The 144,179-nt window shown below is 45.5% G+C and overlaps 1 protein-coding gene across 4 annotated transcripts; it reads left to right on the forward strand.

Annotated features, from left to right (window-relative positions):
- The first annotated feature begins 17,467 nt into the window (after nt 1-17,467).
- On the forward strand, nt 17,468-112,859 carry LRRC3B (leucine rich repeat containing 3B). 4 transcript variants are annotated; one of them, XM_070364049.1, is made up of 3 exons: nt 17,468-17,603; nt 37,043-37,153; nt 111,601-112,859. In XM_070364049.1, exon 3 carries the CDS (start codon nt 111,764-111,766, stop codon nt 112,541-112,543), a length of 780 nt encoding a protein of 259 aa, XP_070220150.1. In that variant the 5' UTR covers nt 17,468-17,603; nt 37,043-37,153; nt 111,601-111,763; the 3' UTR covers nt 112,544-112,859. The 4 variants fall into 4 exon arrangements, with proteins under 4 accessions (XP_070220150.1, XP_070220152.1, XP_070220153.1 ...); XM_070364051.1 differs by lacking the exon at nt 37,043-37,153 and adding an exon at nt 79,751-79,884 and having other exon boundaries at nt 17,500-17,603; XM_070364050.1 differs by lacking the exon at nt 17,468-17,603 and adding an exon at nt 21,943-22,094.
- The last annotated feature ends 31,320 nt before the right edge of the window (nt 112,860-144,179 follow it).

Genomic DNA, 144,179 nt, shown 5'->3' on the forward strand with positions numbered 1-144,179 from the left:
AGGCTCTGCTCTTTTGCCAAATGTTGAGGAAGCAGGTCAGCACACAGATTCACCGCGGGTTCTGAAGGTGTATTTGCAAAACTGTGGCTCTAACAGGAAGTCAAATCACATTATTATATATTTGTGTATGTGTTGTAAGATGGCTGAAGGCTAGTCTCGTGTGTGTGTTTGTGTGTGTGTGTGTGTGTGTGTATTCTCTATTTGGATGACCTATATGCAGGGTTTCTACTTTATGAAATCTATGGATGCTTTTTATTAAATGAAAAAGAGAAATCAATTTTCTATATTTAATCCCTGCATTTGAGCTTCTCCCAGCTTGGCCACTGCCAGAAACTTTTAAGGAAAGCAGCGTCAGCTGAATGTGTCTGCCCTTTTTGGCTTTTCCTGAATTCTAGATGGCCAGGGATTTCCTTCCTGGCTGTAGTCGGTGGTCAAGGCTTGATGCTAAATGGTGGATTGATTTTTGGCATTGATTACTTTTAATTAAGCAGCATAGGTACAGAGTGGTCCCAAGAGGACTGAATCTGGTGACTTTGATGGGGGTAACCTTGAGATGACTTTCATTATTCCAACAACTAAGCTCTTCAGAGATGGCAGTGATGTGGTCCAACATGGGGAAGACCCAATATTATTTGAGCATCTGGAACCCTGAAGAGCTCTTTCAATCAGGGTTCTACCTGGAAAAGTGGTCGCATAAGAAAACAGAATACATTATAGCCCAAGGCAGCTCATCAGCATACCTGAGAAGCCACTAGGTCTGCTTGTTGGAAGTTCTAAAATTTTTGTTGGCTAGAGGAATTGCAAAGCAATGATTACTTCCTTTATTCTTTCATTCAACAAACACTTGAACATTCAGGGAGCTTAATACTAGGCAAAGACAAAGGTCAGTAGGACACAGGGCCTTCTGTTAAGGAGTTTGTGAAGTTGTATGGATCAGACTGTCATGGATAGTTCTAAATGGATGACATACACGTGACAAAATAAAATGCACCCTGTGACAGTGGGAGAGCACATATGTAGAATAACAGAAAAAAAGTGCAATTGATTATGATTATGAAAGCTGTATTTAGTATCTTAATTTAGATTCTTCAACCACGAGTAACAGAACACAGTTTGCAATTAAGAATGACTTATACTGGTGCTGGTCATCTTGTTAAGATGCAGATTCTGATTCAGCATTTCTGGGGTATTGCCCAAGATTCTGCTGTTTTAACACATTCTGGATTTTGTTGATATGGTTGGTCCACTTGCCACCCTTTGAGCTGAAAGAACTTTCAAAACAAGAGTTTCTATTATCTCATATAACAAAAGTTTAAAGGTAGTTAGGTGATGATAGGGCTGATTTAAAAGCTCAAACAACATCAGGATGGACCCAGGTGCTTTTCAACCTGTTCTCAGCCTTCTGGCTTTGTCCTCAGGCTTCTCCCTCAAGGTCTCAAAATGGCTGCTGGGATTCCAGGCATCACACACAGGCATGAAAAAGGGCATGAGAAGTAGAAGATAAATTTATCCCTCTTTTTATTCTTTTCATACAAAGAAAGGCTTTTACTAAAACAATTCTTGGCAACAAGCATCCACTTAGTTTCCATTGACTGAAATAATGTCTGATGTCATCCTTCACTGCAAAGCCTTCTGGGAAAGCAAGTATTCAGCCTCTACAGTGAGATATAGGCTCTGTTAGAAGAATGGTGGGAAGGCGAATGATCATTTTGTTGGACAGCCAACCACATTCGTCAGAGGGGTTAGAGTTCTTTTGGCTAAGGAAGTCTTGCAGGGCTAGGAACACCCTGCTGAGTTGGCGCAGGGCAGGGAAATTGTTAAGTGTCACTTAGATGATGCCAGAGCCATCTTCCTCTCTAGGTGCACACCTCACTACCTTCCATTGTCTGGACTCAGAGCCCAAACGTTTCTCACCTAGAGGATTTAATACGGTCTTAAATGATCTCACCACCCCATCCCTCCATTTACACCTCTCATCTGCTCTGCATAGAGAGTCAGAGACTTCTAGCATGCAAATGTGACTGTGATATACCTTGTTCAAAAAATTGTAAAGGTTCCTCATATCATTCATGATAGATATTAATATTAAAATGTTAACTCCATAGTATCGTACAGTCTTCAAATCTCATTATAATTTCCTCTCTACCACTTATCCTGTCTCCCCTCCCAACACTCCCCATTAAAAATCCATGTCTTCAGGGAGTTCCCTGGTGTCCTAATGGTTAGGATTCTGGGCTTTTACTGCCATGGCTCAGGCTCAATCTCTGGTCAGGGAACTGAGATCCCAGGGGACAGAGATCCTACAAGGCTGTACAGGGTGGCCAAAAAAAAAAAAAAAAGTCAACACCTTTGATGTTACAGAGAATACTAATTTTGCTAGAACCAACTCTGGGTATAAAATCATCTACTTAAGAATTTCTTTCAATATCTCTGCAGATCATGAAGAGTGATTACTGGGATTCCTCTGATTTGGAACATCGGCATTTTTCTGATCTACTTTGTATGCTAGATGCCTAATTATCAAGGTCATCTTCAAATATGCCAGGAGGCTTTAAGGTCAGGACTCCAGGGTCTTTTCAGTTCCTGAAGGAGTTGAAGTCATTTGGAGTGCATGGAGTATGCAAGTGTGCTCAGGTGTGCCTTTGGACTGTAGCCCTCCAGGCTCCTTTGACCATGGGATTCTCCAGGCAAGAATACTGGAGTGGGTTGCCATTTCCTCCTCCAAGGAGGATCTTTCTGACTCAGGGATGGAACCCACATCTCCTGCATTGCAGGCAGATTCTTTACCTGCTGAGCCATCCTAAAAGTCTTGGAGCCAACGTTCTTACTTCTTTAACACTCCCCTTAATATGGTCTCCATTTCATGAGTAAGTGCTGCCTAAGACTGGAGGACTTTCCCACTTACTGACTTCTCACTAGGCATGTTTTTTCATTATTGATGTCTCTGCCCATCCTCTGATCACTCTTTTATTCCATCAGGTGTGGGTCATAGACTGCTTCCTCCCCATCCTGTCCCTCAGTGTCCTCCCCACTGCACCAAACCCAGCACGGAGCTGGTCATGTCTTAGGTGCCTAGCAAACACCCTTTCCATTTTCTTTTTCTTTTTTTCCCAAGCTCAAAATTTAATTTAAAAACATACAATGGGAGTTTCTCTGTTTTCCTCTACATGTACATTTTACTGAATTTTGTGTGTGTGTGTTTGTGATTTTATACTGTTAAAATAAAAAACAAATACACACCATGGTCATACTTTATCAACAATGAAATAATGTACTTACTAGACAGAACAAGGGAGATCAGTCCTGAGTGTTCATTGGAAGGACTGATGTTGAAGCTGAAACTCCAATATTTTGGCCACCTGATACAAAGAGCTGACTCATTTGAAAAGATCCTGATGCTGGGAAAGATTGAAGGTGGGAGGAGAAGGGGACTACAGAGGATGAGATGGTTGGATGGCATCACCAACACAATGGACATGAGTTTGGGTAAACTCTGGGAGTTGGTGATAGACCGGGAGGCCTGGCGTGCTGTAGTCCATGGGGTTGCAAAGAGTCGGACATGACTGAGGGACTGAACTGAACTGACTGAACTGAGACAGAACAAAGTTTACATAAAGAAAATAATACTGTAATTCAAGTCATAAAACTTTTGTTTAGTAAGCTAATTTCCTAATAAAAGAAGCAGAGAGCTTTTATTTACCTTTTTACTAATTCCTGCCTTGTTTGCATGGACACCTCTTATCTGTTTGATGCTAGGGACTTAAACATCTGACACATGGCTCCAGCCTTGAGATGATCACGTGTGTGCTCTCCATGACCATGCTAGTTTGTTGATCACCACCTTGAAAGAGTTTCCATGGAGCACTGACAATGGGGGAGCCAAAATAACCCTTAGGTCTTCCTGTGAGTTAGGAAAGACAATTTGGGGAGGGTGTTGGTGACAGAAACCTACAAGCAAGGAGACCCTGGCTACAGAGATGGAGATGCCCGGCAGGACCTCACTGAGGGCCACCAGTGGGTAAGGAATTTGACGGAACCCTGAGCAGCTAAGCATGACCGAACCAGAAGAAGGGGGTGTGGCAGAGGGCAAGACTAATGACACAGGCAGGAGAAATGATAATGAACTTGGAGGCTGTACAGGGAAGTCAAGATTTTTAATCCTGAACCACTGAAGAATTCTGAGCACGTATGTCTCACATTTGCAGGTTCTAGGGTCATTTCCAACTGCTGTGCTGAGAAGAGAGGAATTAGAGAGTGAGCCTTTCAACAGAAGTCCAGGGTTCAGGTGAGAAATGACCATGTTCCGAAATCAAGCCAGCAGTGGAGGGGGCCTGTTAGTGTGGTGGGGACTGTTAAGAGAGCCACAGGGAGGTACACTTGGTTCAATCAGGTGATTCACATGCAAGAGAAGAATATGCCTTTCAGGTTCTTTCATTTTGAAAAGATCTCCCTCGCTGGAATCGCTGCCCGGCTTCTCGTGTACAAAGGTGTGTGCCAGGCATACCCCGCAGCCCACAGCTTAACTCAGGCTTGATTGCTGGTCAAACTCCCTAGCAAATGCTTCTCCACGTTTGACTCTGAAGGAATTGAATACCATCGCTCACAGAAGCAGAACACTGGCCACGTGTGAATATTGCACTCTTCCTCCTGGGTACGATCTCTATTTTTATTGAACAACTGTCAGTAGACCATGCAGCATTGCCAACAACACGCTGAAAATAGAATGAAGGCAATTACCTCAGCAAAGATTAACGCAGAAAGTAAAATTGCACTTATGTAACGCTCATCTTCCAGGCACGGAGACCAGCCCGCCTCTGGTTTCTCCGTCTGTCTCCGCATGGGCATCGTAGTCCAACGGCACCACCCCGGACCACACCGGAAGAAACAACTGTCTCCGCCCTTCCCTCTTCCTGTGTTCGCTGAGCCTTTTCTCAGAGCGGCCCGCGGAACACGGTGGTGCTCTCGGGGATGGTCCCCTCAAGACACCGCCAGCAGATGAGAGAGAATATTAGCCAAGAAGGCAATGGCACCCCACTCCAGTACTCTTGCCTGGAAAATCCCGTGGATGGAGGAGCCTGGTAGGCTGCAGTCCGTGGGGTCGCTAAGAGGCAGACACGACTGAGTGACTTCACTTTCAGCTTCTAACACCATTTCCGCACTCTTCTGCTGCTTGGCAATTACTCGTCAGTGAACTTCAGGAAAATACTTGTGTTTTGGAGAATGTCAGGTCTGAGAGGAACTTTGCGGATGACTTAAGCCAATCCTCTCAAGGTACAGAGGAAAACACTGAAGCCTGGGGGATTAAATGACTTGACTGTGACTTCCTTTGTGGCTTAAATTTAGAAGAGAGGCCTGAAACCCGAGCTGCACTCCAACAAGGGCATTTCCCCTATGCCCTTGGCTTCTTGCAAAGAAACAGGGATGGTAGGCAAAGCCTCCTTGTCAAATCCCCAACACCCCCCAGTGGGTGGAGGCGACTGGAATACAAAAGAAGAAAATCAACCCCATAATTAGATACAGCACTGACTCCAGACCAACTAGCGGAAATATTGTGTTGGCTTCCATAAAAGCTACAGAAGGAAGAAAACAAAGCCTGCATCAGCAACTTGAGACCCAAGTGTAGGTCTGACAGAATGATACCATTTTCATAAAAGCCAAATATGACAAAAATAGCTTTTATGGGATGCAAGAGAAACAAGAACAACTAATTCCTAACGATGGCTACTTGGGTATCAATTGTCAATGTCACCCTGCTTTCCCCCCCGAATCTCTGGCATTGCAAACTGAGCTGGCTCATTGCATCTATTGAACTGCAGTCATATTATAAAAATATTAACCTTGACTTCCCTGGTGGTCCAGCAGCTAAGACTCTGCGCTCTCAATGCAGGGGCCCTGGGTGTGATCTTGGATTAGGGAACTAGATCTCACACGCTGCAACTAAAAATCCTACGCGCTGCAACTCAGACCTGGCACAGACAAATAAATAAATAAAATACTAAAGAAATATTAACCTCACAGTTGGAACTCTGACCACATCTTGTCAGGCTAACTCTTATATCAGAAAATTAGCAAGCGGACATGGAGGATAATGGAAATCTTGGGAAGAGATGGGGTACCTGAGACACAATGGTGATTCTGTCCTATGCACCCAGGTCTCTATTTAATTTTGCTCAGAGAGAGGCTGTTTGCAAATACATTGATGTCATACACTCTATCTCAATTAACTCCTACAGCCACCTGATGAGATGACCATTAGAATAGTGTTGCTTCTTATAAGTAGAAAAGGCTCCCCTTGTGGCTCAGCTGGTAAAGAGTCCGCCTGCAATGAGGGAGACCTGTGTTCAATCTCTGGGTTGGGCAAGTCCCCTGGAGAAGGGAAAGGCTACCCACTCCAGTATTCTGGCCGTGGATGGGTAGTACAGAATTCCATGGACTGGGTAGTCCATGGGGTCACAAAGAGTTGGACACGAGTGAGCGACTTTCACTTCACTTAACTTCATAAGCAGAAAAACTGAGTCAGAAGGGTTTTGAACCTTCTCAGGTTTGGACCTTCTCAAGTTCGTGTGTATGCATGCTCAGTTGCTCAGTTGTGTCCAACTCTCTGTGGCCTGATGGGCTGTTGCCTGCCAGGCTCCTCTGTTCATGGGATTCTCCAGTTAGGAATACTGGAATGGGTTGCCATTTCCTCCTCCACGGGATCTTCCCAATCCAGGGATCAAACCCACGTCTCCTGTGTCCCCTGTGTTGGCATGCAAATTTTTTACCACTGAGCCAACTGGGAAGCCCTCTTCTCAAATTTAGACCCACTTAAAAATTATTTTGCAATAGTTTCACCTTTATACAAGAGTTGCCAGTTTAGTACAGAGTATTCTCATAGACCTTTTACCAGCTTCCCCTAATCTTAGCATTTAGCATCACCAGGTAGTCCTAACTTTGACAGGTTTCTTGAGATGTGATTCATATACCATATAATTCACCTCTTTAAAGTGTACTTTCAATGGCATATTAGCACATATGGGCAACCAGGGCATCCCTGGTGGCTCAGGCAGTAAAGAATCCGCCTGCAATGCAGGAGACCTGGGTTCGATCACTGGGTTGGGAAGATCCCCTGAAGGAGGGCATGGCAACCCACTCCAGTATTCTTGCCTGGAGAATCCCCATGGACAGAGGACACTAGTGGGCTATATAGTCCATGGGGTCACAAAGAGTAGGACATGACTGAGCGACTAAGCACAGCACGAACATGTTCAACCAACACTCTAGTTAACTAGGACATTTTCAGGACCTCAAATAGAAACCTCATACTCTTTACCCATCACTTTCTCTTCCCTCCTCCATCCTAAAGAATCTGCCTGCAATTCAGGAGACCTGGGTTCAATCCCTGGGTTGGGAAGATCCCCTAGAGAAAGGAAAAGCTGCCCACTCCAGTATTCTGGCCTAGAGAATGCCATGGACTGTATAGTCCGTGGGGTCACAAAGAGTTGGACACAACTGAGCGGCTTTCACTTTTCTCCATCCTAACCTTCACCTGACCTGCCTCTTGAGAAATTTGTATGCAGGTCAGGAAGCAACAGTTAGAACTGGACATGGAACAACAGACTGGTTCCAAATAGGAAAAGGAGTACATCAAGGCTGTATATTGTCACCCTGCTTATTTAACTTATATGCAGAGTACATCATGAGAAACACTGGGCTGGAAGAAGCACAAGCTGGAATCAAGATTGCCGGCAGAAATATCAATAACCTCAGATATGCAGATGACACCACCCTTATGGCAGAAAGTGAAGAGGAACTAAAAAGCCTCTTGATGAAAGTGAAAGAGGAGAGTGAAAAAGTTGGCTTAAAGCTCAACATTCAGAAAACGAAGATCATGGTATCTGGTTCCATCACTTCATGGCAAATAGGTGGGGAAACAGTGGAAACAGTGTCAGACTTTCTTTTTTTGGGTTCCAAAATCACTGCAGATGGTGATTGCAGCCATGAAATTAAAAGACACTTACTCTTTGGAAGGAAAGTTATGACCAACCTAGATAGCGTATTGAAAAGCAAAGACATTACTTTGCCAACAAAGGTCCGTCTAGTCAAGGCTATGGTTTTTCCAGTGGTCATGTATGGATGTGAGAGTTGGGACTGTGAAGAAAGCTGAGTGCCGAAGAATTGATGCTTTTGAACTGTGGTATTGGAGAAGACTCTTGAGAGTCCCTTGGACTGCAAGGAGTCCAACCAGTCCATTCTGAAGGAGATCAGCCCTGGGATTTCTTTGGAAGGAATGATGCTAAAGCTGAAACTCCAATACTTTGGTCATGTCATGTGAAGAGTTGACTCATTGGAAAAGACTCTGATGGCTGGGAGGGATTGGGGGCAGGAGGAAGAGGGGATGACAGAGGATGAGATGGCTGGATGGCATCACTGACTCAATGGACGTGAGTTTGAGTGAACTCCGGGAGTTGGTGATGGACAGAGAGGCCTGGCATGCTGCGATTCATGGGGTCACAAAGAGTCAGACACGACTGAGCGACTGAACTGTTCGGTTCTGTTCAGTTCACTTCAGTCGCTCAGTCGTGTCCGACTCTTTGTGACCCCATGAATTGCAGCACGCCGTTCAGTTCAGTTCAGTTCAGTTACTCAGTTGTGTCTGACTCTTTATGACCCCATGAATTGCAGCACTCCAGGCCTCCCTGTCCATCACCATCTTCTAGAGTTCACTCAGACTCACATCCATCGAGCCAGTGATGCCATCCAGCCATCTCATCCTCTATTGTCCCCTCTTCCTCCTGCCCCCAATCCCTCCCAGCATCAGAGTCTTTTCCAATGAGTCAACTCTTCGAATGACATGGCCAAAGTACTGGAGTTTCAGCTTTAGCATCATTCCTTCCAAAGAACACCCAGGGCTGATCTCCTTCAGAATGGACTGGTTGGATCTGCTTGCAGTCCAAGGGACTCTCAAGAGTCTTCTCGAACACCACAGTCCTAACCTTAAGAAACCACTAATCTATTTTATGTCTCCATAGCTCTCCTGGACATTGCATATGAATGAGATCATATAATATGCCATCTTCTGTGACTGGATCCTTTCACTTACCATATGTTTTTCAAGGTCCATGCATGTTGTAGCATGTACCACTGCTTCATCTCTTTTAATGGCCAAACAATATTTCATTGCATGGATACAATATATTTGCTATATTTTTCACTTGATGTATATTTGGGTTGCTTCCACCTTTTGGCTTTTATGAATCATGTGGCCCTATTCTAGACAGAATCTAAATGTCCACTATGTTGCTAGCAAAGCTGATTGGAGCATGTGATTTTAGATCCGTAAGGACCTAGAGGGTATCCTCATACATCACTCTTGAATTAAACTGATTTATCCATCCAGTTGTTAGTTAAAGACCTTCCCTTGGGGGCAAGACCTCACACATGGCAGGAGGCAGGATAAATATACATGGCCTGTGGACTTGCCGTCACCAAAAGAGGGGCGGTAAAGGGTAGTGCCCAGTTTCTCCTTTAAATTCATCAGTCAGGTAATCTGACCCTCTCCTTTAGGGACTTATTGTCCCAGAAGCAGTCTTGACATAGAGATGAGAGTTCAGTTTCTCTGGAAAGTTTTATTAGAGGTCTGGGAAAGTGAAACAAAGAAGCCAGTAAAAGCTTCCCTTTTGAGTGAATTAGTGTTGTCGGTAATTGGGGCACAGTGATGCTGAGGGCCTCCGGGAGACAGTGTGGAACATGCCTTAGCGTCATATCAGCAGAGGAGTCATGTAGACTTTCTACCCATCACCCGGCATGAGTCACTGGGGGAGGGGCAGTTGGTCCCCAGCGCTCCCAGGCTGCTCCCCATGGACCAGGCACGGAGTAGCAGGTGCTTGCAGTTGGGAGATGTGGGGTTGAGGATGCGGATGCCACCGGAAGGTGGTGGAGGGCCAGCAGTGACCAGGGACTGAGAATCTTCTGACAGCCCCTCATGGAAAAGCAGGGGGAGGAGGAGGGCTTCCGTCCCGATGATGATATTTCCATGGAGATGCTGATTAATGCCTATGGGAGGCAGGATCGCAGACCTGCATTAACAGGTCTGTAGAATGAGGACTCATTCTGTGCTCACTACCCCCTTGATAATTAGGGCTGAAGTCATATATGAAGCAATATTTCAATCCAATATTCCTACCCTCTTTCAGTCTACTGCAGATGTTTCTGCCTATAGATAAATAGGTTGGTACATGATTGTGGGATGGTAAAGACAGCATACATTTCAGAGACTGATGCTCCTGGGTTCAGATCTTGACCCCAACACATATCATCTGTGTGTAAACTGAGGGAACAATTTAATCTCTGAGCATGAAAGAAGTTGTGAAGTTGCCCCCCACCCCCATGCCAAAGCCGGGTAACAAATTACATCAGACATCTGATGATACTTAGCCCCATGGCTGGTTTATAAAGTAAGTTCAATACATGGTCATTTTTCTTATTTCTTCCTGGGAGCCAGGAAGAAATACAACAAAGAAATACATTGTCACTCAACAAATATTTATTAAACCCCTACGTATGTGCAGAATTCTATTTTTATCACTGCAGAAAATGGCAAAGAATCCAAACCTCTGCCCTCATGAAGCCACCATTCTAATAAATCACAGACATTCGGATCCCGTTTGTACATGTCAGGTCCTCTCTTTATTGCCTACAAAAATAGGGTTCAATTTACGTTACTCACTGGGCTTTTAACTTCTCACAACAGCAGCTTCATATCAAAGTACCCCAACTGTTCTCTCTCCAACTTTAATCAAGTGTACTTTGGGAAGCATCTCAGATCTCTCTCTGATGCTGCATTGGTTGGAATCCTTTTTGGTCCCAAGTGACAGAAACCAAATTTGAGCTCGTTGAAGCCAAGAGGCACATTTACTGAAGAGAGGATGAACAAAAAGCTGTGGCTGGACCTCCAAACTGCTGGAACCAGGAACTCAATTGCTCTTCCTCTCAAAGCTGTCCCTGGGGGGCAGCTTTATGTCGCGTGGAAGTGTGGCTTTCTCCACGTGGCAGACAGCATTCCCGCCCGTGGCTTCTATGATTCACTAACCCTCTCCTAGCAATTTTCCTGTCCAACATTCTGATAATTCCAGCTTGGAACAGGGGTTCCCTCCTGGGTCATTGAGCTTTGAAGTCACATGACATTTCCTATGGTAATTGCATGGCTGGGGGACTACAAGGGCATATCACTCACACGTGGAATCTCATTGTAAAGTGTGATACAAATGAACTGATTTACAAAACAGAAACAGATTTACAGATGTTGAAACGTATGGTTACCTAAGGGAAAAGGGGAAAGATGGGGGCGGGAGGGATAAATCAGGAGCTTGGGATAATCAAACACACACTACTATACATAAGATACTGAATGCATAAACAGTAAGGGCCTACTGTATAGCACAGTGAACTCTGCCCAACCTTCTGGGATAATACAGATATGAGAAAAGAATCTGAAGAATAGATACATGTATAACTGAATCACTTCCTTGCACACCTGATACCCAACACTAGTTGGGTTTGTTGTAGTTGATCATAAACCACTAATTGTAGTTGATTGTAAATCAGCTACACTCCAAGACAACTTTTTTAAAAAGAGGGCACTCCTAGAACTCCATAGGTGCCCACACTACCTGTCAAGACATAGAATCCCCAGAAGGCTGGTTCTCACATCACAGTCACCTTCCTGGCAGGAAGTATGTATAAACAGCAACTCTGAAAGCTGGAGAAATGATCAAACAACAGAGCTAGAAGAAGCCACAACTTATTCAGTCCACAGAAGATGTCCATCAATAGGAGTGAACCAACAATGCATTACCACCTGTACATTTATCTAGTATGTTCAAAACAAACACATTAAAAAGGGATTACTCACTATTTATGTGTCAGGGAAGTAGTAATAATGTCTTTATTGCACATATTCGTGTTCTTGAGTGCTTCCAAAGTGTTGTGGAACTTGAAAACATTTTCCGGTTTCAGAGAATTAATTAGCTCCCCTGTGGAGCAACTCGCGAACAGTACTGCCACGCTGGAGACAAACTGATTGAGTCAGAAAGGGGAGCAATACTGGATTATTCATCTTTGCAATAAGTGTGCATCAAGCATCCACCCCATGTGTGGCTCTGGGCTGAGGGCTGTGAGCACATAAATGGATTGAAATAAAGTCCTTGCTCTCAAGGAGCTTGCAGCCCAGTTGGTGGGTGGGGCGAGTTGGGGGAGGGTAGTGAACTTGTCAACAGCTGGCTCTAATCAAAACAAACGGCCCAGGTAAGAAGGATAAACATTGAGACGCTGGAGGAGGCTATGAAATAGTGTGTAAGATAGGGCTGGGAAGAAAGTTAAAGCGCAGAGGCTGATGAAAACCGTGATTAGGAATTTGGTCTTTTACTAAATGGAGCCATTATTAATGATTATGTATATATACTTACATATATATTTGTTGTTTTTCAGTCACCGAGTCATGTCTGACTCTTTGCAACCCCATGGACTGCAGCACGCCAGGCTTCCCTATCCTTCACTATCTCCCAGAGTTTGCTCAAACTCAGGTCCATTGAGTTGATGATGCCATCCAAGCATCTCATCCTCTGTCATCCCCTTCTCCTCCTGCCTTCAATCTTTCCCAGCATCAGGGTCTTTTCCAGTGAGTCAGCTCTTTGCATCAGGTGGCCAAATTATCGGAGCTTTAGCTACAATCTCATCCTTCCAATAAAAAGTCAGGATTGATTTCCTTTAGGATTGACTGGTTTGATCTCCTTGCTGTCTAAGCGACTCTCAAGAGAGTGTGTGTGTGTGTATATTTAATTACTTTGAATTCATTTAAATGGATAATCTTAAAATTATTGTTGTTTTTTTGGTGCTAAACAATAAACTCATTTTTCCCACCCATCAACCCCTTCCTTTGGCAACTACCAATCTCTTCTCTGTATCCATGAGTCTTGTTTGGTTTGGTGGATTCCACAAACATTGAGCTCATACAGTGTTTGTCTTTCTCTGACTTATTTCACTTAGCATAATACTCTCAAGATACTCCATGTGGTCACAAGTGGCAGGATTTTTCTTTTTCATGGCTGAGTACCATTCCATTACATGTATATACTCTACATTTACTTTATCCTTCTATCTGTTGATAAACACAGGTCGTTTCCTTATCTTGGCTACTGCAAATAATGTTGCAATGAACATGGGGGTATAAATATCTTTGCAAGACAATGACTTTTGTTTCCTTCAAATAAACACCCAGAAGTGGGACTTCTGGGTCATATGGGAGTTCTCTTTTGAATTTTTTTGAGGAACCTCCATTCTGTTTTCCATAGTGGCTGCACCACTTTACATTCCTAGCTAGTTCTCCAATTCTTAATGAAAAATCTCCATACATGGAAGGAAAATCGACCCACCTGCCTAAATTATTCAAATGATTATCTTTTTAAATAGTTTGCCTGGTGAGTTTCAGATCAAAATGTATACTATTGTGTGAAGACTGGATTGTTTGTAGAATGGGCAATACTTAGTTTAGATTTTCCACATTCACAGAAGATCTGATTTCTGTTGACGTTCCTTTTTTTGTGAATCAGATTGCCATGAAATGAGGAAATCTGTGAGAAGCTGTGGAGAGAGACACATGGAGAGGTGAATGCGGAAGGACAGTGAGGACCCCACCCTCAGCTCCTGGTGACCCCTGAGAGCCTGTAGCCCGCCAGGCAGCGGGGTAAGCCATCTGGGAGGCAGAGAAGGTGTCCCTGAGTTCACACAGCACAGGCCAGAGCTCAGCCTTCCTCCCTGAGCCTCGTCCAGATTTCAGATTCAGCACAAGGAAGGATTGTTATTTTAAGCCAAGAAGTTCTAGGGTGGTTTGTTATCAAGAGCAGTTAACCGGCACACCTTCCACAAAGAATTCATGACAGTAACACCTTTTCGCCTTGATCCCATTCATTCCTTAGACGCCAGAGTTTTTGACACTCCAACTCTTCAGATTTCAGAAATTCAACTCAAGGGCTCAGAGAAATGCATTTCTCTTTCTGGTGAGAGTTTCAAAGGGAGACAATTCAAAGACTTTCCTTTACATGCAAAATTACTGGAATATATTCCTTTTAAAACAATTGATCCCTATTTTTTTTAAAAAGTTGCACTAAGGACACCAGTAAGTATTGTTGGCCTTTACATTTCTGTAACATTTGTAGTATGCTCAGACAAGTTTTACGAAAGCTTCACCTCCAACCACAGGGATTACCGCTGTACACGTGAAGGTCACAGACACTCATGGCCCTTCACTGCCGGGCTTTGTTTCCTAATTCACTAATCAAAAGTTACAAATATAACTTCTCTCTCCTCTTCTTTTATTTATGTGTTGGCTCTTAAGACAAGGCGGGAACAGCAACCAGTCAGCTCTTCATATTAAGCAGCATATTTTGCTGAGCTGGACTTGACTCCTGGTTGCTACAAAACAAATCCAAGTTTATATGGAAGGTGACAAACTCCATGCCCTGTCATTCATCCTTTTTATAGCCTGGGTGACACCAACAGTCAGCAAGTCTTGTTGATTATGTGAATCGACTACAGCACAAAGCGTCCTAGTCTAGAGATTTCCTGTGTCAATACTTAGAAATTGTTTGCTTTAATTAAGAGAAAACTAATTCCACTGCTTTTGGTTACTACATAAATTTTTAAAAAGAAACCCATAATCCCAGTATTAAGAGGGATAAACAATGCTTATCGTTTCAGCTGCATATTTATTGTCTAGAGTGCATATTACTCTACACAGGAGTCTAAATGCATATATATGCAACAAAACATGTATTCAACTCATCTTTAACAGTTAATAATGGCCAAAAGGAAAACATATTGAGATTTTACTATGCCTTAGGCATTGCACTGTTTTTCATAAATACTATTTAATTTAAAGCACAAAAACACTATGAGGTAAATAACGATCCGATCATACAACCAAGGTATTAGAGAGGAACAGCAGAGCTGGCAAGTAAAAATGTCTGACTCCAAACCGATATCTGTCAGTTTCAGATTTTAATTTTCACTATTTTCTCATCTTCTGCATCTGATTTTTTCAACTAAAATTGTATTATAACCATCATTCCCGACCATATTCACCTATCCACTTACAACAACAGTTCAATGTCTGACTAATATTGAAATATTTATTCAAACTATTTCACCATTTCTTTCTTGTGAGATATGAGTTTGGTTTTGATATTCTACTAGTAAAAGCAACACAGCAATAAACATCCTTGTAGATAAATCTTGTCGTACATCCTCAATTATTTACTGAGGATGAATTTCTAGAAATAGAGTCATGAGGACAATGACATGCGAATACTTTATGTTTTCAGTAGTAATGCCAAATTTCTCTTCAGAAAAAAACTATACCAAATTACACACCTGCCATCCATATTTACCTGTGACTTTATCTAAAAGACAAAACAAAATAAATAAAACTTCAAACTACAACCTTTCCAATCACATTATCATCTTAGAAAATATTTTAGGAGTCATTTTATTTTTTCCCCCTCAATTTCCTACACATTTGTGGACCCTTTTCATAGTGCAGCCCTGATCTGAGGTATCTGTCCTATAGTTGATAGAAAGTGAGGGCAGAAAATAAAGGATTATTTAATATATCCCTAAGCCACAGAGCACAGACTCTCTCGGCGATGAAATACTGCTCAGTTTGAAGATGCATCCAGAATAAGAGAGCCACACTGGAAATGAGGAAATCTTGGCAGGCTTCCAACAGACTTGACACGGGTCATGAAATGATAAAAATTGTCTGGTCCTTCTCACCTGGAATGGGTTTGCTCTAGGTGTTAGCGCTGGGAATGTACCTCTCACCCTATGCAGCTGTGCAACAGCTTGGTTTTCTTGGCCTTTGGAAATTCTGCAGACAGAGGTGGGGTGATCAGTGAGAGAAGATTATTTAGAAACAAGACTGAAGTACACGGTTGTACATTTCTAGCTCAGAGAGGTGTGAGTTTAACTGTCTGTGTCTTCTGTCCCATCCAAACTCTTACAGATTTCATCACTGAGTCCTTGTGATTCTACAGACACTGAGATTTAGCTGCTTGAAGGAGAAATCGACCTTCCACTGGTTAAGCTTTCCTTGAGAACCCTACCGGTTAGATACAACACATTGCTGGATGTTGCAGTGGAGAAAGAAAAATTAACAATACTCACAGGTGAATGAAGCCATAGAAATCTATAAACAAATCTATAAATATGCAGATCCTGCAAGTGACTGGCAAATGCAAAGGTGACAGCATAGAGAAGGGAAGATTAATTCTGCCTGGGGTGAGAGTGAGGATAGGCTATAAAAGAAGGTGCTGTCTGTAGACCCTGGGGAGGCCAGGTCCTCTGGCCCAATTTTTTATTTTTTCCTTTTGGTATAGACCTGATAAATAATTCACATCATGAAACAATACCGTTATGAAAATCAGTAAGTAATTCGCTTTAATCTTACACACACTTTCTTAAGGGACTTACAGACTCCATTTCGGCTGCACATACATGCACAGTCCTCCCCGGGAGAGGAAGGAAAAATTAATTTTCTAACACCTTCTGCTTTGGGAAACTGATTGGAATGGCTGGGGGGAAGGGCTCTGAGCCCAAAACTTTGGGCTTCCGGAACTGCAGGGGGCCTTTCCAGGGTCTTATCTTAGAGTCTTGAGTTGGGGGCGGGGTGGTATCCACTTAATCACCCTCCGGCAAAATAGCCGAGCGCGATACTCTGCACCAGTGGACCATCATCTGTCGAAAGGATTTCAAGCATCCTCCTTTCTTCCCATTTAGAGGTTTATCCACCCATATCCCCACGTTGTGTTGCTCCGGCCAGCTAAATTCGGTTCTGATCTCGAGAGTTAGAAAAAACAGAGGAGAAAGGATTGGGCCGTAGCAAGCTGAGAGTGGAGCTATGCCAGGAGGTGTGAGAGAGGGGGGCGAGGGCGGCGCGCCGAGCGAGCGCTCGCGCCCCAGCTCCGCGGCTCCTGCGGCGATCGCTCAGCCCCCGCCCCCTCGCTCCCTCGCGGACCCCCGCCCGGGAGGCGGGAGGGCAGCGCCCGCGCCGCCGAGGCTGGGCTCGGGCTGTCGCGCTCGTCCCCTGCTGCTCTTGCCGTCCCCAGCCGCCGCCTCCTCCTCCTACTCCCTCCTCCCCGGCCCGGCTTTGGAGGCGATTCCCCTCTAGCGACCGAGCCGATCGCTTCTGGGCGGGCGGCGCTTTGTCTGCTCCCTCCAGCGAGGCTCCGGGCCCGGCGCCGGGTCTGCAGCGACCGCCGCTGCAGCCGGAGCCCGGCGGCGCCTTCTCGCGCCCCTGGGGGCCGCGCCCTCTCCCCGCCGAGGCGCCGGGGGACGGCGGCCCAGCCACTCACCGCCCGCGTCCCGCGCACCAACGCCGCCGCCGCCGCCGCGGGAGAACCGGCCCAGCCGGCCGGCCAGGTTCGAGGCAGGCAGCCCGGCGGGCAGTCGGGCGGGGACGGCGGCTGCTGCGGGTCTGGCAGCGCGCACGCCGCCCCGCAGACGCACCCAACGCCTCCTCCGTGCGCTGCGAGGATGGAGCAGCCGCCCCGGCCGCGGACTGGCGCAAGGTAAGGTGCAGCCGCCTGTTGCTTTTCGCCCAGCGCCGCGTTGGCCCCTCTGCCCGGGTACCTAGGCCGTCCCTCCCCGGAACCCGTAGAGAAGAACCATCATCACCCCATTTCTGAGCCGTGTCCAACCCCCAGGCTCCCTGGCGCAGATCCTTGGAGAGACCCCCTTCCTGGCGAGTGGCGGGAGAGGTGGGGGCGGGGGGTGTCGACCCTCTTTGCTCGCGTGCCGCTGGCTGCAGTGCCACAGTCTGCAAACTTTTGTGCCCCCTCGCTGCGCGGCGCTCAGCCAGTGCGTGCAAGTTGCACATCTAGTTCTCGCTTGCGCCCTTCCCCCCATCCCCCCCCCCCCGCCCCCCTCCCCGCCTCGCCGGAGGCATCTGTCTATTTCTCTGTGTGTTCTTGCCAGTCGACTTTTCGGTCCCTGCAGAGGGGCGAGGGTCTGGGACCCAGCGGTGCTCATCCTGCCTGTAGGGGTTGAGTAGGAGCCAAGAGGGTGAATAGAACTGGTGGGACGTGGCGGGGAGACTGCCCCCTCCCCTCGCCCCGGGGCTCCGTCCGGCGCGGCGGGAGTCGGTCGGTTCTCCCGTGTGCCACCCCCAACTCGGTCATGAAACCCTCGGAGTGGTTTGCGGCTGTGCGCCGTGGGAAGGCAAGTGCAGATCCGGGTGGGTGAAGTAAGTGGTTTGGGGGGGGGGCAAAGGTGGCCGGCGGGGTGTTGTGGGGGGCGGTGGGAGGAAGCTGAAGGTGGAGACGGATCGGGTTGAGGGGAGACCCAAAAGCTCCGCTCAAGTGGGCGAGGGGCCGGCTCCCCAGCCGTCTTCTGGGAATCTGAGTGTGGAGGGCACCGACTGGGTGTGTAAATACGCCTGGGGGAGGGGGCGGGTACCCGGAGAAGCGCCGGGGGGCCGACCCCAGCCGCCGAATGCTGGGCCCGGGGTGGGGGGCGTGGGAAGGCCGGCTTCTGGATGCCTGGACTGGGGCGATCTCCGTCTCCGGGTGGAACAGACCGTGTCCGTTGGCGTCTTGGGCGGTGACTGAGTGGTCGGGGGATGCTTTCCCAGCTCCAGGAGGACCCCGCGTCCCCTCTTCCCCAGCACCCGCGGCTGCACCTTTCCCCTTCCGCAGCCTGGCGGGCCGGCCCACGCCCACCCTCCAGCCCGGCGCCCGGGAGTTCCGGGTGTTTCCGCAGCCGCGGGGTGGGAAGGGGATTCCGGGACTCAGGGGGGAGGCTTGTGTGCTGCTTGGGGAGTGTCCCCGGAGCCTGGGCTTGGAGACCCGGATCCCAGGCTGTGGAAGGACGGCGCAGGGGCCGCAGCTGCAGCGCCAGCCCCCTCCCCCGCCTCCCGCACCACCCCCCTGGGCGGAGCGAGCGACCCGGGGAGCCCCGAGCCCCCCGGGCGGCTCCGGAGCGCTGCTCCCGGAGGGGATGCGGCGAAAGGCGGGGCGCGGGGCGAGGGGGTGCGGGCCTCAGGGGAGGGGAGGCCTGGCTCCCAGACCCGGGGCCCCGGGCAGAGGGAACTCGGTCCACCTCTCTGCCCCCAGGTAGACCCTCTGGGCTGTTTCAGAGGTCTTGGCAGATGCGGGAAGGAGAGCCCCTCTCCTCCTTGGCACCCCAGCAATCTGGTGGGGAAGGCCATTGGGAGGGGGGTCCCTAGAGTGCTGTGAAGAAGAAAGGGGAGCCCCCCTCACCCCGCGGCCCCGCGGAGGCCGGCGGGGAACTCGCTAGGCTGTCAAAGGCCTGGCAGCTCCTGGTTTAACCCTTCCTCTCTGAGGAGTGCACGCCCCTCTCAAAGTGGCGCCTTTGGCTGAGACTCCGGTCCGGGTCGCTTCCTCCCGGCTGCAGAGAAGAGGGGTTTGAACGTTGCCTGGATCTAGAGCGCCTGAAACCCTCGGGTCGTCCCTGCGCAGCTCTCCACGTGCAGGCTCGGAGGGGGACCCCTGTCTCGTCCCTGCGGTTCCCCTGCAGACATCTCTGGATCCGAGCTGGGAGAAAGCAGAGCTCCGCTCAGACCCCTCTTTTGGGCCCCAGGCTTTGCAGACCCTTCTGGAAGAGACATCGACTGGCCCGGACTCAGGGAGGAGTCCTGAGTTGGGTCATTCCCCTCCATCCAGATTCCCCTGCGGCCGCGCGCTCCCTGCCTCCCGAAGGCAAGCTCCAGAGCCCCAGGCAGCTGTCGTGGGGCGGTGAGGGGGTGCCCTGGGACGAGGCTGGGGTGCAGCTTCTGAGCGCCAAGGCCACACCCCACAGTCCCGCTTTGGTCTCTTCAGAATTCCCCGGCTCTCCAGGTAGGATCCTAGAATTAAGTCCCTCGCTCAAGCTCACCATTGAGCTTTTGACTCCCAGGGCCTGCTTCTCTCTGGATGCTTATGGCCTGGTTTGGGTTCTGCTCACTTGCTTTGCTTGTAGAAAGAGACTGAACGTGTCCTTGGGCAACTCTTTTGAAATTGTTCCTTTGGTTGCTGTGGGTCTTGTGGCGGGCAGGCTTTTTCTAGGTGCAGGAGAGTGGGGCTACCCTCCCTAGGTGCCGGGTCGGTGGAGCCCTCAGACTTCAGTAGTTGCGGCGCCGGGCGCAGTTGTTCCCTGGCGTGTGGAATCCTCCCGGACCAGGGAGAGGACCTGTGTCCCCCATGTTGGCAGCCAGATTCTCAACCCCTGGACCGCCAGGAAAGTCCCCTTGGCAACTGCTGACGGAGGACTTAAAATTCGCACCAAGGTGCTTGTGCAGGTTGCTGGGGAGTTCTTCTGAGGGGCCAGGTAGCAGGGACGGTGGTTCACACTGGCCTTTACCCTGTGCCAGGCTCTGATGGTTTCCTGGGCACAACCCTGCTCACAACCCTGCAGGAGAGTTATTTTGAAAACTAAGTGGTGGAGAAAGTAATCGGTTTGCTCTTTGTCACCCAGCCAGTAAGTGGCGGGCGGGTTAGTCTTGGGTGGAGGACAGTTGGTGTGTCCCTGCTTTGAACCCCACTTGCCCCCAAAGACCCTTTGGCCACAGGACGTGGGTGAGGCCCTAGTTTTCTACTGCAACCCAGGGCTGTGTTGGCAGCTCCATGCTGGCCTGTGAGGCTCCTGGGGCTGTGACACTGATTGGTCCCTTGGGGCTCACCTCGGCAGGGTGGGATCCTGGCACTGGAAGCAGATTTAGGGAATTGGCCACCGGCACTGGACTTCTTTTCTGATTCTTTTGGAGAGTGTGCGTGGTAAGTCGCTCAGTCGTGTCTGCCTCTTCGCGACCCCATGGACTGTAGCCCGCCCGGCTCCTCTGCCCATGGCATTCTCCAGGCAGGAATACTGGAGTGGGTGGCCATGCCCTCCTCCATGGATCTTCCAGACCCAGGGATCGAACCCATGTCTCTTATGTCTCCTGCATGGACAGGCAGGTTCTTTACCACTAGCGCCACCTGGGAAGCCCCTTTGTAAAAGTGAGGAGATATGGGAGGGGGGATATGAGTGTGAGCAGGGTCTGCTCTAGAGACAGAAATTGTAGGCACTGGATTCTGCAAGAGTCTATTTCTCATGACTGAATCAGAATATCAGAGCGAGGGCCTTCTCAGATCTGTCCCTCCCAGCCCAGAGGTGGAAGGATATTCCCTGATGAAGGTCATTTTTGTGTGTTTCTAGCACTGCTAGTACTAGAACCACTGTCTTCTGACCCTTGGTTGAAATAGCCCATGTTGATGCACGCATGCATTGGGTTCACTGCGGTTGTTTCTCAGCATCTTAAAATTAATCTGTGAAAAATTGATTAGGGAAAAACTTTATTAAAAAAGTAGAGCTCTTTGCTAATTTGGCATAAATGCCTCCATCTGCACAACCAGAAAAAAGCTGCTATTGTAGAGTGGTTAAACCACCACAAACGTTATGTCTTTTGCCAAAAATTGCAGTAGACCGTTTATAAGTCTTCTGGTAAAAGACTAACTATGCAGCCTTTTCAATAATTCTAAAGAAAATTAAAGGCATTCTCAGCCATTTTAGCCAGGTCCTTCTGTCCAATGGAGTGGATCTGTCTTCCCCCACCCACAGATATTCGTGAAAATAAGAGAAAATGTCGGACTTCAGAGGGAAAGATCCTTTTGCATTCTATGATGCGATTTGGTATTATTTCTCCTGGATTTCTGATCATTGGTTTCTGATTTCTGATCCTAAACTTTAGGCTGCTGTCAACTTGAGGCAAAAACCACATCTTTCTGGCAGACATACGTGGGGCTCAGAAATAGATATACTTGGGGCTCAGAAAAGGGAAATTATTCTTTGCCACGTCTCACTCACTGAGCCCCTTTAACAAAGGGGACTTTCTTTAGCAGTTTGGGCATTCCTTATGCCCCTCAGTGTTCTTGTAGGACAGAATTCTGATTGCTAAGAACATCCCCTGTCTTCTCCCCTGCAGCTACAGTATCAAGATGCTCTTCCCCTGGAGCTGAATCAACAAAAAGTAAACAGAGAGGAAATTGGGAAAGCCTGTTTCTCAGACTCACACTGAGGCGGGGGAGGTAAGAGTTGCAGGCAGATGGTGGAGATTGGTGCCTTTTATGTCCCCTGGAACAAGCTTTTCACCCCTGTTGCTGTGACAAGCCAGGATGGAGGCCCTTAGGCAGCAAGGACACCCACGTGGGGGTGAGGCAGGGGTGGGGGAGGTGGAAAGAGGCTTGGGTGACAGAGGGCTTTGGTGGGCCCTGCCCGATGCTGTCCTTCCTGCCTCCCCTTCTGCCCACCTCCTCAGTCTGCCCTTACGGCAGGGCTGACTGATCTGAATCCCAGAGTCCGCGGTTATCTCAAGGGAAGCATTCACTTTCTAGAAAGTTCATTAGAAACGCATATTGTTTTTACTATAAGGAGGGAAAAGTGTGTCCCGATGCCCCAGTCCGCAGGGAGTGCCCTGAACCTCAAATCATCCCAGAAGGGTGATCTTCTGAGGGAGGGGCCGCTGCTTTAGCTGGATTCCCTCAGCGTTGGAGCAGTGGCATTGAAATCAGGCGCGATAGCCTCCCAGAGAAGGGGTCTCTCTCAGGAACCACAGAAGGAAGACACTGCTTGCCCCTGGGCGGACATCCTGGTTTCCAGTTCCTAGCTTTTCAGGCGTGCCAGGGGAGTTCCTTGTCTCCTTGTCCCTCGTATGTGGTCCGTATCCCCTCTGCTGACTCACACACTCACTGCCCGAGGCCCACACAGCGCTTCTACGGGGACAATTCATTGGGGGTATATTTATCTTAAACCATATAAACACAAGTTTGTTGACAGAATAACTATTATTATTGAGCAACATGCTCTGGGAAGAGGTTATGAAACACATGAAACCTTTTTATTTGGAACACAATGAATAATATTGTTATACAATACATAGTAAGAATTAAAATTCTCAGTTTTGGTGAGATAGTTAAAAATAAGAGAATCAAGAACCACAGCATCTGAATTTGACCTGTTTTTATTAACAAGAGAATCCAAATAATAAGGATCTGTGGAATTTGAAGGTGATGACAGGGGGAAAATAAGGAAAAGAAAATATAGCCAAGTAGAACCTGAGAAGCTATTTCTTCATTGGCTTTATTTTAAATAAAAATATAATATCTTAATCTAGATTTAAATAATCCACAGGATTTATCTTCAGATTGTAGCTATGATGAGCTTTATTCTACAAGTGGTTGGGAACCATAATGACAGCTCTTAGATCTGACATACTGGTATATACCCATCTGTGCTTTGTAAAAACTTGGTGAATTAATGCATCACAACATGACATATGAAATGGCCATTTGAGGTAAGAATGAAGTCTGCAACCTTCTCCAGACCCAACAAGTTTGGACTATATTTTCCCAAAGTGAGTAAGTTAAGGGTAAGGACTGTATAATATTAAAAAAAATTTTTTTAAATATGAATTAAGTATTGAAAAGGGCTTTCCAGGTGTTGCCAGTGGTAAAGAACCTACCTGCCAATGCAGGAGACTTAAGAGATGCAGGTTCGATCCCTGGGTTGGGAAGATCCCCTGGAGGAGGGCATGGCAACCCACTCAGTATTCTTGCTTGGAGACTCCCATGGACAGAAGAGCCTGGTGGGCTACAGTCCATAGGGTTGCACAGAGTTGGACATGACTGAAGTGACTTAGCATGCATGCATGCATGTACAGAAAAAGAACCACTCTGATAAAGACTTTTTTCTTTTGGAGGATAAATTAACAGCTGTTATAAAATTTATGGTTTCAATTTCTCCTAAACTCTCTGAGCTGCTTTTTATGTTAATACTTGTCCAGGGACAGGTTTTGAAAAAAGGATTTGAGACAGTGTTTGAAAAAGGATTTGTGCCTTTTAGTAGAAGTAAAATGGAGACAAATATAAAAAATAAAAATATATAATATTGTGAGTCACTCTTAAGCATGGAGTGACAAAATTTAGATTGATTCCTTCTTTCTTTCTTTTTTCCTGCCTTCTTTCCCTCTTCTTCTTTTCTTTAGATCATTGATAGACTTTTCAGTCTGCATATAAGTCAGTCCCTTGCTGGGGGAGATGGCTGTTTCAGGACACAAATTTCCCCTAGTGGGAGGAGGGAGAAGGCACAGGGCCCTTGTATATTTGTCCAGAGCTAAAGCACAAAGATCTTAAGTCACACTGACTTCTCGAGTCTGCCCTCCGTCCTGATCGAGAAAAGCAGTGCTTGTATAGGCCTGCATACAGAGGGCTCACCCGGGTAGCAGTGACTAAGCAGGATCCTTTCTGTGGCTACACTGGGAATTTATGCTCTGAGAGGAATCCCGGTCCCAGCTTGCTGACCTTCCCTAGACATCTGGTCATGAGGGATTATCAAGCAGGAATGCTTGCCATCCTTTCTACAGAGTACATTTAAGCTTGGGTTGTCAGAGTAATAGCATCTCCTGCCGTGGACTGTTTCGGAGTCATTTATTTGGGTGGGCAGTCTGTTTTTTAGTTGCTTCTCAAAAGCACTTCCTATCAACAGAATGAATACCCTGCCCCAGTGAAAGATAGTATGAGACCCTTGGTGCACAAAGCACCTGCTACAAAACCTGTGGAAAAGGGAAGGCTGAGAGCCCGCCAGGTCAGGAGGCCCAGGAGACAGGTCCGGGAGGGGGTGGGGGAAAACGGGGGTGGGGGGGGCAAGCGTCAGCGGAAATGGGCCACCCAAAGGAAGAGGGCCCAGCGATCAGCAGCGGAAGATGAATAGATACTTGGTTTAAGCCAAACCCAACAGATAAAGAAAGGCATAAAAATAAGAGAAGATGAACAAAGCTAATGGGAATACTCAAGGCCTGCAGAAGAGGTGTGCAAGCTGTCGGGGTGCACCTGTGTAATTCCTCAAGGTCTGGATCAACTCAGTGGCAGGCTGAGACCTCACCTAAAGGGCAGGATTTCTTTCCCACGTCCTCTGTCCTTGGCGAAGGTGGCTTCTGCAACACCAGGCCAAAGCCTCTTAATCTTATCTATGCCATGGTGCCCTTTGGAGGTCTGACAAGTTTAGGGACCCTGGAACGATGCTTTTCAATGTACACATTGCAATGCGTAAGATTATAACACAAATCTTATTGAGACCATTTTACATTCTACATAAACCACTGTGACCTACGAGTGTCAGTGTAACAAGATCGGACATAGACCAATAATTGGGTGAGCGTGATGCAGCCTTGGGTAACTGCAGGCCTGAACCACGATAGGAAAACATCCCATTTGTATGATTGGGTGACAGCGTCGCTGGTACCCGTACTTCATCTAAAGTTTGTGGCCTGCATTTATAATAGAATGAAATGCTACATTGTAGCTTGTTGTTGGGAAGCACATTCATGACTGTTGTCATATTCAAGTTCATGGATTCTTGGAATTCTGTTGATAGACGCCTTGGAGAGGTCTGTGGCTAGAGTGACCACAGACGATCAGGTACTTTCAAGAATGAAAGGGAGCCTAGTTGTTGCTGTACAAAGTGGGTGTGAATTGGGATGGGCCTGGGCAAATGGTAACGGAAGGTCCCTCCTCTGCTATCCACCACTTCCCTGGTGGCTCAGATGGTAAAGCGTCTACCTGCAATGTGGGGAACCCAGGTTTGATCCCTGGGTCAGGAAGATCCCCTGGAGAAGGAAATGGCAACCTACTCCAGTATTCTTGCCTGGAAAATCACATGGACAGAGGAGCCTGGTGGGCTACAGTCCATGGGGTCACGAAGAGTTGGACACGACTGAGCGGCTTCACTTTCTTTTCTTTCTTTCAGCTGCCATCACCTCCCCGAGGTCTCTCTCCCCAGATCAGTTTTCCCTTCTCTGGCCCAAGGGATTGTCATTATCTGCCCTATTCCCAGGGGTCATGGTGGTGGCTACTGATGGGCTTTGGGAAGTGGAGAACAACTCTAGCTGAAAGAAGCCATGAGGCAGGCCGCAGCCAGGCTGGAGGAAGCCTTTGTAAGGACTGGACAATGGGCTTCCTTGGAATAGCTGCAGCCTCTGGGTCCTGGCTGGGTGAACGCTGGCCTGCATTTCGGTTCCCGATTGCTGCCTTGGCCAGATGTCCTGAAGCCTTGGCCAATTTCACCTGAAGCGAGGCTGAATTATTAGACTACGGTGCAATTCAGCAGAAGGTTTCACCTTCTCCAACAATCTTTTTTTTTTTTTTCCCAAAGCAGAGCTGGCACAATGGCTTTGCAAGGTTCACTTCCTGTCCCTGCCCATCCTACTTACCAGGAAATGGCCTCAGTGCAGGCAGGTGGAGGGAGGCCCCGTGGGAAGAGCCCAGGACCTGGAGAGTCCTTAGACTGGATCATAAGACCTCGAGTGAGGGAGGTGGACCGAGGTCACAGCGTGTTCCCTGAGCAGATGGCTCGGGTTGTCCTGTGCTGGGGGAAGTGGCAGCAGGTCCCTGCTTCTGGAGATTGCCTTGTGTCTGTCTGTTCCAGCTGGTGAAGTGGAACCAGCTAGGTAGAAAAAAAAAGACTCTTCTAAGAAAGCCTTTGACTCTGTAGGGGGTACGCAGCATCTCAGAAACATCGTCTTTATGTGCACGTAGAGTATTCGACCGGGAGCCAGGCAGCTTGGTTCTAGGTCCAGCTCTGGACCTTACCAGCTCGGGGTCTTTGGGCTGGCTAAGACAATTGCCTTCTGCTCTCCTTCCTTGGTGAGAGGGTGTTTGGAAGCCAGCTGGTTTCTAAAGCCCCTTCCAGCACTGTGGTCTGCAGTGGCATTGTTTCGTTTATACTCTCCAGACCAGGCTCCCTCTGTAAGATGGTTCAGGCTCACTGCTTTGCGCTGCCTTCCTTAGATAGCACAGATCCAGCAGTGACAGCTGGAGACTCCCCACCACCCCGAGGGGCTGCGACTCGAGTGAGGGGATGGAGGAGAGGAAGCCGGCAGGCACAGGGATGGAGTCGGGAAGGAGCGGGATGGTTGATAGCTTTCCTAGCAAGAGTCATCGCTCAGGAGAGACAGAGGAGGAGCTCCTGAAGTGTAGACGGTGTGCTCATCTGCGTCTGACCCTTCATAACGGTGGAGTCATGTCCCTCCCCGCTGAAAACGATTCAGGCACTCCTGGTTGCCTCTAGAAGAAGTGGGTCCTTATGATGCTTTAGTGGGTCCTTCCTCACCTGCCTTGTCTTCAGCGGGCATTTTCCACTTCTGCACCCTGAGGCATTCAAGCTGGTGTGCTCGTACTATTTAGTACTAGCTAGTAAGTGTGTTAGGCTTCACACCTCTTCTCTCAAGCTCTGCACTGGGTGGGCTCATACGGCAGCTTGCCGTCAGCTGTGGTCAGCCGTCTACACCCCAGAAATTGACTGACGTTCTGAAGCAGGGCAGTCTGCCCAGAGAGTCTACTGTTAAAAATGACGCTCACACCACAGCCCCTGCCCCCACCCGAAGACTGCAGTTCCTGCCACGAAAACGCCTCCATCTGCTCTTACCAACTCCTGACAGCTCATCTGTCTTTCCTTCTCTCTTGCTTTCCCTTCTTCTTTCCCTCCCTTCCTCCTGCCTAAGGGTCCATTCAATCCACCTTCTCATCCAGACGTCGCCAGACTCCATTCTCTTGCCTCTTCTGCCACTTAACGGTTGGGCCAGAGAATCTGGGAGGCTGTCCTAACTTTTAACACACCTCAGTTTTCTCTACATCAAATGGGTATAACTGGCTGTCGTGGGGCTAAAGTGAGTTAGTGTGTATAAGGCGCTTTGAGAAGTCTCTGATGCGTGGTAAGTCTTCTGTTTTAGTATTGATCACCACACTGGGGATTGCTGACTCTGTACCCAGAACTGAACAGTGCATGTACGGTCCAGTAAACAAGCACGAGGAAACGTCGAAGAGACTTAAACAAAGCCTGATTCGCTCTCCCAGGCATATCAGAATGATTAGCTCTCCCAGGCATATCAGAATGGTTAGCTCTTCCAGGCATATCAGAATGGCCTTTACGGAGCCAGGGGCATTTGCAGCGAATCCAAAAAAGACATGATAAAAGCCCGTGGAACTGGCAAGACAGCTGGTGGCCTCTCAGGAGAAGGAGGGTCCCGTGACCAGAGGCGCCGAAGAGAAGAGCAGCACAGTGTGTGAGGCTTTGTGCGGCTGAGCGTGAGCCAGTGGGAGGAGTGGGGCTTTGGTCACACCTGGCTTATGGGTGGAGTGCCCCGCGGCCTCCTCTTAGCCCTGCCGTCCTCCTGCCCACAGCAGCACAGGTCTAAGCTTTGGATTTTCCCCCAAAAGTCAGACATCTGGATTCACATGCAAAAGCTCCTGATGTTTAATGGTAGAACTAATTCAATTTAAAAAAATAAGCAAAATAAACAAAGCAAAGCATATCCAGAGGCTGTATCCAATCTCCTGTAAGAGACGGGGACTCCAGATCCCCAAACTGTGTCCCCATAAGGTTGCAGTCGAACACGGGACCCCATTTTGAATGTGGTTCTGACAGTCGCATCCCTGGTGGCTCAGCTGGTAAAGACTCTGCCATCAGTGCAGCTGCTAAAGTCTCTGCCATCAGTGCAGCTGGTAAAGACTCTGCCATCAGCGCAGGAGACCTAGGTGCAATTCCTGGGTCAGGAAGATCCCCTGGAAAGGGAATGACGATTCGCTCCAGTATTCATGCCTGGAAAGTTCCACGACAGAGGAGCCTGGGGGGCTCCAGTCCATGGGGTTGCAAGGAGTCCGACACGACTGAGGGGCTAACACCGACAGTCGCTATGAGGCCACAGGTGAGAGACCCTCAAGGTCTCGTAGCTCTGGTTTTCTGCCACGTGGCTCTGCTGTTTCTTGTCCTACCGGCCTTGGGGTGAGGAACCTTTTGGACTACGGAGATAAAAGCCCTTGCAAAGTGCCAGACATGGGTTAGAATTGGGCCTGGGGCCCTGTGTGCTGTGGGCAGAGCCCCGCCCTCAGTGCCTCCCAAGCCTGATCCCATCTCATTCATCCAGAGCTTCCTGGGTATCCTCACCTGCCTTTTTAATTTTAACGATCGATGGGGGAAGAGAAATGGAGGGGTGTTTTTTCTCCTTCATTCTGTTAAAAACTTCGCAAGGAGCTTGACATGCCATTTGGAAAGGCTGGATGTCACAGATCCAGCTGAGAGCTATTCATTGCTTCTGCTTGGATTCAGGATTGTGGGGAAGAGGGGGCACGCAGCCTCCACGCCGTGTGTGGTGCCTGTCCCTTCGAGGTGCAGTCAGCCCTGTGAGGTGTTAGTTGGGGTCATGTCAGGATCTGCACTTCCATTTCTGCAGTTTCCTCTCTTTGGAGTCCTTTCCATTCCAGGTTGGCTTTGACCACGCAGGCTTTTACAGAAATGATCATACCTTAAGAGGAGAGTAGAATTATTTCTAGCTGAGGGAGCTTGGTGGATGCTGGCTTCTGTACAGTAGAGGGGTGGACAGGCCCCCAGCCTACCTCATCAGGCCTGGTGAAAAGCACTCTGTCACTTCAGCTTTGTGAAAACTGGCTTTCCTGGTGGTCCCAGATGGTAAAGGGTCTGCCTGCAATGCAGAAGCCCCAGGTTCTATCCCTGGGTCAGGAAGATCGCCTGGAGGAGGGCACAGCAGCCCACTCCAGTATTCTTGCCTGGAGAATTCCATGGACAGAGGAACCTGGTGGGCTACACTCCATGGAGTCACAAAGAGTCAGACGTGACTGAGCAACTAACACTTTCTTTTCAGGCTGATTACAATGCCTTGAATCCTGTTGTTACTCTGATTTTGTGTTATCTATATTCATTTCGTGGCATTTCCTAATTGAACTTGATCAGGAGACACTTCAGAGTTACAGGCGGGCCTTGAAGTCAGGACAGCTGTCTCTGAAAATTGCATCAGAGCTAGATTCTGGCCCCACTGCAGAACACTGCCACCTCCGCTCCAGGATCTGACCTGAGCCTTGGTTTGCCTCAGTCTCCTCCAAGCGCTGAGCCACCTGGGCCCTCAGGACTGAGGTGTCTGATGTTACTGTGGCCCCCGCCCCCTATCGGTGCTTCTTCCTCACCAACCTCTGCAGGAGCCAAACTGCAGAGAAGCCAAGGGCTTACTCTTCTGAGGTGGATACGAAACACTTGCATGTGTGCGTGCATGCTAAGTTGCTTCAGTGTGTCTGACTCTTTGCGACCCCATGGACTGTAACCTGCCAGGCTCCTCTGTCCATGGGATTTTCCAGGTAGGAATATTGGAGTGGGTTGCCATTTCTTCCTCCAGGGGATCTTCCCCACCCAGGGGTCGAACCCGCATCTCTTACATCTCCTGCATTGGCAAGCAGGTTCTTTACCACTAGCGCCACCTGGGAAGCCCTATGAAACACTTCAGTTCAGTTCAGTCGCTCAGTCGTGTCCGACCCCATGAATCGCAGCACACCAGGCCTCCCTGTCCATCACCAACTCCCGGAGTTCACTCAGACTCACGTCCATCGAGTCGGTGATGCCATCCAGCCATCTCATCCTCTGTTGTCCCCTTCTCCACCCGCCCCCAATCCCTCCCAGCATCAGAGTCTTTTCCAACGAGTCAACTCTTCAAGTGAGGTGGCCAAAGTACTGGAGTTTCAGCTTTAGCATCATTCCTTCCAAAGAAATCCCAGGGCTGATCTCCTTCACAATGGACTGGTTGGATCTCCTTGCAGTCCAAGGGACTCTCAAGAGTCTTCTCCAACACCACAGTTCAAAAGCATCAATTCTTCAGTGCTCAGCCTTCTTCACAGTCCAACTCCCACATCCATACATGACCACTGGAAAAACCATAGCCTTGACTAGACGGACCTGTGTTGGCAATGAAACACTTAGGTCTATAGAAATTAACATTATGGGTCAAATAGCATATTTACTGTGAAGGAGGTGTTGGAGCCGCAACCCCTAATGTGATGTTGTTTGGAGATGGGACCTCTGGGCAGTGATTAGGGTTGCAAGAGGTCAGGATGATGGGGCCAGACAGTGAGAGTTCCCTTCCTCTCTTTCCACGGACATACACCCAGGAAGGGCCACGCGAGCATACAGGAAGAACAGGGTCTTCTGTGACCCAAGGAGAGGGCCCTCACCAGACACTGCCCATGCTGGCACCTGATCTTGGACTTCCAGTCGCTAAAACTGAGAGAAACAAAATTCCCGTTGCACCTAGTCTATGGTATTCTGTTATGGCAGCCTGAGATGACTAATACAGGAGGTTGCTATAGATTAGCCTGGTACCTAGCCACCTTGTGAAACATCTCTGGGAAAAGATGTGCCTTTTTCATGGCATGATATCTCATGCTCACTGCCAGCTTGGCACTTAGTAGGCACTCAGTAACTTCTTGTCAAATGAAAGAATGAATGAACACTAATGAACGGAGTGGGAAACGTTCAGTTGATAAACGAACATTTGGAAAACAGTTCATTTGAGTGTTGGAAATTTCCTGCAATCGTGGTTTTGGAGATGAAGGAAAAATAATTCTTGTAGAGAAGAAGCTGTGAGTAGTCTGAGTTTTTTCCTCGTTCACCCCACATAAGGTCTCCTGGACCGATTCTCCATAAGAAAATGCTGAGTTAAGCTGCTGACCTAGAGTACATCATGAGAAACGCTGGACTGGAAGAAACACAAGCTGGAATCAAGATTGCTGGGAGAAATATCACTAACCTCAGATATGCAGATGACACCACCCTTATGGCAGAAAGTGAAGAGGAACTCAAAAGCCTCTTGATGAAAGTGAAAGTAGAGAGTGAAAAAGTTGGCTCAACATTCAGAAAATGAAGATCATGGCATCTGGTCCCACCACTTCATGGGAAATAGATGGGGAAACAGTGTCAGACTTTATTTTTCTGGGCTCCAAAATCACTACAGATGGTGACTGCAGCCATGAAATTAAAAGACGCTTACTCCTTGGAAGGAAAGTTATAACCAACCTAGATAGCATATTCAAAAGCTGAGACATTACTTTGCCAACAGAGGTTCGTCTAGTCAAGGCTACGGTTTTTCCAGTGGTCATGTATGGATGTGAGAGTTGGACTGTGAAGAAGGCTGAGCACTGAAGAATTGATGCTTTTGAACTGTGGTGTTGGAGAAGACTCTTGAGAGTCCCTTGGACTGCAAGGAGATCCAACCAGTCCATTTTGAAGGAGATCAGCCCTGGGATTTCTTTGGAAGGAATGATGCTGAAGCTGAAACTCCAGCTGAAGCTGAAACTCCAGTACTTTGGCCACCTCACTTGAAGAGTTGACTCGTTGGAAAAGACTCTGATGCTGGGAGGGACTGGGGGCAGGAGGAGAAGGGGACGACAGAGGATGAGATGGCTGGATGGCATCACTGACTCGATGGACGTGAGTCTGAGTGAACTCTGGGAGTTGGTGATGGACAGGGAGGCCTGGCGTGCTGCAATTCATGGGGTCACAAAGAGTCGGACACGACTGAGCGACTGATCTGATCTGATCTGATCTGAAGCTGCTGACCTACCAACACATTATTACCTTTAGTTTAGTCAAGTAACAAAGAAAAATCATTTCTTTATAAGAAAATCTTAGGATCTCAAAATTGGAAAGGACTTCCAAGGTCCTTTTTCACTTTAAATACCCAGTGGGCAGGTTGTCATGGAAGGATGTGATTTTTTTCTGAGAACACGGTGGCTCTTGGGGTCTTTCTTGTTCCTCCAAGAGATTCCCTCAGGCGCTAGGAGGACTTTGCTCCACGGCTTTTGCCATTTGAGCATGGAGATGCTATTTCCTCAAGATGCTCTTCATCTTTATTCATATCTGGGTGCAGATGAGTTCACGATGTGTGGGTGTGGGATTTGAAGAGTCTGACGTGCTTAGGTAATAGTTGGCGTGTCATTGTGTAATGAAGAGTATGTATTGACAATGTTAAATTGTGGGCTGAATCTTGTTTTTGGTGCTTAAAAAAAAAAGAAGAATAAAATTTCTAAAAGCAACAATGTTGTTTTTAAGCCAGGGGTGTTTCTGAATGTTGGGACAACAGCGCTGAGAAATGTGGGCTTCCAGCAGGCATCACTTTCTTCTGCCCAGCCTGGTTTTACTGTGGAAGCCTCACTCCACTTTCTTTTTAATTGGAAGGTGCTGTACTGCTTCTAAATATACATTCATGTTGTACTCAACCCATGAAGGGAAGTAGCTTCAGAAATAACAGGTAAAATTTTAATGCGCTTTTCATATTGAGGGTGGAAGAGCCAGCTGGTTTCTAAGAACAATTAATGGTGTTTTACTGAATTACTAGGAGGTTACTGTTTGCTCCACAGGCTCCAAAATCTCTCAGTCATCGTCAGCTTCCAGGGCTTTCTCAGGTGAAGCTGTGCACCATGGCTTCTGTAAACAGCCACGTGCCTTTCTCTACCTTTGCTGTGTGCTGGCAAGAGTAGAGACTGAAACACAAAGAGACTTTCTGCTACTCATTTGTGGGCCGAGAAGGCAGTGTGAGGGTGATCCTGATGGGCGCTGGGTAACCCTGTGGATTCTACCAGAAGCAGGTGCCCTGAGTTAAAAACACGTGGGTATTTGGAGTCCTGTAAGGCTTGGGTGAACTCTGGGAGATGGTGATGGACAGGGAGGCCTGGTGTACTGCGATTCATGGGGTCGCAAAGAGTCGGACACGACTGAGAGACTGAACTGAACTGAAGGCTTGGGTAAGGGGATTTTAACTTTTTTTCCTGCTATGTATTCTTTTGGCAGTCTAGTGAAATCTATGTACACTTCCTATTTTTTTTTTACATTTTATTTTGTTTAAATAAAATTTAAAATATTAATGTTAAAATTAATACTTTTATTTGTTTAAATAAAATATAAAAAAGTCAAAACATAAAAGGTATGTAGAATTACTAAGAACAAAAAAAATACAGAAACACACTGATTTTCACAGAACTTACAACCTTATGCATGGTGCTCAATCTGTCACCATATTTTAAAAATGACTTTAAATAACACACTTTAGTTAGCTTAACCATCAGATGTGTTTGAATGTGCCTGGTAAAGACTTGTAGCTGACTCACCTATCATATTTCAAAAAACAATGCTAACTTACAAAGAGTTACAAATTCTCATTTTTGCAAAACTCTGACAAATAATTTAAATAGCTGATTTCTTCCCATGTGTCCATGAAGGACAAGCAAGTGTAGACAGGTAAGACCATAAAGCATGTTCCATGTCTGGATCACCAGGTGGAGAAAGCACCTCATCCACAATGACCAGATTAGAGATGGACCAGGAGATGCCTCTGTGTTATGAGGTGCTGCTGTGCATGTGTGCGTGCTGAGTTGCTTCAGTCGTGTCCGACTCTTTGTAGCCTTGTGGAGTGTTGCCTGCTAGGCTCCTCTGTCCATGGCATTCTCCAGGCGAGAAAACTGGAATGTGTCTAGCGGTTGGGGGCCCGGGGCGGTCCAGGAGGCGGGTGATGCATGGCCCGGCCCAGCAAAAAAAAAAAAAACTAGAATGTGTCATCATGCTCTTCTCCAGGGGATCTTTCCGACCCAGGGATCTAACCCGCATCTCGTAAGTCTCCTGCACTGGCAAGAGGGTTCTTTACCACTAGCGCCACCCGGGAAGCCCATGAGGTGCTATAGTCAGGAAGAATTAACTACCATAAAGTTATGACGTGCATAAATCATATTTCAGGATTTCTGAAATAATTGTGTTGTTATGAGAAAAAAAAAAGCTGTGATTTTTATTGCTGATATCATAGGTCCTGATAATAGTAATGTAGTTTGTTGCTTGCCTTGAAATTTGAAGTGAGGTGAAGTGAAAGTCACTCAGTCGTGTCCGACTTTTTATGACCCATGGACTGTACACTCTATGGAATTCTCCAGGCCAGAATACTGGAGTGGGTAGCTGTTCCCTTCTCCAGGGGATCTTCCCAACCTAGGGATCGAACCCAGGTCTCCCACACTGCAGGCAGATTCTTTACCAGGTGAGCTATTAGGGAAGCCCTGAAATTTGAAGGACATGCTAAATTTCAGCTGCTAATCAGTGGAGGAAAAAAAAAATCAGAAAAGACCTTCCACCATTGTGGATCCCTTTTATTCTAGCCACGGCTGTAATGTTGAGGAGTGGTGGATGGACCCTGAGTGAGAACCCTCTGCTCAAGGTGTGAGTAAGCACCTGGTAACAAACAAAGCAGTTTTCGGGGGGATGAGACCTGTTAGAAGGAATTTTTAAAAGAATGTCATTTTCTGTTGGTAGTTTATTTAGCAAACATGCCAGGATTTAACCTGAGGAGCGGTTGGTTTTGTACCTGGCCCCTTGGGAGAGAGACGCCATTGATTTTATTTAAAATACTGGTGGGTCTTCTTTGACAGCTAGCAGTATAATATTTGGAAAATTCTTATCAATGCTAGTTCTTGAACTATTTGGGCTGGTTTGAAATAAGCCAAAGTCGCTTGAAAGGAATGCTGCTGGAGGCAGAGGGTGCTCGCGGTGTGTGGACTCCAGACTGGGGGTTGAAAATCCCAAGGCTTCTTTTCAGAAGGGACTTGTCAGCTACCCTGGAGGCTGCTCCGTCATGGGTGGAGGTGGGGTAGAGGCGAGATCCAGAAAAGATTGAGTTTCCAAAATGGTAGCATCTTTGGATTCAGTCTGTGGTCCTCTGGAATGACAACTTTATACACGCATTTCTGTCTATAGAGTAACGTTCCAAGATGGTTTAAAAATATTCAGTGACAACATTCGGGGTCAAGGTTTACATAATCTTGACTGCACTGAACTGTCCAATATGAACATAATGCTAGCTACTTACTTAATTTCAGCTTCCCAGTAGCTACACTCCACATCTAAAAAGAAAACGGTGAAATTAGTTTTAATAACTTATTTTACTTAAACCCAATATCTCCAAAATTACCATTTAAACATAAAACCAAATTAAAACGTATTAAATATTTTTCACACCGAGTCTTTGAAATTTCATGTGTATTTTATACCCCGCAGCCCATTGCATTTTGGACACTGAATTTTCATCAGACTTATTTGACCTACATTTACATTTCATAAAATGTACTGTTGAAAATCGGATTTGCGTATCCAAGTTGTTTCAAATATACCTAAACATCTTCCAATAACTGAATGAGTGTTAGTTTTTGCGTTTTGAATAAATCACAATTAAAATTCAGCCTTTGGCTTCTTGGTCTTGCCATTTTGAGCGCTGGAAGCTGGTTACCATATTAAATGGTGCAGGTCCAGATTATATGGAGCGCCGTTGGAGAGGGGTCCCTAGACACAGAGCCCACAGGGAAAACTCGGTGGGAAAATTACAGAGAGAGCTTTGTCCTTCCGATTCTTTGTTCTTTCTGTGAATCCGTTCTATTTGTCTTTTTCTTAATCCAGTATTTTTCCAAAAGCTCCTGATCATTTTTCTAGGATCTCTCTTGTAACCAAAAGAGACTACTGGTCACCTACATCTGGGGACAACCCACACCTGTACCCTCGGCTTCCTAGGAGGAATGTTCGGGGTGGGGCAGGTGCCAGGAAGCTCACACCTCTGCCTCAGGGTCTCAAGACTGAGAGTCTAGTTCCTGACTCTCCACCCCGATGCCTATGTCTGTCAAGGTACCTCTGATTCTGATTCTGAGAAATTGGGCAGAGCCCAGGAAACTGCATTTTTATCAAGTCTTCCTCGTTCTCCCTACCTTCGCCCACCAAGTGATTCAGAACAGCTTTGTCTGAGAACTGCTGACCTTAGCATCCTTCCCACCACTGTGTTCTTTTTGCTGGTGGTTTGGAGCTGTGCTCTGAGGACCCTCTTCCTCAGGAGCCCTTGTGTCTCCTTAAACTGGAGAGTTGTAGGCCCTGCTCCAAACCAGCTAAATCAGAATATTTGAAAGTGTGGCACTAGGAGTCTGCATTCTGAACAAGCTCCCCAAGTCATCCTTATGCCTACAAAAGCTTGTACAGACCCTCCTGCCTAGAAATATGGAATTCTTCAATTCCAGCTCTTCTCACTCAGCCTTTCCCCTCATGTCTGACCTTTAGAAACACATATCCCATTTTTATTCCACCTCCCCTGTCTTAGGGTTATTTCACAAATATGCATTTGTTCCAGGCACTGAGGAAAGAAAAATACAAACCATGAGATCCTGTCTTTGACAGTAGAGAGCCTGCAGAACATGGAGGGGAGAGACAGATCTGTGGAAAACTGAGGTCACAGAGGAAGGTAGGTGGAATGCTGTATAAATGTGCTGGACTCCAGGGAGAAGAGTCATGCGTGTGCACCTGGGCTTTGAGTTGATGAGGATGGCTTCAAAAGGGCTTCAGGACCTGTTACCAACCAGGGTTCTTGGCCTCCTCGATCAATAAAAATTGATCAGAAGCCAGACAAGAAAATCAGGCAAGGCTTTATGGGGATCCCCGCTGCATAGAGGGGATGAAAACAAGTAACAGGATTCGTTTGCTCACTCCCTGACGAGGATGAGCAGTTCCTTCTACAGGGTGAGAGCAGGGGTGGATCCAAGGATCGGGCTGGAGGGGTGACTTAGGTGGTTTGACCATCCTTGGGTGGTATTGAGTACAGGGGGCAATGCACAGCACCCTGCTTTCGTTCCTGTCCCCAGCTCTTCACAAGTGGCACTTGGGTTCTTGGTCTCTGTGTATCTTGTTGTCCATAATTTGCCCCAACTGCTCATGCAAGCAATTGTTTTTAATCCCTGATAGTTCCTTTGTATTTTGTTGCTGGAGGAGACGTTTGTCCAGGTGCGAGCACTGCAGCAAAGGGTCCCAGGTCCCGGGTCCCAGCCTGCCTCAGACTCAGAGTTAATTGAGGAAAGCTACCATTGGGGGGTTTTCCATCAGATGGAGGAGGGGGGCACCCTGATGACTTAGTATGAATTAGAAAGTGGGAAGGGGAGCCGGGCCATCGCAAATGACACAGCCTAATGCATTCATCTCAGAAATCAGGCCTCATGGAGTCCTGGGAGAAGCTCAGCATGCAGATGTCCACAAGGGCACAGGAGGGAGCAGAGGAAAGCCACTGCACAGGGCCCAGGGAGGGAGCCAGTGAGACCTCCAGAAAGCACAGCGTCTCCTGGTGATGGGCCCGAAGTTGCTCTAGGTCAGCAGGGCTCGGAGGGGGAATTGGGAGGTGAGGGAAGCAAGGGCCATCGGAGCCTGGGAGGATGAACTGGAGCCCCTGCCCATGCGAGAAGCTGGAGGAGCTGAACACGCACACTCAGAACCATGGGCCACCTCCACGCTCAGCACTGGGGGAGCCACTGCCTGGGAGCGGCCATGGGGCCATCCAGTCTGATGCCATGGCTTCACTTCTGCTGCCAGGGTTCACATGGATTTCTGCCGAGGCCAGTCTTCACTTGCACCCCCAGGCTAGGGAACTCCGGAGAACACGGGCAAACGAAGCAAAGTCAACACAACACAAAACCAGTGCAGCTGGCTTAGGACACCTGTGTGGGGTGGCTCCATGGAGGAAGGGGTGGGTGGTGAGTGGGATGTCCAGCCTCAGTCAATCAGTTCAGTTGCTCAGTCGTGTCTGACTCTTTGCGACCCCGTGGACTGCAACACGCCAGGCCTCCCTGTCCATCACCAACTCCCAGAGCTTACTCAAACTCATGTCCATTGAGTCGGTGATGCCATCCAACCATCTCATCCTCTGTCGTCCCCTTCTCCTCCTGCCTTCAATCTTTCCCAGCATCAGAGTCTTTTCAAATGAGTTAGTTCTTTGCATCAGGTGGCCAAAGTATTGGAGTTTCAGCTTCAGCATCAGTCCTTCCAATGAATATTCAGGACTGATTTCATTTAGGATGGATTGCTTCAATCTCCTTGCAGTCCAGGGGACTCTCAAGAGTCTTCTCCAACACCACAGTTCAAAAGCACCAGCTTTGTTTATAGTCCAGCTCTCACATCCATACATACTGGAAAAACCATAGCTTTGACTAGATGGACCTTTGTTGGCAAAGTAATGTCTCTGCTTTTTAATATACTGTTTAGGTTGGTCATAACTTTTCTTCCAAGAAGCAAATGTCTTTTCATGGCTGCAGTCACCATCTGCAGTGATTTTGGAGCCCCCCAAAAATAAAGTCTCTCACTGTTTCCATTGTTTCCCCATCTATTTGCCATGAAGCAATGGGACTGGATACCATGATCTTAGTTTTCAAGGCCCTGCTAAATTCATGAGGACTTTACCTCTGGGTAGCAACGGCTCATACATTGCAGGAGTAGCATGATAAATGAATGTTCTTTAAGAAAATAACTCAGGCAGTGGTTCTCAAACTTTCTGGCATCAGAAACCTTTTGGACTCTCAACTCTGATGGAGGATCTCAAAGAAGTTTTGTTTACATGGATTATGTTGCCCATATTTACTGAATACTGTAAATTAGAAATTAAAACCAAGAAATTTTAGAAATGGTTACTAATGCATTAAAACTAACAACAATAAGCACATTATATATTAGTGTTAAAAACAATTTTTTATGAAAAAGAATTTATTTTCTAAAACAAAAATTCCGTGAGGAGAGTGGTTTCATTTTAGGTTTCTGCACACCATGTGAATATCTGGTTCTTCCACTTGCTCCCGGTTCACTGCTATGAGAGCCCATGGCAGAGAGCCTTGGGAAAACCCCACAATCCACTTGTGACAGATGAAGAGCAGAAAAGATGGATCATGTCTGTAGTGTCCTGTCTATAGTATTATGGAAACAGTCTCTGTCATATCTACAGTCAGGTCACGTCTACAGTAGTATGGAGAGTCTCAGCCCCCTTCATCCCTGGGAAGGGTCCTGAGGGGGCCCATGGACCACACACCCACTGGTGAGCAGGCAGTGTGACCAGGATACTCCGAAAGAGACCTTGTAACAGTGTGTAGGGAGGTGAGGGCCTGCCTCAAGGGGTATCAGTGGGGATGAGAAGAGGGGTACTGGGGAGAGAGGCTAAGGAGACAGATGCCACAGAATGAACCAGCTTATGTGGGGATGAAGGAGGGGAGAGGCCCTGAGGGTGTCCTGGATCAGTGGAGATCCACTAGCTGCTGGTACCTAGCCCTGAGCCAGCCAGGGCTAGTTCACAGGGTCATAGAAGACAGGAGAAAGGAAGTGGCTGACCCAGCCCTGTTGTCTGCAGGTCTAAAGCTGCCTTCTGTAGTCTGATCAAGACTTCCCTGGGGCTTAGTGGTAAAGAATCCACCTACCTATGAGGAGATGTGGTTTCAACCCCTGGGGCAGGAAGATCCCCTGGAGAAGGGAATGGCAACCCACTCCAGTATTCTTCCCTGGGAAATCCCATGGACAGAGGAGCCTGGCGGGCTACGGTCTATGGGGTCACAAGAGTCGGACATGACTTAACGAGTAAACAGCAACAAATATTAATAGTATAATTATACACTAAGGGGAACTCCCCGGGTCTGTAGGTGCCTAAGAGGAACTAAAAAGCCTCTTGATGAAAGTGAAAGAGGAGAGTGAAAAAGTTGGCTTAAAGCTCAACATTCAGAAAACTAAGATCATGGCATCCGGTCCCATCACTTCATGGTAAATAGATGGGGAAAGAGTGGAAACAGTGTCAGACTTTATTTTTGGGGGCTCCAAAATCACTACCAACAAAGGTTCGTCTAGTCAAGGCTATAGTTTTTCCAGTGGTCATGTATGGATGTGAGAGTTGGACTGTGAAGAAAGCTGAGTGCTGAAGAATTGATGCTTTTGAACTGTGGTGTTGGAGAAGACTCTTGAGAGTGCCTTGGACTGCATGGAGATCCAACCAGTCCATCCTAAAGGAGATCAGTCCTGGGTGTTCATTGGAAGGACTGATGTTGAAGCTGAAACTCCAATACTTTGGCCACCTCATGTGAAGAGTTGACTCATTGGAAAAGACTCTGATGCTGGGAGGGATTGGGGGCAGGAGGAGAAGGGGACGACAGAGGATGAGATGGCTGGATGGCATCACCGACTCGATGGACATGAGTTTGAGTGAACTCCAGGAGTTGGGGATGGACAGGGAGGCCTGGCATGCTGCGATTCATGGGGTCGCAGAGTCGGACATGACTGAGCGACTGAACTGAACTGAACTGAATTATACACTGGGAAGGATATTAGATGGGCAGAGATCCTGAAAGTGTTCCAGGTTGGTTGTGTGGTTCATGGAAACAGGGTTACAGGGAGAGATGGTTGTTTGGTGAATAACAAACACACTGGGGAGGAGGGGAGGTTTGGCGAATGCCCTTCTCTCTGGGGCACGGTGGTGGTGAAAGGTGTTCAGGAGGCATGCAGGAAGCAGGGACATGATTTTACATAACATAAGTATGCATGTGTACACGTGTGTTGTATACATATATATAAATATGGTTTTATGTGTGTATATGGTGTGTGTGTAGGTGGTTTTACATGTAAATAGCTATGTAGACTTGGCATGGGGATTTCCAGAAGGGTAGAAGGAACTGGCCTGGGCATCTGAATTTGTGGATGAAGGTCCTGATTCACCAGCAACTCCCAGTGTGGCGCTGGACAGCCCACAAGCATGTGTGGATCTCAGTCTCCTTGTCTGGGAAAAGCAGAGTGAAACAGCGGAAGGTCGTGTGATCCAGTCCACTGTTTTACACAGAAGAGTCATCTTCCGGAGGACACAGTGGTTCTGTCGGTGTCAGCGTTTGTGCGAGCAGCATTGTCCCAGCCCCGGTTTCAGCCTTTCCTGCTGAGGGGTTGGGAAATGAATGGAGAGGCCATCCATCCGGTATCGAGGGACAGCATCTGTCTCTCAGGAGCGGCAGGTCTTGTCGTGTTTGAATGTGGCCCCCGGCTTGGCCTGGCAACCTTGGCATCTTCTTATTTCCTTGGTACTTGAAAGAGCTTTTTGTGCTGTGTCCACACCTGCCCACGAGTGCTCACACATGCCCACGAGTGCACACAGAGCTGTTTGACCCCACTCTGGTCAGTATTCCCCAGTGTACAATGGAAGTTGTAGATGTGCTTTAGATGTGCACAATTTTTTTTTTTTTGTATTTATCTATGCTTCGATAGTATAGAAAAATAGAGCAAGAATGGCAAAACTATTTATATTGGTATCATTTCTTAGGATAAGAAAGAGTTTAAATAAACTGAATTTTTAAAAAGATAGCATAAATGCTGGTACAGGTAAAACTGGGTGTGTTAGTTGCAAAACTCTTGATGGTACAATGTGAGTGACTGGTGTGTGGGGAACACTAAATCGCCTTAATGAGCCTTTTAACAAACTCAGACAAGGAGACAGTCTTATCAGGGGATCCTTGACTCTGATACTTAAGTTGGAAGTGTTATTCATCACAGGTCTGGTATTTCAGCCTAAAAATTCCTTTTGGGGAACCTTTTTTTTTTTTTTGGCCATCCTACGAATCTTGTGGGATCTTAGCTTCCTGACTGGGGGTTGAACCCAGGCACTTGGTAGTAAAAGCATGGCGTCCTAACCACTGAACAGCCAGGGAATTCCTCTGGGGACCTGAGTTTTTATATCTACTTTATACTTGTCATGTTAGGTACTTAAAACATTAGACTTTAACCTGGATTTAACTAGAGGAGAAAAATCAAGCAACTTAAAATGAAGGGAAACTTTATAAAACAACTGGCCCTGTAGTATACAAAAATGTCTTGTCATAAAACACCAGCACCCCCCGCCCTCCCAAAAAACACACACACCCCCAAAAAAGCATAGCTGGTAGCCATTCTAGAGTAAGGAGACTAGAGAGGAATGACAACTAAACACAACGTGTGATTCTTGGTTGGACCCTGAATCAGAAATGAGACGTTATAAAGAACGTTAGGACACTTGGGGAAATTTGGAAACCAATTGCTTATTAGATAAGAATAGAGTTATCAATTTTAAATCTCCTGAATGTGATAATCATCGTATAGGGGACTATGCTTGGTTTTAGGAGATTCATGCCAAAGTATTGAGGGATGAAGCACATTAATAATTAACTCCCAAATAGCTCAAGCCAAAATATGTGTACATTCACATATACTCATTTGCGCACATAATGGCCATACACACACACACACACATGCACAGATACATACACACACAAAACACACAGGGGCACACGTAGATATAGACACACACACACACATGCCCATATATACACACAGATGCAGAAACACAAAAACACACATGCACACACATGCACATAGACATGTACACATGCATGCCCAGATGCACACAGATACACATGCATATAGACACTGACATGTACACATGCTTGCCCATACATAAGCACACGTGTATACCTTCATACATACACACTCACATACAAGGAGAGGGAAAGCAAACGTGACAGAAAATTGCCAGTTCATCCAGAAGGCCCAGGGTAGCAATTCTTGTACTCTTTGGTAGATTTAGACTTAAATATTTTTCGAAATACAAAGTTGGAGAAAATATTAGACTTTGTGAAGTAGGGAAATCTCAGTGATAAGCTCAGTCTTTCACGAAGCAGATCAAACAGTAAGTGTTGAGAATTTGGATAACATTTTCCCAGTCTTATTAATGTTACCAAACCAGACTTGCATGCACTCTCCACATAGTAAAGCTGGTCCACTGACACTGGGTTGTGGGGAAGGAAAGTGCAGCCTTTACTACAGGGCACTCGCAAGGAGGATGGGCAGCTCACACTCAGAAGCCCTGAACTCCCTGATGACTTTCAGGGAAGGGGTTTTAAAGGCAGCGTGGGAGAGGGTCTGCAGGGTGGGCCGTCAGCTCAAGCATGGTTCTCAGACTAGTTGGCTTTAAGGTGAAGTTTCAAGCATCATCAACCTTCTGGTTTCAACTGAGTCTAGGGTCTATGTTCTTGTGGTCAGCAGTTTTTGTCTGGAGGGAGTCTGCTTCCTGTAAAAATAACTTAGGGACCTGTGTCAGACTTTTTTCTGTATCTTTCAGGGAACTGGGAGTGGTGAATCCCCCATCTGCCATGTGGCAGATTTATAGTCCAAATTGTAGCCAGTTCCCTAGCCCAACTGGTATTCTTGGTTTCTACCTATTTGCATTTCCCAATCATTAACTCTTGAGTCAGCTTTTTACTTGAAAAGACAGGGACACAGTGGCTTATACACAGTTTCAGTAAGGAGTAGTCTTACATTGTGCAGAAATTTTTTGCAGCTGCTCCCCAGCTAAGATTCGTTCCTCCAAGTAATGTTGGTCATAGTCCGTCTCTGGTCAGCAGAGCCAAGGATGGTTCATGGGGACAGCCTAGGTTCTTGTTTGCACAGGCTTTGCTACGACAGCTGATCAAACAATGGTGTTAATACAGAATAGCCTCTGGTATAATAAGAATTTTGTGGATTCAAAAGTCCTTCAGTAAACATTCATTGAGGGCGTACAGGCTCTGGGCATCATTCCTAGGGGCTCATGGAAGACTGTGGAATCCTGTTCCTCGTGGAGATTGTGCTTCTTGGTGGGGAAACAGAAGTATCTAGGTAAGGAATGAGATGAACTGAGTAATTTTAAAAAATCGCTAAGTCTTAGGAGGAAAAAGAAAATCACGAGGGAACATGACAGAGAGAGATAAGGCACGTGAGAGGATGGTGGTGACCTGAAGGCTTCTCTGAGGAGGTGACCCACTGTGAAGATCACTGGGAAGAATATTCCATTTTACACGTCTCCGTGATGGATTCCTCGATTCCTCATTCTCCCAGCCTTCAAGTCTGCCCCTGATGTCAAGGTCAAGGATCTTCTGAAACCTGCGTGTCTGCTGGGCTGCGTGGGGTCTGTCCCCCGGTTCATCCACACCCAGTGACTGCAGGGTGGGGCCGACCCTGGGTGTGCCCATGTCCTCATTCTTGGGTGGATGAAGGCAGATGTTCTCTGTGCACTTTTCATCTTTATGATGGACTTTTAAGAAAGTTAGATCTAAAAACCACAGAAAGCCCATCATTTGCTCACCCTGACACTCGGTGATCAAAGTGAGTTATTGTCCCCGAATAACGCTGCAGGAAGCCTTCCAACCAGCAATGCTCAGTAACGCCACACTGGCACCCCTCTGAATTACTATCTCCTTTTGCTAATTCACTGTGACAGGTTTCTAAAGCAATTTGAGTTCATGTAAAAGCGGTGACAGGGAGATTATTCAAACTTGCGTAAAGGAGGGTGGGGGACAGAATTGATATCATCTTCCTTGTAGCACCGAGCAGGATCCATTTGGTTTCATTTCCTGGAGGCATTAAATCTGTTTTCTTTATTTTTTTCTTTTTCAGTCATCTTTTCAGTTTCATCTGATAATTATATTCTATCTGCAGTGCTTGAATTTATCCCAGAGCATAGAACCAGTCAGCTGATTCTCCAGCCCAGAGGCCGCCAAAGACAGGAAGTGAAGACGATATTCCTTAGCATTAAAGAAATTCCGATGTTTAAAATCCAGGCCCAAATGATGTCCTTCATGTGAAATCACTCCGGGGATAGGTCAGCAGGTAGAAGGGATTCAAAATGTCCATGTTCCTTAATGTGCCCTGTTTCCACCTGGGTGAACTGAAGCTGGTGCCCCAGATGGCAGAGTGTGGGCTGGGCAGGATGGCATGGTCTGGAGCCCTGGGCCGAGGCACAGCCTCCCTACTCACAACCCTGAACTTGGCTCAAGGCCTGGCTCAGAGTGAACACCCAGCAGACACGAGCCGGTCTCACCCCGTCTCGCTTCCTTAAGCCTGGCAGCTCACACTCCAGCCCACCTCTCACCATCCTCTCGCTCAGCCCCGCCAGTCTGCTGGCTTTCGTTCTGTTTGCAGAAGATGCCGTCCGGTGTGTTCCTGCTTGGAAGCCGCCGAGCCTGCACTTGCTGCGGCCCCATGTCCCTCCCTCGGGTCCCCAGTGGCTCCTCCTCACGCTCAGTTCTGAGCTCAAGCATCACCACTCAGAGTAGCTCCCATCCTTGGTCGCTGCAACATGGTACCCTGATGGGTTTTCTTCACATCTTCTCTCCCTCTCCTAAGTCACCTTGATGCTTTCTTTGCTGGTTTTGATGCTCTGTCCTGTGCACCCTTGAACTTGGTGGGAACGGCGGCCTTGACTACTTTGATTGCCCAGTGCATGGTTATGTACAGTTCAGTTCAGTTGCTCAGTCCTGTCCAACTCTTTGCGACCCCATGGACTGCAGCACACCAGGCTTCCCTGTCCCTCACCAATTCCTGGAGTTTACTCAAACTCATGTCCATTGAGTCGGTCATGCCATCCAACCATCTCATCCTCTGTCATCCCCTTCTCCTCCCGCCTTCAATCTCAACAAGTGGCTCGCTAAATATTAATTGCACAGGAGTTACGGGGGACTCCGCTAGAGATGGAAGAGCCTTGCGGAGCTGGTCTGCAGGTCAGATGGTATGAGGTTTCCTTTTTTGACATTTTTATTTATTGATTCGTTTTTGGCTGTACTGTGTCTGATTCTCTGCGGGTTTTTCCCTAGTTGCAGCAAATGGGGGCTACTCTCTACTTGTGGTACTCAGGCTTCTCCACGCTGTGGCTTCTCTTGTTGCAGAGAATGGGCTCCAGAGCACGGGCTTCAGTAGTTGGGGTTCCCGGGCTCTAGAGCGCAACCTCAGTGGTTGTGACTCACATTGGCTTAGTTGCTCCGTGGCACATGGGATCTCTCCGGACCAGGGATCAAACCTGTGTCTCCTGCATTAGCAGGCAGATTCTTAACCACTGAGCCACCTGGGAAGCCTGGGTGAAAGATTTCTGAGAAGACTTTAGAAGTTGTAAAACTCCATGCAACTAACGCGTCGGTCAGTCTCCCCTCCCGTGGGAGCACCCCTTCCCCGGTGGGGAGCACCCAGACCCAGGCACCGTCTTCGCATTCTTGCAGAACTTTCTGTAAAGATCCCGGCAGTTCTGACATCAGCCTTAACCCCTGATACATTTCATTAGCACCAGTTTCCAATGAAACTCGGAAGAATTTGAAGCAAGAGGAAAAAAATCCTCCGGCTTGGAAATTGGTCGTCAGCAGGCCAGCAGGTGTAGCCGGAGTGCAGAGGACCACGCAGAGCCTGCGCCGTTTCGATTGTGGCCAGCACAGCTTCCTGTGCCATGGTTCGCTTCAAAAACCGTCCTGTCCCTGGTCTGGGACGTGGAGACAAACACAGAGGGGTCAGCTCGGAGGCGAGCGCAGCCCTCGTTCCCTGCATTTCTTCAGGACGGCAGTGCGGTGGTCCTCAAGGGCAGTGCTGATCAGGAACCTCTGGGTACCTCCCCCTCGGTTCAGTGTAAACATTTTTTCTTTTTTTCCCCCATCTACCTACCATTGTGGAAAACTTTCAGCCTTTACTATTGATAACCTTTTCAGGCTTCCATTAAGATGTAGTATGCTGACTTTGAAAGAGCTTGGTTTAAATTGCAGAGGGAGAAGAGGGGCTTTCAGGAATCTCAATCCATGATTCCTGGCTAGAAAGATGTGTTTTTTTATTTTTGGAAGTGTGGCGATCATCCCCAGAGAGGCTGATTGGCCAGATTTCAGACGGCCAGAGCCCTGCGTGGTGGCCCCCTGGCTGTAGACACAGCATGTAGACACAGGAAAGGGTCCTGTGCCCTTTCCCCTCCCCAGGCTCAGTTTTCGCAGGAAATGAACAAGGGCTCAGGTTTCCGAGGAAATTGAAATATCCAGTTTAGGAAAATGAAAACAAATCTTGAATTTGGGGGAAAAAAATTACTTTATCTGTGGCTCTCAAAATGGATGGTTTCCCTCTGTATTGAAATGTGATTTTGGTAAACTGAGTCAGAAAAGGAAATTGCACATTGCATCTGTTTCTCTCCCCTCTCCAGAAAACTGGGTCCTGCCCTCTTCCTGGAATGTACGGTTTCTTTGTCAAACTCGAAAGAGAAACCCTTATATAAAGGCACCTGCCTACCAATAAAAGAAGTATATAGCACAAGGATTTTGAAGCTTGATGCAAAACTATTATCATTATATTCTTTTTAATTTTTAATTTGAATGACTTGAAGAATGAACAGTTGCAACACCCAGGTTTTTTTAAGCAAAAATTTCCCCAGCTTTTTTTAGAGATATAAAGCTGTAACTGACATATAACACTGTGTAAGTTTAAGGTATACAATGTAATGATTCAGTATATGTACATATTGTGAAATGATTATCTCAGTAAGATTAGTTAACCCATTTACACACAGTTAAAAATTTTTTTTGAGAACTTTTAAGACCTGCTTTCTTAATGACTTTTAAATAGACAATACAGTACTAACCATCATCACCAGCTGTACATTGCCTCCCCAAAATATTTTCCTCTTACAACTGGACGTGTGTACCCTTTGAATACATTCACTGATTTCCCCATACAATGAGTAGACTTGAAGAACTCACCGTATCTGTTCTTATAAAGTTCTTATGATTGAACTTTGCTTCAGCTACAGCATCCTGATTCTAAGCTATCCTACTAAATAACTGAGCACAGGAGAAGTGATTACATTTATTATCAGTATCCTATTAGGTGGAGACTTAGATATTACAGCTTACAGATTTTCTCTTATGAACATTATACCATTAGACTGTTGGTGTTCATAAGAAGCCAAGAGAATCCAGGGGTATTGCAGGTCATGCCAGTGGAAACACCAAATTTCTAACATGGACTCTGACTTAAATCAGCAAACTATCCATAACAAATATATTGACTCTACAGACTCTTAAGGGCTTTGCTGGTGGCTCAGTGGTAAAGAATCTGCTGCAATGGAGGAGACCAGGGTTTGATCCTTGGATCAGGAAGATTCCCTGGAGAAGGGATAGGCTACCCACTCCAGTATTCTTGCATGGGAAATCCTGTTGGGCTATAGTCCGTGGAGTCACAAAAGAGTCAGACACGACTTAGCTATTAAGCAACAACAAAATTCTCTTAAACTTTCATTCCTCCCTTAAGCCAACTCATAAAGAAGAACAGGGCACTTTCCTCTTCTGGAGAGTTTTAAGGGTTCCTGAAGGGAGCTTTAAAGAGGAGAGGTGATTCATTCCCCATTATTTCCACCAAAAGAAAAGAAAGAGGAGAGGTGAATTAATTAGCATGGGAGAAATCACAAATTAATCACAGCTCTGAAATACCACTCATTCAGACCAAGGATTAAAGCATACCTCTTTTTTCGATTGAAGTTACTTATGTTTTCAGGGACGCTTCCCAGGAGGTGCAGTGGTAAAGAATCTGCCTGCCAGAGCAGGAGATGCAAGAGACGAGACTTCGATCCCTGGGTGGGGAAGATCCCCTGAAGGAGGAAATGGCCACCGGCTCCAGTATTCCTGCCTGGAAAATTCCATGGAGAGAGGAGCCTGGCAGACTACAGTCCATGGGGTCCCAAAGAGTTGGACAGGACCGAGGGACTGAGCACACACACATTTTTCAAGGAAAGAAATAGAAATAGAAGGTAGATGCTAAACTCCTAAAGGGCCCAGCATTTCCTATGACATCATCTGAGCCAAGGAGGGTTGTCTCAGGTGGGGCCAACCACCAGACAAAATATTCTTGAACACCATGCGAGTGATTCTTCTGGGGGTTTTCTTCTTTTGGAGGATGGAAAGCTTTTAGTGGCTTTTGTGGAAAAACTGAACATTTAAGCTGTAACTTTCAAAGGGAATCCTTTGTTCCTCTGGCCTGTCTGGGCTGCTTCTTTAGGAACATTCACGTCAGAAACATTTCATCTTCAGTTCAGAATCCAACATCCATGAACTGAAGAGAAATTTCCTAGATGACGCTTGCGAGACTGTTTTCCCCACACCCTTGTCTTCATATTCTCCAAATTAAAAATAAGTGCAAACCCTCTGAGTTTTAATTTTGTGGTGTTTGATCCCTGCTCTAATATCACATGTGTGTGCATGTGTGTGAGTCACTACAGTTGTGTCCGACTCTTTGTGACCCCATGGACCGAAACCCACCAGGCTCCTCTGTCCATGGGATTCTCCAGGCAAGAATACTGGAGTGGGTAGCCATGTCCCACTCCAGGGAATCTTCTGGATCCAGGATGGAACCCTTGTCTCAAGCATCTCCTGCATTGGCAGGTTCCTCCACCACTAACGCCACCTGGGAAGCCCCTAAAGTCATACATTTCCATTCACTTTGGAGGAGACTCACCTCAGTTCAGGCCTTGATCGCTTTTCACCTTAGGCATCCAAATTTGCACCTACTTCAGCCTCTTCCTCCAGCTCAATTCTTACTTTATAATTCCACCAGATTCATGTCTCAAAAACACCACTTTGAGTTGGACTTATTTGCTTAAAACAGTTGACGACCCTTGGTTGTCTAACTCAGGGATCAGGGAGATCCCCCGGAGGAGGGCATGGCAACCCACTCCAGTATTCTTGGGCTTCCCTGGTGGCTCAGCTGGTAAAGAATCCACCTGCAATGTGGGAGACCTGGGTTTGATCCCTAGATTGGGAAGATCCCCTGGAGAAGGGAATGGCAACCCACTGCAATAGTCTTGCCACGGGGTTGCAGAGAGTCAGACACGACTGAGCGACTAAGCACAGCACAGCACAGCACAGTTGTCTATAAAGTCAGATTCCTGAACCTGGTGTGCGAGGCCCCCCATGGCCCCACCTGCTACCCCGGATGTATTTCGGGGTGCATCTCAGATTTCATGCTGGACCATTATCCACACTGCTTGACTCTGACCCGCTCTGCATTTTCTGTCTCCTCTTCCTCTTTTCTTACGCCCATCAGTGCCGTGTCTGCAGGGTGGGGGGTGCAGGCAGTGGGAGTAGCAGGCAGGGAGAGTTTAAAACTGTTGTGAATGGGCTTAGAGTGGTTCTATTTCTCATCATGACCAACACTAGCATTTCTAAATAATGTCAGTGATAAAATACTTTTTCCTCCCCAAAATACGCGTTGCTGTGGCTACCGTTCAACTTTAATAATACATGTGAGCTCCAGATTAGCAGACTCTTTTTTTAAAAAAAATTATTTATTTTGGGCTGTGCTGGGTCTTCGTTGTTACCTGCGGGCCACCCTCTAGTTGCGGTGTGTGGGCTTCTCGTGGTGGTGGCTTCTCTCATTGTGGAGCACGGGCTCGGGAGCACGTGGGCTTCAGTAATTGTAGCTCCTGGGCGCTAAGGTACAGGCTCTGTGGTTGTACAGGCTTAGGTGCTCCCCTGAATGTGAAATCTTCCCAGGGTTGGGATCAAGTGTCCCTGTGTCCCCTGCATTGGCAGGCAGATTCTTTACCACTGGATCGCCAGGGAAGTCTCAGCACATTCTTCTTATTATGTAATAAAGGCTGTATTCTACATGAAAGTTGATTCCAAGGGAGAAGTCCCAGTTATGCAGACTGCTCACATGATTTCAGCCATCCAGTCAACAAGGGCACAGTTGTTCTGGGATCCTTTTCCTGCTTCACACACAGCTCGGGTCTCCAGCACCTCTGATATTCTTGCACTTATTTATTAAATTTTTTGGCCACCTCACGGCATGCAGGGATCTGAGTTCTCTGACCAGGGACTGAGCCCACGCCCCCTGTAGTGGGAGCATGGAGTCAATCACCGGACCACCAGGGAAGTCCCTGTTCTCGCACTGAAGCTGTAGCTTTGGAATAAACCACAACAACACAGCGACTGTAAGAAGGAACAGACTTCGAGTTGCGTGAATTCTGTCATTCCCTGAGACCATTTGTGGCTTTTATTTGTGTTTAACATTTGGCTCCTTCAAGTGCATGATTTCATCTGGTGAGGGCACACTTCATGATTATCACTGAAAATCACTTTTTCAGATAGAGGAGGGGTATGTTAAAAACGAATTACTCTGCGAGTCATGTAGACTAAGAATTTCTGTGCATCAGTTGGGTCCATCTTACTGAAGAATGGTTTCCAAGGAGGTGTCCAGAGAAGACTCCACACAGATGTCAGAGGGTCTTGTTCTGCCCATCCCCTATGAGACGTGATCACTCCGTACCCTCTCACACCCCGCTCTAGTATCCTTACCCCGTGAGTTTTCTCCATACACTCATCACCTGCTGATACATCATACGTGGGCATGTGTGTGTGTTGCCTTACTAGTCAGTATTTGTCATTTTTTCTAGTCTTGAGTTCCGTGGGGTCTATAAATATGTTTTATCAAACTGTATCCCAGGCACCTATCAGATAGTCCAGCCTATGGTTGATGCTCAGTAAGTATTTGCTGAGTGAATGAATCAATGAATGAATGGGAGAATTGTCAGAACAAATCCCACACAGACCTTTTGTTCATTTTCTTCTCTCTGGAGCCCCTCTGAAGTGGGGAGAATGAACAGGCCTTCAAATGAGTTACAAAAGTACCTTTTGCCCATCTTAAAGAATATAGTTTGTTTGTTTGTTTTCTATAAGTGAAAGTGAAAGTTTCTCAGTTCTGTCAGACTCTCTATGACTATACAGTCCATGCAATTCTCCAGGCCAGAATACTGGAGTGGGTAGCCTTTCCCTTCTCCAAGGGATCTTCCCGACCCAGGGGTCAAACCCAGGTCTCCCACACTGCAGGAAGATCCTTTACCAGATGAAACACCAGGGAAGCCCAAGAATACTGGAGTGGGTAGCCTATCCCTTCTCCAACGGATCTTCCTGACCCAGGAATCCAACTGGGATCTCCTGTGTGGCAGGCGGATTCTTTACCAACTGAGCTATCAGGGAAGCCCTTTCTATAAATACTTCAAACAAACTTTAAAATTAATTTTTATAGTTGCTTTACAATGTTAAGAACGTGGTTGTCCTGAAGTAGATGGAAAATTACTCCAGCTTGCCCTCCTCATCCATGGAACCTGTGCATCTAACTCAGAAGGTGCTGGTGTAACAAAAATGACCACATACTGAGAATTTACTCTAGTTAGGCCCTTGACTTTGTCTCCTCTCCTCAACGGGTTCTCAGAAAGCCATGGTATAGGTGAGAACAGGACACCACCCTTGTGATCCCCTGGACTGGCTGGGTCCCTGGGCCCGGGCGGGAAGAGCGGCCAGCCTGCAGGGCAGAGCCGACCCTTGGTGGCCCCAGCGTCCCTCTCGGTCTCGTCTGCTCGCCCAGCATTGTCGCCACCACATGTTAGGTGTCACCACACAGCTGGCCGGTGGGGCCGAAGAGGGAACCTAAGGGAAGAGCATGGTGGAGCCCGGGAGACTAACACAAGGCTGCAGAGAAGCTGAGCCGGGTCAGCTCCAGGTCCACAAGAAAATGAGCACCGCCTCGGGGAAGGATGCGCGGGAAGCCTTCAGTCCAGAGAGTGTGCTGTGCTCCGGGAGGACTGGCCGTTTCAAACACCCACGCACTAAGCCCTCCTCTGCCAAGGTGCTCATTACTGTCTGCCTCACTCTTTGAATTACTCACTCTGTGAGCCCACTTTTTAAAAGGCAATCCGCAGGTATTTTAGAGATAAGTCACTTTTTTCATGGGCTCCAAAATCAATGCAGAAGGTGAAATGAAAAGATCCTTCTCCTTGGACGGAAAGCTATGACAAACCTAGACCGCATATTAAAAGCAGAGACATCACTCTGCCAGCAAAGGGCCATCCATATAGTCACAGCTATGGTTTTTCCAGTCGTCTTGCACTGATGTGAGAGCTGGACCATACGGAAGGCTGAGCGCCAAAGAACTGACGCTTTTGAATTGTGTTGGAGAAGACTCTTGAGCGTCCCTTGGACTGCAAGGAGGTCCAACCAGTCCACCCTAAAGGAAATCAGTTCTGAATAGTCATTGGAAGGACAGTCGCTGAAGCTGAAGCTCCAATACTTTGGCTACCTGATGCAAAAAGCCAACTCATTGGAAAAGCCCCTGATGCCGGGAAAGATTGAAGGCAAGAGGAGAAGGGGACAAGATGGTTAGCATCACTGACTCAATGGACATGAATCTGAGCAAACTCCGGGAGATAGTGGAGGACAGAGGAGCCGGGCGTGCTGCAGTCCATGGGGTCACAAAGAGTCAGACATGAGTTAGTGACTAAACAACAACACTTTTTAAAAAATCATGCTTTTTTATTCAAAAGTTTAAAATTCGATTAACAAAGGAATAACAACACTAGCGAAAGTAAAACAAAGCATCTCCCTAAATTTCATGACCCTACAAAATATTTTCAATTTTTTCTGCATTCTCCCCTTTTCAGTCCTGGTCCTTATGCGTGCCCATTTTTATTACGGTGTACACCTGTATCTTTAATGTGCTTCCAGATGGAGTTGTTTCCACTACCACCAGTGCGGGCAGGGCACTGCCAGGGCCAGGAGGAGGTGAGGGGGTGACTGCATCCCCAGTAGGCTCACATTTAGGGAGGAGTCACCCCAAAACCAAAGGCTGAGCTTGTGAGATAAGAGAATGGAGGAGATAGCAGAGAAAATCCCGAGAAAGAGAGAACAAAAAGTGCCTAAAACACTAGATAAAAAGCATACACCATAGTGAGGGGCAGAGAATAATGAGGGGAAGAGAAAACATTAGTGGGGCTTAATGAAAGGAAAATGAGGTGCATCTCCCTGACATGTAGCTCAGCTGCCAGCCCCTGTCTGGACAGCTTCTCCAGGAAATCTGGAATGCCTGTCATTTTTCTACAGGCAGACTAACAAGATGGCAAAAGGACTGATGGAAAATATCCTCTGAGATGGGCTTGGATACACATGTGGGTTCAGATGTGGCGGACACTGCTCTGCCATTAATCATGTTTTAGGAGAAGCTGACATGTCATTTCTCACTGATTTCAGAGCCTGGGGGGCTGAGAGGGATGGTGAGTAACACAAAACATGTCAGAAAAACTCAGAGAGTAGAAAGCTCACAGTGTCTTTTAAACAACGGTAAGATAACCTGGAGATGGACAGAGGAGCCTGGTGGGCTACAGTCCAAGGGGTCAAAAAGAGTCAGACACGACTTAGTCACCGAACAGCAAGATACCCTAAAACCTAGCAGGGATTCTGAGAGCTCTTGTTTGTGGTGAGTGTTCTAGGCTCTTGAATCATACCTCCAATTACAGCTCATGGCCAAGTGTTAAATTTTGCTTTCTGCCTGCAATGTGGGAGACCTGGATTCGATCCCTGAGTCAGAAAGATCCTCTGGAGAAGGGAATGGCAACCCACTCCAGTATTCCTGCCTGGAGAATTCCATGGACAGAGGAGCCTGGCGGGCTGCAGTCCATGGGGTTGCAGGGACTCGGCCGTGAGTAAGCGACTAATGCTTTCACTTTTTTCTTTCATAATGATAACATGCGTGCTCAGTTGCTTAGTTGTGTTTGTGACCCCATGGACTGTAGCCGGCCAGGCTCCTCTGTCCATGGGGTTCTCCAGCAAGAATACTGGAGTAGGTTGCCATTTCCTCCTCTAGGGGATCTTCCTGACTCGGATCGAACCCATGTCTCCTGCATTGCAGGTGGATCTTTATACTTGAGCCACCCGGGAAGTAATGGCAGGCGTTTAAACTCACTCGGAACTGTGTCTTTTGGAGCACAGCCTCTCCCACGTGTGTGCCATAGTGTCTCCAGGCACAGCCATGCTGAAAGACACCAGATTGAAAACAACGGCTCCTCTAATCGATAGGATTTAGTTTACAGAGTTGAATTATATCACGTGGACATTGGAGGAAAAGTTTTTCGTGTCCTTACTCAGTGGCACCAGATAGATATTTCTTTCCAAGTTTAGTTAGCATCCTAAAGTGGCCTGCGTGATACTTTTCCTAGATGTGGAAGCAGTCCAGTGCCTGGCTGAATCATTATCATGCCTTCCTGTTCCTGGTGGTCTATTTCTAATAACCTGTGCAATTATGTAATAGAGTCATGACTGAAAAGCCATCAGAGATTTGGGTGTCTTAGCCAGCCTAGGCCTAGATGGATTCAGACACTGAAATGGATGCTTGAGGCTTTCTAGGCCATTCCATCTATGCCAAGATGAGCAGACGTAGAGACTGATCTTTCAGTAGCAGGGGCCTGGAGGAGATCCCAAGGCTCTACAGCAGTGGTTCTCAGACTTTGCTGCAGACTGGAGTCTGCTGCACAGCTTCAATGATTCTCTGAGACCTGGGTTGTCTCCTTCGCACAGCAAACCAGGATTTCTAAGGCTGGGGCTAAGGCATTGGTCTTCCCAGGTGGCGGAGTGGTAAAGAATCTGTGCCAATGCAGAAGACTCAAGAGACACGAGTTCGAACCCTGGGTCTGGAATATCCTCTGGGGTAGGATATGCAACCCACTCCAGTGTTCTTGCCTGGAAAATCCCATGGACAAAGGAGCCTAGCAGGCTGTAGTCCATCGGGTGACAAAATGAGCTGGACACAACTGAGCATGCCCGCACGTATGCAAGGCGTCAGTAATTTGAAAAATCTCCCAGGTGGCTCTGATACATGGCTGTAACATAAGGTAAGGTAGAATCATGCTCATGAGACGTGCAGATTGCTCTCGGAGTCCTTCACAGAAAAGAGAAATAGCAAAGACTTCTTTGGCAGGGAGTATGGAGGGTGCTAGGCGGACGGAACTACTTAGACAAAAAAGCAGAAATAAGAAAGCGGGTAGTGGCCCAGTGTGGAGTTCTTTTTGGCTAGAATGAATGTGGCAGCATAAAGGAAAAGCAGAAGAGAAAGCCAGGGAGTGTTAGAATGTGCTAGAAAGAAGGGGCTCAGTTGCCAGGCTTAGTGGAAAACTGGTATCAATTTTCATAAATAGAAGTTTAACCTTAGGAACTAGTGCCATAAAAATAACACAGAGTGTTTCCTGTTAGATGCCCTCCCCTGCCGGTGATTTTTCTTTAACACCTTTAACTCTTTGCACAAGCGAAGATTTGCAAGGGGTGTTACAGACAGAGTAGCGCTGAGCGCCGAGTGGAGGGGAGCGGCAAAGATGGAGGGGAGGGATGGGGTGAGGCAGCTCGGGGACAGACACACGCAGCCTGGCCAGTGGCCCTTGTGGCCTCTGCATAGGATGAAGGGGATTTTGTCAGCGGCGTCCCAGAGGATGCGGTCAGAGTCTGCCGTGTGTCAGCTTGGATGCTACAATACCTACACGGGGTTGGCTGAGAAACACAGTTCAGATCATGCCAGCAAATCTCTGAAAGCGCTTCTAGATCTGATCCTCCCTCATATTCTGCCTACAGAAAAGGCAGCTCCTGGTGGTTTGATAATCCTAGGAAGAATCTGTTTGTTCTCACTGTCAATGAACTGAACTGGTAACATATAATTTCACTAAACATACCTGGATTTGGAGAATGTCATTTTTAAAATGAAATATTGAATAACAGGAGAATTTGAAATGTCATGGAATTTGAAAATAATGTACCGCATGGCTAGAGTTTATAGGGTGCCTTTTATGTTGGTGATCATTGAATGAGGTTTGAAGCAATGCAAAAACTGTGCTGTCCCTGTGTGTGTGAGTTTCCCTTGTAGCTCAGTTGGTTAAGAATCTGCCTGCAATACAGGAGACCCCAGTTTGATTCCTGGATTGGGAAGATCCGCTGGAGAAGGGAAAGGCTACCCACCCCAGTGTTCTTGGACTTCCCTTGTGGCTCAGTTCGTAAAGAATCCGCCTGCAATGTGGGAGACCTGGGTTCAATCCATGGATTGGGAAGATCCCCTGGAGAAAGGAAAGGCTACCCACTCCAGTATTCTGGCCTATAGAATTCCATGGACTATATAGTCCATGGGGTCACAAAGAGTCGGACACAACTGAGTGACTTTCACTTCATGTGTGTGTGTGTGTGTGTGTGTGTGTGTGATGTTCACGAAGCACTAGGGTAAATGGGAACTTTCCAAAGTAAAGTTCTGAAATTACTAGGCAAGGAAAGCAATGAAAGAAGTAAGCCCGAAGTTATAGAACAAATATTATGACCCTATCTTTAAAGTCTGTGGCCAACGGATAAAGAAATGTAATTTTCTCTAACACTCTGATGTTCTCTTAAGGACTATGAGAGGCGTAATAATGTCTGTATTTGGGTTACATGCTGCTTTGATTATGTAGCCTATTAGTGAAATCCAATCCACAGCCTCCTACGAGATCGAGTGACTAAGGCATTTTGCTGATGAGTAGATCTTACTTGACAGGTTGACCTAGGATTATTAGTGAAGCCAGAAGTACTGCAGAGAAATACACTTCTGCTCTAGTCACTGACTCATCAGCCCATAAACAGCGCTTAAACCTTTATCTTTTCAATTGTCTTAACTGCCTTTCCCAGCAGTGTCCGCTTTCGAATAACAGATGGAGAGCTGCAGTCGCTGCTTCTCCATTACTAAGCACCCATATCGCCCTCAACTACAGCAGAGTTCGTTGTGGTGACAAAGCTCAGCAGGGCATCACCTGAAGATGGAATATGCCTGCTGGAGACCAAATATCCTTCACCCCCTGGTCTGTGCCAAGCATGTCACCTAAGTGGTGATATAGCTTAAAATTGACCGTAACATTATTGCTGTTTATTATCACCATGATCATGCATGTATTATGCAGAGTACATCATGAGAAATGCACAAGCTGGAATCAAGATTGCCGGGAGAAATATCAATAACCTCATATATGCAGATGACACCACCCTTATGGCAGAAAGCGAAGAAGAACTAAAGAGCCTCTTGATGAAAGTGAAAGAGGAGAGTGAAAAAGTTGGCTTAAAGCTCAACATTCAGAAAACTAACAGCATGGCATCTGGTCCCATCACTTCATCACAAATAGATGGGGAAACAGTGTCAGACTTTATTTTTTGGGCTCCAAAATCACTGCAGATGGTGATTGCAGCCATGAAATTAAAAGACACTGGCTCCTTGGAAGGAAAGTTATGACCAACCTAGAGAGAATATTAAAAAGCTGAGACATTACTTTGCCAACAAAGATCCGTCTAGTTAAGGCTATGGTTTTTCCTGTGGTCATGTATGGATGTGACAGTTGGACTCTAAAGAAAGCTGAGCACCAAAGAATTGATGCTTTTGAACTGTGGTGTTGGAAAAGACTCTTGAGAGTCCTTTGGACTGTAAGGAGATCCAACCAGTCCATCCTAAAGGAAATCAGCCCTGAATATTCATTGGAGGGACTGATCCTGAAGCTGAAGCTCCAATACTTTGGCCACCTGATGCGAAGAGCTGACTCATTGGAAAAGACCCTGATGTTGGGAGGGACTGGGGGCAGGAGGAGAAGGGGATGACAGAGGATGAGATGGTTGGATGGCATCACAGACTCAATGGACATGAGTTTGAGTGAACTCTGGGAGTTGGTGATGGACAGGGAGGCCTGGCGTGCTGCACTCCATGGGGTTGCAAAGAGTCAGACACGACTGAGGGACTGAGCTGAACTGATCACCATTTTACACATGGGGAAACCAAGACTCAGAGATGCTCAGCGACCAGCCAGAGTTTGCATAGCTCATAAATGATAGAGCGGGATTTCAGACTGAGGCGTGTTCACACAGCCTGGTCGCATCTGCCTCTCTGCCCTGCCTCCAATGGCTCCGTCTGCAGGCCTGGCTCCCCTAGTGCCCTGGGAACCACTGCAGAGATGGATTTGATAGTCTGTATGAAGTAGAGCCAGAGACAGGGTGCTGCCCCAGACAAGCTGGCCTGCAGGACAGCTTGTTTATCACAGCCAAGAAAAATCCACCAACTGACCCACCCAAATGTGACATGACTCAGTATAACAAAAGTTTACTCCTTAACCACGTGATTGTCCAGTCTGAGGGCGGTTGAGGTCAGTGGTGGTGAGGTGGGAAGCAGACTTTGCTCCACACAGTCATTCAGGGACCCAGGCTCACTGTGGCTCTGTTATCATCAATACGTAGTTTCCAAGTTTGTCACTGTCATCTCCACTGCAGCCCAGCCAGGAGCAGAGCAGGCTTAGAGGTGTGTGCCTGGGAGACTTTGTGGTCCAAGTCTTAGAAGAGGCACGCACGTCTTGCATTCCCGTTTCATTGGCTAGAATTCATAGTGTGACTATGGCTAATTGCAAGGAACGCTGTGGAAGGTAGTCAAGCTGGGTGTCCAAGAAGAAGAGGGGATAGATGTTAGAGAGTATTCATACAGGAAAACAGGGGAAAGGTCCCTAGGCTTAAAATCCAAAGATTGAGGTTTGGGTCTGATGACCCATTGTAGGGCCACTTGACAAGTTTTTTGTTTGAAAATCAGAATCACCACCACCTGCTGATTTCTGCTCTGTGTGTGCATGCATGTACACTCAGTCGTGTCCAGCTTTTTGTGACCCCATGGACTGTAGCCCACCAGGATCCTCTGCCCGTGGAATTTTCCAGGCAAGAATACTGGAATGAGCTGCAATTTCCTACTCCAGGGAATCTTCCCAACCCAGGGATTGAACCGTGTCTCTTATGGTTCCTGCACTGACAGGTGGGTTCTTTACCGCTGTGGCACCTGGGAAGCCCTTTCTACTCCATAGGATAATTGAAGATCAAAATTAGGATTAAATAAGATATCTGGGCATGCAATTTAGGACTAGCATGGGAGAGTAGGAAAAGCTCTATATTAAGACATGGAGTTCAAATTCTTTACTCTAGTTCTTTGTGGCTGTGCAAACATGTCTCCCTCATGCTTTCTGAGCTGGGAAGCTTTTCTGTTAATTTAGGAGGAAAAGCACTTGCCTTGTCTTCTTTATAGGGATCCAGAGCGTGTACAAATCAGTAACCTAAGTAAAAGTATCTGAAAGCCATGAATGTCAAATTTCTGTTTTGGGTATCACTGGAAACTATTTTACCCGGAGACTTCTTTCTTTTAAACAATTAATTAATTAATTGCTATGTATTGTTATTATCATTTGGCCCTGCCAGGTCTTTGTTGCTGTGAGGGATTTTCTCCAGCTGTGGCTCCCAGGCTCCAGAGCTTGGGCTCAATGGTTGTGGTGCATAGGCTTAGCTGCTTCCTGGCATGTGGGATTTTCCAGGACCGGAGATCAAACCTGTGTTGCCTGCATTGAAAGGCAGGTTCTTTACCACTGAGCCACCAGGGAAGTTTTAGAGATTCCTTTCTGAGCCCAAACTCCCTGCTTTGTCCTTTCATCCTGGCTAAATGAAGTAGAGTATTTATGTACAAAATAATATTTTTTTCAAAAAATTGAGATAGATGTCTCAGCACACATCATGAGTGACTATAAACTCCTGAGGGAACAGCCTGAGTCATCTCCATGTTTGAAATTCATACTCACTGAATTACGTTCAAGTTTCTTTCTGTTTTCTTTTTTTTTTTTTAATGTAAACAAGTCAAATGGAAATAGTGGGTTTTTTTTTTTGGAATATAGTTGATTTGTAATGTTGTGTAAGTTTCAGATGTACGGCAAAATGATTCCTTTATATATACATGCATATCTGTTCTCTTTCAAATTCTTTTCCCATTTAGGTTATTACAGAATATTGAGTAGAATTCCCTGTGCTATACAGTAGCTCCTTATTGGTTGTCCATTTTATACATAGCAGTGAGAATCTAAATAACAAAATACTGAGTTGGCCAAAAAGGTTCACTTGGGTTTTTTCCATCTTATGGGATATGAATGAATTTTTTGGCTAGCCCAATCTTAAAAATGATACAAACGAACTTATTTACAAAACAGACCCACAGACTTAGAAAACAAACCTATGCTTACCAAAGGGGAGAGTTGGGGGGAGAAGAGTGGATAGACAGGGAGTTATCAATATATCAATTGATTTATTTATCAATTGATTTATTTATCAGTTTATCAATTTGGGATTGATGAATTGAGTTTTCAAAGAGACTGTCTGGCTAAAGACAAGGGAACCATGTGGCTGGCACAGCAGTGGTTAGTGGCTCCAGCCCACAGCGTGGAGCTCTCCTCACTATTTGTTCTGTCTTTGAACCAAGGGTTTATCCTAACTGATCACATTCCCACTTTCTGATTTGCAAAGTCACTTCTCTGAATTGTTGGTGTTAGTCACTCAAGCAGACTCACCGTTTCTTTCTTCATTCAGTTCCACAATTAGAGTGATTCATTAGGCTGTCTTCCTTTCTCTCCTATTTTTCCTGTTATCTCCTGAAACTTCTTAATTCCAGCCAAGACGCTGATTACCTTCCAGGTTGCCTTTGGGGCCGAGTTGTGCAGAAGGGGCTCGTCTGTCTGACCTGGCTCTTCATTGTTTCTGGGCTCAGTCAGCTATGAAGTGCCGGGCTTGCTCTGCTAATCGCGGTGTGCGATGAGTCACTCTTCTGTTTTTCTGGCTCGTTGCAGGTGAGGTTGCATCTGCTTTTTCAAACTTTAATAAGTAACAAGAGACAGTAGAGAAAATCCGGGAGGGGCTGGCTTGCTTTTCCTTCTAGAATGGTTGCCAGAGTGTAGCACCAGCTATCCAATTTAGGCTAATCTCCACTTTATCCACCCACTCAACAGCTAGCAGCATGTCCTTCTTTAAACGGCCCCTCCAGGAAAAGAGACACTGTAAGTGACGCCCTTGCAGAGCGGCCCCTCTGCTTCTCAAACCTTCACCTGCCCAGGGACCACCTGGGATCTTCTTGCCACAAAGATTCTGACACATTCGATCGGAAGTGAGACCCAGGATTTGGCATTTCAAAGAAGTTCCCCAGGGACGCTGCTGATCCAGCAACCAAACTTGAGGAAGTGGAGTTGTTGAGGTGAGCCCGTTCTTACTGAGGTCTCATTCTTCACATACATTTTCAGATGATGGGCTTTCTGGAATAAGGAGAAATAGCTGGGATGCACTTGTCAAAATAGATAAGAAATTGTAACCAGGAGGAAAGTGGGATCCCTGATGTCTTTTCAGTTGTGAATTTCCATAAGTTGAACAGCTCCAATTCTATTTGCATTTACATTGACAATAAGCAGGAGGGTGGCAGATCCCATTCCATTTGAGGGATGGCATGGGTGTCACTACCACCAATTAATTACCCTTGCTCTATTAATTAAGAGCAAGGGTGTATCAGGGTCACAGGAAACTGAGGATCTGGGCTGTAATCAGAGGCTAACTTGCTAATGATTTTGTACAGAACATTGGGAGTTTGGGGATATCCAAATATAAATATTGGGAACGTGACTTGACAAATATATTTGTATGTTTTAAAGGGGAGGTAGAATCAGCTAGCTGTACTTATGTTAATAACAGACACATGTATGGTGCCTACTAGGTGCTGAGCACTTTACAAATATCAACTCATTTTATCCTGACAGCAACCTTAGGAAGTAGGTATTATTATTGTCTCTACTTTTATAGATTAATTGAGTTACAGAAAGGTGACGTTCTCCAAAGCAGCAGTGTTCAGGTTTTGAATCTGGGTAGGCTGGCCATTGGGCTTCTCTGGTGGCTTAGCTGTAAAGATTCATCTGCCAACTCAGAAGACCCAGGGTTTGATCCCTGGGTTGGGAAACTCCCCTGGAGGAGGGCCACCCACTCCAGTATTCTTGCCTGGAGAATCCCCATGGACAGAGGGGCTTGGTGGGCTCCAGTCCATGGGGTCACAAAAGATTCAGACATGACTTAGTGATTGAGCACATGCATGAGGCTGGCTATTACTGGGGCTTTCCTGGACTCGTGTATAGCAAGAACATACTAGTTCAAGGTCAGATTCTGCCATTTGCACTTGCCCTTGATTAAATCTTCTGGTCTCTGTCCTCATGATGCCCTGGGAACCTCTCAAAATTGTTGGGAAATTGGAATAAGATAATGCACATGAAACTTAATAAATTATATGCCACTGTACAGACAGATTCAAAGATTAGGTGGATACATTTGATTGCTATTGTTGTATTTTGAATAGTACTGTGTAAAGAGCCAAATTCTGTTTCTTTCGTGTCTATGTTTATATTTCTGCTGCTTCCTCAGGAAGAACTCGTTTTGCCCGAAATCATGAAATGAAAAACAAGAACATCTTTTTGGATTTGTTTTCTTAGGTTTTCTGAAAATAGGATATTTTGTAGAGGCTAAACACCAGTAGATGGCCAATCTGCTGATTTCATCCGTTCTTATTTTGTGATATCGTGCCCTGGAGGTTCTTCTCAGCAGTGTTACCCCATCTGAATTGAAATGATTTTCCAATGCCTCTTGCATTTTGCTATTCATTTGGTAAAGTGTCTTATGATGAAATCAATTTTGTCTTAGAACTTTGTGCTTGGATGTAAACCATGATTTTTCTTGTTACCTTGCCTCATCGTGGCATAGTTATCTTTCTTTAAAAGCCCTCACTTTTCTTAGAGTTTTAATATTGCAGCTGCACACATTTTCCCTCCTCTGAATTTTAGCAGGAGTTAATGTAAGATTCCCCCACCCCATCATTACATTACTACATTCTTCCTCAGGGGACTCGAGATTATGGAATTATGATAAAGGAGGATTATAGGGGTTCAGCTTGTGTTGCTGGGGCCAGGACATCTATGTCTCTGGTTCCTGGATGCAGGTGATGAAAGTGCCTCCTAATTATTTAATTATGAAAATTATGATTAGAGATTAATTTCCTTTTCTTTTTGTCAGAAATCCATGGAAGTAAAGCAAGGAAACTTTATTTATTTAAAATTTTCATTTTATGCTGGAGTAGAGTTGATTTCCAGCGTTGTGTTGGTTTCGGGTATACAGCAAAGTGATTCAGTTGTACATATACATCAGTCATTCATCTTCAAATTCTTTTCCCATGTAGTTTATTACAGAATACTGAGCAGAGTTCCCTGTGCCATATAGTACATCCTCGTTGGTTATCTATCTTATATATAGTAGCGTGTGTATGTCAGTCCCAAACTCCCAGTTAATCCCTCCTCTGGAAAGCAAGTCAGTTTTAAACCAGAACTTAATTCTTTTTCATTTAATTTAGCCAGATCAGAATCTGTTTCCTTTTCAGCAATAGAGCATGATAAGTCTTTCAGAGTAAATGTTAGAGCTGGATACAGTTATTAGCTTTCTCCTAAGTCAAGTAGCAAACTCAAACCAGACCAAAGATGCAGTGAACTTTATGTTTGTAAACAGGTGACATTTTTAAGCTGATTTAATCAAAGGCAAACCACAGATAATGGCATCACCATTTTCTTTTAACTGGCTTCTAAGACAGGGTTCATTTAGGTTTCTGGAGTGGCGGGTATAAGCAACTTTATAGTTGCTACGTGTGTGTCTTCCAGAACATTGCTTGCCTTCTCTAGTATTGTTCTAGAGCAAATGTGGATAAGAGAAGGAAGGTCAGTGAGGACCAATTAATTCCAAGATATCTGGGTGTGTATTTCTGGTGTCAAAATAGGCAGATAATACAGAGTAGCAGTCTCAGAGGCAGACCTGAGGTCAGAGAATCTGCAGCTCCATGTCTTAGCTGTGTGACCCGGAGTGAGTCACTGTCTTGCCTAAGCACTTCTTTCTTCATCTGTACAACTGGAATGGTACTAGTGCTGACCTTAGGCCTTTGTGCTGTGTGGCATATCACACACAGGCGTCTCTTGAAAGTACATATAATTCTTAAGAAGAGTTAATCTTGGAAAAAATCTAAATAAGAATGAGTGATATATGAATACGTATAACTGTGTTTGAGCAAACTCCGGGAGATGGTGAAGGACAGGGAAGCCTGGCGTGCTGCAGTTCATGGGATTGCAAAGAGTCTGACACGACTAAGTGACTTAACAACAAATATATATCTGAACCACTGTGCTGTACACCTGAAAGCAATGCAACGTTGTAAATCAACTAAAATCAAATTTTAAGAAATACTTCCCTACCCCAGGGAGCCTGTTCTCCCACACAAAAAAGTTAATTTTGATATAATTTTATCCTTGACCTACTATTAATCCAAGTGAAATCCTAACAGCTCCAATAAATCTTTGTAGACCTTTGAACAATTTCAAAAGCACCCTGAAAGGATGATTGAGTATCTTATGGTGGTGGTGGTGGTGGTCATTTATTTGCCAAGTCATGTCCAACTCTTGTGACCCCATAGACTGTAGCCCACCAGGCTCCTCTGTCCATAGGATTTTCCAGGCAAGAGTATGGAGTGGGTTGCCATTTCCTTCTCCAGAGGATCTTCCTGACCCAGCGATTGAACCTGCAGGCAGGTTCTTTACCGACTGAGCTACCAGGGAAGCCCAAGTGTCTTATGAGTGTCTTTCAAATTATCCCATAGAAATGCTGACCCCAGAGCTTCGTGCATCTTTTAACTGAAATCCCCTGACTACTACAACACACACACACACAGAGACAGACAGACAGACACACACACACACACACACACACATATACACATGCGTTCATTGGCCTTTGCTTGTGGGAATGTCTTGTGCAAAGAACATGGAAAGATGTAAAGTGTCATAGCTTTGAATGTGGAGCCAAAAGGGTAATTCCTCTCTGAAGACCACACTTACTAACCACAGAACAAGTGGAAGTGCCTACACTTCATCCAAAGCAGACTCCTGCTTTCAATTCGTTATTGCATGGTTATTTAAAGTAAACTGAGAAAATACTAATAGATAAAAGGAGGAAGAAAGGACCCTCAAAATCCCAATCCTCACCCCTAAATGCTGTTGTTATAACATTTTGGTGATTTTTGTGACTTCAGGTGGTTTTTGTTGTTAGTTGTGATCATACTATACCAGCAATTTTATCTCCTGCCTTTGACATATATACATATGTATATATGTTTTTATGGCTATGTGATATCACACCAAAAGGATGTATTGTTGACTATCTGCTCACATTTGTAGAGTAAACACTGATGCTTTCCTTATTCCTGGCTGTCACACACACTGCAGCCTTGAACCTCTGCTCGTACGATGCTGATGCTGCAGCATTTACGGCAGCGACCTGCCCCTGCCCCGGAGCCCTGCATGCGCCAGACCTGTGAAAGTCAGTAGAGTTGGAACTCATGAAGCCGAACCCAGTTCAGTTCAGTTCAGTTGCTCAGTCGTGTCCGACTCTTTGCGACCCCATGGACTGCAGCACACCAGGCTTCCCTGTCCATCACCAACTCCTGGAGCTTACTCAAACTCATGTCCATTGAGTCTGTGATGCCATCCAACCATCTCATCCTCTGTCGTCCCCTTCTCCCACCCTCAATCTTTCCCAGCATCAGGGTCTTTTCTAATGAGTCAGTTCTTCGAATCAGGTGGCCAAAGTATTGGAGCTTCAGCTCCAGCATCAGTCCTTCCAATGAGTATTCAGGACTGATTTCCTTTAGGATGGACTGGTTGGATCTCCTTGCAGTCCAAGGGACTCTCAAGAGTCTTCTCCAACACCACAGTTCAAAAGCATCAATTCTTCGGTGCTCAGCTTTCTTTATAGTCCAACTCTCACATCCATACATGACTACTGGAAAAACCATAGCCTTGACTAGATGGACCTTTGTCGGCAAAGTAATGTCTCTGCACCCCAACACTGAATTAAATCTGAGACAGAGTTTTGGATGGAGAATTGGTTTACCAGGCAAAGAAGGCCACACCAGATTCATGCCCTCAAACCTGTGTCCCCAGGATGGGAGGATTTGATGAGATGTTTCATAGTAGTGGTTCAAAGAGGGTGTGATAAGCTCATGGACATTCTTCTGATTGGTTGATGGTGCCTTATTCGGGAGTCAGCATCATCAACCTTCTTGTTCCAACTAGTTTAGAGTCTACATGCTTGTGGGCAGCAAACAGTTAACTTCTCATACCTGGTAGAGATTTCAGTTTGTGCAAAACAGCTCAAAGATGTAGCTGTGTGTATCCTTGATGGGGAGGCAGGATCCTGCCCCAGGGCTGCACTATTGCTTCTTGCTGTGCTCATTTGCTCAGTCGTGTCCGACTCTTTGCTACACTACCTACTGTAACCCGCCAGGCTCCTCTGTCCATGGGATTCTGGAGTGGGTTGCCATTTCTTCCTGACCCAGGTATTGAATCCGTGTCTCTTGTGTCTCCTGCATTGGTAGACAGATTCTTTACCACTGTGTCATCTTGGAAGACTGCTTATCTCTCTGTGCACTCCCTTTCTCGAGCAGGAACTGTGTGAACCTGCCCTTTGGAGCTCAGGGAGGGTTGTGGAGGCTGAATGAAGCCCGTTTCCCATAAGCGAGACATGGGAGGCTCAGAGAGGCTTTTGTGCCCCGGAGCCCACGGGTCCTGCTCCACATCCCTTGGTTGATGAGCCGCCATCGGGCTCACAGTCACACTGCGTTTCCTGAGGTTCTTAGATTCCTCAGGCTTAAGATCAAAGTCCAGAGTTGCTCTCTGACATTTTGCTGGTTCTGAAAGGCTGGAAGGCCAGGAAAGTGCAGAAAGGTTGAGAATGGAGAGGGGATCCCCATCCTGCTGATCACTGTGATCCTGGATGGGGTTACACGTTGCATCTCTGGGACCCCACAGGAACTTCTAGTAATTATCCGAGGATCTGGAGTCTCCTTTGAGAAATGCTATTGTCCTTAACATATCTCCTGAGAATCCTTATCTGTCCCAGAAAACCAGTCACATTCACCTCGCCGTGAAAGAAAGAAACATCTCAGGATTTTGTGAAATCCTTCCTTTATCCATCTCTTGAGTTAGATAATTAAGTCCTTTCTTCTAGTTATTAAAGCTAGCCTGTTCTAACTTTTTGGAAACATCATTATTGTCAGTTTAATTCATTACTCTTAGACTCTCTACCATGCCCTACTCATGCTTGATATTCTGTGATTTGTGGAGTGTAACACGAGAAAAATATTCTTGTTTTCTAGGACTGATAGCCGTCTGATAGGTGTGGCACCAGCTATATCATATATGGAACTCCATTAGTACTTATTAATAGTTTCTGCCCCTGAGTCCCTTTGAAGGGCCCGCATTGACCCTTTAACTTCTCCCTGGTAGTCCAGCCTGTGCTCTGAAGTTTTCTACCGTCCAGTTCTTCAACTCTGTGGTCGCTATGGCATTGTCAGGCTGATTGGCTTCTGTTTGTGTCTAAAGATAAGCAGGCGTGTGTGTGTTTGTTAACACCACACTTTGCTTTATTCTAATTGTAGTTAGAGTCTATAACTGCAAAGTTATTGGAGAGAATGTACCTACTTTGGTGGTAGTGCCATCGCTTGATTCCTACCACTGCCCGATGCTCTTAATGGATCTGTTAGTGGAAGCCTTAGGTTGATGATAGGATAATGAAGCCAGTTGGCATCTCCATTACTTTTAGGAAAGCCTGAAACTGGTCGTTTCTGTTGCCATTTCCTTCATTTTGGATCCTAAGTAGTTGAAGTCAGATAAAGCAGAAAGGAGGAAAGGTGTGCATCCTCGTTACTCAATGAGTCTTTCTAAGAATAGAGAGATGGAACCCTTGGGCAGAGGGGAACTGAGTTCTCATGCTGAGTCTGCCCGTCTGTCCCCTTTGTGCCCAGTACATGAGGTACAAGAGGAGGGGGCTGGATTGGATTGGACCGTAGGCCCCCCAGACACAGCGACACCAGTGAACGACCTCTTCCAAGCCATTTCCCCAAGCTTCTCCCTTTTGGCAGGCAGCTTCTGGCTTGATCAGGTTCTGTCTTTGGCAAAGGGGCATGTTTAATGGTTAGTCTTTATGAACTACAGGTTGGGTTAGGGTTGGGGCTGTGCTTTGCTTCTGTCCAAATAGTAATCTGTGGGTCTCATTTTGCAGTTTGCCTGTTGACAGATTATACTGATTATGTTTTTGCTCCCTGAACACCACTGTTCATTTTACCATTTCTTCTCCTAGTAAACGTCTGCATGTCTCTCCGTCTACTTTTATCAAAACTTTGAATTTTATTAATTACTTAAATACTGGAGCCTTTCACAAACTTTCCATTTAAAGTAATCATGCCTAAATTGTGTTGAATGAAAGGACTTGCATATTAATTGTGCCTGGTGTTTCTGTTGATTAGGCAATTCTGTACCAGCGCCAATCAGAGCTGCCTGTGTCTTTCAGCACTGATGAAGTTTTAAATTGACTGCGTTAATTTAAAATGTTAGTCATATTTAACTTTCCCAAGGTTGGGAGCAGGCTTCCCTGGTGGCTCAGATGGTAAAGAATGTGCCTGCAATACAGAAGACCCAGGGTCAGTCATTGGGTCAGGAAGATGCCCTGGAGAAGGGAAGGGCAACCCACTCCAGTATTCTTGCCTGGAGAATCCCATGGACAGAGGCGCCTGGGGGACTACAGTCCCTGGGGTCACAAAGAGTTGGACACGACTGCGTGAGTAACACACACACACAAGGTTAGGCGCAGCTCTCAGCATGATTCTTTTCATCCTGACTCTGGAGTGGCAAGATGGAAATGACTATGGCTCTATGGCTTTGTCCTCGCCACACCCTCCCTCCCACTCACAACTGCATCTGTTCAGTGGAAGTCTTACCAATTTCACCTGCTAAATCCTTCCTGGGTTCCACATTATCCTCAAGTTCAGGCCTTTATTATATCTTGCCCAGACTGTCACTGTAGTCATTGACTCGGTCCCCTTGCTGATAGAATTGCCTACGTAATTCAGCCAGGAGAATCCTCATGCTGAAAATCCATCATCCCGCGCCCATCACCCACAGAATGAAGGCCACACTACTTAGCGGGACTGAGAAGTCTTGCTGTGCTTTAGAACGTCTCCATTTTTTCAACTTCATCCCTTACCCCTCTTCAGTCTGAATTTAATGCCGGAGAGATGCCAAGTGATGCAGCATTTTCTGTGTTCCTCACCTCCATGTTTTGGTCCATGACTTTGGCTGGAATATTTTGTTTGCTTTCCATATCCTGGCACACCAAACCCCAACCACACTTCAGCAGTTAGCTTGGCCAATTGCCTCATATGTGAATTTTAGGGGAAATGTTTTCCCAGCACTGTTGAGAATTTCAGCTTTGTTATATCGTCGAGATCCATTCACAGGTCTGCTCCCCATCACGACTCCACTAGCCCCCAGTACCCGAGGTCACAGGGAGTCCTGACCTTGTTATCCTCAGACTCTAGTTAGTACCTGTTTCTAGAATTAGACTCTAGAAACAATTGACAATGTGACGCCAGGCTGCCGGCCTATCACCAGTGAAGCTGAAGTTTTCACAGAAGGAGATAGTTTGGGTTTGGTTCTCTAGGAGCAGACTCTGAGCAGAGGATTCGGTGAGACTGATTAATCAGGAAGTGGTCCTAGGAAAAACTGGAGGGGAGGGTGGGAAGGTGAGACAGGGAGGTGAAAGGAACGAGGCTGAGTTAGGCTGTGTTTTCAGGAGAGTCCCGCAGAGGGCAAGTGTCGCTGAATTCTATAGGGGGTTCTGAAAACAGTGAGGGTCCCACCTGCAGTGAGGCAGGGGGTGTTGAAACACCCACTGCATCAGCATTGGCTCAGGGTTGCCTCTTCCCAAAATACAAACTCCAAGTCATTCAACTGTCTACATGGAGAGGTGAGTGGGTCAGCATTGAGCGTGTGTCAGAACAGCCTAAGGGGCCTATTAAAATATGGATGGCAGAACCCTGCTCCTAGAGTTTCTGATTCAGCAGGTTAGGGTGGGACCCAAGTTTGCATTTCTAACAAGTTCCCATGAGGTGTTGCTGCCACTGTCTTAACCCTAACTGTCTGTGGCTACTGGTCTGTGGCTCACACCTTGAGGAGCACTGATTTAAGCAAAAGCATTTACAGCAGCCCAGGGGTCATCCTACGATAAAGGCACGGCCCTGACTAGTGTCCAAGAAGACTGGAGCCGCACTGCCGGCCCCATTTCTAATCCAAGGCAGGTTGCAGTTTGCAGGACTGACTCAGCTGAGTATCCAACTTCAAACCAAGCTTCACTTTGCTGTGATTGAAAACCATACTGAACTATTTCCTCTTTTTTTTTCTTTTTATATAAATTTATTTATTTTAATTGCAGGTTAATTACTTTACAATTTTGTATTGGTTTTGCCATACATCAACATGAATCCACCATAGGCATACACATGTTCCCCATCCTGAACCCCCCCTTCCACCTCCCTCCCCATACCATCCCTCTGCGTCGTCCCAGTGCACCAGCCCCAAGCATCCTGTATCCTGCATCGAAGCTGGACTGGTGATTCATTTCATATATGATATTATACAAACTATTTCCTCTTAACATCTTTGGCTGTCTTCTGCTCTTCCTCATTCAGTTAGGCTCAAAGTATTTCCTGGAAGCACCACTGCTTTGTCTTGTTGGCATGTTTCTCTTCCCAGCTGATCCTTTGTGAATTCTGTTATTAGAATCAACCAAAATTTCAAGAAGTTGTTATTAGTCAAGGGTAGAAGTCAGTCCCAATAGTTTAGAAAAGAGAGCTGAGGCAGTAAATCATAAAAGTATGTACAGTGAAAGAGATAAATAACCAGATACCAAAATGGCTAGATGAGCAAGAAAGAACCTAGAGGGGGGAAAAAATGTTGATTTGCCAGACATTCTTTGGAAATAGGGAGAATTTTTTGGCAGCTGTGGGACTTATAGGCAAACCTTAAGGTATGTTTTTATTTTGCTAAGACTTTCCTTCCTTGGTTGATTGAAGGAGTTCACACAACTCCCAGAGGCACGTAATGTTCACAAGAGGAACTTGTGTACTGGAAAGCCTGTCTAACCGGGTGCTTTGAAATACATATGAAAGAGCTAAAAGCTTAGTGTCATAATGAAACCTGGCATCAGGCTGGAAGGCTTGCGAAGTTAATAAATCATTCAGAAATCAGAAATGGGCCTTTCACTGTACACGGTGTCCGGTAATTTACATCATGCTCACTGCTGAGACAGACAACTGCTGAGGAGCTCCTCTGTGTGAAAACGATTCGGTCATTCCTGGAATGCGGCCACAACCTCATGGTCCAGAAGGAGGGAGACCCGAGACGAGTGGGACGGAGCCCCGTGGAGAAAAGGGGCGCTGTGTCCCGAGGGTTCCTGTGGGATGCACCTCTTATGACATGGCTCCTAAATCTAGTCGTAGCTGTGGATGTTTGAAAGTCTACAGAGAGAAGCCTTCAAGAAAGTGTGTGAGGAAAAGCTGACGACACATACCTTAGTCACGGTGGAGAAGGAAAGGGCAGGAAAATATACCGCCATCTTCATTCACGAAAGTTTATGACAAGAGGGTAAGTTACTCAGCCAAGACAGAAGTGCGTGTCAAAGAATACCTTTTGATTCCACCTATAGGAGGTAACGTGGAGAAGGGAATGGCAACCCACTCCAGTATGCTTGCCTGGAGAATCCCATGGACAGAGGAGCCTGGCGGGCCACAGTCCACAGGGTCGCAAAATGTCAGGCATGACTGAAGCGAGTTAGCACACAGCACGCATACAAGATACCTGGAATAGTCAAATTCATCAGGTCAGAAAGTACATTGGTAGATGCTGGGGCCAAGCATCAGGGGGTGGGGAATGGAGTGGGGAGTTAGTATTTAATAGGGACAGAGTTTCCATTGAGGAAGATGAAAAATTTAGGAGATAGATGATAGAGATATGCAACCATGTGAGTGTCCTTAGCGCCCCTGAACTGTAGAGCTCAGTGTGATGAAAATAGTATGTTTTATATTATATGACTTTTACCACAATAAAAAACATTAAAAAATTTTTTTAAAACAAGTACAAGTGAAAGAACCTGTCTGATCAGTTCAGCTCAGTAATGAAATAAGTTGTTCATCTTGCATCAGTTAGATTCACTTACTTTACAACTGACCCAATATTCTCCCCCTGAGGGAAGCAAATGAAGTTCCCTCTGTGGGATCGGAGGGCGGGGGCTGTGAGGACCGACTGGCTTTGTCTCAGGGAGGTTGTTGGGTGATTGTCCCTGGGCTGGGAGGAAGTTAGCCAGTTCTGAGTCTTACCACGAGCCAGGAGTGGAGCTAAGAAAAATGTTCAAGTAGGTACGCATGTATGCATAATGTCATGTACTGCTGGACAGATAATGGACTATTAATCCCATTTAGTCACTCCTGTGTGTGTGTGTGTGTGTGTATGTGGGCTCAGTTGTGTCTGACTTTTTTCGACCCCGTAGACTATAGCCCCCCAGGCTCCTCTGTCCATGCAATTTCCCGGGCAAGACTACTGGAGTGGGTTGCCGTTTCCTCCTCCAGGGGATCTTCCCGACCCAGGGATTAAACCCTTGTCTCCTGCACCGGTAGGTGGATTCTTTACCACTGAGCCTCCTGGGAATCCTCATTTCATCATAGTAAACCGTATTCTTGAATGGCACATGAGGAAGATAACTACTTCCTTTTTGGAAATAACATCTCAAACTAACTTATTGTAACACAAAAAGTTTGGTTTGAGGGAGCACAAGTCTATCTTGGGGGAGCATATGCTCTTTTACTAAAACACACCCAGTTTAAAAAAAAAATACCTGAAAAGGACTTATAACAAAAGCAATGGTGGGATTTTAAGGGTTTACTTGAGAAGAAGCACATGAGCACTTACGGGACTCCTTCTGCAAGCTTTTACACCAATTATCTCAACCGACCCTTCTGACTCCTTAGCAATACATAATGACATTTTTTAATCACACAAAGTTGTAAAGGCAGAACGCAGAGTTTCTGCGTAGCATCGCCCAGCTTCCCCGCTTGCTCACATCTGACGTCACTTTCTTTGTCGCAGTTACAACTACAGGTGCGTTGCTGTCACCATATTCCAGACTTCATCTGGGTGCTGCCTGGTTCCCACTCCCGTGCTTTTCTTTTTCAGAGTCCAGTCCGGGGTCCAGCTTACCTTTCGCCATCCTGCCTTCTCTTCTCCAACCTGGGGCAATATCTCAGTTCTTCCTTGCTTTTCATGACCTTGACAGTTTTGAGGATTACAATGAGCTATATCATCGGGTGAAAATTATACAGAGTGAAGTCAGTCAGAGAGAGAACAGTATCAAATATTAGTGCGTATATGTGGAATCTAGAAAAATAATACAGATGAACCTATTTGCAGGGCAGGAATAAAGACACAGACATAGAGAACTGACTTGTGGGCACGTGGGGGGACCTGGAAGGGAGACGAATTGAGAGAGTAGCACTGATATATATACACTGCCGTGTGTGGAACAGCTAGTGGGCACGTGCTGTGGAGCACGGAGCTCTGCTCGGTGCTCCGTGATGGCCTAGAGGGGTGGGATGGGCCGTGGGAGGCTCTAGAGACAGGGGATATATGTGCATTCGTGGCTGATTCACCTTGTTGTACAGCAGAAGCCAATACAACATTGTAAAGCAATTACCGCCAATTAAAAAAAAATTTTAAATACAAGTACTGTAACATTTTCATCAAAGATAGGAATTTCAGCTGAAAAGAGGCATCATTATGGTGGAGAGGAAATGACAAGGTAGTTGTTCCTGCCTGAAACTGTTTTTGTGGAATATGTTGTCATGGGAGAATGAATGTTTAGTTTTCCGTAATTTCCTATGACACTTTGCGGGAATGGGTCCCCAGGACAGACTGGGAGCGGATATTAGGGACATTTTCCAAGAATCTGAGGTTGTTTTTCTTTTAATTGGAGTACAGTTGACTTACAATGTTGTGTTAGTTTCAGGTGTGCAGCAGAGTGAATCAGTTATACATGACGCGAAAGTTGCCCAGTCATGTCTGACTCTTTGCAACCCCATGGACTGTAGCCCGGCAGGCTCCTCTGTCCATGGAATTCTCCAGGCCAGAATACTAGAGTGGGTAGCCTTTCCCTTCTCCAGGGGATCTTCCCAACCCAGGCATCGAACCCAGGTCTCCCGCATTGTGGGTGGATTCTTTCCCGTCTGAGCCACCAGTTATACATATTCATGCATTAGTATCTATTCTTTTTTACAGCCTTTCCCTTGCACATCATTGCAGAGCACTCGCTGGAGTTCCCTGTGCTGCGCAGTAGGTCCTTACTGTTATCTGCTTTGCGCACAGCAGTGTGTGCCTCTCAATCCCAGTCTCCCAGTTGTCCTCTCCCCACTTTCCCCTTGGTTAACCATAACTTTGTTTTCTGCATCTGTGTCTCTATCTCTGTTTTAAGTTTGCAGACAAATGCTGGGGCCTTCCTGATGAAGTGGCATGGAGACCTTTTGTTAGGTTTTTTTTGTTAGTTTGTTTTTACTACAACAGGGATGAATAATTTTTGCTGAGAATTTGAAAAATACAGAAAAGCAAACAAACCTCCCCAAGCTCTTCTAGTCGGCAGTGAATACTGTTCATTTCAGTGTGTGAGACGCTGCTTCTTTATCAATGCATATAGGCTGCAAACTTTTGCAGGATAACATGCTGAAATGCCTTCCAAAGTCTAATTTTAGACCATGGAGTCTTTAGCAGAAGAGAAAGGGTTCAGTAGTTCCCATCTGGCAGCTGAAGAATCCCAGGGAGCCACGGATTACTTATAAGGGTCTTCAAATCCACATGTTTATCAAACGTTGTCTGTAGACGGAACAACTTGCTATGTCACACACACACACATTCAACCTTTGGGTAAACATACAAGTATGCTCTTCATTGAGATTAATACATGCAAATGCATTCAAAAGCCCTACCGAATTTAGAGGAGCTTGCTGCCATTAGTTACTTTTTTCAGTCAATGAATATTAAATAAGTTCAGCTCTTTAATGGAAGGTCCACAGATGTGCTGATATTCCAGAGGGCTCTCGTGCTTGTAAAGGTGAAAACAAAAATGTGATGAGGAGATGAGTGACTGGCAGAATGTTTGCTGTTTCTACCACATCACGATTCAGCCCACGTCGGTCACACGTGTCCAGAACACCTCTTTTGCTTTTGGTTTTACAGTTTAGCTCCTTTCAGAAAAAGTGAGCATATCACATTGTTGGGTGGTCCTTCTTCCAACTCTGGATTAACAACCTTCAACTGGTGTAGCTAAATCCAGAAAATGAAAGACTTGATTATCAAAGCAAAAATATTACATCAATATGCTAGTATTTGTGAAGTATGGAGAAGGTGAATTTTACCTTTTTACCCCATGGTGACCCCAAGAGTCCTATTGCTGAACCCCAACCTTTTCTACTTGCTTGAAACTTTTTCTTTAAAATTTAGTCTCTTAGTAAAATCTGTCCTATTGGAAGAGAACAAACCAGTAACTTGGAAAATATTTTTAAAAGGTTTCTTATTTGCCATTCTAAAGAAAAAAACTATTTCACACTTTATTACTTTTCTTGCCCCAAAGTTGAATCTTACTTAAAGTCATATGGTTGCTGATGAAAGATGATTTCTTGGCTTTTCCATAAGCAGGATGTGTTCAAAGATACCCCTTTCCAGCCAGTTATTTTAGCTTGTTTTAGTTTGCTTTGGTTCAGTCTGTTACTTTGGGGTGGAAACTGGCTCCCAAGTGAAAGATCAAACCCTTCTCTTCCATGCCAGGAAATTCCAATTTAAAGCCCATTTTTTGAGCTTGGTAAAATTCTTCTCTTTCCCTCCTACACACCCTGATTAGCTTTCTCTTTGTAAGTGACTTGACTTACTATTCCCATCCCTCCCTGTGCCTGATGGAGCTTGCTAAGAGTTTAGTACCTCATTCTGATCATTTCTCTCCATCCCATCTACTTTTATCTGTGTGCTGTTCACTATTTTCATCACAGGAGCAGTGAGGCTGGTTTAGGGAAGGATGGACGTTTCCTATTAGGATGCCCAACTCCGAGGAGAAGACATTCCATCACTTGCCCTTTCAGTGATGAGACTCAGGGAGGCAGTCTCCCAGAATGTGGAGAAACAGGAGTGTTTCCCAAAATAACTAACAAGACTTAGTTTTGATGTCCATCCCCTCCTTCCTGTTTGCTAGAAGCACATGGTGGGCCGTAGAAGGCAATGTTCTTTGAGTGATGATTCTGAAGGTGTGAATTCTTGTTCACTCTGCCACTAGATCCTTGGGCCAATTGTTTTTAGTTTCTCAACTTCTTAACCTATAAGATGGAGCTGAGGCTATTCCTAGGTTGTTAGGGTCATGGAGCATCACATATGCTATGAAAATATCAGGAATTATTACTGCATCAAAGACTTTATGAACAAGCTGAAGGCAAAAGCCATTTATTTCTTTTATTTTTGGAGTGGTTTTTGAATTTTTTATTTTACATTGGACTATAGTTGATTAACAATGCTGTGCTAGTTTCAGGCATGCCACAGAATGGTTCAGTTATACACAAACATGTATAACTGAATTTTCAAATTCTTTTGAAAATTCTAATTTTCAAGTTCTTTTCCCACTTAGGTTATTATACACTATTGAACAGAGTTCTCTGTGTTATACAGTAGGTCCTGGTGGTTATCTACAGTAGTGCGTATATGTCCATCCCAAACTTCCAGTTTATCCCTCCCCTCCATGTTTCCCCTTTGGTAACCATAAGACTGTTTTCTAAAGCTGTGAGTCTGTTTCTGTTTGGTAAATAAGGTCATTCATATTTTTTTTTAGATTCACATATAAGCGTATCATATGCTTATCATGTGATGTAAGCGTCACATCACATGATATTGTCTTTCTCTGTCCACTTAGCGTGATCATCTCCAGGTCCATCCATGTGCTGCACATGGTATTATCTCATCCCTTTTTATGGGTGAGTAACACTCCAGTGTTCTTGCCTGGAGAATCTCAGGGATGGGGGAGCCTGGTGGGCTGCCGTCTATGGGGTCGCACAGAGTGGGACACTGAAGCGACTTAGCAGCAGCAGCAATACTCTGTTGTATACGTGAACCACATCTTCTTTACCCAGTTCATCGTGGACATTTAGGTTGCTGCCATGTCTTGGCTATTGTAAAGAGTGCTGCAGTGAACACTGAGGTGCGTGTAGCCTTTCGCACTGTAGTTTTCTCTGGATATACCCCTAGGAATGGGATTGATGAATCGTTTGGTAGCCCTGTTCTTAGTTTTTTATTTGCTTCTTTATTGTAGAAGGAGATCATGAGTCCAGGTATGGATTCCCAGTCCTGCTGGCTAACTCTGCTACCTCGGTCAAGTTACCTCTTTGCATCTCAGTTTCTCCAAGCATAAAACAGAGATTATCCTAGTAACTGTTTCATTAGGGGAGTGGAGAGCAACAGTCTCCATAAAGAGTTCAGTGTGGTGTTGGGAGAGCAGCGAGCTGCCCATGAGGTGAAGTGAGGTGAGGGTGCTCAGTGGGAGGTGGGCTGGCATCACTCGCTGCTCGGAAGTTCCGCTCGCCCCGGGTCACAGCACTTGGGAGCCCACTTCTAGCCTCAGCATCTGTCGATGTTTCCATGTGAAATAAACCTTAGCGACCACTCCTGAATGGTCCAGACAAAGGTCTGTTGTAGTGCTGAGCCATCTTTTTGTACAAATGTCATGTCAAAAAAAAAAAAAATCAGTGTTCGTAGGTTGCCTTCATTTCTTCCTAGAAATCATAACTTAAAAAAAAAAAACCAGAACACGAAGTGTCTGAAGCCGAGCCTATCCCTTCTTTCGTTTCTCGTAGGCTGAGGGTTTCATTTCAAGCAGTGCCTGCAGCGCTGTGTCTTTAGATGTGCCCTGTGTGAGACGAAAGACCACCTACGTGGAAGCGGGTATTGGTGGAATTTGTAGGTGGGGAGAGAAACTTGGCCCTGGAGTTGAGCCACAAGGCAATGAAAATGCCCTTCTGTTAAGGTTTGCTCAGCTTCCAGGGGTGGTTTTGAGGGGCAGGCTTAGGAAACAGGGCAACCCCATGAGGTGGGGTGGATGCCCAGACCTACTTGTGAGTGTGTGCCTGTTTTGTACCCACTGCCGGGCTGGATGTAACTCAGCAGAGAAGAACTCGGGGGTCCCAGCGCCCTGGTGATGGGGGAGATGCCGGAAGCAGTGCCCTCTCTCTCCTTCCTGGCTTGCGTCGCTCTGGCTGCTTTCCCTTCTGTGGGGTCGCAGGCCCTGTGAGGTCCCGATCGCCGTCTCCCTAAGAATGTCCCCGTCCCTGCTTCAGTCCTGGGACAACGTCCTTCTCAACCTTCCCAGTGAAGAGTCACCGGCCTGGTCCTACCCATGATCCCTCCTGACTATTTGTTAGAGAGGATACACGCCAGTACAATCCAAGATGGGTTCAGAGTAGTTCATATTGGCTCCAGTGTTGATGTCCCATGACCTGCCTTGAGATCCTTGGAAACACCCTGGGATTTCCCAGCGGAAAGAACAAGAATCCTCCTCTCATCATTCTCTAGATTGGGTGTGTGTTTTCTGTGTCCTGCGTGGGATGCCTTCCTTACGGACTGCTTACCCACCTGATTTCAGACGTGGAGTCCGGATGAGATCTGCTAGCTCTAAGTGCGTTTTCTAAATGCAGCCGCTTGACTTGGTGAGTGACACTTACCCCTCTCCACTTTGCTGTTTTGAATTCCTTGTTTGTGGGTGGTACACTGCATTAGAAAGCTAGACAGGCTGCAGGAGACACCGTCTCATCTCCTGGCCTAGTGTAGATGGGGTGTGTGTGTGTGTGTGTGTGTGTGTGTGTATGCACGCTCAGTCACTTCAGTCGTACCCAACTCTTTGTGACCCTATGGATGTAGCCCGCTTAGGCTCCTCTGTCCATAACAAGTAATAATAAATAACAAACCAAAAGATCTGCTGATGAGAAGGTTTTGAACTAAGTTTATTTACTCCGTGATTTGAGAGAGAGTCATTTAATCCACTTGAATTTTTTAGAGCAAGCATACTCTGCATTTTACAGGAGAAGCTATGTTGAGTTAGACTTTGGATTAATGGTGCAACATCATCAGAAATGTGGCTGCGAGGTTTACCATCTCCCAAGGTTAATAGGGATTTCTCTGAGCCTGTGGGAAAACTATCTCCAATTCAGCAGGTTAATTACTCACATTTGGTCAATATATTTTGTCATGCTGTCATAGGACAAGCGCAAACAAACCAACAGATGAATGAAAACTATTAAGATGAAATTAAACGGACTAAAATAAAATGTAAGCTCTTGACTAATGTAGCCAGATGAACAGAAGAAAAGTAAAATATGGGATTATGCAAATCCCAGCACTTGGCTTCTATTTCTGTTTTCTCATAAGAAAGAATGAAGGATGCTCTTTAAAATTTCCAAATGAATCATATATTTTAAAACAAGCTTTCTCAGAGAATAAAAGCACTCTATCAGTTACCTCAGAAATTATTGCTGTGAAAGTCCAGGTTCACTGTGGAAGCAATGCCATTTTCTTTCTTACCCATAACACCTCCCACAAAGTTTGACATTCAGATGATGTATGTAAATAAATATTTTTAGATAAGTAAGTGGATTTATAAATACATACCAGACCTCACAACCTGCAAGTCCCACGAGTACTTCAAACTGAGCATTTATAAAAATGAGCTCAAATCTGCCCCTTTCTTATCTGCTCCTTGCATATTTTCTTTCTCACCGAAGAGTCATCAGGTTTGACCTGAGTGTCAGCATGGACTAAGGCCTCTTCATTGGCCCTCCTGACTGCTTCTCCAATCAGATCAGATCAGATCAGTCGCTCAGTTGTGTCTGACTCTTTGCGACCCCATGAATCGCAGCACTCCAGGCCTCCCTGTCCATCACCAACTCCCAGAGTTCACTCAGACTCACGTCCATCGAGTTAGTGATGCCATCCAGCCACCTCATCCTCTGTCGTCCCCTTCTTCTCCTGCCCCCAATCCCTCCCAGCATCAGGGTCTTTTCCAATGAATCAACTCTTCCCATGAGGTGGCCAAAGTACTGGAGTTTCAGCTTTCGCATCATTCCTTCCAAAGAAATCCTAGGGCTGATCTCCTTCAGAATGGACTGGTTGGATCTCCTTGCAGTCCAAGGGACTCTCAAGAGCCTTCTCCAACACCACAGTTCAAAAGCATCAATTCTTCGGCGCTCAGCCTTCTTCACAGTCCAACTCTCACACTCATACATGACCACAGGGAAAACCATAGCCTTGACTAGACAGACCTTTGTTGGCAAAGTAATGTCTCTGCTTTTGAATATGCTATCTAGGTTGGTCATAACTTTCCTCCCAAGAAGTAAGCATCTTTTAATTTCATGGCTGCAGTCACCTCTAGCATGTGCTTAAATATAATATTGAATGTATTCAAAGTAGTTTATATCAACTGTTTTGTTGATGTTCCATGACTTGACTAGAAATAGCTGGAAATACCCTCAGGTACCTACCATAAGCAGAAAGGACAGGAATTGTTCTCTTTACTGGCGTTTCATGGGTATTTTCCAGGCACTGTAGGAGAATGTCTTCTCTCCAGGGCTCTTCTCTGACTTTTATTGCAGATAAGTAGATGTCTGTATATGTTGGTAGTTATTGTTTGGGTAATTTTTTTTTTAATAAATGAAGACTTGCAGATATAGTGTGGGGACAAAGCCAACGATGCTCACTGCAGTGTGATGCTGTGCTCCAGAACTTGCAGCTGAACTACCCACCACCTCCCCAGCACTCCAGAGAGAGATGGCTAGGGGCATGGAAGCAATTAATCCTCCACTTTTTTGCTTGCCCAGAATACTCCGAGCCAGGTGAAGAAGTGAGTGTTGCTTCCATATTTGCCAAGCAGAAATAAAACTGGAGGTTTTATTATTTATTATTATTATTATTATTTATTAACAATGTGGATAAAAGTGAGGTTAATTGGAATGACTGTGTTTTTCTTACATTGTTGAATGAATATGTATATGTGTTTGTGTGTATATATATATATATTTGTACACAAACACGTGTACCAGGATTGACAAACTTGTGTCAATGAATAAAAATGTACAAAGCATGCAGAAAAGTTATTTTCATTTTTCTGCATGTAAATTCAAAATATAATTTAAAAGAGTGATGTAAAATGTTTTCACGGTTGTTTCCTAGAGAAGACTTAACTCTTAATCACAGATGTTTCCCACCCTATTTGTATGGTGAACATGTCACTTCTGTTACGATACAGCAGTGGTGGCTGGCGGAAGCAGACGTGACAACCCTGTGTCAGTTCTCTGTCTGTTTCATTTTGAAATTGTGCACGGCCGTGAACATGGGGCTGGCAGCCCAGTTTTGGAGGGTGGGGTTCTAGACTTCATGGCAGGCACTGCCCTCGATAGACATGGTTGCCGTTCAGAATCACAGAATAAAGTCAGAGCCCTGTGAGGTGTTAGAGCTAGACTAGGAACGCCACCGGTTTGGGAGTCAGAGAACAGGGCTGCTCACCTCATTCCACCACTGATTAGTCATAGAGCTGAGTCGTCAGTCTCCCTGCCTGCAACATGGAGACACGGACCACGTCCCCTTTGCTCACAGGGAGGTTGAACAATCCAAGAAACGTGCGGGAAGCACTTTGAAAGCCGCATGGAGCTGTACAAAAATAAAGCATTAATCATACAAGGAGGCCATGTTTTCCTCCAGGGAAGTGGGAACGTATGTGGTTGTTACGGAAAATATTTACCCACCCGGGCCATGTGCTGCAGAGACTGCGTTCCCTTGTCGTCCATGTGGGGGTGAAGCTGAGGGAGGCCCTGCCAGGCCAGGGGGCACCTGGCTGTCTTGGAGGTCGCCCTGCCCGGGGCAAGTTCCTCCACCTCCTCTGGAGGGACTGGTAGTCTTGTGTGTGCAGAGGGGTAGCTTGTGTGAGTCAAAGTAGATTGGCCAGTTGGTTGAGGGGCCCTGGGAGAACGCTTGGGCCAATGCCATGGATCTTTGATGGCTATTCAGGGTGCTATCAAGACCATAATTCTATAAATTCAGAGAAACACACTGTACACATGAAATACATTCTCGTTGTTAGCCAACACTGAGCTGCCAATTAGTGTTTCAAAATTGGTTTAGGTATATATGAAAGCTCCAGAGAGGCCTTCCTGATGAAACTCAGACCATCCGGAGAAGCAGTGGGGTTGCTGGCTGGTGCTGGCAGCTGAGGATTCAGACTTTGCCCCTGGGATCCTGGGGACCCTCGTGCTAATGACAAGCGTGACGACACTGGTTCCTGACTCTTCCTTTGGAAGAAGGGCTCGGAAAGCACCACAGTTGGAGGACATAAAATTATAGATTCCTAGAACCAAAGATCAAAGGGACTAGGAGGTCATCTCATACCCAGATTACGTTCTGCTGAAGCTCGGCATGAAAGCCTCTGAGAGTTAAGAGGAAAGAAGAACTTTCTGGGAGGAAGGATGTTTAATTTCTTAAATTCTAACTATGAGAAGAAAAAATGTATATTTTTCTGATCTCCCATTAGAAACTAAGTAAAAACTAGAATTCCTCTTCCATAAATATTTGGGTGGACCCTCTGTTGACAACATGCCTGCTGGCTTATAACAAGTCCAGGTAGATTCGATGAGAAAGGACTGTAGCGAGTATGGAATAGCATAGGATTCTTTGCCTTGGGCAGCCAGAGCATGGACAACCAGAACCTTTCACTGACATATTCATTCAGTTATTCATTCAGGCGTCAAAGATTTGAACACGAAGCCACAAAGCCCTCAAGGGTGGACATTCTGTGATATTGTAGGTGTTTGTAGGAGAGCGGACAGCAGGTGATGGCCTTCTTGCAATCACAACAGCCAGAGTGATTTTTCTAATGTATAAACCAGATCATCTCGCTTCTCTGCTTACAATCCTCCAGTGGCTTACATGCTTAAATAAACTCCAGCCCCCACCATGTTCTTTGAGGACCTCCCTAAACATTTCTCCACCATTCCACCCTGCCCATGTGTCTTCAGCCACACTGGGCTTCTCACTGTTCCTCAAAGAAGCTGAGGGTGTCTCAGGGTTTTGGCACATGCTGTTCCTTCTGCCTGGAACATTGTTCCCCCCACTAGCTTTATAAATCATTTCTCTGCTCAAAACATGCCTCCTTGGGTAGGCTTCTGCCAACTAAGCACCATCACACCCCAGGACACTTCTTTTATTCTGCTTTATCATATTATGGAAGAAAGGTCAAATATGCTTAAATAGCCCATTTTTTTTTTCATGGAAAGGGATTTTATTTCAAATATAGCAGTGTGTATGTGTCAGTCGCAAACTCTTAATCCCTCCTTTTCCACACTCTTCACCACTGGTAACCATGACTTTGTTCTCTAAGTCTGTGTGTCTGTTTCTGTTTTGTAAGCAAGTTCATTTGTATCATTTTAAAAGATTCTTCCTGTAAGTGATATCGTATGATGTTTATTTTTCTCTGTCTGACTAAGAGACAGAGGTGCTTATTCACTTAGAATAAGCATCATCTCCAGGCCCATCCTTGTTGCTGTAAATGGCAGTATCTCATTCTTTTTAATGACTGAATCGTATTCCGCCGTATGCGTGTCCCACATCTGCCGTACCCACTCCTCTGTCGATGAGCGCTTATGTTTCTTCCTTGTCTTGGCTATTGTAAACAGTGCTGCAGTGAGCACTGGGGTCCATGTATTCTTTCAGACCATGTTTTTCTCTGAATTTACACCCAGGAGTGGGATTGCTGGATCATATGGTAGTTCTACTTTTAGCTTTTCATGAAACCTCCGTACTGTCCCCCATAGTGGCTGCAGCAGTTTAGATTCCCACCAGCAGTGGAGGAGGGTTCCCTTTTCTCCACACCCTCCACAGCATTTACTGTTTGTAGATTTTTTTATGATAGCCATTCTGACTGATGTAAAGTGATAACTCATTGTAGCTTTTATTTTAAATGCTCCATTTCTTTTTAATTAAGAAAGGAATGCACAGAGCTTTAGTGTTAACTGAAATTTGTGGGAGAATTTCAGGACATTTCCATAAGAATGTGAATCTCCTGGTTCTTGCCATGTCAAGTTTTTTTCTTCTTATACATATCCAAAGGTATCAATAAATTGTGATTATTGTCCCAGAGTTTCAAGAGTGTTCTCAGTAAAGATATTCACAGAGGGAGAAAAAAATGGCATGCACACACGCTCTTTTTATTAAAGTTTCTGTCTTTAGGAATCCTACTGAATTGCATTTTGACATATGCGTCTCCTTAATCTATTTAGGGATTGACTATTTATTTATTTTACAAATGAAGTTCTGATGGTATTTCTTCTGGACGATGTCTAATGCCAGTGGCAGAGACTGTAAATTTCCCAATGATCTTGAGATCTAGGACTCTACATTTTATCCATTTGCTGGAAGGTTATCCCAGAAATGTCACACATAGGGTACTTCTGTAGTTTCCCGAAGCTTCTCTGTCACCCCAACTCACAAACGTGCAGTTTCTACTCTGCAAGCCGGAGTTGTTGAAGCAATTGAAGTTTTACACCTTCAAAAAGAATCCCACCGAAAGCCCGTGGGCAATATGCAAACATTGTTTGGACTCTGCATCTGGCAGAGGAAACAACAGCCGGCTTCTCCCTCTTGGTCTCGAAGACTTTTCATTTCATTGTGATCAAAAGAATCAAACGATCCTCCAGCCCACAGAGAGAACCTGTTTTGGCATCTCTTAAAACACAGATTTCCAAATATTTCAGACAGTATCCTAATCCAGAAAGAGGACTTTATCTTTCCTATTTCATTATTAATCATAGAGTTTTCTTTTGGAAACTAAAACCCAAAGGTAACGTTAGACAGAGAAGAAAGAGCCTGTTGTTTTGTTCTCTCCAAAATGTGTTTTTGTGACTTACATGCTACACCAGATAATTTAAATACTGTGGTCTGGATCAGTCGTGTCTGACTCTGCGACCCCATGGACAGCAGCATGCCACGCCTCCCTGTCCATCACCATCTCCCGGAGCTTGCTCAAACTCATGTCCATCGAGTCAGTGATGCCATCCAACCATCTTATCCTCTGTTGTCCCTTCCCTTCCTGCTTAAAAAAAACATAGCTTTTAAGGGAGTGAGCAAGAAGTAGGCAACGATTGGAGAGTGAGATATTATTATAAAGTTTCTGTTCTCATTGGCATTTACTTGTTCTTTTGTGTTTATGGAAGTTCTTTTTCACAGGTAACCTGAGATGACGGCAAATTGTGTAAATGAACATAATTATAGGTGTTGATTTTATGGTTAAAAAAAGTAATATTAAATATGTAGTTGTAACAGGGAAAGCGTTTTGAAAACAAAGGCTGAATTAAACATATTTCGGGAACACACAGGGCTTCCCAGGTGGGCTAGTGGTAAAGAATCCACCTGCCAATGTGGGAGATGCAAGAGACTCTGGTTTGATCCCTGCGTTGGGAAGATCCCCTGGAGGAGGGCATGGCAACCAACTCCAGTGTTCTTGCCTGGAGAATCCCATGGACAGAGGAGCCTGGTGGGCTACAGTCCATGGGGTTGCAAAGAGTCTGACACGACTGAAGTGACTCAGCATGCACTCACACACGATAGGAGCATCGGGGTAGCACGTGAAACCTCCCTTCCTCACTGTCTAATAGGCGAGAATAAAGCTAAGCCCCATTAGTTCTACCCAGCAAGAGATGGTATTCCGTAATGTTGATGGACCCAAGATTGTGAATTGGCAGACTCAGGTCAGTCTGTGGCACGGACTGAAGTGAGTTTTTCTGAGTACTCGGACTTTCATCTGTGAAAGGGAAGACCGTGGTTCGCACCTCTCTGGGTAGCTCTGAGGGTGGGATAGGATGATGCGATGTATACAGAGCATCTGGTCCAAAGGAAGGGCCGTATAGCTCTCAGCCACCACAATTACAGTCATCCTTCTCATCGCCTGACTATCATGAATGTCAATCACTGCCTGGTGCGAGAGTAACAACCAGATGGCTGATGAACCTGCTATAAGCAAAAGCATTTCTGAAGTGGCCGAGGCTCTTGAATTGAAAATGTAAACAAAATGATTCATTTAATAACCCAGCCGATGCAAGGTGCTTACCAGACTGAGCAGGGTTTAACCAGACCCACTTCACGCCATGGCCAAGTTACACCATTAACCTGCGGTGACCCTGCAGTGACCAAGTCTCACTCGGGACTTGGCAAGAGCTGGGTTTTGTTTTTTGTTATTTTGCCCTGCTGGGTCTTCACTGCTGCGCATGTGCTTTTTCCGTCGTTGCAGACAGCGGGAGCTACGCCTTGTTGCATTGCCCAGGCTTCCCATTGCGGTGGCTCCTCTGTGGAGCACCAGCTCAGGGCGGAGGCTTCAGTGGTTGCAACACACAGGCTCCCACGCGGGATCTTAGTTCTCCGACCGGGGACTGAACCCGAGTCCCCTGCACTGGCAGGCGGATTCCCAGCCCCTGGACTACCAGGGAAGCCCATTGGCAAGAGTTTTGTAGTCATTCCTCCTCCTTTATCCAACACATATATCTCATGCTCCTTTTGTTTCTCACGTGCTGCCAGAATTCAGACCCCTCTGGACACTCACTGTGTCTGGTCATCGCCCCCTTTCCCTCGCAGACTCTCCTTCTCCTTCGCTTTCCCCTCCCCAGGTATACGCGTGTCACCTGCAGGAGAGGACGTCTTTGGTTGCTGTCTCATCACCCGGTTTACTGCGTGACTACATTGCGTTTTGCTTCTGTTCCTGGTGGAAAGAGCTATTTACTTTCCCCCAGGAAGTCCTGTTGTTGAAATGGGAAAATACGCTGCTTGGCCGAGTGCTTCCAGAAAGACCGTCCCCAGCCTGGAGAAAAGCCAGACGCTGCTTCGGTGGGGCGTTGTCTGCTCCCTGGGCCCCTGCCACACTCCCGCTCAGGGTGCTCATCCAGGAGCGTCACTGTCCCCCTTGGGCAGGTCCATTCCTTTCCGTTGCAGTTGCACGTGGCGTCTACCCACAAACATCAGCGTCAAAAGATTACTATTTTTCCTCCTTCTATATCAGTTATTTCCTGTTTCCTCTTCCTTTGTGTTTATCCCAAACGATGCAAGATCTCAGGTTACCTAATTGGTACTCTGTGTTTCCCTACACGAGCATTCTGCCGCATGCATTAAAAATGGCAGACCAAAACAATTCCGCCATATATATATATATATATTTATATATATCAGGTAAGCCTGGGCAGGCAATTCTGAGATCTTTTATATTCTAGTCGTGCTGAGTTCCAAGGCGTGCTGAGGAGTCAGCTGCCCCTTTGGAGAATAGGAGGAGGTTCAGAAAGATCAAGATCTGGGAGAGGGAAATTCATGAGGTTATGAGGCTTCCCTTGACCCATCCACGAAAGGGACAGCAGGTCAGTTCACACCTATAACAGAGGCGTGGCAAACACTGGCTTTTCACATCAGGTGGCCAAAGTTTTGGAGCTTCAGCATCAGGCCCTCCAATGAATATTCAGGATTGATTTCCTTTAGAATTGACTGGTTAGATCTCCTCTCAGTCCAAGGGACTCATTGGAAAGATTCCTGGTCGCTTTACCACCCTGTCCAGCCCAGTGGCCATCAGTTCTTCTGGGCCAAGAGAGGAATCACTCAGGATTCCTTTGGTGCTTCTGCTGCTGTTTAGCCACTAAGTCGTGTCCGACTCTTTTGCGACCCCATGGACTGTAGCCCAGACTACAGTCTGTCCATGGGACAGATCAGGCTCCTCTGTCCATGGGATTTCCCAGGCAAGAATACTGGAGTGGGTTGCCATTTCCTTCTCCAGGGGATCTTCCCGACCCAGGGATGGAACCCACATCTCCTGTTTGGCAGGCAGTTTCTTTTCTACTTTTTTTGCTTATTTTACAGAGCTGGGATGCTCACTTTTCCTGAAATACATGCCAACAGAATTCCTGAGGAATAAACCTCTGTTCTTACCTTCAGGACAGCTTGCCAGACGTGTCTCGGCACTGGCTCTTTGGGCTCTCAGTCATGGTGAAGTCTGACGGAGCCTGACCCTCCGGCTACACGGCTTCCACCTCTTGTTTTCTCAGGCTCCTTCTAGCTGGAGCATCTCATCCCATTTCTGCTGGTGAATCAGCCAGTGTAGACAGTTTGCCTAAGTTATTCAGTAGGATCATGGATGAACAATTCCTTTGGAAGCCTCCCTCTTCCCACCCTTTAAAAAATAAAGTTTTGATACATGTATACCTATGGCTGATTCATGAGGTTTAACAGAAAACAACAAATTTCTGTAAAGCAATTATCCTTCAGTTAAAAAATAAAAAATAAAGTTCCAGCCCTCTCTGTGAAGCTTTGCATTTTGTGATAGTGGCCAAGGAGCCAAAGGTGAAAGCAGATTGCGTGGAACTGGTCAGTAGAGCTGGTTGCCATGGCATCAAGTCAGAGAGTCAATCTACACGGCATTTAAAGGACCAGCCAAGGTCAGAAATTGGGCCTTGGTGGTGGAAAATCTTGCTGCTGCCTTGGCCTTGAGCATGACATGAGCTGTGTCTCTGTTTACACTTCTGTGTCTCTTTTCTGACAATTTCCAGTCCTTTGCTCCAGCTTTCTTACTGACCTTCTGTAAACATATTTAATAGTTCAGAGTCAACTTGATATTCCTGTGGAATTCAGAACCCAGATTTTGCCCTGTCGGCATCAATCCATTCCCCCCTACACACTGGAATATTTGCAGTGGCTCCAATGTTCTCTCCGGCCTTCTTGACTTTGCTGGGGTTCGTGTGTGTGTGTGTGTGTGTGTGCGCGCGCGCGCGTGTGTGTGTGCCTCCTAAAACGATCTCTCTCCTCAATCTCTGCTTGTCAAAGGGTTTCCCATCTTACTACTGTGTGTCCATGGACAAATGGTTAAACCTGTCTGAACCTTAGTTTCTTTATCTGTAGAAGGAGGATAAGCACTTCAGAATGGTGAAGATGGGCTTGGTAATAATGCCACAGTAATAAATGATCCCCAGATCTCAGTGGCTTCAAAGTACAAACGTTGGGGAGTTGCCTAACAGTCCAGTTAGTTAGGACTCCAAGCTTGCACTGCCGAGAGTGTGGGTTCAACCCCTGGTTAATTCTTATTCCTGCTGTGTGTCCAGTGTGTTAGTGACGGGATCTGCCTTTTATGAGTTACTTACAGACCCAGGAAGACAGAGGAGGAGATTCAAAGGGTCCTTAAAACTCACCTAAGTTCTGCTGAGAATGCATCAGCCAAAGTGATCACACAGAGACAGCTAACTTCAAAGAGGGTGGGGAAGTACAGCCCTCCACCTCCACCAAGGAGCCCTGAAGATGTTCTGAAGCACCGTAGTGACAACCACACCTCTGTCAAGGCACCTGGTAATCCGAGGGTCTCATACAGACGTAGGTGCTGTCACTATACTTCCTCTTTGCAGGGCCAGCTGCAGTGTGGTGGTGAGGGAGACAGAGCACACGCACACACGTGTGCACACACACCCACATATTAAGAGAGAGGGAAGGAGGGAGAGAAAGAAGTGACCTGCAGGGATTCTACACCAGTTCAAATCCTGCCTTAGCTAGTTACTAACTCTGTGACCTTGGGCAGATTATTTAACATCTCTGGGTCTTGATTTCTTCACCTGGAAAATGGGGGTACAATTGGCAACTGTAAATTCCTCCAGAGGTGTTTATGCATTTTAAACATGAGTGATTATAAGATTATCAGATGTAGTAAATGATGCCACAGATGTATTTGCTTATTGCATTAATTAGACAACTGCCTTTTTTCTTCTAATATTAAGATGTGGTAGACTTTATATATCTGTGTGTGTGTGTATGTGTGTGTGTGTATTGTTTGTTTGTTTGTGAAAGTCACTCAGTCGTGTCGACTCTTTGTGACCCCATGGACTGTATAGTCCATGGAATTCTCCAGGCCGGAATACTGGAATGGGTAGCATTTCCCTTCTCCAGGGGATCTTCCCAACCCAGGGATCTAACCCAAGTCTTCTGCATTGCAGGCGGATTCTTTACCAGCTGAGTCACAAGGGAAGCCCATGTGTATATATATATATTTCTGTGTGTATATTGGTGCTTTTTTTGTGTGTATATTCTTCTTGTTTTTTAAAACAGCTACATACTATCCTATTTTTTGCCATATCTTAATTGAAGTTCAATTGTTATAGTAGAATTCAAGGAGACCTTGGTTTCATGAATCCCCATTCACTGAGCTGTTTCCTGCTTTATTCCCCTCAAACATAGGGTCTAAAGGCTGTGTCTGGTGCCATTCAGTGGCAATGATAATTTAGTCCAGTCTCTATGTTAGGACACTTTTATCTGGTGGCAAACATTCTCTTCAGATTGTATTGCCAAAAGTTCCCCCAAGTAGAAAGCATCCTGCTCTTAGATTTAGCCCCAGTGGTCACTTGCCCACTAGTGGACTCAGCTGTGGTGTAGGAGTCATCCGAGCTCCACCCCTTATCTCACCAGCTGAGCACCACTCTGGACCCCTTCGCTGCCCTCCTCCCATAAGCTTGGACCTGATCTGGGTGCCGTAATGTTTGCTGAGTGATGGACCTGATCTGGGTGCTGTAACATTTGCTGAGTGATGTGCCTGTGACTTCTTGGTGTTCCCTATTCCTTAGGGTCCCTTCCACTGTTTTTTTTAAAGTTCAATTTGAAGCCCAGTCTGGTTATCCTAGTCCCACTCGGCTCACGCACAGCCTTTCTGTCTCTTGCATCTCCCACGTCCTCAGCTTACATGTCTTCTTGGGTGTGTTCCATAGCTTCTCTCGTACATACCAATATCATAACCAAGAGTGAATCTTTAGCTCAGAAAAAAAAAAAAAAATGATCAACTGTACATCCCAGGCAGGATGATCACTTGTCAAGCTTTCAGGGGAGAAGACTGGGAATGGGACTCTGCAAACAAGAAGTTTATTAAGAAGTAGTGCACTTGGGATCAGCATTTGTGGATGGGATGGGATGGACTGGCGAGAGGAAGAAGTTACCCTGTGATGCAGAGCCTTGAGATGACCTCAGCCCACCCCGAGGCAGCTCAGAGCTGTCCCAGAATGGTCCAGTGTGGCCAGGACTTTCTCCCTTTCCCTGGTCAGTCATTGCGTGTGGGTTCTTCCTGGGAGGCAAAGTGATTCTGCTTTAGAGACGGTCCCTGAAAAAGGTTTTCCCCGTCAGCTTCCCAGTATCTGGAACAAGCCCTTCCTATTACATAAGCTCTTCCTTGCAGGGCCATGTGGGTGGCACTTTGCAGGGTCGGCTCCAGAGCAGGACAGGACACTGGGAACCAGGGTCCAGTCCCTTCCCATCACATGAGCTCAGAGTGAAGAGGACACGCCCGGCCATTCCAGCTTCCTTCCCTCTCCTGCAGCCTACCTGTGTGAATGACGGTGGGTTAAAGATACTCCTGTGTTTTGTTTTCCTTTCATTCTTCTTTCGGGTTTTCATACAGTTCTTCCTTGCGTCTGTTGTTGCTGTCCTCGGCATACTCTTTGCAGAATACTTTCTTTTTGTTGCTATGAAAGTGGGTGCATCTTCTGCATTATAACTGCTCTCAGTGTGGTCTTCGCATCCCTTTCCCTCTACTTCTAAGGGAATAAGATGAGTCCAAACGTAACCTTGTTTTATAAAACTTGGGCTACTCTGTGTGACATCCTTTCCCTTTCCTTTGAAGAAGTTGCTGCCGGAGTGAGCTTCCCCACCGCCTCTCTGCTTCTATCCCAACAGCTCATTTGCATCCAGCCCCCTCAATATTGCCTGGCAGCAAGGGGCACAGGAATAGCTCAGAGACTCGGAACCCACAGAAGAGCAGCCGCCACCTCGCCCCTGTACGCTCGCAAGCTGAGCTGCAAACAAGTGGCAGGATTGATTCATTTGAATTTCATCTCCCTTCATTTCCTCCACTTTCCTTCTGGTGCTGGCGATAATGAGTGGTGAAAATGACCCAGGACCCAGGAGGTGGATGAAAGAGAGAGAGAGAGCCCCAGGGGTTGGAAGAATCCAGAGTCTGACTCATCAGACATTAGCCCGAGGCTTCTCCACCTCCTGCAGCAGCAGCAGCAGCAGCAGCAGCAGCAGCATTGCCTGTGGCCATGGGGCAAAGCCTCCAAACAAGGAGATGTCCCCACGGTGGCCTCTGGGAACACTGTCTGCGAGCGCTTCCTTTATTGACATTATAAACACGCCTCTCTGAAGCTTCCACCTTGGTCATCTCAGAAAAAGGCTCAGGAACCTCACATGTATCTGGGAAGACTTACATGGAAGTTTTATGATAAATTAAGAGAAAAGAGACCTTTATAAATATGTCCATAGCCAGACACCCAGGCAACTACCCTTCTCAGGTCAGCAGATAACAGATGTGCTGCCCTGTGGAGGATAACAGACATACATTTAATGTATTTTTTTGAAGCATAGTAGATTTACAATGTGTTAACTTCTGCCGTACAGCAAAGTGATTCAGTCATTCTTTTCCATTATGGTTTATCGTAAGATATTGCACATAGTTCTCTGTGCTGTATGGTAGGACCGTGTTGTTTATCCATTCTCTACATATAACAGCTAACATGTGCTAACCCCAACCTCCCACACCATGCCTCCTCCAGCTCCCTTCCCCCTTGGCAACCACCAGTCTGTTCTGTGTCCATAATTCTGTTTCTGGGCCACAGATAGGTTCCTTTGTGTCCTATTTTAGAGTCTACCTGTAAGTGATATGATATGATATTGTCTTTCTCTGACTTATTTCACTTAATGTGATCATCTCTAGGTTCGTCCATGCTGCTACAAATGGCATTCTTTCATTCTTTTCTTTTTATTTTGTTCTTTTTGATGGCTGATTAGTATTCCACTGTGTACACACCACATATCCTATATCCATTCTTCTGCCGATGGACATTTAGGTCATTTCCACAGACATATCTTGCAAATAAAGGGCCACAGAGGTAAGAGAGCTTGCTGTTTCTTTGTTGAAATGGAAAGTCCAGCCTCATCAGGGCATATTTGCCTGTACCAAAAGACAATAATGACCTTTTCCAAACCACCCCCATCATCCCTGCTTAGAGCAGACTTTCAACCACTCTGTCCTAGTTCTGCCTACAGAAAGGCAAGCACGGTCCCAATCTTAGATAGTTGTTAATCAATTGGAACAGACCTCCCTGGATGCCCAAAGAGATAAGAGTCTACTACCTGAATAATAGAAGAGTCAGCTCTTCATGTGGTCAAGGCCTCGGCTTTCCCATCATGAGATGAGTGCCATCTGTTTCCTCCACTGAAGAGAACTCGGTGTTGGAGTCCTTCCAGGACAGCCTCACCTCCGGAGAGCTCCCTGCAGCTAAGCACCAGGAGGCCTTATAGACTCATAGACGCTCCCTCTCCCTAAGGGTCGATGGTGAGCTGAGACAGAGGACAGGCAAAGAGAGAAACGCTGCACAACTAAAGTGAAAAGTCCACTTGGTACAGATTCAGTCTGTCTCTGCCACTTATAGCGTTGTTTAGTCCCTAAGTCGTGTCTGACTCTTCTGGGACCTCTTGGACTGTAGCCTGCCAGGCTCCTCTGCCTGTGGGATTTTTGAGGCAAGAATATACTGGAGTGGGTTGCGCTTTCCTTCTCCAAGGGATCTGCCTGACCCAGGGGTCAAACCCAAATCTCCTGCATTGGCAGATGGATTCTTTACCACCAAGCCACCAGAGAGGCCCCCTCTGCCTCTAAAAGTGAAGTGAAGTTTCTCAGTCATGTCCGACTCTTTTCAACCTCATGGACTGTAGCCTGCCAGGCTCCATCCATGGAATTTTCCAGGCAAGGATACTGGAGTGGGTTCCCCATAAATATTTTACCTTCATGTTTTGACTATGTGTTTCTGAAACTCACAGGCCAGGCTAATGTCACTGGCTTGATGAGACAGCATCTGAGAGGCCGAGACCCATCTCGGCATGTTAAACACGGTGAGCCCACCTGGCATGCCGGGGCATCAGCCTACTGATTCTGCTGGATGCTGGTGTTCTTGAGCGGGACGCTGCCTTCTTCACTTTCTCAATGTGGAAGGCTACCCGCGTCGATTTGGGTCCTGACTGCGTGAGAAGCAGGTCGCCATTAGTGGTGCTCTCTCTTCCTTGGTTTCTCGGCTACCATCTAGATGAAAGACAGGGGGCACGTCTGCACCCTGTCAGGCTCTTTGGTTCTTGAGAAACGTCTGCTTTGTTTTCAGCCATTCAGCCCTTCATTGAGCAAGCAGGTCCTGAGCACCTCCTGGGTCCCTGACCCTGAGTCAGCCCTGAGGCTGCTCACGACCACCCTGTCCACCCTGCCTACCTGTCACTTTAGGAACTGCTGAGGTGCAAAGAAGTGTGTGGGATGCAGGGTCCTGGGGTAGGGGCAGCGGGGAGAATGATGTCCTCATGCTTAAGTTCAGTGTCACTACGTCAGGGAGTCGGGAGGCCAGCCCAGACCCAACATTTCCCCCGTTCTCACATCCTGAGACAAAGCAAAATGCCAAGGTGGCGTAAAAACCACCCACCTTCTCCTGACCAGTCGTTACTGGAGCTGACTGTGTGCGGACTTGCTTTAATACATAGGCAACTTGGTCACAGGTGCAAGGGTCAGCAGAGGATGAGATGGTTAGATAGCATCATCGACTCAACGGACATGAGTTTGAGCAAACTCTGGGAGATGGTGAAGGACAGAGGGGTCTGGTGTGCTGCAGTCCATGGAGTCACAAAGAGTAGCACACAACTGAGTGACTGAACAAGAACAATTTGGTCACAGCTTCTGAAACTGTCCAATGGGCAATCAAGCTGGTGACTGCTTCTTAATATTCTGATGATTTACATTTTAAAAACTGTGCAAGCCTTCAGAGGAGACAGAAATGGGAATTTGTTATCTTTTTCTGGGAGTGGCTCTCTCCTCTGCCTGACTTTCTTATCTTCACCTGGACCGATTCTTACCTTTCTTACTTATCTTACCTGGCTGGTTTCTTCCCCAAGATAGAGTACATGCTGGGATGGAGAACACACATTCGGTTTTATTTCAATTGGCCTTTTACCTCTGAGTGAGGTGTTGAGGAAGTCTTACTGCATCCTGCAGACAATTAAGTGAGTTTGGAAAGTTTTATTTGGTTGGTTGTTGACAAAAGCTAAGTCCCTGGATAGCTGTTAATTTTTCCGGGTGATTCCCAGAGGCAAGTCAAACCAACACAGGGCCCCACAGTTCCCCATGGACGTGCCATGAACTACGTAGTATGGAAACTCAGTTCTGGTTTCCTTTTTTTGTTTTGTTGAGTTTTCTTACGTAAAAGGAAGTTTGGGGGGAAGAAGCCTATGTTTCACTAAGAAGATAAAGGACTCGGGTGGAGAACAGGAAGAGGTGAGAACAGCTCTAGGCTAGACCCAAGCCATTAATCTGAAAGCACGGCCTCGTTCACCCAAGGGCATAATTTCATGAACAGGAGACTGCCTGTCTGAGGATCCTTTGGCTTGAATTAAATTGTCATCAGTAGTATCCAAGCAAGCCTTCTGTGTGACTCTATAATTCTGCAGATACTGTTTTTCCACCTTATCTTCTTCTCTAAGGAAGACTTAAGTCTGGTTTTTTTTTTTTTATGTATATTAACATATTTGTTTATTAGCATACTTAATTAGTGCATATTAGCATGCTAGCATATTTATTTATTTTTTTAAAAAATGGGAGTGTAGTGTCACTTACAATGCTGTGTCAGTTTCCGATGCACAGCAAAGTGATTCAGCTATTCATACACATGTATTCATTCTTTTTCAGGTACCTTTCCCATATAGGTTATTACAGCGTATTGAGCAGTGTTCCCTGTGCTATACAGTAGAGGACATAGCTTTTTGAAAAGCATGTATCACAGGATAAAATCAGTGAGGAAAAGTTTGATCTTACCTGATCCCCCATGAGGTCACCAAGAAGATGGAATTTGACAGTGTACCTTAGGATCCTTAGTGGAATGAAGACTCAGCCTGAAATTGAAGGCAAATCACATGAGGGTTCAGGATAATTTATCTACTGCTTGTTTTCTCCTAGCATGTTGGAGGGGTGGCAATTCTACTTGGTTTTTCACACAGGCATTCTGGAAAGGAAAAATTGTCAGGTTCTAGAAGGAAGGATAATTTGAATGCAAGGGAAATCAGGGTCCAGATGTCAGCCTCAGGTTATCAGCCTGGATTACTCGGTGACACTTTCTGTGAAGTCACAGGTCTGGGCAGGCGTGCTGGTGGGTGAGTGGCCAAAATGAAATTGGAGAAAGACTTCCCTGGGGGGTCTACCTTTAGGTGTCTGCAATGGAGAGCAGGTTTCATTTGATGGACACCTTTTGCAGACAAAACAACAGGTGAGCACCTCAGAGTAACTGCATGCTGGCCATAGCGCCTGAATTAACAAAATATTGTTTATTTCCGTTCTGTTTCATCACAGTTGCTAAGGCATGACCTTGAAATTCTTCATGGAGATTGGGATTGACATATATACACTCCTGTGTATAAAATAGATAACCAATGAGAACCTGCTGCATGGCACTGGAGGAAAAAAGAAGGCACAGTCTGTTTGCAGGACGTAGATTACGTTAACTTAGAAATGCATTCCAGTGTACATTAGATGCAGACAAATACTGTGTGATTCCACTTATACGAGGTGACTAGAACACCCACATTCAGAATCAGAAAGTACGTTGGTCGATTCCAGGGACTGGGTGGGGCGCTGCTGTTTAATGAGGACAGTTTCAGTTTAGGAAGGTGAGAAATTCAGGAGACGGATAATGATGAGAATTGCAATGTGAACGTACCTACTGCCACTGAACGGTACGGTTAAATACAGTTAAATTAGTATGTTTTATATTGTGTGACTTTTACCACAATAAAAATATTTTAAAAAATAAACATGATAGATTAAAAGGTTATGTGATAACATGGGAAACTATTGATAAAGTGAAAAATTCAGCCAATGGTATGCATACAGTATGAGTTTCATATCAGTATGTGACACTCTTTATATATATTTTTTAAGTTTTTCAAAACTTATTTGGAAATAATTTCAAATTTTTAAAAAGTTACAAAAATAAAAGTAGTGCAAGGAAGACTCAAAAAAACATTCTCCACTGAATCTCTAGAAACTTGGTTTTCCCTGTAGTTGTCCCTCTGATATTTGTCTCTGTTTGCGTGATGGCTTCTGAAGCCCTGTCTCCAAGAGTATGTGTCAAGCAGAAATCGCTCAACAAATAGGAATAACTAACATTTACTGACTTAGTGCCACATCTTGTTTCAAGTGCACCTAAATGATCTCCTTTAATCCTCACTACAAATAGAAGAGGGTTTCCCAGGTGGCCTGGTTAAAAAAAAAAAAAAAATCTGCCTGCCAACGCAGGACACCCAGGTTTGACCCCTGGGTTGGGAAGATCCCCTGGAGAAGGGCCTGATAACCCACTCCAGTATTCTTGCCTGCAGAATCCTATGGACAGAGGATCCTGGTGGACTACAGTCCTTGGGGTCATAAAGAGTCAGATATGACGGAAGTGACTTAGCACACACCCACAAATAGAAGAAGTATAGCTACTGCTGTGATCATTGTTTATACAGGAGGAGACTGAGGCAAGGCAAGGTCATGGATGGAGCTGGGACTCAGTGTCAGACACAGTCTGACCCCCGAGGCCCTGGTCCTAGCTACACAGATGGAGCTCTGACCCCACTCTGGGCGCTGAGCCATAGGCACCAGGGGTATGGGAGCAACCAGTATTTAAAACGTATTATCCAGATTTGATCTTGGTCTTGAATGAATGTCTTTCATCTATGTATTGGCTTTCCTGAGCTGCTTGGGGGATGCCGTAGCAGTTTGGAACATTATTGACGCTCATGGTCAGTAGACAGAGTTCTACTGATAATGTAACTGCTAATGCCCTTCAGCATTGAGCCATTACACCCTTCTTGAATGAGTTTTCTATTAAACTTTAAGAAGCATTTTTTTCTAATAGCTGTTGGTATGAATCTGTTAAATGTCAATCGGGCCTTGTGATAATTAACATAAATATGTTAACTTTTTAAACCGTTAAATGTCCATGTGTATCAGCTAGCTTTTTTGAGATAATAGTGTGCCCAAACCTGGTGGCATTTGCGTACAAGTTCATGAGTACCTGAATGGTCCTCTGGTCTAAGGTGGGCTCACTCATGAGTCCATGAGTCCAAAACCCGCAGATCCGATAGTTGACTCTGATGCTCTGGTTTGGGTTTCCCACATGTCAGTGTGTGGCTGGGTCTAGGCTGGGACAGTGGTGAGATTCATGGGATCACTCACTGCCCAGCGTGCTGGCCGTGGTGGCTGGGCAGATGCCAAGAGCAAAGGCAAGGGCACGTGCTCTTGAAAAGGCCGAGGCTTAGAACAGGCAAAATACAACTTCTGCTCCATCTGCGATCAAAGCAAATCCTAAGGCCACTTCTTTTTTTTTTCTAGGAGTTCAGATTTATTCATTTTAAATAATAAAAATACAACTTTCCAAGAATTTGATGCAATTATAAGAAATTACTCTGAAAATTCAGTTTCCCTAATTTAAAAAGTTCCAATTTAATTACAGCTTACAGTGGAAATATGCATAAAGTTGTCAGTTTGTGTCAGTAAGTTGCATGAGAAAGAGGATATAATTTTGAGAAGGCAAATGTAATGTACCATTTATAACAACTTTTCTTAAAACCATAGTCTAAATATTCTATTTCTCATATTCACATTTCTTAAAATCTAATCCTGTTGAGATATGAGTTAATAAGAGTTGTAACTGTATATGTTTAATAACTATTTGCCACTCCAGTATCCATACCTGGAGAATCCCATGGACAGAGGAGCCTGGCAGGCTACAGCCAATAGGGTCACACAGAGTCAGACACGACTAAAGTGACTTACCACACACACAAGTGATTGAATGTCAAAGTTAGAGGCTTCAGTTCAGTTCAGTCGCTCAGTCATGTCCGACTCTTTGCGACCCCATGAATCGCAGCACGCCAGGCCTCCCTGTCCATCACCAACTCCCAGAGTTCACTCAGACTCACATCCATCGAGTCAGTGATGCCATCCAGCCATCTCATCCTCTGTCGTCCCCTTCTCCTCCTGCCCCCCAATCCCTCCCAGCATCAGAGTCTTTTCCAATGAGTCAACTCTTCACATGAGGTGGCCAAAGAATTGGAGTTTCAGCTTTAGCATCATTCCTTCCAAAGAAATCCCAGGGCTGATCTCCTTCAGAATGGACTGGTTGGATCTCCTTGCAGTCCAAGGGACTCTCAAGAGTCTTCTCCAACACCACAGTTCAAAAGCATCAGTTCTTTGGCGCTCAGCTTTCTTCACAGTCCAACTCTCACATCCATACATGACCACAGGAAAAACCATAGCCTTGACTGGACAGACCTTTGTTGTTAGAGGCTTAGATATGGCTAACTCCAAAACCTTCTCTTTGAGTTACCACTCTCTAAGGTTTTCAGGGGGCTTCCCGGCTGACAGTAGTGGTAAATAACCTGCTTGCCGACGCAGGAGATGCAGGTTCCATCCTTGTGTTGGGAAGCTCTCCTGGAGAAGGAAATGTCAACCCACTCCAGTATTCTTACCTCTTAAATCTCATGGACAGAGGAGCCAGACAGGCTATGGTCCATGAGGTCACAGAGTCGGACACAGCTGAGCACACATGTGCAAGGTTTCAAAGCCCTTAAGGATCATGTTATTAATGATTTTCCAAAAATAAACGTGGTGCCTGAGGCAGGATGAGGAAATCGAAGAGCCTGAAATTGAAACACAGTAATATCCCATTTGTTGCAATTTATTTATGGACATGTAAGTTTTAATCGAGATATTTCTTTCATTAAACAAAATGATCCTTTGTGCTAGCTATATATTAGTCATTTTTTCATCTCTACCTGCAATGAATCTTATTAATAGTTGGTGGTGATTATTTCTGTATGGTAATATTATTTGGCCTGAGAAGGATCAAGTGGCAAATTGAATTCTCATTTGCAAAACATGTCACCTCGTATTCCTTCAGAATATTTGGATGAAGTAAGAGGAGAAATAGTAGAGATAATATTAAATGTTCTTTAGTTAGATCTGAATTTACCAGTTATCATATTCCGTGGATGGTTATGCTATAAAAATTACAGGACACCAGAGGCCTTTGGCAGGGGGACCAAGTATGTTTGGATAATTCTGAGTTAATAGGTTCCTTTGCTGTAACTTCTCAGAACCTTAAATAGGCTGATGACCATTGTAACTCTCAAAAAGTGTGTTTCTCAGACTTACGAGACTGCAACTCACAGATGGTATTCCACAGAACCCTTGGGAAATCTGAACTTAACTGTGATGCCTTTGAAAGCGTGTTCAGAGTCTGTAATATTTTGTCAGGCATCTGCTATGAGAGTGGCACAGTTACAACCATACATGAAACCTGTGAAATCAGTGTTATTCTTATTTATAGCTGAGAAACCTTGGACTCCAAACAGTCGCTTTGTTTTCCCAAGCTCCCCCAGCTGGTACCCAAACTGAGGGTTGACCTTGGTTTTATCTAACCTCAGGCTTATGGTGTGCTGTACTCTTATCTAAGACTCAGACAGTTTAAACGACTTTTTAGGGTGACTCAGCTGGTCAGAAGAGACATTATGTCTTGCCTACTTTTGTACTTTCTGTAACTCCTAACAGAAAATAGCTTATCAGTCAGTAGCTTCAGACCAACCCCTTTTTTCCTTACCTAGTTAATACTATGACTGTGCTCATGGCAAAGATTGAAATAGTAGAGAAGATTATAAGATAAAAAGTCAAAATTCTCTACACCATCTGCTCTAGAACCATACTCTGAATATAAGACTATTATCTATTTTCTATATAAGGTTTTTATATAGGCATTTTATATAAACATTCTTCAATAATGTTTTAATTATATGTGTGTGTGTGTGTGTGTGTGTGTAGATTGATCTCTTTTGTTTTACATCAGTTCAGTTCAGTCGCTCAGTCGTGTCTGACTCTTTGCAGCCCCATGAACCGCAGCACACCAGACCTCCCTGTCCATCACCAACTCCCAGAGTTCACCCAAACCCATGTCCATTGTGTCAGTGACGCCACCCACCCATCTCATCCGCTGTCATCCCCTTCTCCTCCTGCCCCAATCCCTCCCAGCATCAGGGTCTTTTCAAATGAGTCAGCTCTCTGCATCAGGTGGCCAAAGTATTGAAGTCTCAGCCTCAACATCAGTCCCTTCAGTGAATACCCAGGATGGACTGGTTGGATCTCCTTGCAGTCCAAGGGACTCTCAAGAGTCTTCTCCAACACCACAGTTCAAAAGCATCAATTCTTCTGTGCTCAGCTTTCTTTATAGTCCAACTCTCACATCCATACATGACTACTGGAAAAACCATAGCCTTGACTAGACGGACCTTTGTTGGCAAAGTAATGTCTCTGCTTTTTAATATGCTATCTAGGTTAGCCATAACTTTCCTTCCAAGGAGCAAGTGTCTTTTAATTTAATTGCTGCAATCACCATCTGCAGTGATTTTGGAGCCCAGAAAAATAAAGACAGCCCCTGTTTCCCCATCTACTTGCCATGAAGTGATGGGACCAGATGCCATGATCTTAGTTTTCTGAATGTTGAGCTTTAAGTCAATTTTTTCACTCTCCTCTTTCACTTTCATCAAGAGGCTCTTTAGTTCTTCTTCACTTTGTGCCATAAAGGTGGTGTTATCTGCATATCTGAGGTTATTGATATTTCTCCCAGCAATCTTGATTCCAGCTTGTGCTTCTTCCAGTCCAGCGTTTCTCATGATGTACTCTGCATAGAAGTTAAATAAGCAGGGTGACAATATACAGCCTTGACGTCCTCCTTTTCCTATTTGGAACCAGTCTGTTGGTCCATGTCCAGTTCTAACTGTTGCTTCCTGACCTGCATATAGGTTTCTCAAGAGGCAGGTCAGGTGGACTGGTATTCCCATCGCTTTCAGAATTTTCCACAGTTTATTGTGATCCACACAGTCAAAGGCTTTGGCATAGTCAATAAAGCAGAAATAGATGTTTTTCTGGAACTCTATTGCTTTTTCCACCAGCCAGCAGATGTTGGCAATTTGATCTCTGATTCCTCTGCCTTTTCTAAAACCAGCTTGAACATCTGAAAGTTCATGGTTCACGTACTGCTGAAGCCTGGCTTGGAGAATTTTGAGCATTACTGTACTAGAGTGCGAGATGAGTGCAATTGTGTCGTAGCTTGAGCATTCTTTGGCATTTCTTTGAGATTGGACTGAAAACTGGCCTTTTCCAGTCCTGTGGCCACTGCTGAGTTTCCCAAATTTGCTGGCATATTTAGTGCAGCACTTTCATAGCATCATCTTTCAGGATTTGAAATAGCTCAACTGGAATTCCGTCACCTCCACTAGCTTTGTTCATAGTCATGCTTCCTAAGGCCCACCTCACTTCACATTCCAGGATGTCTGGCTCTAGTTGAGTGTGAGTGATCACACCCTCATGATTATCCGCATTGTGAAGATCTTTTTTGTACAATTCTTCTGTGTATTCTTGCCACCCCTTCTTAATATCTTCTGCTTCTGTTAGATCCATACCATTTCTGTCCTTTATTGAGCCAATCTTTGCATGAAATGTTCCCTGGGTATCTCTAATTTTCTTGAAGAGATCTCTAGTCTTTCACATTCTATTGTTTTCCTCTATTTCTTTGCATTGATCCCTGAGGGGATCATATATGTACATCTTCACTTAATATTTACTTGACATCTCTTATTAAAAGTAATTATATATAATGGTGTATTAGTTTCAAGTATACAACATTGATTCAGTATTTGTATATATTGCAAAAAATTTTACTACAATAAGTCTAGTTAACTTCCATCATCACTCATAGTTACATTTAGTTGATTTGCAGTATTATGTTAGTTTCAGGTATACATTATAATACTGCTATACTTTTATAGATTATATTCCATTTAAAGTTATAAAACATTGGCTGTATTCCTTGTGCTGAACATCTCATCCTTGTATCTTGTTTTTTAATACTTAGTCGTTTGTTACCTCTTAATCCTCTTTCCCTATTTTCCTCTTTTCCCGCCCCTCTCCTCACTGTTAACCAGCAGTTGGTCTTCTGTATCTTGACACTGTTTCTGTTTTATTTGCTTGTTTCTACATATTTTGAATTCCACATATAGTGAAAATATACAGTATTTGTCTTTCTCTGACTTACTTCACTAAGGATAATATCTTCCAGGTACATCTATGTTGTTGGAAAAGGCAAGATTTCATTTTTTTTTAATGGCCGATAGTATTTCATTGTCTATGCATATGGCACATTTTCTTTATCCATTCTTTATCCAAGTGTTAATGGACGTTTAGGCTGTTTCCATATCTTGGCTATTGTGAATAACGTGGCTGTGAACATTGAGGTACGTGTGTCTATTTAAATTAGTGTTTTCATTTCCTTGATTTTAGATCTGAATCCTGTACTTTCCCCACCAAGTCATTGATTATGATAAGTTGGTTTTTTGTGGGGGTTTTTTTTGTGTGTGTGTGGTAAGAGTCATCCATCCCAGTCAGAAATGCAGCTGAATTCAGCAAGGATAATGCTTTCTAAAAGCAGTGTTCAAGTTGCCTCTGCACCTTGGAGCATCTTTGGGAGCCTACACTTAAACGTAGATTGTGTGTTAAGAGTTTGCAAAGCTCTCACTCTTGCAAATACCTTAGGCACTTGGTGGGAAGTAATAATAACAGAGAAGCTGAAAGAAACTGAGACAGATGGGTTCCCACTCGGCCTTCCTATAACCTTGCAGCATGATGAATAATAAATACAGATGTCAGGGAAGACATAATCTTATCTTTATTCTTTATTTAGTACCCAGTGAGAGAGAGATAGAGAGTTCAAAAAAAAAAGTGTTGTTTATTTGTTAGTGCTGACTCAAAAAAAAAAAAAAAATCTGAAAGTTTCCCGATAAGTTTTGTTCTAGGACCTTAGTGAGGACTATAGCCTGAGAGAGACAACCTCTTATTAGCTCCAAGGAAGTACTCTGGAGAGGAAACGGAGGGGCCAGGATATACAGTAAGTCCCTTGCAAATGAACGAGTTCCTTTCCAAGAGTATGTTCATAAGTCCATCAAAGTTAGCCTAGATACCCAGCTAACGCAATCAACTGTATAGTACTATTCTGTAATGGTCTTATAATCCTTTTTGCACAAATAATACACTAAAAAATACAAAAAAATAAAGAAACATTTCCAATCTTACAGGACAGGACCTTGTAAAGTGCACAAGTACCAGCTGCATCAGCCTGCTTTTTCACTTGCTTCCTCACATTATAGGCTTGAAATAAAAATACTACACTAATGTACTCTATACAGTAAAGTACACAAAAGCCCAACCACTTACAGAGGATCCACATATATAATAATGTACACCAGACTTGTGATTGGATGTTAGACTGAGCAACAACTTAGTTGACAGAAAACTTGAGCAAATAAAGAAATCAGTATGTAATTTCCTAACCACTGGCCCACCAGAGAATTCCCCTATTATGCCAGCTTTTTAGACAAAGAATTTAAATGCACAGAAAGGTTTGACCAAGGTCACAAATAAGTGACAGCCTGTATTTAAACTTAGATAATTAAGTTACACCAAAGCAGAGCTATATATTTTTCTAAGTTGGGGCGCTTCAGAGAGTTAAAAGCAAAAGTAAACTGCTAATGTCTAGGTTATACAGTCCCCTGGTTTTTTTTTTAGATTTTTATTTTATATTGGGGTTTAGCCGATTAACAATATTGTGGTGGCTCCAGATGAACAGTGAAGGGACTCAGCCATACATATCCATGTATCCATTCTCCCCCAAACTCCCCTGGCATCCAGGCTGCCACATGACATTGAGCAGAGTTCCCTGTGCTATACAGTAGGTCCTTGTTGGTTATCCATCTTAAACACAGCAGTGTGTATTTTCCATCCCAAACTCCGTAATTATCCCTTTTCCCAGGAACCGTTTGTTCTCTGTGAGTCTGTTTCTGTTTGGTAAATAAGTTCATTTGTATCATTTTTTTTCAGATTCCACACATAAGGGATGTCTCCTTCTCTGCCTGACTTAACTTCACTCAGTATGTCAATCTTTAAGTCCATCATATGCTGCAAGAGGCCGTATTTCATTCTTTTCAGTGGCTGGGTAATATTCCATTATAGGGGCTTCCCTGGTAGCTCAGTCAGTGAAGAATCCACCTGCAATGCAGAAGCCCCAGGTTCAATCCCTGGGTCGGGAAGATCCCCTGGAGAAGGAAATGGTAAACCACTCCAGTATCCTTGCCTGGAAAATCCCATGGACAGAGGAGCCTGGTGGGCTGCAGTCCACGGGTTCAAAGAGCTGGACATGACTGAGCAGCTAACATTCCATTTTATGTATGTACCACATCTTTATCTATTCCTCTGTCGATGGACATTTAGGTTGCTTCCATGCAAGAGAGAGTTTAATGAGCCATGGAAAGAACTGCCTTCTCACTTAGTAGGCTGCTAAGTACATTTTTTTTTCTTTCTGGAAACAGTATTTGAGGATTGCCACCTGATCCCAGCATTAATTACTGAAGCTCAGAAACTTGTGTGACAGGGGACCTCCCTGACTGTCCAGTGGTTCAGGCTGCACTTCCACTGCGGGGGGCACAAGTTCGATCCCTGGTCAGGGGAGTTCTGCATGCCGAGGGGTGCGACCAAAGGGGGAAAAAGGAAACTTGTGTGACAGGGACACGGGAGCAAGGCTCGGGTCTGGGGGTCAAACGGTCCTCTGTGGGGGTGCAGCTCAGCCCTGACAGCACAGCCAGAAACCCTGCAGCTTCCTCGTGGCCCCGGACTTATTGGAAGGGAATGAGGGCGTGAGGATGGGGCAGAAGTAATGAGTTGAGGGATGCGAAGGGGAATTTAGGAGGCAGAAGAGGTGCTGTTTCATTTGGGCTGTCCCCTTGCTGGGTCGTCTTCCTCCTCAAGAGGGCAGGCGGAGAGCTGCTGTGCCTGTCACCTCACCAAGGTGACCCCAGGGCTCCTTTATGTCCCACTCACTCATTCTGAAGTTAGCAAGGGGGCTTCCCCACACCCCAGCCCCCCGCCCCGCAGAAGGATGGCTTGTTTGTTACTCTGGGTTTGTGGTTAGACCTGACGGGGTCAGAACAAGAGGGCATTTAGGCACCTCCTTAGCTCTGCCCTCTGCCGGAGAAGCACTGGTGTCTGCAGAATGCCTGGTTTTCACTCTGAGAGTCACATCTCCCCACAGCTTCCCTTCCTGGGAATAGCTGTTCATCTAACCAGTACTTGCAGGCAATGCCAAGCTGATAATCCCTTTGGAAAACAGTCAATCAGCGCGACAGAGCAGAGAGACAGTTCTTCTGTCCTCCCTGCTGGAGGTAACCTTGATGCGATGTCTTTGGACGTCTCCACATGCTGCGTCTTTCTGTCACTTCAAAGTCCTGGGTGAGGATGAAGGCTCTGGAGGCTGTTGCAGCAATAGCGATGTAGCCAACCCCAGAAGATTCCATTCCCTTTTTGTGAATCACAGAGAGAAAATGAAATAGTTTTGAGTCCAGCCTCTTTGAGTGCAAGGAATATGCAGGATTTATACTCCCAACAGGCATTTCATCCTGTGTATGGGTGGACCATATAGGGCATGAAGGATTTCATCTCAAGACAGATTGCACTCTGATGTTGAGAAGATACGTCCTAACCATCTCTTGTCTGTGACCATGAGCATTGGACTGACCATTCTGGAGAAACAAAGCCTAGAGATGTGTGCTGAGAAAAAGTTCTATTCTTCAACTGGGAATCTACACTTGTGATTTTGCCGGAGGCTACTACTGTTTTGACATGTAAAACCAACAGATGTTTGATGAGCCGACGTTTATGTGCCAAAATAATGAAAATAATTACCGTAGGGAAGAAAAAGCACAGCTAGATTGCTGAATATTTCATTGATTCATTCATACGATGATAGATATTCATGTAGCACTACGCTACGAGTTGGAAATGGTTCTGGAATAATAATAATAACTATAGCTAACAAGTGTTGACCACTTGGTACCTACTATGCATTGTACTAAATGCTTGGAATGGATTATCTGATACAATTTTCATGTCAACATTGTCATCAGATGCTTTTATAATCTCTATATGAGGAGGAGCAGAGTGAGGTGTAGAGAGGTTAATAACTTGCCCACGGGCACAATGATCATAAGGATGAAAGCTGAAAAACAAACTCAGTGCACTGTTTACCTTGTAATTATTTGCTATTATTTCTACACGAGGCAGAAACCAGTCCCTGCCCTCACAGGGCTTAGAGTCGAAACTGTTGTTGTTATTTAGTCACCAAAGTCATGTCTGACTCTTTTGCAGCCACATGGACTGTAGCCCAGGCAAGAATATTGGAGCAGGTTGCGTTTCCTTCTCCAGGAGATCTTCCCAACCTGGAGATCAAACCTGAGTCTCCTGCCTTGATGGGTGGGTTCTTTACCACTGAGCCACCTGGGAAGCTCATAGTCTAAATTAGAGGATACTTTTCTCCAGATGGATTCGGTCTCTGGAGAGATGTGAGTGTGCTCCAGAGGAGGGTTTGCACCGATTCACAGGATTTAGGAGGGTGGAGGTGGCACATACTCAATTGGTGGAAGTTGCTTGATGACAGGAAACTCTAGTTTCTCTATTCACATTCATTTGTCCATCTCCTGTCCTCCACCCAGGAACCTGTGCCTGTCCTCTGCCACCCTCCTTCTTCTCTGAAGTAGCCTCCAGTACCTTCCTTTTATGTCTTTTCTCCCCCATCTAGGCAATGACTACAGTCCCCAAATGCCCTGCAATGAAGGTTTGCAGGAGGGAAAACACGGGAGGGAGGTGAGCCTACACTGCAGATGAAACGAGCTGTTGACGGATGGCTTAGTCAGCCTCGGGGTTCAGCTGCAGCCTCTCTGGCATTTGAGGGACTCGAGATTCCAAAAGCACGTTCATTTCATTCTGCTGTTGCTAATCTGATTTTTTTCCGTGATGAACAACCCAGTTCGTTATGTTTTCAGCTCACATTAATCTTCTTTTCTGTGAGTTTGGTAACATTTGGAGTCATTTCCCTCTCTATTTATCCATCTGGGATCTTTAGAAAAGACAAGTTTGCAAAGTCTTTTGTTGCTCACGGCTGTAAGAGGGATGAACCTTTTCCTAGTTCCTTAGATCCTGAGAGAGAATCCTCTGAAGTCAGGCACAGGTTCCCAGGGCAGGGAGCCCCCTCCCTGGGGCTCATGGAATCCTCCATGTGGCACTGAGTTGCAGCATAACAGCATCGGAAGCCACAGCAGTCCCTGGACTTTGTTTGTCCCCATGGAGCAGATGGAATCGAGAAAGAGCTGTAGGGGTAGCGAGAAGAATTGAGATTCACCAGTCAGAACAAAGGCTTTGGCTTGATTGCCATCTGTACCACTTATGAGCTCTGTGATCGTGGACAAGGCCCAGAGTCTGTCTGAGAGCCACTTCCCCAGTCTGCGAGAATGCCTGTCCTCTTTACACAAGCGAGCGGTTTCAAGTGTAAACTTATATTCACATCTCTATTTTGGGGCAAGTTCATAATCTTGCTCATATCACTAAAGCTTTGCAATTTCTTAGGCCTTTTCCCAACAACAGCTCAACAGGAAATATATATATATATAGATGGATATATGTAAAAGATATATGTATATATATATAAAGATATATACATATATTTTACATAAGTATATATAAAAGATATATATATATATATGTGAAAGGTGAAAGGCACTCAGTCGTGTCTGACTCTTTGCAACCCCATTATTCCCTAGGCCAGAATTCTGGAGTGAGTAGCCTTTCCTTCTCCAGGGGATATGTACATATATTATGTACATAATATATATTATATATATAATGCTTCCCAGTAGCTCAGCAGTGAAGAATCTGTCTGCTAGTGCAGGAGACACAGGAGACATGGGTTCAATCCCTGGGTCAGGAAGATCCCCTGGAGAAGGAAATGGCAACCCATTCCAGTATTCTTGCCAAAAAAATCCCACAGACAGAGCAGCCTGGTTAGCTATATAGTCCATAGGGTTGCAAAGAGTCGGACATGACTGAGGGACAAAGCAAATAAATATGATTTTATATATATAAATGATTTATATATATATATATATATATATATACACACACACACACACACATAATGGAAAGAAAAGAATAGGGTATTGAGGAAGACTTAGAGGCTAGTATTTCCTTTTTGGGGGAATGTTACATTTTTATTTTAGAACATTTCCCTAGAATAGATTACTTGAAAGAAAATTACAATGTCAAAAGATATATGTATATATATACATATATATATGTAAAATTTAATGTTCTCAGTAGATATTGCCAAATTTCTTTCCAAAACATATTCTCAAAATATGTGTTTATGAGGATGCCATATTATTCTGTTCTTATAAGCATACAGACGGTATTTTTAAAAATTATATTGATAGAAGAAAAACATTCATAGCTCATTTTACAGTTGCATTTCTTTGGCTGCTGATTATGTCATTCCCACCCCCACCCCCAGCTTCACTGACATAACTTCATACAGCACTCTATAAGCTTAATGATTTGGCTTACATATAAGAGGCTAGTATTTCTTAAAACTCTTTTTATACTAAAAAAAAAAAAAGAGCTGTGTGTCATATTCGAAGATCTATTGGAGAGGGACTACACTGTTTAGCAAACAAAGAGAATCCTTTGGAAATTCAGGTAAGGACATCTTTCCGGGTGTGGTGTAGTCCCCAGAGGCCCCAAGGGAGGCAGCTCCTTTGGAGAATCCAGGCTGGAGGTCCCTGGAAACACTGTGCTGGGAAGGTTGGGATGTACCCATTCGTCTCATTCATAATTCAAGTAAGGGGTTTCTTTAGGGAAAATACTCCAAATTGGACAGCCGTTCAAAAGCCATGAAAGTCGTTGTTATCTACAGTCATCAACTGTAAAATATCAGGGTGATTTCTCATTGCCACTCATGTGAAAGGCTCATTCGCATTGATGCCTCTTGCAAGAGGAGGAGAGGGGTGACTCCGTCTGGTTGCCGTCAACTTTAGGAAGGGCACAGGATGTGGCGCAGGCCAGTGGAGAGGAGAGGAATCTGGACTGTTTGCTCAGATTCCGCACCAGGAACAACAAGGCGACGTCACTTGGAAATGTCGTTTGTTGACCTTCCGCTCCCCCAGCACCTGGGATTTGAGCAGAGACGCCATTACACAGATAACGCCCAATGGTGCTGATGGAAATTACCTGCATAAACAGCTCGCCTGCCCACATAAAATGCCAGATGCCTGTTTCGTTGCGATGCACCCCCCCTCCCCATCTGCAAAAGAGCTCATTACGTCTGCTTTCTTCCCTTTAGGTGCCCACGCAAGGACCAGCACGATGAAGAGATGCGTGCGTGAGTAGCAGCCCTTTGGACCACGCCGGAAGGAGACCAACCGTGTGGACAGGGCTGGACCGTGAGCGCACGTGCTTGCCGGAGTAGATGAGGCTTGGGCCTGTGATTATGCTGACATTCCAGCATGAATCTGGTGGACCTGTGGCTAACTCGCTCCCTCTCCATGTGTCTCCTCCTCCAAAGTTTCGTTCTCATGATACTGTGCTTTCATTCCGCCAGTATGTGTCCCAAGGGCTGTCTCTGTTCTTCCTCTGGGGGTTTAAATGTCACCTGTAGCAATGCGAATCTCAAGGAAATACCTAGAGATCTTCCGCCTGAAACGGTCCTCTTGTACCTGGACTCCAATCAGATCACATCCATCCCCAATGAGATTTTTAAGGACCTCCATCAACTAAGAGTTCTCAACCTGTCCAAAAACGGCATTGAGTTTATCGACGAGCACGCCTTCAAGGGAGTCGCCGAGACTCTGCAGACTCTGGACTTGTCTGACAACCGGATTCAGAGCGTGCACAAAAATGCCTTCAATAACCTGAAGGCCAGAGCCAGAATTGCCAACAACCCCTGGCACTGTGACTGTACGCTCCAGCAAGTCCTGCGGAGCATGGTGTCCAATCACGAGACAGCCCACAATGTGATCTGCAAGACCTCCGTGCTGGATGAACATGCTGGGAGGCCGTTCCTCAACGCTGCCAATGACGCCGACCTTTGTAACCTCCCTAAAAAAACGACTGACTACGCCATGCTGGTCACCATGTTTGGCTGGTTCACCATGGTGATCTCTTACGTGGTGTACTACGTGAGGCAGAATCAGGAGGACGCGCGGAGACACCTCGAATACTTGAAGTCCCTGCCGAGCAGGCAAAAGAAAGCTGACGAGCCCGACGACATTAGCACCGTGGTGTAGCGTCTGAGCTGCCTGGCGTCGAAAAAGAAATCCGTTTGGGATTGCGGTAGAATAAGCTGGTTTACTTCTCTCATCCATTGTAAACATTTGAAACTTTGTATCGCAGTTTCCTTTGAATTATGCCACTGTCGAACTTTGAACAAACGTGACAACCTAACAACTCATTTTCGTTTAGGCAATCCACCCCTGAATTGTACCCCTGGCGGTATATTCCCGAGTCAGCTACTTCTCTGAACCTCAGTTAGATCCATCTCACTATTTAATAATGAAATTTATTTTTTTAATTTGAAACCAAATAAAAGCCTAACTTTGAATCATGAAAAACAGAGTGACTTATTGGTCCAGAAAACTCTACAGTCATTCCATTGCTTTAGAGAGAAAAATAGACAACCCATGTGAACCCAAAGAGCGATCCCAATGAGAGATGTGTTATTAAGTTCTCCTGTACACTGGGGAGCCATAGCTGAGTTTTCAGCCAAGTAAAGTGTCTGTCGGACTTCAAAAGAGTAAGGCTTAGCAAACCTGGGTGATAAGATGTTGCGTGACATCCTGCAGAGCCTTAAGTTCTGATGCTTCTAAATGTTTGGTACCTAAAAGTCAGTGTGTTTAGCTAAACACACCATGTCTACTCTCTGCTAGACACATGGGAAAAAAAAAGACCACACATATTTTGTCCTCAAGATTACCTTGGGGTAAACAGAGGCCTCTGACCAACACAGAAATGCCTATGCCAAAAACGAAGGTCCTGGTAATCATGCAAACATCAGCTTGCAAGCCCGGTACAAGACCTTTGCCTACTATTACTATGGCTCTAGGGCTTCCCTGGTGGCTTAGTGGTAAAGAATCTGCCTGTAATATAAGAGATGCGGGATCGATCCCTGGGTGGAGAAGATCCCCTGGAGGAGGGCATGACGACCCACTCCAGTACGCTTACCTGGAGAATCCCATGGACAGAGGAGCCTGGCGGGCTACAGTCCATGGGGTTGCAAAGAGTTGGACACGACTGAAGCAGATGAGCAGGTATGAACACTCTACCTCTAAACCCTCACTCCTAGAGGAGAAAGTGACAGCCACCCCATCTACAGAGGAGGAAGCTGAGTGTGAAAGAGGCCCAGTGTCCTGCCAAGGAGAAAGTTTCAGAACTTGAACCAAGTCTCCCTGTCCCCAGAGACTGAGGTCTTCTCATCAGGTTCTGACTGGGTAGGTTGATAGAGGTACAACTTAACGTGGTAAAAAAAAAAAAAATGTATGTTCCATACATTTGACAGACACATACACCTCTGCATCAAGACACTGTGTCCCTGATACTGTTCAGAGGTAGGAGAAACCTCGTCTGGTTCTTGGAGGAGGAAATTGTGTCTCTTCGGTTTCAACTGTAGTTAAACATCAGAGACCTGGGTGAGACCTCATCAGATGGTGAGGCTGGTGAGGAAGCAGAGGGAACATGGGGATAAGCGTGTAGGGGGGGTGGGTGGGATGAAGGGGTCTTCATAGCTGGAGGAGAAAGACCGGCTGAGGCCACATCATGAGGACTGGACCCAGACTCTGGAATAAAAGCAACTAATTGTGTTTATGGGACACTTCCTGCACACCAGACACTTCCTCTGGGTTGTCTTGGTTAATCCTCCCATAGTCCTATGATGTAGTCTCTTGTGAATGAGGAATCAGAGATGTCGGAGCTTCAGTAATTAGTTCAGGATCCTAGAGCTTCTCAGTATTGCAGATGTTGACACCTGGTCACCTGTGGACCTCACAGCCGTCCTGCTGTATGCTTCGCAGTCATGGACTTGACTACTTCAAGTTGCTGGCTCCTGAGGCCTAGAGGTTTGCAGACTCCCAGGTGATGGTTTAATTAAGAAAGAACAGCAAAAATAGCCCTTTGCGGGTTTAATTAGGAAGGAGGGATCCTTTGCCGTTTTGACTTACATGGCCTCTTCCAACTCATATGAGAGTATTTGGGGGCCTTCAAGACTCACATCTTTGCCCATGGAAAGCCCTATCGGGCCTGTCCTGTCCATACAGTTCCTGAGATGTGAAATTCAGGGTATGGGCCCTAGAATGCCTGCATCCCAGAGAGAAGGAAGCCTGATTGTCTGCCTGTCTGTGCTAACTGGCTTCAAATGCCTTTCAGCAACACTGTAGCATTGCTGAAGACTTAACACCCCCTGGAGGACAACCTTATAATATATCTGTAAGTATTACCATAGAAAGATGCCTAACTGGATACACTTTCTTCCCCTGAAGAATAAGATCATTGCTAAGGTCACCTTTTAAAATATTCAATTAATTTGTTGTATTTATTTGTGTGTGTGAGTTACATTCGTTTTAGAGAAGCTTTCACAAGTCATGTAATCCATTTCAGGTTGCTCCAGATAATATTTTGTTCCTGTTGATGATGTTCAGTCGCTAAGCTGTGTCCGACTCTTTGCAACCCCACAGAATGCAGCATGCCAGGCTCCTCTGTCCTCTATTGTCCCTCAGGGTTTACTCAAATTCATGCCTATTGAGTTAGTGATGCTATCTAACAATCTCATCTTCTGTCGCCCCCTTCTCCTTTTGCCTTCAATCTTTCCAGCACCAGGGTCTTTTCCAATGAGTTGGCTCTGTGCCTCAAGTAGCCAAAGTATTGGAGCTTCAGCATCAGTTCTTCCAATGAATATTCAAGGTTGATTTCCTTTAGGATGGACTGGTTTGATCTCCTTGAAGTCCAAGGGACTCTCAAGAGTCTCCTCCAGCACCACAGTTTGAAAGCATCAATTATAAAAGAATATAAAGAACTAACATAAGTAGTGTAAAGAATTTATATAATTTAATCATTAGGTTCTTACAAATAGGAGCCTGTTTTCCTTCTGATCAATTACATTAGTCTAGTAAAAGCACCTGTCCAGACAAAATGTCTTCAGATTCTTGACGTGTAGTCCTTATCTCGTCCAGATGTGGCCAAGTTTGATCCCCACATTTTAGTGTGTAATTCTCCACGTACATGCAATTAAGAGAGCATCCTAGGTTAATCCTGTTCATTTCCAGTGAACATTGTAAGTGCAAGTCCTTAAAAAAAAAAAAAAAGTCACCTTTTAAAATTGTCATGGATTGGAGAATATAAGCCATTGGAGGAGAAAATTAATTCTCTTTTTTCAAATAATAACAGGCTACTGGGCTCCTCTGGGGCCAGAATGGAAAAGAAATTATAGGGATGTTTGACCCACCAGCCCGACAGGGCTTGATGCCAGGGAGTGGAAAGCGCTGCCAGAAGCTCACAGCTGGCTCCTCAGGGTTGAGCCCAGCAAGCTCCGTACTTTCTGAACCCTCACACACATTTACATGTATGGAGAGCAACCTATTTTAGGGCTGTACGGTTTGGGAAATGAACTATTATCTGAGGCACATACCACCTTCCCTTCTGAATGTTCTACCTAAACAGCTTCTTTGCTCAGCATCACTCTTCTAACCTCCACGTTTATTTATTTAATTTTTAAATTCTTATTTCATACTGGAGTACAGCTGATTGACTGTGTTGTGTTAGTTTCAGGTGTACAGCAGAGTGACGCAGTTATACATATATAAGCATCCATTATGTTTCAAATTCTGTACCCATGTGGGTCATTCAAGAATACTGAGTAGAGTTCCCTACACAGTAGGTTCTCGTTAGTTATCTGTTTTATACCTAGTAGTGTTATATAAGTCAACCCCAGTCTCCTAATTTACCCCTCCCTAACCACAACCTTTTTAATGAGAAAAACACCTGAGAACTTTCATCGTTTGCAAAGTGCTTATCTCTGAAGCAAGGCAAATCATAAAACATGCCAATGCGACTGGAGCATTTTCAAGAAAGGGATAGAAAGTTATGTAATGGGAGATTTAACTTCCGGGCACACGTCGGCAAATTGTAAGGCTCTGATACTGATATACACAGTGTGCTATGCACACTTTGTTCCTTTTTATGTCCTTCTCTGATTGCCCACAGTAATTCTTGCTCTGACATCCTCTAGCGGAAGGCAGTCTGGGGTAGATTTTCTTATTGACTCACACAATGAGTCCTCTCATTTGTCTGGCACAGCTGGCAAGTGGAAAATTCTGCTTAATTAAATGTTCGGGTTACTAGAGATACATGAACTCATAGAATGGCAGAAATGAAAATGTCCCAGAGCTGAGCTCACCCATTGATTCTCAGGTGTTGAAATCTTTGCAGGCTTGGGGACTCACACTCGCCCTTCCTCATAACCATCTGTGTCCCTAATAGAACACCAATGAACTGTCCTCATAAACTGGCCCCCGTTTTCAAAGAAACAGAGCAACATAAACATTACCCACCGTGAGAGCATCCATGGCTCTCGGTAAGTTTATCTCGGGATTCAGAAGGCGCTTTCCTGCATTGCCACAGAGTTGTCATCAAGAATACCTATGGTTCAAAAAAGCTTCTTGTCCGCTCAACTTGTGACAGGGGGGCTCATTTCCCTTTCACGAATGGGCTCTGTGCCGCGTGTGACCTGGCTTCCCGGTGGAGAGATGGAGACACTGATGTCAATGCACCTTCCTGGGTCGGGAGAGGTGATCGATGCTTGTTCCTTTGAGGGGCAGCATAAAAACAGCGTGGTCAAGGACCACCCTGTAGGCAAGAGGTGGGTGAGCACCTTTAGAGGATCTTCTGCTCTGGGAACCCACTTCAGTGTTCTTGCCTTCAGAGTTCCATGGACAGAGGAGACTGGCTGGCTCTAGTCCACAGGGTTGCAAAGAGTTGGACACGACTAAGCAGCTAACACACAGCCACAAGAGCTCTGTTTTCAGAGTTCTTGTCAGCCTGGCATCCCAAAGTGGCACCACTGACGGATCAAGCTGGCTGGGCCAGACCCAAAGTGACCTAGAGGCAAACTCGTTTACTGCACGTTTGCAAAGGCCTTCCCCGACCCTTTGCTGAATTCAAGCAAATGAATCAGAGTTTAGGGAAAAGGGAGACTTGAGTTCTATATCTCACATTGGCCCAAATTCATTATATAGATGGTCCCAAATGCACCAAATGAATTATGGGTCACAGAGGCCCAGAAGGGGGCACTCCTCAAGGTCCAAGACCTTCTCCTTGCAACCCAGGGCAGTTATGGTCTTGAGGACAGTAGACCTCACAGGGTCCTCATGAAGCCACATAGAGCCCTATGTTTCATAGGTTTCATGGGTGAGTGACAGTGAAAGGAAGTCTATCTTCACGACTCTAACTTCTCCAGCTTGAGAAGGACCAGAAGCTAGTGTGACTCACTTAAGAAGTGTGTGTGTGTCTACATGCACACTGGGGTAACGTGGGGACCGGGGTCCCAAAAGCACCAGGAGACAAGATCATGGGAATAATGAAAACAAAACCTGTCAGTCATCTGGTCTAGAGAGAGCGCAGCTTTGGGTTTTCCAGGGAAATGATTAGACGTATTTTCAAGGCTGTCCCCAAGTTCACTGAAAAACATTTACACTTGTCACCAATGGCAACTGAGTCGATCAAGTTTGTGAACTGTGCTCTTTCTTTGGCTGACAGATCTGCACTGTGCTCACTATTTTCAAAAAAGAATCGGCTCGTTTGCTTTATTTGCCTGTGGCCATATGAGCTTTCAACTGATGAGAAGTTTCCAGATATAACCTTGAAAACTAAGCCTGAAATGAATACATCGTGGGTTTCTCTGGGGTTGAGACCAAAAATCTATTTCTTTTTACATTTCATTTATTGTTTTTCTCTCAGAGGAGTGTTTGCAAAATGAAAAGCAATCTAAAGTCTGGTTGTTGGTCTAAAGAAGAACAAGCCAGTTATTGAGCTAATGACAGCCTGTTGAATAGATGTTAAAATAAAGTGGCTCATGCTTCGTCGCTCAGTCATGTCCAACTCTTTTCAGCCCTATGGACTGTAACCTGCCAGGCTCCTCTGTCCATGGGATTTTTTTCAGGCAAGAATACTGGAGTGGGTTGCCATTTCCTCCTCCATGGAAAATGGCTCATAGATAACCAACAAGGACTTACTGCATAGCACAGGGAACTCTACTCAGAGGTCTGTGATACCCATGTGGGAAGGAATCTGAAAATTAATGGTGGATGCGTACGTGTAACTGATCCACTTTGCTGCACCTGAAACTAACACAACACTGTAAACCAGCCATGGTGCTGCTTAGTCCCTAAGTCGTGCCTGACCCTTATGTGACCCCATGGACTGTGTCCCACCAGACTCCTCTGTCCATGGGATCTCCCAGGCAAGAATACTGGAATGGGTTGGCATTTCCTTCTCCAGGGGATCTGCCCAACCCAGGAATCGAATCTTCATGTCCTGCAAGTCTCCAGCATTGCAAGTGGATCCTTTAACACTGAGCCACCAGGGAAGCCCAACTATACTAGACCAACTATAACCAAGTATGAGATCAGATCAGTCACTCAGTCATGTCCAACTCTTTGTGACCCCATGAATCTCAGCACGCCAGGCCTCCCTGTCCATCACCAACTCCCAGAGTTCACTCAGACTCACATCCATCGAGTCAGTGATGTCATCCAGCCATCTCATCCTCTGTCATCCCCTTCTCCTCCTGCCCCCAATCCCTCCCAGCATCAGAGTCTTTTCCAATGAGTCAACTCTTTGCATGAGATGGCCAAAGTACTGGAGTTTCAGCTTTAGCATCATTCCTTCCAAAGAAATCCCAGGGCTGATCTCCTTCACAATGGACTGGTTGGATCTCCTTGCAGTCCAAGGGACTCTCAAGAGTCTTATCCAACACCACAGTTCAAAAGCATCAATTCTTCGGTGCTCAGCCTTCTTCACAGTCCAACTCTCACATCCATACATGACCACAGGAAAAACCATAGCCTTGACTAGATGGACCTTTGTTGGCAAAGTAATGTCTCTGTTTTTGAATATGCTATCTAGGTTGGTCATAACTTTCCTTCCAAGGAGAAAGCGTCTTTTAATTTCATGGCTGCAGTCACCATCTGTAGTGATTTTGGAGCTCAGAAAAATAAAGTCTGACTCTGTTTCCACTGTTTCCCCATCTATTTCCCATGAAGTGGTGGGACCGGATGCCATGATCTTCGTTTTCTGAATTTTGAGCTTTAAGCCAACTTTTTCACTCTCCACTTTCACTTTCATCAAGAGGCTTTTGAGTTCCTCTTCACTTTCTGCCATAAGGGTGGTGTCATCTACATATCTGAGGTTATTGGTATTTCTCCCTGCAATCTTGATTCCAGTTTGTGTTTCTTCCAGTCCAGCGTTTCTCATGATGTACTCTGCATATAAGTTAGGGACAACCCTAAGGAAGCTGGATTTGTATAAATTAGCGCCATTCTCCTCCCTATGAGCTACGTTATTTTTTTTTATTTTACATGAGCATAGTTGATTTATAGTATAGATAAGTAAAATAAAAAAAATAAAGTAGCTCATAGGGAGGAGAATGGCGCTAATTTATGCAAATCCAGTTTCCTTAGGGTTGTCCCCATTTCTTTTGGAGGAAAGATACAGGAAAGACGTTAGTCTGCTTTCAGAGTCTTTCATCCTCACTGACAGTCATCCTGATTCTCTGACTCTCTGGGGAGCAAGCTGCAGTGACAAGAAGAGAATGACACACGAAGAAAATTTCGGGAAAGTGCTGCCTGGAAGTGAAGCTTTGGGGGGACAAACAGGACTGACTGAAACGGACGTTGACAAGGACTTTCATCTTCATGTTAAAACATAGGCCGAGGAATCCCTGTGCACAAGTCACAGATAAAAAACACATAAAATAGAAGACCCTTCCATCAATTAATTTCACCTTTCCCTCACTACAGTTATCACGTACTTGGCATAGGAAGCAGTTCTGTTTACACGTTTCTTCTCATGACAGCCCTGCCGAGAAGATATCATCATTGTTCCTCTGATACCGATGAGGAGACTGAGGTTCAGCGTGACCCAGGCTCACTCAGCTGATGTACCACAGCAGAGCCCAGGTCTAACCACTTGCAAAGCCACATGCTTATTTATCCTGTACGCTTTCATTCTGTGAAGCTGCACCTTAAGGTTCATGAGAATAAATGGAGTAGAATAGGGCAAGATATTTTTTCTTAGGTGCAAGGGGGAAATGAAGTTCAAAAGGAAAGAAGAAAGTTTTTTCATTCAGCCAGTTAGCGGAGCCTGTGCTTGGGCACTGCATCAGGTCAACCCCTTTGCACACCCATCTCTCTGTGCCCAGCCCTGACATCCCGTGGACACAGAAAGTAAACCCTGCTCCTGGCAGGACAGATGTGTGTGTAGATCTCAGTCCTGGGAATGATGACAACGCTTGGTTCCTCAGTTCCTGCTGGGGTGATGCTGAGGGTGGGGCTCAAGACGCTGCACTGTGGAGTCATGTCCCCATGAGTCCGGCCAGCGCCATCCACACCAGGCGGATTCCCCTGGAAGCTCCTACAGACGTTCACCAGTGGGTTTTCTCTGGCTTCCACAGCACACTTGGCAATTACACAGAAGGTTGGGGGTGCCAGGGGGATGCCACCTGCAAGTCACCTGTAAGCAAGGACTCCTGGGAACTTGGTGGGGACACACGAGACCCCTCACTCACTGGCAAGGGGGACCCACCTTGGGTCCTCAGAGTTTGTGCTTAGCAAGACTTTGCTGCCACAAAGAGGGAACCGCTCTCCCCTCCTGCAGACTGAGTGTCAGATCAGCCTAAAATAAAGTTCTTTGGCCTCCTATGCCAGGAAATTAGGAGAAAAATATCCCTGCTTCTAGTTTAGTGACTATATACGATCTTATAATCTGTCTAGCTGCAGTTTAATTTACCTTACTTTTGACCTGCTGTTACATGTAGGTTGTCGGTTATTCTGACTGGTTTCATTTACTATTTGCACATTTTTATTTTAAGGATCTCCTTAAGACCCCTCCAACCCTCGATGTAAGTAAACAGGGAAGTCATTTATGTTTATGTGCTACCTGTCACATTCCCTTAGATGAAGTGTATAGATTGTTGTAGACCCATTCCTTTTTTAAAAATTGAAGCGCAGTCGATTTATAATGTTGTGTCAGTCACTGCTGTACTGCAAAAGGATTCAGAGATACACACACACACACACACACACACATTCTTTTTTAAAATTTTCTTTTCCATTATGGCTTATCATGGGATATTGAGTATAGTTCTCTGTGCTCCATAGCGTTGTTTAGCCATTCTCTATATAATAGCTTGCATCCGCCAACCCCAAATTCCCATTCCATCCATCCCCCACCTTTGCAAGAAGAACAATGATCTGTTTCAAGAGAACACTTGGCTTTTGGGAGTTTTTGAAAAGAAGTCCGTGTTCACTTCTGCTCAAAGTTGACGGATCATATTTTAGGACAAGTAATATTTTAGTACTTTACTGCTTTTTCCCTCTGCTCTTTCCAGCTGATACCATGTGTTATCAGTTGAGTGGTATCACCTTCTAACGTTATATGTTTAAGTCCTAACCGCCAGCATGGTGACTGTGGTTTCTCAGATAAAGCTACGTTTTGGGGGTTTTTTTGTTTGTTTTTTGGTTCTTTTGGCTGTGCTCCTTGGCCTGCAGGATCTTAGTTCTCTGCTCAGGGATTGAACTGGGGCCCTGGCAAAGAGAGCAGTGGAGTCCTAACCACTGGACTGCCAGGAGATCCCCTGAATGCAACTGCATTTGGAGATAAACCTTCAAAGAGATAATTAAGTTGAAGCGAGGTCTTTATGATGGGCCCTCATCCAGTCTGAGGGTTGTCCTTATAAGAAGGGATCAGGACACACAGAAAGCCAGGACACTCGTGCAGAGAGAAAGAGAAAGACCAGTGAAGGTGCAGAGAGAAGGCGCCGTCTGCAGCCAAACCTCAGGAGAAGCCGATCCGCCAACACCTTCATCTTGGACATGCAGAACTGTGAGAAAAGACGTTTCGGTTAAGTCATCCAGTCTGTGGTATGTTGTTATGGCAGCCCTAACAAACTGATACATCACGTTAACCCTTACTTTCCAGGGCTGACAATTTTGGAAGATTTTCTAGAGAATCAGTTATGAGAAATTTCAGGAAATGCAATCAATCACTGAATGCCATTGCATATCTGGATCTTCCTGTTTTGCTCCTAGTTTGCAGGGAGAATTTTGTTTGTGAAATAAATCTATTTCTGTCCTCTTGAAATGCCTCAGGGCTGGAAAGTAAGTATAATAGCTCTAAGAAATGAGGACTTCCCTGTAAAATTACAAGAGCAAGAGACAGAGTGACTATGTGATCAGCTTGTACTGGCTTCCTTTCCAGAAAGCAAAGACAATTTTTAAAGGAGAAAATGGCCATAGGTAATAAAATAGTTTAATTGGAAAAATTAGACAATGATCTGTGTGCCCCATATCTAATCACATCTGAATTCCTACTACACCTCCTGTCTCAGCTTCAGTTTCCCCAGAGCTAAAAATCCCAACTATTAAAATATTTGTCCTTAAGAGCAGTGGTTCAAAAGTGGGAAGTTCTTTGGATAAACAACAAGATCCTACTATATACATAGCACAGGGAACTATATTCAATATCCTATGATAAACCATAATGAAAAGAACAATAAAAAGAGGGTACATGCATGCATCATTTTGCCTTTTTATACTAAGTTTATGGGGTTCTCATGGTAAGTATACTGGAGTGGTTTGCCATTCGCTCCTCCAGTGGATCATGTCTGGTCAAAACTCTCCACCATGACCTGTCCGTCTTGGGTGGCTCTGCAGAGCATGGCTCACGGCTTCATTGAGTTACTCAAGCCACTTCACCACGGCAAGGCAGCGATCATGAAGGGGTAGCCTGACGTGCTGCAGTCCACGGGGTCGCAGAGAGTCGGACATGATGTGGTGACTGAACAACAACAAATATACACGTATAACTGAATCACTTTCCCATCCAGCAGTAATTAACACAACATTGTAAGTCAGCTGTACTTCAATTTTTTAAATTTATTAACATTTTAAAAAATCATGAAAAATTTAAAGTTTTTTATCAATTCCTTTACAGCAATTTTCACACAGTTCCCAACAATTGGCTTCAATGATCACTTCGTCCAGCAGTTTACACAACGCCCCCCGCCTCTCACAGAGCAACACAGACACTGTCACCCCAATTGACTTACATTTGGTTGATGGCGCACACAGCTGGCTCCAGTTACCTCAAAGACTTTTCTATGGGCAAGACACTCAAAAGCCAGAGACGGCGGGAAGCCCATTAGAAAACAGTTAATTGTGCCGCAAATGCAGGTACTATGGAGGCATCAAGTGCAGAGAGGCCCAATTAACCGCGTGTTTTAATTTGCCTTGTGGTGTGGCAAAAAGAGCACAGGATTTATTTTGCTTACAAAGTAAAAATAACTTGTGTTTAAACATCTGAGAAGACAGAATCATGCAGAAAATGAGAGTATATAAGGAACATGAAGAAAAAAGTATAAAGTAGTCCAAGTCCCACCACTCAGAACTACGGTTGATATTTTCATCTTTCTTCTGGACTTTTGGTCTCTCTTTTCCCCTCAACAATGCCAAGATGCTGACATGGTTCTCTTCCCCACCCCACCCCCAATAATGCAAAGACGGTGACACGGCCCTTCCTGACCAACTCTGTCCAGATTTCCAGAACGATCTCTTGCTTCTATCCCCCAAACCCAGTAGGCTTCTGCTTCTCTCATTCTGAAGTGCCTGGAAACTCCTGCTGCCTCTCACGGGATCTTTAGAGAGACCCAAGCCCAGATGAGTATGTGATCAGCTTGGCGTTTCTGAAAGATAACTGGCAGAAGCAGTCAGGAGTGGGGAATGATTGGGGATGTGGAACTCGGGTGTTTATTGCACTAAAGTCAGGTAGAAAAGGCTGGGCAGAGATGTGGCCATGGAGATGGAGCTTCAGTGACTTGCAGAGATTTTCGGGAGATTCGATCAGATACGCGGTCTGTGCTCCTATCACATCCTTGCCACCATCGTCGTGGTCGCCACTGTCATCATAGCTGTTGCTGCTGTGACTGTGCTCCAAGATAAGTCAAATAGGAGATTATACACAAAATCAAAGCAAAATTTGATTATACATGAAAAGAATGGAATTGATGAAGAGGCTCCATAAAACCAGCCTAATTATTCTAGCCAGGCTACATGATTTCACTGTCAAGTTCAACCTGATGTAGCCAAAAATAGGTTTGATTTCAACCGCATCACCGATTACATGGTCTTACATTTTCCCTTCTGGTTGTCATAAAAGGATGAAGTTCATTTCATCTGAAGACCTCTTTTAATGAAGGTTTTAAATCAAAAGCTGCAACTGCTTCTCACTGTGCAGGCTGGTGCCATTTATTAAATTCCTTGTGTGACACTTGACCTGAGAGCTGAAATCAGCTGGAATCTGTCTTTATAGCTCCTCCCACATCTCCACACACGTGGGGATCTGCTTCTTGGGAAACCTGGGCAACCTCTGTATTTTCATTCAAGAGATTAGGGTGTGAGATTCCTAGGCCTTGAGCTCACAAAAGGAGGTGTTCCCTTGCCCCTCGAATGCCATCTCATGGGGTCTAAAAGCCCAATCCAAAATACTCTATTATAAAAGTAATAATAGTTGCCAAAAATTAGGTGCAATGTTTTTAAGATTCAATATAATAAAATGCCCTCTGGGGCCCTTTTGTGTTGCAGAAATTTAGCATCTACCATAAAATGATGAAGATAATCACTGTCAGCTGATAACATTTATTAAGCAGTGACTATGTGCTAGGTCGGAGAAGGCAATGGCAACCCACTCCAGTGTTCTTGCCTGGAGAATCCCAGGGATGGGGGAGCCTGGTGGGCTGCCGTCTGTGGGGTCACACAGAGTCGGACACGACTGAAGCGACTTAGCAGCATGTGCTAGGTATCATGCTGTGCACTTTCTGGCCCTCCTCGGTTACTCTTCAGGACAACCATCAGAAGGAGATCCTATTACAGTTCACATTTCCAGATGCGGGAACTGCGGCTTGAAGAGGTCACACCTTCTCCAAGTACAGCAGGGGCTTCAGTTCCCTGAGCTGACTCCAGCAGCAGCCTAAGGATGCTGCTCCGTGTCAGGAGAACACATGTCCCCACATTTGTCATCATCATACTAACACTTTGGTTAATTCATTTACGCTTGAGAACCTTGTGTGTCATTATTATCCTCCTTCTCTACCTAAGGGTCTATACCCCCAAACCTCTAGTGGCTTACCAGGTCTCCCAAGTTAGGTAGGAAAAATGGGGGCCTCAGCCTCAGTCTTCTGATACATGGAGGGAGGTGCCTATGTTGGCTCCTCTTGTGTCAATCTATGTCATTCCAAGCCAACCTGTCAAGGGGATGCCTAACTGGACATTTTGTAAATTCAGGGACATCGGATTTTGTCCAGGTTAACAATTTGCATGTCTTAACTGAGCTGCCATGATTTAATAACTCTTGCTCATCATAAGGAGTGGACCATACAATTTAATAACTTCAGGAATATTTGATTTTCACCATGTTACACTATGGGTTCCCCGGTGGCTCAAACAGTAAAGAATCTGTCTGTGATGCAGGAGACCCATGTTCGATCCCTGGGTTGGGAAGATACCCTGGAGAAGGGAATGGCAACCCACTCCAGTATTCTTGCCTGGAGAATTCCATGGACAGAGGGGCCTGGTGAGCTACACTCTATGGGGTTGCAAGAGTCGGACACGACTGAGTGACTAACATTCACTCATATGTTACAGTATATTGCCGTTACTGAGAAAGTACCAACCATTTTGAGTTGACAGCTATAGTTAAGGTAAGAGGTCTTAAGACAATAAATTAATAATGTAATACATGTAGTACATTATAAGTGCATGCTGAATCCCAATTTATTAATGTTCCCATTGCTCTTCTCCATGACAAGTTGGGTGCTATTAGCCATAACACACACTCTTTTCTTAGGGAATGTATGCAGCAAACTCCGTTTCTGATTTTTTGTGAACAAGAGAGAGATCATCAAAACATAACTTTGTGATTCATGTAGACAAAAATCAAAAGTAAGAAAAATAAGCAGTTTGGGAGATGAAGTACTCCTTGTGTGATTTCAGTTTTCCTTTTTCTAGAGTTTTATTCTTTTTAAAAAAATTTTATTGGAGTATAGTTGATTTACAATGTTTTGTTATATCAGGTGTACAGCAAGTGAATCAGTTACACGTATACATCGATCCACTCTTTTGTTCTTTAAATCCTTTTCCCATATAGGCCACTACAGAGTACTGAGTAGTATTCCTTGTGCTGTACAGCACGTTCTTAGTAGTTATCCATTTTGTCTATCAGTTCAGTTCAGTCACGCAGTCGGAGCAGACTCTTTGCGACCCCATGGACTGCAGCACACCAGGCTTCCCTGTCTTTCACCAACTCCCAGAGCTTGCCCATACTCATGTGCATTGAGTCAGTGATGCCATCCAACTGTTTCATCCTCTGTCGCCCCCTTCTCCTCCTGCCTTCAATCTTTCCCAGCATCAGGGTCTTTTCCAATGAGTCAGTTCTTAGCATCAGGTGGACAAAATATTGGAGCTTCAGCTTCAGCATCAGTCCTTCCAATGAATATTCAGGACTGATTTCCTTCAGGATTGGCTGGTTGGATCTCCTTGCAGTCCAAGGGACTCTCAAGAGTCTTCTCCAACACCACAGTTCAAAAGCATCAGTTCTTCAGCACTCAGCTTTCTTTATGGTCCAACTCTCACATCTGTACATGACTACTGGAAAGACCATAGCTTTAACTATATGGACTTTTGTCAGTAAAGTAATGTCTCTGCTTTTTAATATGCTGTCTAGGTTGGTCATAGCTTTTCTTCCAAGGAGCAAGCGTCTTTTAATTTCATGGCTGCAGTCACCATCTGTGGTGACTGTAGCAGCAGCAGCAGCATATGTCCATCCTAATCTCCCAATTTATCCCTCTCCCCACCTTATCCCCTAGTAATCATAAGCTTGCTTTCTACATTCATGAGTCTACTTCTGTTTTGTAAATAAGTACATCTGTATCATGTTTTAGATTCCACATGGAAGTGATACCATTTGGTGTTTGTGTTTCTGTCTGACTTCACTCAGTATGACAAGCCCTACGTCTACCCATGTTGCTGCAAACACAGTTATTTTGTTCTTTTTTTTATGGCTGAGTGACATTCCATTGTATATATGAACCACATCTACAGTTTTAGCCTTGCCTAAACCAAATGCCATTTTGAAATGGTCTTTCATATATATATTACTGGATGCTAAGTTGCTTCAGTCACGTCCGACTCTTTGTGATCCTGTGCACTGCAGCCCTCCAGGCTCCTCTGTCCGTGGGGATTCTCCAGGCAGGAAGACTGGAGTGGGTTGTCAAGCCCTCCTCCAGGGGCTCTTCCCAACCCAGGGATCGAACCTATGTCTCTTATGTCTCCTGCACTGGCAGGCAGGTTCTTTACCAATAGCGCCACCTGGGAAGTCCCATGAAGGCAGAATTTTAAAAAGTCAATCAGGGGAAAATAAATACTCCTGTGGTACATCAGACCATGTCTTACCCCGGGCCATGTGACCAGCGCTGCCTCTTTCTGGAAAGAAGGCACAACACGCTGATTTAGGGTCTAGGCCTGAAAAGGCATCAGGTGTTTGCACTCACGCTGCTGTGCTCCTGCTACTCATCATGAGAACACAGACCTCAGGTAGCCACTGGTCCGAGGAAGATGCGAGACCATGAAGCGGACATCCTCAACTCCCTGAAACAGATCAGCCGCTAGCTGGAGGCAGAGTCTGCTGACTGTCGGAACTGGGAGCAAGAGAAATAAATGTTCCCTCCTTGTCTGACTCGGTCCAGGCTCCTATAACAGAGCGCCATGCATAGGTTGCCTGAAACAACAAACAGAGTTTGTTGTTTCTACTGTTCTGGAGTCTGGGAAGTCCAAGATCAAGGTGCTGGCGGAGTCAGTGTTTGGTGGGAGCCCATGTCTTGGTCCGTAGATGAGCATCCTCTAGTGGTCAGAGAGCAGAGGGCAGCAGTCTTTCGGGATTCTCACAACAGTGCTGTGCTGGTTCATAGGGCTGGGCCCTGGTGACCTCATCTGATCTTAATTATGTCCCCAAACCCTTCCTCCTAATGCCATCACACTGGGGGTTAGGGTTTCTACATACGGATTTTAAGGACACACAGTTCAGTCCCTAACACTCCTCTATGGCACTGAGATTGTCAGGTTGTCTGTTATGTGGTATTATGGCTCAACAGCTGACTACTACAATCCATGAGAACTGGATCATTGAATCCATAATACTAAAAGTGTACCAGTGGGGATGAGCAAAGAGGCACCCTCAAGGACTCTGCCTATTGCCATTAGTGAGTGGTTCCCCAAGATTAATGGGGAGAACTAGATCATTGCTGCTGCATTCCCAGCCTGAAGGGCACACTTCATTTCAAGGGGAAATAATGTATGTGTGTGTTGTGCGTAGAGACAAATCACACCTCTACTTGGTAAAATTCTGTGAGCAAACCTTTCATCAATACCAAAATGCCACTCCACTGTGTTCAACCTGATTCTCACAGAAAGGCGAAAAACTATAGGTGCGGATAAGATGGCAGTAAATGTTTAGCTCGTTTCCAAAACTGTCCATAGATGAAGTTGATCAGAACCCTGCGAAGCCATGTGTTTGCATTTTAATCTGAAGCATCTTCCTAAGATTGGCCTGAAAACTTCTTAAAACTCAAAGGACACAGAACCCAGGGGAATGGAAGGAAGGTTTATACAAGATAGTTAGCACCTTGTACTGTGACTGTTTTGCACTGAACTTTGCATATCTCTGGGAAGAGATGAATTTGTCAGAGGAAAAAATATTCCGTAGTCCACAGGAAAAATAGTTGTCTGTGGTACTGGTGTAGTATCACTTTAGCATGTGATCATGGCTAAAGGGTTATCTTGGTTAAATATATAGTGGTTAGACGTGTAAGTGCATTAGCACGCATTAAATGACTTTATGCATAGTTTCCAGGGGTGGGTTAAGAGTGGCTTGTGAAGCAACTGGAAGCAAATGGTGGCCCAGAGCCTCTCCAGGGAAGACTCATAAAGAGAGTGAGGGAGACTGTGTGACAGTTATTGTTACAGATTCACTGCATGGAAAAATATTTTCCAGAATTATGAATTAATTAACAGCCTAGAATTCTATTTTTCATGCTTATGAAGGACTATATAATGAAGGACTACAATGCATTTTGCATAGCTTTCATTTCTTTAAAATTGCTACTTTCTAAAATTCTCTTGGTCTCACATTTTGTTGGGGGACCCAACTTACTGATCAGTAGAGTTTCACCCAAGAAATAGCAATAGTTGGACATTTCTGAATTTTTCCATATTGCTTTTTTCTTGTTATATTTATGCTTGATTTTGAAGGATTGCTTATGTTTGTGTCACTGCAAGCAATCAGTCCCCAGTCATTGTGTAATACCTAATGATACTCATTATACAACAAAGCCTGAGTTTTTACCAACTGGAAACCCCTAGAGTTAAGTGTCTCTCTCCTAATCCATCCATCTGTACCATGGCCTTTTCTCTTCGTACTCAGCAGATTCATAAGGTTATTTGCCTTTAGTGATTTCACTTTCTTACAGTATGAAATGATGAAGGCTGATGAAAGGAGAGATTACATTCTTTAAAAAAAAATAAAGAACCGGAAAGCAAAGCTAAAAGAAACAGCAGCTCTGATTTATTTCTCTGTGAGAGTCTCAGGGCTCCTTAAGTGTTTTCCTGCGGCTCTTCAAATCCAGCCTAAGCTAAAGTGAAGAGGTATGGTAGATGCTGTTACACACACGCACAGATCCCAAAGACCCCAGTAGGGTAAAGACCAAAAGGAAGCAAAACTAAAAGAAGATGAAACAGGAGAGCTGGGTTCCATCCCTGGTTTGGGAAGATCCCCTGGAGAAGGGAATGACAACCCACTCCAGTATTCTTCCCTGGGGAATCCCAGGGACAGAGGAGCCTGGTGGGGTGCAGTCCATGGGGTTGCAAAGAGTCAGACACAAAGAGTGAAAGTGAGCAGCTTTCACTCACTCACACTCTCTTCGGGACCAAGGTATGCACTGTACCCAAAGGCTTCCCATCACCGGGGCCACAGTTCCCACTGTAGGTGGCAGAAGTGTCAGGCATCTCCCTTTCACCGTCTCACTCACATTGTGGTGTCAAAGTGCATTGTTTGTTAGTTGGAGGCATGGCCTGGAATTATTTGCAGAGAATCTCTCAAAGCTGTGTCACTGCATAGATCACAGCTGTGGTATGATATCCAGCTTTGAATCTTGGATTTTTCCATTTTTCCTAAGAAGTGACCCAAGATGACTGTGAACTTCAGTTCTTTACTGTGAATTAGCAAATAATGACTGCATGGGCTATTATGAATGTTAAATAAGACACTGTGTGTCAAGTACATGCTATAATGCTTAGATATAAGACCTAAGTGCAAGTCAGGCTCAATGCTATGTTGCCACTTCGACGGCTCGTGAAATTGGGAAGGGCATGAGTGGCTTACCTACTTTTCCCCTCTCTATCCCTCTGCTCCCAAGGACAAGTTCCCTGGACCAAACAACCTTCCTTATCACGGGAGCCAGTCACAGCCCTTGCTTACCCCCAGATAGCAGGCTTCAGTTTCCTGCCAGTCCACAGAATTACTCTAATAAGCCCATCATTTTCTCCCATGGGAAGCGGGGTTACCACACCTTCTTGGTGTTCCCAACCAGGGTATTTGGCCTTCCCCAATCAATAGAAATTGATCAGAGGCCAGACAAGAGATTCAGTCAAGGCTTTATTGGGGCTTCTACTGCCACAGAGGGGAGCAAGAACAAGGAGCAGTTTCCCTTGCTCATCTGCTCCCCAGGGTGGGGGCGAGCTGGTTCCTTACATAAAGTGAGGGTCTGGGCAGGTCCAGGGGCTGGACTGGAGGGGTGCCCACCCCTTTGGTGGTGGTGAACGCCAGGGGCATGCACAGCGCCCTGCTATTGCTCCTGACCGCCTAGTCTCGCTCCTGGCTCTTCAGAAGTGGCGGCTGGGTTTTCGGTCTCTGTGTATCTTATTGTCCAGAATTTGCCCCAACTGCACATTCACACAGTTATTTTTAGTCCCTTATAGATTCTTTGTATTTTGTTGCTGGAGGAGACGTTTGTCCAGGTGCAAGCCCTGCAGCAGAGGGTCCCAGGTCCCAACCTGTCTCACTGGTACTGCAAAGCCTGCCCCCACTGCTGGTTCACTCTGCTCTTCAGCACAATCCCTGTGTAACTCTGCAGGAGCCTCCGCGCCTGGGCTGTGAATACACGTGACTAATAGTAATGTCCATCCACCGGATCTGCTGGCTGTCGGGTGTCTTCTGCTTGGCCATCCATTCAAGGTAGGAATGTCCCTGCACAATGTGGTAAAGAGGAGACAGCGAAAGCAAATACCTGGCACATTGCAAATCATCAGTGGTAAATGATGTCATAATTTTCAAGAAAAAGAAACCCCCAACTGCTCTCAGCCTCTTAGAAACCCTTTTAATAAAGTTGTCTCTCCCTAAGGCATGGAGAGGCTCGTCCCCCATCTTTCATTACTCAGAGCTGACATTTGAATACTGGGACCAAGGGTGGGGAGCGAGGACACAGCTGGGGAGAAACCGAGGGGCCTGTGCAATTGATTCCTCCCTGCATGTGACCCAGAGTGTGAAGGGAGTCGGCGTGAAAGTCAGATTCCATAGCCACTGCAACTATCTCAATATTCCCAGGGTGTCCTACCCACTGAGATCTGATCCGGCCGCCCCAGGCACATGCCACACTGTGTTTGCATCCCAGGCATTTCCTGGTCCGTGAGCCTGGACTTACTCGCCCAGCGAAGCTTGGGTGTGAAGAGTTCTTAGCAGGACAGAAGCAGAGACTGTGCATCCGCTGTCACTGACCGCTGCTGCTCCCTAAGGGGCACTTCTTCCTGGAGCTTCAGCCATGCTACTAAGTAAGGTACAGTGACCGTGCCATCTCCTGTTGCCTTCACTGTACGTGGAGGAATGCCTCATATTCAGAGGACTCTCCACAGACACGTGTTGAATGAGTTATTGATTGAATGATCAGTCATTTAATTCAAAAGTCAGCTGAACTTACCACACACCTAACACACTGTAAGTGTGTAAGAATCATGAGACAAGATTCCTAAACTTCAGGAGACTGCAGTCTGTTTTGAAGAGACAGAAACTGGGAAGGAAGAGTTGGTGATGACTCCTTAAAGAGGGTGGAGGATTTGACTGGGTCTGAAAGGAGAAGAGGAGGAAAGCGAGGAGTCAGCCGGAAGTGGGCAGGGTGAGCCGATGCCTGTGCTGTGATTGGAGGCTGACCTCCATGCTTCTTGCCTCCTATTTCCAGAAGAAGGAAGCAAAAATGAGGCTGAATGGGCCTATGCTGTTGGGTAGGAAATGCTGGTGCACCTTTAAAACAAATCATCACTCTCCACATATGCAAATTAAATCAAAGAGTTTCTTGTGACAAGGAGACATCAATTTTGTCCCATTTTGCTTTCTTTTGAACAGCAACATTATCAATTTTGATTGTTCTCATCTATGAAATTTACTGTATTCGGTGTACTACTAAAGTATTATTCACATGATGTAAATGAATTCCAACCGCATGATAAACCCATGGAAAATGTCAGTTTTCCTTTGATTTTTTTTTTTTTTCATTGTGTACAGAATAAAATGGGAGCTACGGTGTAACAAGACTTGGCAAAACAATGTTGTTGTGACAAATATCTGAGACAAATATATGTGGCATAAAATATGACCACTCAAGGGAAATAACGGAACCTTTCAAATTCCACCCCCCAAAATGCCATTATAGAAATAGGAAGCCAGGAGCTATGCTTTTAGGAAAAGATGTGAAGCCAATTTCTTTCTCTCCTTCTGTAGAGGTTGTGGTTGTACGTCAAAATATTAGAATTAGAAATTGAGATACAGTCTTAAAAGCCTGGATTAATGGACAAAAATCATATTACCAACCTGAAAAGAGCTACTAAACTTCAAAAGAAAATAGTTACATTTTGCAATATTATCCCAAATCCATTGTAAATAGGAAAGATACAGGCCATTTACTGATATTTTTAGAATGTTTTTTGGCTGATGTAAGTAGCTTCTGAGTATCAACGTGTACATATGTACACACAGAGAGTTCCTCAGTTATTATTTTGGAAGAGATCTCATTTTTAAGCCAAAGAGACCATGTTTTCTGTTCACGTCTGATGCATTTATGACTCGATATCTCACAATTTCCAAATAATCTAATTCCTTCCTTTAGTTAGAAACTCTGGAGGACTAACATTTTGAGGTGTTGACAGCATTTTCCAGGGCTTAGGCGTTTGTGATTTGGGTTTGGAGAGTTTCATTGTCATGGTAATGTGGGGTGCTTTTCAATAGAACGCAGGGAAATCAGTGAATGGTTTCTTAGACATACAAGGCTAAGCTATTAGTTCATAAGAAAGAAAGTCAAATTAATATGAGGAACAGGGCTTTCTTTTTCAAGTTGTTCACATTTGAGAGTTCAGGAAGGGCATTAAACGTTGCAGTAGTGTGATGAGCTTGAATTTAGATATTCCTAGAGAAAGCCACCCATTTTCTAGAGCAGAACATCCTTCTCCTCTTTCCCTCCCCACCTCGCTACCCTGAATGCACGGGAGCCAAGATCAATCTCTTTGCTCTGTGAGTCTTGGACACAAGACCAGATCTGTGACTAGCAGAGGAGGAAAAAGGCTGCCAACCAGCGTCCAAGATCACACAACTTCTAGGCTGTTAAAAGAGAGATGTAGGGGGGTGGGGGGAAGGGATAAATTAGGAGCTTGGGATTAACATATACCCACTACTATATATAAAATAGATCATGAACAAGGACCTACTGAATAGCACAGGGAACTCCACTCAATATTCTGCAGTAACCTATACAGGAGAGGAATCTGAAAAAGAATGAGTGCGTGCATAAGGATTCACTTTGTTTATACCTGAAACTGCACAACACTGTTGTTCAACTGTACTCCAATAAAATTCCTTAAAAGTGAAGAGAGAGTTGGAGACTAAGATCTGCTTGTGTTCTTGGTAAATCTTGTGGTTCCCCAAAGAAAAGCTAGATAACGGGGACACAAATGAAAAAGTGTGGACATTTTTATGAAGCGGGAACTAAAAAGCAAAGAAGTAAAAGGGAGGTCATGGCTGACCCTCTGTTCAGAGGCTTGCAGAGCATGAACTGTTTCATGTGCCCTTCCCGAAAGCGGGTGCAGGATGGGCGGCCATCCCCTCCACCCCCTCCCTTGGGGTAATCCCCCAGACTCCTCCTGTAAGGGACTTCTAAGCCCTCTTTGGGATCTCCTGGGTGCAGAAGACACTCCTTTCCTCCCTGGTCACTGTTGGGCAGATGTAGCTCCCCAGACACAACACAGGAAAGGAAGGAGCTTCTATCTGAGACCAAGTACCTGGTGAAAAACCCTGGAAGGTTGAGTCCCTACAACCCACCAACTTCTCCCAGAAAGACAACTGAGAGCAGAAAAACAGGAGCAGGGAGGGGCTTCTTCTTGGGTTAATATTTCAGTCACTTTCTGTAGTTACAGAACTATGTACACAGGAGAGAGTAAATAAAGAAAAGGCAATCTGGGCACGATGGGTGGGATGACGGCTAAGTCAAATAGCCAGGGGGCACCACACCTGGCAGCCAGGGTCTGACGTCGGCCCCATGTACTGAGTGCCGGCTCACTCCAGATGGAGACACGGCCTCTGGAGCAGTTTCCTCATTCACATCTGTCATGGCAGCTCCTGTGAAAATTTAGCAGGGGATAGAGACAGGGGCTTTCCCAACGGCTCAGCGGGTAAAGTATCCACCTACAATGCAGAAGACACAGGAGATGCAGGTTCGATCCCTGGGTCAAGAAGAGCCCCTGAAGGAGGAAATGGCAACCCACTCCAATATTCATGCCTGAAAAACCCCTTGGATAGAGGAGCCTGAGGCGCTACACTCCAAGAGGTTATGCAGCGTGGGACATGACTGAGCATCTAAGGACACGCACACAGAGGCGGGTAAGAGGGAGGCAGGGAAGAGTGCCTAGGGCAAATGATGTGAACTCTGTGGCCTCTAGGGAGTCACAGTCTTTGCTGCACCTTTGAATCACTTGGGAGGATGTTAAAAGTCCTGGCGTTCATGTCTGGACCAAGTATGTCAATGTCTTCACGGGTGAGACCCAGGCATCAGGATGTTTTAAGATCCTTGGGGGATTCCAATGTGCAGCCAAGATCATGAATCACGGCACTGGTACATTTTCATGGCAGGGAGCACAGATTCAATCCCTTAGCAGCTTAGGAGTTTTGAGAACCCCTGTGGTAACGTCGACAGGGGCAGCTGGGAAGGGTCGTGGCTGTGGGTAGAAGCCCAAGATGACAGACTTGGGAGAACTTCTGAATCTGAACACTCGTGACTGCATTAAAGGCTACATGGTCACTGTATTGTCTACGATCAAAAGAACAACTTTAAGATGCCTCCAAATTTCTCAGACCCTCTTTTAGTTATAAAGCCAGACATCTAAAAGGAGGCAGGGGTGGGGGTGGGATGAATTGGGAAATTGGGATTGACATACACACACTAATCATGCATCAGATAGATAACTAATGTGAACCAACTGTATAGCACAGGGAACTCTACTCCATGTTCTGTGGTGACCTAAATGGGAAGGAAATCCAAAAAAGAGAGGATGTATGTATCTGAAGAGCTGATTCACTTTGCTATACAGCAGAAACTAAGAGAACATTGTAAGGCAACTCCAACAAAACTTAATTAAAAATAAATCAATAAAAGGAGGCAGGGCTCCTAAGGCGTCCAACTAGAGACTGGGGTGTGATTGACAGGAGCACTCAGAGCCCTGGAGGCAAAATGTCCCAAAGGGACATTCAAAAGGGGAAAAGATTGCAGTCAGGACCGGGGAATGAAAAGCAACGCTGCAGAAAGAAGCGGGTGCTGAAAAATAAAGTGCAAGAGGCAAAAATACAGCCTTGGAAACCTGATCAGCAGCCCCTCCCTGGGTCAGTAGACTGGAAGAGGCAGATGTATAGAAGATGGATTCGGGTAAATGACTTTGGAGCCTACTGGGCCTCTTTCCTTGCAGCCAGCCATGTGACTAAAGATGCTCCCTGGCTCTGGAAAACCAGACCACTGCCCTAGCCCGGACCCTGGGACCACCAGCTGGGCCTTGTGTCCATGAGGAGGTGACCAAGGCGAACCGGTTTCCCTGTGCTTCTTCCAGGCCATGGGCTATGACTGGTGGCAGCGATTCCCTCCTTTAGCTACTCACAGACTTGGTGAATATCAACCAGAGATCCAGGGCTGATAACTAGAGCACTCAGCCCCCCGCTGTGCTCCAGAGTGGACAGTAGTTGGCGCTGGCCTGGTTGGGAAAGAAGAATCAAGTTTTCTCACTTCTAAAAAATAGCATCTTTGAACGGATTCTACACTTTCACATCCTTTGTGTTATTTTCACATCTCACGCATTCTGTAGAGGTGAAGCTCAGGCTGAATTTCCTAACAATATCCTGTTCCACTTTGTGCTGATGTGCTCAGCCATGGCCACCTCTTTGCAACCCCATGGACTGTAGCCCGCCAGGCTCCTCCATCCATGGGATTTTCCAGGCAAGAATACTGGAGTGGGGTGCCATTTCCTTCTCCAGGGGATCTTCCTGGCCCAGGGATTGAACCTGAGTCTCCTGTGTCTCCTGCACTGCAGGCAGATTCTTTACCACTGTGCCACCCAGGAAGCCAGAAGTGAAAGTGAAAGTCGCTCAGTCGTGTCCAACTCTTTGTGACCCCATGGACTATACAGTCCATGGGATTCTCCAGGCCTTTCCCTTCTCCAGGGCATCTTCCCAACCCAGGGATCGAACCCAGGTCTCCTGCTTTGCAGGCAGATTCTTTGCCGCTGTGCCACCTGGGAAGCCAAGGAGAGATGTAGATCGCCCTCCCTTGGGCTGCTCACCAACTGCTGTCACCGTGTGGTCCACAGATGGAGAGGGGGCCAGCTGGCGAGTCAGAGCAGAGCAGGCAGCTCCAGTGTCTACAGGAAATTCAGTTACCTGCCACACCAAGGGTGAGTTGGGACTCCTCTGGGGTAATGGGAAGGATCAGGTGGCATCTGCAGCCAGGCAGGCCCTCGGGCCCCATCAGGCGCTGCGCGGGCTCTCTCATCTGACTTACTCACAAGGAACTGGGGCTGGTCGGGGTTGCCCCTGGGGTGTCGCCCAGAAGGGTGCCCAGGACATTCCACTTCAGTTCTCACTATTATTACATGTGGGTCTCTGGCAATGCTATGGACAATCTGCAAAAAGTCCTTGAAATTACTGTAAAGCTAATAGTACTATTCTCACTAGAATTAATAACGAACCCCCTCACCCAACTCATCAAGCCTTTAAAAATGTTTTCTTTTTCTTTTTTATATATGTGTATATATACATATGTGTATCTTTTTTCTAAATCGGAGGATAAGTGCTTTACAATGTTGTGTTGGTTTCTGCAATACAACAGTGAGAATCAGCCGTAAGTATGCAAATGCCCCCTCCCTCTTGAGCTTCCCTCCCTTCTACCCCGCGCCCCCATCCCACCCCTCTAGGTATCATAGAGCCCTGAGCTGAGCTCCCGGCACTCTAAGCAGCTTCCCATTAGCTATCGTTTTTACGCATGGAAGTATATATAAGTCAATGCTACTCTTTCACGCAGAGGAATTGAGAGTAGCAGTCTTTTTAAAAATTCTTACTGGAGCCCAGTTTTGAGTCCCACTCATTGAATCCTTCTCTTTAAATCACTAGTCAACAAACTTTATTTGAACATTCTAGGCTTAACAACAACAACAACAAAACAATCAGGATGAAATAAGAAGCCATTCTTTGGCTCAGCGAGTTGATCTGGATAATCCGATTGCAAATCCTTCTGTTAGGAGCAGATTTGCAAAACCTCAATCAACACAAAGGGGACCTTTCATAAAAGCTTTTCTCTGCCACAATGTTTCACCACCTTATTCTCAAAAAAAAGGATACCTTCTGTGAAGATGCTTAACACACTACATGATTTAAAGCATTTTTTAACCTATTTAAGACATTGCTTCATTAAAAAATAAGGTCAAGGAATAGTAGGTGTTATGGTAATAACAGGTACTTTTAATACAATTTGAAAAACTGTCTTATCCCTTTAATTATCAATTCACCCCATTACTTCCCTTCTTTATGCTCATCATTATCTTTTTAGTTTTTTAGTTCTTATTCTTTGCTCTCTGTCTCATCAGCCTGTCCTTTCTTCACCGCTTTTGCTTCCCAGGGCAGAGCCACACTAGTATATATTCTGTGTGAAACTTCTAGAGAAATAGATTTTTCATGAATTTTCAAAGAAACAGATTCTTTCCCCACAATCATACCTCGTTTGCAATGGGATGTGCATTGGGGTTATAGAACACCACTAGACTTCTCAGCCTCTTTGGAACTGGAGATGAAGAGGGAGAAAAGTTCTCTATTTTTATCTGTGAAACTTCCACTTGACAGCTCTGCTTGTGGATGACTTTTTTTTTACCACTTTAAAAGTTTAAGGAGGACAAAGACTGATCCATCTCTTTTCTAAAGAAAAAAAATCTCCAACAATCGTGATAATCTTGTTGAAATAATGATCTCTCAAGGACAAACTGATTTTATTTGAAAGATTTCTGGAATTCTACAGGATTTTCTGGAAAAATGAGCAGATGGCCATAGGATGGAGATTGTTATAACTTGACGAGAGTTCATCCACCAGGAAAGATAAGTGATCAGCTCTAGAAAGATCCGTCATGTTGCAACTTGGCATTTGTCCTCAGTTTAGCCAAGGGCTGTGGCTCAATTCAGAGTCAAGATACAGCCAGTATGAGTGAATTCCTTCTAATTTTACAAACTTTACTTTTATTCTAATTTCTCCAGTGCTGAACTTAGAGCCTGGCTCAGTCTAGACTCTGAATAAATATTTGTTGGAAAAAAAATAACAAATACTTTTTTGAGGGAAGGCTTACTGGGACTCTTTTTATTCTGAAGGAATAAAGGGAAAACCATTCGTATAAATCCAAACTTGAGTGGTTCCCCATGGTGGTGACACCAGTGATGATGGTCTTAGGTCCATCTTAAAAGCACCTCTCTGAAGACACCCAAAGCCTTGTAAAGTGGGAGCCCCAGGACCCTGTAAACCCTGCCACTGACACAGATTTCCACGGCCACCTTCAGTGACTGAGCAGTCACTTTCTGATGGCTCCTTCTTTTTTTTTTGGAATATAATTGCTTTACAATGTTGTGTTGGTTTCTGCTGTAAAATAAAGTGAATTCACTATATGCATACGCACACCCCTCCCACCCCCATCCCACCCGTCTCAGTCAACGCAGGGCTCCGGGCTAGGCTCGCTGCTAGTCAGCACCTTCCCGTCGGCTTTGCACGCGGTAGTGCACACGCCTCTGCTACGCTCTCAGCTCACCTCTCTCCCTTCCCCGTGTCTGCACGTCTGCACCTCTATTTCTGCCCTGCAAATAAGTTCATCGGCACTATTTTTTCTAGATTCTCTCTGTCTGTGTGTGTGTTTCACTTTGATTTCCTTTATTCATTCTTGGCTGCGCTGGTCCTCGTTTCTGGAGGCGTTTCCCTCGTTGCAGTGGGCTGCTCTTCGTCGTGGTGCGCTGCTTCTCACTGCGGCGGCTTCTCCAGCTGCGGAGCACGGTCCTGGGAAGCGTGGGCTTCAGTAGCTGCGCCGCACGGACCAATGCCCCTCAGTTGCTCTGTGGCAGGTGGGATCTTCCCGGACCAGGGATTAGACCTGTGTCCCCTGTACTAAGCCACCAGGGAAGCCCTATATGTGTTTTAAAGTAGAAAGTTATTTCAAATTTGAATTGTATAAAGCACCTGAAGGGTTTTAAATACCAAAGAAAAAACCTTTTTGTGTATGTGTATCCAGAAGTGGGGATAAAGTGCCAATACTGAAAGGGTTAAAGCTCTCAAACCACATAGAGATAAAAATTACAATGACCCCAGATAGACAAAAATATTAATTAGGATACGTGTTGAGATTGACTTCTCTATATTGAGCATACTTATGGTTCATGGCATGGTGCTTTTGGAAGTAGGGAAGAAAAAGACGGTAGAAAAAAACAAATATATGTGACCAACCAAGATGGTGAAACAGAAGGGTGCTGAGCTCACCTCTGCCCATGAACTCATCAAAAATACTGTACACGTGGAACAATCCTCTTTGAAAACAGTTTGGAGACTGGCAGAAAGTCTCGTGTGCAACTAAGACTGTAAAGAAAGATCCACATGGAGTCAGAGGGGAGGGAAGAACGTGATCCGGTCAGAACGTATGTAGAAGAGGTGATCCTCCCTGGAGGGTGACGGGTTTAAATGGAGTATAATTTATAAAAATAATGAACCATCACTATGTTGGACACTTGAAACCAATGTAATATTTAAAGCATCTCTACTTCAACACAAATAAACAAACAAAATTCCTGAAACAAAACTGACCTCACTTTTAAAAGATTTCTTAAATAATACATTGAATATTTAATTACAAATCCATGTGGTAGATACAGGTGGAAGGATGAAGTGGTAATTTTTCTGGCTTTATGTCATTCATTCATCCTTTTATTCATTTACAACATCTGTCATTTCCTAAATAATTTTAAAGGAAGCTTGAAAACATCTAAACAACACCAAAGGTAATGTTTTATTATATAATAATATATGTAACACTATGTTATATATAATAATATGTTATCTAATGTTTACTAATTTACTCTCAGGGTAGATGACTGGGCAGAAATAACTGAGAGAGGTTACTAACTGTCATCAAATTGGGGTCTTTCCTGAAAAGAGGTAGGGGAAACAGTGTAAATGCTGTACATCAAATAAAATGAATGTGCCTCCCTTACTGAACAGGAAATTTCTCTGACTTCCTTTCCTCCTCTCTGTGGGTTCCCTTGTCTCCTAGGAAGGGCAGCTCATTGGAAACAAGATGGTAGATGGCATGAGAGGAGGTGGCATGGGCCACGCGATCAGAAGAGGAGGTCACGAGACGGTGAGTGTGGAATGGGTCCTCTTCCTCCTGTGGTCCTGCAAAACTCGAACAAATGTAAGCTGGCATTCTTGAGAAGCTGTCGGGATGGGCAGAAGGTAGAGTTCAGCAGCAAAGCTAGAAATAAGTAGGGTCTAAATTTAACATCGAAAATGCAGGGTCAGCATGGAGGGTGTTTGACTTCAGAGATCTCAGGAGAGTCACATTTTTCAAAATCTCTGATGAAGTAAGAGCACAGATGACAGTTTCCATGTGGCTGCAGGGGCAACAGCAAGCCACCCTCTGCTTGCCTTCCCTCCACTTCATCATGGCCCCATTCATTCTATCATCCTTGCATCTTTGGGCCACTGATAGGTCTTCTGAAAGATTACCATGTGATCTTTTCCCTCTGGACTTCATTCAGGGTCTTCCTACACTGGATTCACTGAAGCTAAGACCTACTTAAGGCCCAATGGATATATCAGAATTCTGCTACTGCTTTAAAAGGTAATTGACTCTTCTCCTCCAAGGGAGGAAAATTTTAACTGTGTTACATAGTGTTAACTAGGTGCTTGTGTCTCATGGCTGTTTCTCAATTTTGCCCAGAAGGTCTCAGGTTGGGATTTCACTAAGTTCTTTTTTTAATTCATTCTTTTTGAAGGAGATGCACCTCTAGATGGGGTGAGCCATGGGGCCAGAGCCCTGGGTGCGATGGAAGAATCTAACACTCTACAGGCACAGAAATCTCCCTTCAAACCTGCTTCCAGAACTGCCTTGGGAATTACCTGGCGGTCCAGTGGTTAGGACTCTGCAGTTCCACTGCAGGGGGTATGGGTTCGACCCCTGGTCAGGGAGCTGTGAGGTGTGGCAAAACACACACACACACACAGGAATAACATGTGCATTTTTAAAAGGTGCCAGGTGTGGAAGCTGTTATGCATCATAGACTATAATTGTTACTAAGTTTTGGGAAAATCATGATAAATCATTTTTAGAAGTTTAACAAAATGCACAGTGGCCAGATAAAAGTCAGTCTGCTTAAAGTCTTGTCATGAAGTCACTTAGTCATGTCCGACTCTTTGCGACCCTATGTATTATAGCCAGTCAGGCTCCTCTGCCCAGGGGATATTCCAGGCAAGAGTACTGGAGTGGGTTGCCATTTCCTTCTCCAGGGGATCTTCCTGACCCAGGGGTCGAAGCCCGGTCTCCTGCAGGCAGACTCTCTACCACCTGGGCCAGCAGGGAAGCCCTTATTTTGCAAATGCTGCTGTGTATTTTAGATATTCAGTTTAGACTCTGCTTACTTCTAACTTTGTTGCTGAACTCTATACCCTCTGCCCATCCTGACCACTTTTCAAGAAAGCCCACTTATGCTTATCAGAGTTTCATAGGATCAAGGAGAAAAAGAGAGCCCATTTCACTCTCCCCAACTCATGACCTCTTCTGAGAATAAATAAAATGAAAAAGAACCACTCTTTCACTAAAAACACAGCACCTCTTTTCTAAGGAGGGTCCTCCTCTAGTACAGAGCAGTGTGTTGATATTCACGATGAACGGCACCACTGAACTGGCCGTATCCAGCCGGGTCACCTGCTGCCAAGGCCAGCCCACTGCCCCTCAGACAGTCCTTGGAGGCAGGGGGACAGGCGAGTTTCCGGTGGCTCCATGTGTGGCCACAGTCCCTTCCAGACTCACTCACGTGTCAGTTCATATGCTGGCCGTAGTCCTTGCTTGTTTTGATAGAACACAGAAAGCCAATAAAGTAAACAGACCCTAGCAGTGAGGAGCCAAGGTCCGGCTTTGTCTAGGACACATCGCCCCTCATTGTAGTTCTAGCTCCAGCCCATCAGGCCTTTGGGAAGCAATGTGAAGGGTCCAGGACAAGGAAGCCCGGGAACCAGACGCCCTGGGTCCTTCTCACTAGCTGGGTGGCTTCAGACAAACAATTGGCTTGTCTGCCAAGTGGCCCCTCCATGAAACAAAGACTCGGGCAAAGTCATTCTGGGGTCTCCTCCCTTAGCAGAGGCCGTGGAGACTTCATTCACAGGTCCCATCTTTTTTCTGCGGCTTATGAGACAGAGTTCAGATGTATCAGCTTGGCTTTATATGCCGTGCAGCCACCTGGCCCCAACTTGCACTCAGGCTCCTTCCTCCGTGCACACCCAGTGCACAACCCATTCTAAAGAGGCTGAGAACTGTGGCTGTCTCTGCATATATGCCCATGACTGGGACTGCTGGAGCATATGGTGGTTCTATTGTTAATTTTTTAAACAAACCTCCACACTGTTCTTGCTAGTGGCTGTACCAGTTTACATTCCCACCAACAATATGAGGTGGGGGTGTTCCCTTTTCTCTACACCCTCTCCAGCATTTATTGTTTGTACATTTTGAGATGATATATTCCAAAACAGCTTTTTTGTTTTTTTTTTTTTTGAAGAAAGGGGAGAGATGTGTATGGTTATCCTTTTTGAAGATCATCACAGGTTCACAAATCCTGTGACATCTGCTGACCCCACCCCAAGTCCCTCGTGAGACGTCAGCCTTTTTTCCCCTTCACTGGGTACCCAAGCTAGCCCAGAGCTTGGCACTTTCTAAGTGCTCAATAAATACTTGTAAAATGAGAGAA

Source organism: Bos mutus, chromosome 27, assembly GCF_027580195.1.
Source record: "Bos mutus isolate GX-2022 chromosome 27, NWIPB_WYAK_1.1, whole genome shotgun sequence".
Taxonomy (NCBI): Eukaryota; Metazoa; Chordata; class Mammalia; order Artiodactyla; family Bovidae; genus Bos; species Bos mutus.

Excerpts from the sequence above, each read along its gene's own strand:
- LRRC3B (XM_070364049.1), top strand. The coding sequence starts at position 111,764 with ATGAATCTGGTGGACCTGTGGCTAACTCGCTCCCTCTCCATGTGTCTC.